Below are 144179 nucleotides of genomic sequence, written 5' to 3' on the forward strand. Positions count from 1 at the left end.
AGAATATTCGCCTATTATGCAAAAGGCCTGAGGTCTAGCTTCAGTAACACAAAATCTGGTGTAATGATACGAATCCATAATCCCAGCTCCTGGGAAGTGGAAGCAGGAGAATTAAAAGTTCAAGATCATTCTTTGCTATATGATGAGTTTGAAGTTAGTCTAAGCTACAGGAGACTCTCTCTCTCTCTCTCTCTCTCTCTCTCTCTCTCTCTCTCTCTCGTGTGTGTGTGTGTGTGTGTGTGTGTGTGTGTGTGTAAGAGAGAGAGAGAGGGAGAGAGAGAGAGAGAGAGAGCCTATTGGGAATTTCAGCGAATGTTTCTGCCTGCTTAGCTGGCCATCCGCTCTTAGGTTGGGTTACTCAGCCTCCATTACAGACAGATATCTACCCCCTTATTGTCTATATACCTGCAGCAGCTAAGCCTCTGCACGCACATTCTGGGAACACAGGCACCCTCATGTTGGCTGGAAGCACAATCTATGAAGGTAATATGAGTCTGCAGACCATTCAGGTGAGAAGCCTTATTCAGTTTGCCAGCCTTAAGAATGCCCCCAAACAGCTGGGCCTGAGGCCGATGAGCTTTCAAAGTCACTCCCTGGCCATGATTGTATTCAAAGAAAAGCTGAATCCGGGAAGAGAAAAACGCAGCAGAAGATATTGAATGAAATAAAGAAAGAAAAAGGAAAGGCACAGGACTGCTCCTAGGGACGGTGGAGGAGACAGTTTATTGTAGATAAAAGGGATACAGAGCCAGTGGCAGGGACATCTGGGAGAGTCCAGGGTGGACATGACCAGACTGAGCTGGGTCATGTGAGGAGAGTGGGAGGGGAAGGGAGACGGGAGACTGGAAGACAGGGGACCAGGAGGCCCATGGGAGAGTGGACAAAAGACTCAGTAACCAAAATGGTAGGATTATATACTGAAGGGCAGCCAAGCCCCTGGGCTGGAGAGTTTAGGGCAGGGAGCAGGGTATACCAGCCAGGAGGGCCCAGTAACTGGTAGGGACTGAGGGAGGCCTCAAGAACCTGGTGGTTCTGCAGTGTTGAATAAGTGCCTCAGTCATTTGTCTCTTTGAAGCCTAGCAGACACCAACATCCCAGGAAGAGCTCCACCCTTGATTGTGGTTCTGGTAACCTAGAATTGTGCTGGTTCAAGATGCCACAATTTCACCGACCTAAGATGTCTTAGCATCCTATAATCCTGTGGTGCTAAAACTAAACACCACCATAGCGTTCCCTTTTTTTTGGTAAAAGCCATACTTCAGGAAAGGACCTTGTAACCCACAGCACCTAAAGTCCGCAGGCCTATTCTACTTCTAAATGCATAGTCTCTGTCGCTTTCTTTCTTACTCTCCCTCCCCCCTTCCCTCCTTCCCTCCCTCCCTCCCTCCTCTCTCTCCTCCTTCCTTTCCATTCCTCTGCCTGCTCTCTCTCTCCTTTCTCCCTCTCCCTGTCTCTTTCTCTCTCTCCTCCCCTTTCCTCTCACCCATTCCCCACCCCTCCCCTCTGCTCATCTGCACACCCCCTCTACTGCCCCTCCCCCAAGCCTTAGCAGCTACACATTTGCCATCTGCATATAACCCAGTGATTAGCACCTCTAGCTGGAGGGGAGGAGGGGTGTGGACCACGTCTGGATTTAGCCAGTCAGGTAACTCTTAAGTGAAGAAATGCTACAGGAGAAGCCCAGCTTCCCCCAGGAGAGCCTAGTAGGGGAAGAAGGTAGAAGCACACATAACAAGATACATCAAAGAATGTCCCAGACATGCAGATTCACAGACAAGGAAAGGCATGCATGCTGCATGCCGATGTCACAGGCAGCACATGATGCATATGTGTACAGTTCTCACACACATGAGAACAACCATATACAGACACATAACCCATAGTGACATGCAAAATCACAAAGACAGGTCTGGCACATTTGGTATGTGTAAATAGACACTTGTGTCCACACTCATTTGTGAACACATATAAATAAGCTTAGAGACATAGCTACACACTCAGAATCACACACACACACACACACACACACACACACTCCCAGGACAATTGCACTGCATTGACTACAAGCCCTCTAAGTGACAGATGGCAAAAGAGCCACTCTTTTCACCTGCAAGTGGCATTCCTATTTGTTCATTATTCCACAGCCACCATGTACAGTGGCTGACACTGGGCCCTTGGGAGACTCCAGGGTGGTGACACAGTGGCAGGGAGGTGGGGAACAGTTTAGTCAGACCCTGGGAACTCAGAGGCAGCAGTAACACAGGCAGGCCTCGGATTTCTCAGGATTTCTCTGAGCTACGATTGCTGATTGCAGGTAGTGAGTTCCTCCTCAGCAGCTCAGCTTCCCCTCAACCCTGTCTTGCTCTGGACAGGCCCTGCTTCTGTTGTGACGAACACAGCAGCAGATGGGGTCCAAAGCGGGATCTCAGGTGTGACGGACAGTTGGGGCAGAAGGTTAGGAGTGGAGAGCCTAGCGGAAACTAGAGGTGGAGATGGGAATCGTACCAAAAACTCATAGTCTGGTCTGGCTGCCAACCCAGTGGTCTGTCCAGGCAGCCTGTCTCCGCAGACAGCCTGCTAGCTCTGTTGTGCATTGGGTGAGTAGGCTCAGATGAGTTCAGCCTTGACCCAGTATGACAAAGGCTCTTGCTGGTATACGTATTCTCGGAGCAGAGACTTTCCACTCCAAGGGCAGTGGCACTGTACAGGCCCCGTGTGGCTATTGTTCCTCAAAGGCCACTGTCGATGTTCAGCAGAAACTGACAGAGAGGAAGTGGTGTGTGTTGCTCAGGTTTTCCCTTAGACTCAGGGAAGTCCTGTAGCAGGAACTGATACTCCAGTCCTAAAACAGAATGACACCAGAGGGAGGCTTGGACTCCCTGTCTGGGAAGGTAGTGGGAGTTGGACAAGCCAGGCCCAACCTCCCTCAGGATGGAGGGGTCTCAGCCCCTCTGAGAAGCGGTCAGTGCTCTTACAGGCAGAGCCTTCTGCTTTCTGCTCAACTCCATCATCTACTGTCATCGGCTACTTCCTGAGGCTCTACTGTGTGTATGCTCAGCTCAGGTACAAGGGAATAAAGGTGGAATCTACGTGTAGCCTTAATATGAGTGGAGAGTCACCTCAACCTGTAATATGGAACATTAATTACCAGGAAATATGATTACACCCCATCCCACCCACCCCCACCCCAAAAAAGAGGAGCAGGTGAGCAAAGCAAGAGCACAAGTTTAGATAGTGTGGCTGAGGTGGGCATTCCTGAGGAGACTGCATTTGAGTAGAGCAGGAAGAGTTAGAACAAGCAAGGCAGATAACTGGGGAGAGAGGATTGTTGTCAAAGCTGACAGCAAGTGCAGAGGTCCTGAGGCAGGAATGTTCTGGGTGAATCATGTAGAAGCATGGTGTACCATGTGAGACCCTTTTGAACAAGATAAGACTTTCTGATTTCATTTCAAAATATGACGAGGAAGGCTTCTGGGTGGTTTATGAAGAGCATGGTGAACAATTTAAGGAGAAAGGAGCCAGAGAGGATGTGAGGAAGGCAGGTGTCAGAGCAGGGTATGATGCGGGTAGTGTGAATTATAAAGATAGAACCAAGAAGATTGGCTTACATGTGAGGAGGAAGAAAAAGATATGTGTAAAGGGACCCCAAGGCACCATGCCTGAGCTATGCCTTGACCAGAACTAAAATGAAGAAGGGGTTGAAGTGTCTCATGTCACACTCTACTGATTTTTGTGATCTTGTTCTCTCTCTCTCTCTCTCTCTCTCTCTCTCTCCCCTCCTCCCCACTCCAATAATTCTGGATTTCAACGTGGCTTACAGTCCCTCAAGGTCACACAGCTAGAGAGGGCAGACCCAGAAACAAATGAAGGTCTCTCCACCCCTAGGCTATGCGGGCCATCAATGGAAGCTGAGCTGTGTGACATCTGTTGTTTCTTTCCTCAGACCCTGCATGCCCTGACCTATCACAGGCTTGGTCAGCACTGGGACCACAGAAGGATGTGTATATCATTAAGCTGTCATCTTAATGGGCAGGGAGACCCAGAGAGGGTGCTGTGGACGGTCCCAAGCTCTGGACAGAGCCCAGTATTGCAGAGGAGGGGAGATCACACTGCTCACTTTAAAGCCTGCTTCCTGGAGCTTTCAAGTGGTGTGTGTTCCTTGGACAAGCATCTTACATTCTGCCTCAGTTTTCCCACCTGTGGAGTGGGGATAAGATTGTTTCTAGGGGTCCAGGTGAAAGAGTCTCAGGGAGGAGTCAGTATACTGGACTCATTGTGGATTGGGGCTCTCTGTGCGCTTCTATGCGTAGATTAGAAGTGTTTAACAAGGCACTCAGCCTTGGAACCCATGTCTTTTGTTATTCATAGATGTAATGAACGTTCTGCCTGGGCTTGCTGTGGGGAAGGCTCATCTCGGCACAGCTGGGCTGGCTCTGGGTAGAACCAGATCCCCAGAGCCTGAGAACACTGTTCAGGGCCTGACAATGCTTCCCACCCCTGATGAGCTTAGAGGGAGAGTGAGCAAGCTGGGCTAGGGAGCTTGCTTAGCTGCCTGTCTGCTTGCCTGGCGAGTGGTTCAGTCTCTGATTTTCCTGGGAAAGCACTAATTACCTCATGGCTCCCTGGGGGTGTGGTAAATGATCTGTCATAGCCCCGCCCCCGCCCCACCCCCAGCCTGGAAACACAGTTGCCTTCTCATAGGCTGACGGTGTCCTTACCTCTGCCTTTCCCTAAGAAGACAGGACCAGAACAAACTGACCATCTACAGGAAAGCTGGGGCCAGGCTCCTAAACCATTTGTGTCTTGGTTCAAAGTGTGGTCCCCAGACTTGGCGCATCAGCTCCCTGGGACCCCTGTTAAGAATGCAGATTCTCAGACTACCTGGCACCTCCTGAAGTTGGGGTGGGGTTTTGGAACCTATGTCTAACAATCTTTCTAGGGGATCTGAAGTTCACCCATACTGGAAAATCACAGGTGTGGGGGCTGTGGCCAAAGAAGAGATGATTATCAAGCACCCACCGTGGCCGCAGCACAGGCTGGTAGGGAGATACCTGCCTTGCAGTGTGAGTCCTTGTGACTCCTCACCTGTGAGCTGGGACAGAGTACTTTATAAACCTAACACATGCTAATTTTCTATCTACTGCTTATTGTTGAAAGTCCTGAGGCTGCAGTTTTAAGAAAAACAACAGCCAATAAGAACTCATTTAACCCTTACAAGAAACATTTTGGGTAGGGCCCTATCACTGCCCTAATCTACACAGTCCAGTTGGAGGTAACTTACTCCTTGGCTAATCTCAGTATGCTAAACTTTGAGCCATTGGATCTGTCCCCAGAGACAACTGCCGAGCCTCTGGGCTGAGCCAACCCATAGAGAGACGATGAAATGGGATAAAGGTCACAATGCAGACATACCACCGTACACACTAAGAAGGTAAATTTAAATTGGGATGAGGACATTGGGGGAGAAGCTGGGTAACAGGGAACTCTGGCAAGACCACTCTGACAGGCCTAGTAGAAGGGGTGGTTTCAACCTTTGTCTTTCCCTGCTGTAAAATGATGTAGTAATTAGCACTCCTCTCAGGTATGGCAGGACCATGTCACAAGAACAAGACTGCAGGGATTGGAGGGATGGTTCATCAATCAAGGATACTGGCTGTTCTCCCAGAAGATCTGGGTTCAATTCTCAGTACCCTCATGGTAGTTCATAACTGCCTCTAACTCCAGTTTGAGAGGATATGACCTTTCACACAGACATAGACACAGGCGAATATGCACAGGAAATAAAAATAAAGAAATTGTTTATTAAAAAAGAACAAAACTGCAAAGCATAGCAGATGCTGAACAAATAGAAGTATTTTATTGTTTTTTTAAGAATTGAATTCAAAGTTCAAATCTTGACTTCTTGGGGACCGAACAGCTACGTGTCCTACACAAGTCATGACCCCTCTGAGCCTCTGTTTTTATAGCTACAAAATGGGACTAACAGCAGCCACTCCCAGAAAGGGACTGCTGTGAGACCCAAAGTGGCCTACATCAGAGCTAGGCAGTCATATCGCTCACTCTCTGCTTCCAGCCTGCTCAGTGGCTTTCCCTCCAGGACAGGCGGCCTGCGGTCCAAGCTGCCCCCGGGGTCTGTGGTACTTTTATTTTTAATCGTTCTGGCTTCAGAGCTGAGGTCTCTAACTGTAAATGGTTCCTCTTGCCCTGTAAAAATAGGTCCTTGGCAGCTTGAGCCTCCTGAAGATACCACACAAAGGCAGCCAGGCAGGCTGGCCTGCTGATGCCAGCCCAGGGCTATGGGAATCAGGAGCAAGGATGGGCAAGGCTACATCAGTAGTACTGTGACTCTGCAGGCCCCAGCATGCCTGGCAGAGTGGCCCTGGTCAAGTCAATGTCTGTCTGGCCTTGTTCCCAGCATCTAGAAACATGGTGGGGTGTTTGGGGCCTCAAGGAGAAAGCATAGATCTTATGGCCTGGCACATACCAAAAATGCATTTGTTGCCCTTACAGAGGTCAAAACCTCCTGAGATTGCAATCATGTCCTGGCCATTAGTAGGGGAGAAGGAGGAGGAGAAAAAGAAGGAGGAGGAGGAAGAAGGAGGAGGAGGAGGAGGAAGAGGAGGAAGAAGAAGAAGAAGAAGAAGAAGAAGAAGAAGAAGAAGAAGAAGAAGAAGAAGAAGAAGAAAGAAGGAAGAAGAAGAAGAAGAAGAAAAAGCCCCTTATTGTTTAAGCCAAATAGCCTCATATAAAAGGATTCCCTGGCTGCTGAGTGAGGAATGGACAGGAGGGAGGGAAGAAATGGGTACTAGGTGAGAGTGTACACATATCTCCCATCTTGTAACTACACGGCCCCTCTTGATGGGTCAGGCCCTTGGCCTGACTCTATTCATCCCTCCCTGGAGCTCTGATACCCACCTGACATGTGAAGCATTACGGGTTAATCTGTCAGCTCCTTGAGCACAGCGTCATGGACCTGGTTTGTTCTTCCCAGCTGCCACATCTCGACTGCTCAGTGCACTGCCAAGCACACAGTAGACACTCAATGCATGCTGGTAAGTGCAGGGACCGTGAACGAATAACATCTGGATTAAAGCACCCAGACTGGCTGTTGTGATGGCTGATTCGTATCAATTATCTGTCATAATCTGTGTGCGACCCCAGGCAGGCTGTACCTTGCCCCTTTAGTTTTACACATTTGTCCACAAATCTCAGGGGACTCACAGCAACGGATGGGTGAACACAAGTGACTTTTATGTGGACAAATGTCAACTCCCCCACACTCAGATGTGAGAGTAAAGAGGGTAGTTTGGAAGCTCTGCTGAGCGCCTTTGCCAAAGATGCTATATATAAACAGCAGGTAGTACAATTATTATTCCTCCTAATCTCCCAGTTCCTAATCCCAGGCAGGTCGGTGTTTGTGTGTGCTTGCCCCAGAACAGATGAGCAGCATAGGGCAGGAGGCTGCATCATCTCTGACTCCAGCAGTTGGCTTTTTTTTTTTTTTTTTTTTTGAGACAGGGTTTCTCTGTATAGCCCTGGCTGTCCTGGAACTCACTTTGTAGACCAGGCTGGCCTCGAACTCAGAAATCTGCCTGCCTCTGCCTCCCAAGTACTGGGCTTAGGCGTGTGCCACCACACCCAGCTAATTTTGGAGGAGGGTTTTCACAAGGCTTTAGTGGACACCATGGTCCTATCAGACACAATTTAAAGAGCTGGAGACACTGCAGCTCAGCTCAGATGCTAGAACCAAGTTTTCTTTCTTGCCCAGGCCCCCGAACTCCGTATTCTCTTCCCTTCAGCCACCTCTTATTCCAACTATAGTGACCCTTTGAGTGTAACAATCAAGCATGGTAGGCCCTACTTGAATCTTGCCTACAGGGGTTCCTATTTGCAGAACCAATTCTCTTGGGCTTCTGGACCACCCTCCCGACGTGCTAGCCACATACTGTTGCCCTTACCTAACCAAGCTGACACACATGTGCACTTGTAACCTACACTCCCTACAAGACCTCCTCTGTTCATTCTTGTCTTCCCCTGCACCTTCTCCCAGTCTGCAAGTGAGTTCTTGTAATCCCCTAGGTCCAAAGAAATACAACTAATCTTCCTGCTAGGGCTGCCCCATGGTCCCTTAAGGATTGCTGCTGCCAAACACTTCTCAAACACTGTCCTTGCCCTTGGTACATGGTAGGCTCTTCTTAAAATGCAGTGCAAATATCAGCTCATGTAACTCTCCCAGTGGCAGTTCTGGGTCGCTGCTTATGTTGGCCTGGTCTGCTTTAAAAAGAGCAGAGACACAGAAACAAGGTCTTTCTCCAAGACTGCAGCTTCTTAGACCAGGAGGAACGATCTAAGGCTTGGAAGCTGGGTCCTGGGTTCAACAGATGCACCCTTCCTGCCTCTCAAAAACAAACAAACAAACAAACAATAAAAGAAGAAAAGAAAGAAAAAAAACTAAAAAATCTCCCAGGCTTTTGGTCATGGGTGCAGAGGACTCTGTGGTGTGTGTGTGCGTGCGCGCGCACCATTGCATAAGGGGCTTTCTACATCATTAGGCAATCATCCTCCACTCCTCTGCCCCTAAACATCCTCTTTATTGAGAGGATGGGCCAGTAGGGCCTGTCTTGCTTCATTATGTCCCTCAACCACCATTGTGAGAAGCAAAATTTGCTATCTCTGAACTTCCAACTCAGAAACTCTCCAGTTAATAAGAGAGGGTCTTGATTCCTCTTCCCTGCCTTGGTGCCCAGCCTTCTGCCGATTAACCAAGCACCTGACCTAGCTCATGGAAATCCAGAGCTAGGGTACATTTTGCATCCAGAGGCTCTGTCCTTTGGGATAGGCTCTCCTGTCCCTCCTCTTCCTCATTAGGGTAACTATTTTGCAGCCCAGGTCTCTCCTAGTACAGTGCTGCCTGGGCCCTCTCCACCTCCAATCTATTCTCCCTGATAGAAGGCCTCTGGTCTGTCTCCTCCCTAGGGCCCAGCCCTGCCCCTCTCCTTTCCCTGCCACAGCATTTTTGCTGCTCCTCTCCCCCAGCGCGTCTTTACCAAGAGGCACTGAAGTCCTTCCTACACACACGCTATTTTTGTACCATCACTCTCTCCTTCCTCTCCCCCTTCCCCCTGCATTTACTTCCTGCTTTTGCTATACCTCGGGGCCAGCTAGGAAAGATTTGGGCCCCTAGGACTCACGCCCACCCGGAGGCCGACCTTCGGCTTTGGGACACACAAGCAGGGCCTCTCGGGGAGGGGCAGAAAGCAAACCTCCCCGCCCCCTCCACTCTCCACCCTTGCAAGCTCCCCTGCCGCGGGCAGCCTCTTGCCCACTGGAGTCTAAGGACTGGCCGGGTGAGAGGCCGAGACCAGGGGGCGATCGGCCGCCACTTCCCCAGTCCACCTTAAGAGGACCAAGTAGCCAGCCCGCCGCGCCGACCTCAGAAAAACAAGTTTGCGCAAAGTGGTGCGCGGCCAGCCTCTGGGCAGAGGGAGCGGTGCTTCCACCGCCTGGCAGCCCTGCGCGCGGCGGCGCAGGTCCGAGCGGCTGGCGGGGACCCGCACGGGCAGAGCGGGCTCGCGCAGAGCCGAGGCGGGCGGCGCAGCTCGCGGGGCGCACTGGGGCGCGGGCGGGAAGGTGCGGGCGCGAGGAGGGGGCGCTCGGCCGGGCCGCCCTCGCGCTGGCCTCGCGACGGCTCCGCACAGCCCGCACTCGCTCTGCGAGCTGTCCCCGCTCGCGCTTGCTCTCCGATCTCCGTCCCCGCTCCCTCTCCCTCTTCCTCTCCCCCTCTTTCCTTCTCCCTCGCTATCCGCTCCCCCGCCCCCGTGCCTCTGGCTCTGCGCCTGGCTCCCTCGGGTCCGCTCCCCTTTCCCGCCGGCCTGGCCCGGCGTCACGCTCCCGGAGTCTCCCCGCTCGGCGGCGTCTCATTGTGGGAGGGGGTCAGATCACCCCGCCGGGCGGTGGCGCTGGGGGGCAGCGGAGGGGGAGGGGCCTTAGTCGTTCGCCCGCGCCGCCCGCCCGCCTGCCGAGCGCGCTCACCGCCGCTCTCCCTCCTTGCTCTGCAGCCGCGGCCCATGGAGCCCGCCGGCCCGGCCCCTGGCCGCCTAGGGCCGCTGCTGCTCTGCCTGCTGCTCTCCGCGTCCTGTTTCTGTACAGGTAAGCACCCTCAGCTCCTACTGCCACCCTCCCCAAGCTGCGGGCTCAGGCCCCGCACACTGTCGCTAAGCTAATGTCGACAAATCCCTGTAACGGGGGTTACAGATGCAGAGTTGAGGCCCAGAGAGGGTCAGCCACTTGCCCAAGGTCACATAGCCTAGGCTAGAAGCCGGGATAGAACTCTTCTTATCCGGATCTGCCTTGTGGACTGTGACTGGGTAGCCCAGCGTTGGGCTGCGGGGTATAGGAATGAGTTGGTTTACCGTACCCTTTGCCAAACCTGAATGGGGAAGCAGACTGGCAATTGCTTTGGGCAATCGGGCTCCTGGTTTCCCCATATGCTCCCTTGCTAGACTTGATTGGAGAGAGGGTCGGGGCAGAGGTTGGGCGCGCTGTTGAGCTGTTGGGATGGGGGAAGAGTGAGCTTTCGCCCTAGTACCAGAGCAAGCAGGGTTAGTGTATGGAGGTAGAGACAGGAAGAGAGGCCGGAGTAATCCACGGACCCTTGGGAGACACAGTGGATTTACCTGTGGTGGGCACAGCCCTCTCTGGATGGTCTCCTCCCCGCCACCCCCCTGCCTTCCTTAGGCAGGCTTCCAGTAGCTCCCTGCAGTTCCAGCATGTACCTGTGGCTCTGAGCTTGTCTTCTTTGTTGGCCTACATCAAACACCTGGCTGTCTCCAGCAGGAGGGCTCTGAAGGCCGGTTGGCCAAGGAGTGAGGTCACCATTCAGGAGAGCTGCATCTTAAAGGGGTTTTGCAAAAAATCTTGGGTCTCTTCTGGAAGTATATGAAGGCTAAAGACATAGCTGGGGAGGGACAGAAAGGAGCCTTATTTCGTGTCTTCTTGGATTGGTGCTATGGACATAGGGGTCTCTGTACAACCTTCCTTTTGCAGGGAGGTAAATCCAGCCACGGCACGCCGTTCTTACCAACATTTGCCTAGAGCTTGGCACCTGATGGCAGTGTAGAAGGAGGAAGAGAGAGAGTCAGCCTCAGGATAGAAAGGATAACAGGGTGGGAAAAGGGGTGTCTAGGAGTTCTCTCTGAGCTGCAGTGTTCAGGAACCCACTGGGTGCTCCCCACCAAGTGCTCCCCGCCAAGTGCTCCCACCCCATTCACAGTTTTCAGCTACCCTTGGGTCCTCTCAGAGCTGAATGATGAATTTCATCTCTCTCCTGTGAGTGGCTCTGAGGTCTGGTCTGCTTCCTCCTGCCTTACCAGTCCCAGCCCTACCCTGCCATGCTCCAGGGCTTGGGAATCTACAGGCATCTCTCCGAAGTACAGAACACTGGGCCCAGATTAATATCTAAATGTTGGCTCTAGACCTTTTTCTGACTAGGGTCCTGTGGCGCAGTCCCTGGCAAACAAATAGTTAACAAGTGTTAACAGCAGTCTTCCCTTCCTGGGTGGGGGTAGGGGTGGGGGTGGCGTGGAGGGGGTGGAGGTGGGGGGAGTGGGGAATGACAGCACCTTTCTTAAGAGCATATCTATCCCCCCTTCTCCACCCTCACCTATAAAAACAATCTATAAAATGATAAAGATGGGATCTTCCGTTCCAATCCACTCAGCATCAGTGACTTGAAAAAGTGGGAGCGGTGGAGGGGCATAGATTAACTTCATAGTAAGTAAGCCTTGGGAGGTGAGAATGAGATTCTGCGGGAGGAAGGGATGGTGTATGGCCTTTGAGTGCCAGCCTCCCAGCAACCTGCGCATAGTCCCCTTGGGGCTCAGGATCAAACCCACATTTTTGCCCCAGGAGGTACTTCAGCCCCTACTGGACTCAGCCTCCCTTGCCCAGGGCATGGGATTTACAGCACACAGAAGAAGTGGGACTGAAGGACAGACAGGTAGGAGGCAACTGTAGGTGGGACAGAAGGACAGACAAGTAGAAGGCAGCTGTCCAGTTTTCTAGGAAAATGGATTTGTTTAAGCAAGAACCCCAAATATCAGCTTAGAAAAGACATCTTGGATTGAATGACTGCTGTCTCAGGCAGAACTGTCGTCCTGGGAGGTGTCATGTGATCGCTGGGCTTCACAAGATCACTGCTTGGGTGAAGGGAGCTGGTCATGTGAATTATTGCCTCCGGGAGGCAGGAGAGGAAGTTTCTAAAGATTGCACTCAACAAATGATGCCAAAGGAAAATTCTAAAAAGATTCTGGTGAAGTCACCACCGTGGGTTCTTGCAGACTGTGTAGGGGCTGACCCTGCTATTCTGAAGGAACGAGATGGTGGCAGGCTTCACAGTCAACTACAGGATGCTTTCCTGGCCCTGGCTGGGCCTGAGCCCTGGGATGGACTGCTCTGCTCTAGTAGGCTGTATCCGAGGGAAGTTGAGGTTCCAGCTTAGAAGAGCAGTGAGCCCCTCCAGGGAGCCCTGTGACCCTTGGGTAGAGAGTAGCATGCTGACAGTGCCTCTGTGCTTTCCTAAGCACTAGAGCTGACCTCACTTCCTCTTTCGTAGGAAAAAGGGGGTGAGATGGGTGTTATCTGGTATGTCTAAGGTCCAGAGGCTTTTAGAAGGCCCATTGAAGGCTCAGTGTTCTCTGGGTGCTTTGTGGCCATTAATCATCCCTGTCCCCATCCCATGGGGGACACGAGCTGTATTTAAGAGGTCCCGACTGAGCCGGGCAGTGGTGGCGCACACCTTTAATCCCAGCACTTGGGAGGCAGAGGCAAGTGAATTTCTGAGTTCAAGGCCAGCCTGGTCTACAGAGTGAGTTCCAGGATAGCCAGGGCTACACAGAGAAACCCTGTCTCGAAAAAAACAAAAAACAAAAAACAAAAAAAACAAAAAAACCCCAAAAAAACAAAAAGAAGAAGAAGAAGTCCTGACTGTGTGTTGAGAAAGGGAGAAGAACCCGTGTTTATTGAGTAGGCCCAGTGCTTTGCCTGCAGTCTCATTTACTAGCAGTATGCTGTTTGGCGCTTACTAGCGATGTTCAGATGAGGAAAACTGAGTCCAAAACTTGTTCCAGGAGTAAGGAGCCGGAATTCTGGATCCAGCTTCTGGTGAGAGGAGTGAGTGACTTAGGCGTATGCAGCCCACATTGTTGGGGTGAGAAGAGCCACCTGAGGCTTGGCTGAAGAGCTACAGGAAGGTTCCTGTAAGCAAAAGCTTTTGGTCAGGTTTTCCCGAAGCCCACTGAGCGAGGAACTGGTAGCCTCTTGGCTTCATGGGGAGCGATGTGGTTTGAACAAGAGGCCCCATCTGGGCTGGTGAGCTCTGGATTCCCTAGCACTGGAACGTTCCTCCCTGCATCTTGCCCTTTGCAACAGATGGAGAACAGTGGGCGAAAGGAAGGGAGTCTAAAAGTGCCGAGTGGATCCCACACGCACCACCTCGCTACTTGCAGAGCCTGCGTGTGACAGCGTGTGACAGGTTATTTCTTATTTGTCATCATGAGCTGATGGAAGAGGACCCTCCTTAACTGTGTTCAGACTCCTGGCTGTGGACACAGCTCTGACTATATCATCATGTCACACCCCAGCTCAAAACTAGTGATGCCTTGGACCAAGTTTCCTAAAAAAAAAAAAAAAAGGACAGCAGGGCCTGGGTGTCCCCCGTCAGACCTCAGTTACATGTTTTCCAACAAACATACATGTTCATATGCTAACAGGGCTTCTTCACTGCAGACTGAAGCCTGGTTGGCCACTCATACATCCAGAAGTCCAGGGAGATTCTATGTGGGAGACCCCCAAGCTGTTCCAGTGTGTTATGAACAAGAGGCATTTGATTTATGCAATGTCTGTTAATATGCAAGCTAACCCAGTTTGGCTCTTGGACAAATCCATGCCCCCAGCTAGCCTCTTATCTCTCCACTTTTGCTCCTGCTGTTCCGCCAAGATGACCTTTCCTGTACTTCCTAGCTTCCCTTAGTCTGAATCCTCATCCCTCCAGGTCTCCTTCCCATGCCTCCTGCTCAGGGGGGCTAATTCCTCTGACCCTCTCCCATGGTTTTATCTGTTCCTCTCTGAGGCTACTTGTTACTTCTCCTTTGTTTTGTGACTGTGTGCATTGCATGTTTACCTCTCAGATCTGCTTCTGCAGCCTTACTGACGATTAGCCTCACCATGTACACACAACAGTGCCAGGACCCCCTGGGAGGGAGGCCTGGTTCTGCCACCTACTTGAACAATTTGCTGAACTTCCCTGGGTCTCCTTTTTTTTTCCTCATCTATAAACCAGAGATGTCATTAACAGCTCTTTCTCAAGGAGTAAGTCAATTAATGCAAATTGAGATGATGTTTGGAGCATGCCTGGTATCTGTAAGCTATCACCCAATCACTGCCTTATGCTTTGTGACTTGCTCATCCTGGTACCTGTTAGCTATCATGCTGTCATTGTTTTATATTGTTGGACTTGCTCATATCTTGAACTGGAATGGACTTTTGCAAAGCAGCCAACCTAGCACAGCTCCTATACATAGTGGGCACTCAGAAAACGAGGACCATGGGTAACTACATGCCAGTGTGGCTCAGAGAGCTCCCTTCTCCTGAAGCTTTCTCCTGGGGGGATGGACAGGTTGTGAGGAAACCAGCTCTGCGATCTAATTGCCTTGTTAGTGCCAATGAGCTGTGGACCCAGCCTGACTCTAGGTGTCTCCCTCTGGACTCACACATCTGAAATTGTGGCTTCGCAGGCCTGGAAAGCTGGAGGGGCTTGGGAGATAGCTGCTCACCGTGCAGCGGGGTAGAGGGCTTAGCACAGGTCTCCAGATCCAAAGTCAGGTCGGGTCAGGCCACGGAGGGAGGTGCCAGACCTCCTACAATACGTGCGGACACTTTTAAAATGGGGCTGGACATTTCTACCGTGAAAGCCAGAGTTCTGACAGGATCCTGAGCTCTGTGAGAAAGTGCTAAAAATAATCATCACAATCCTGGCCTCCGAGCAACTGTGTGTGATCCTAGTGGGTCTCAGAGCTACCCTGGAGTATGCACCATTGATGATTGATCATCTAACCCCCTTGACCAGTGAGGGGATGATGGCTCAGCAAGGTGTCTGCATCGGATGGCCACCCAGATCAATCAACCTGAGCTTCAAAGCCTCGGCTTTAGATGTCTCCTTGCTTTGCTTGACAAGTAGGGAGGCTGAAGACCAGGGCTTTTGGCACCCTGCTCTCTTGGGACATCTCTTATCTAGTGTTTATCCATCGGTGTATCCTCCAGGAGGTGAGGATATGGTGGCAGTGACCTTGCTGGTGCTGCCAAGACGGTGTGGCACGGGAAGAACTGAGCATTTCATGGGCCAAATGTGGTTAGGAGGACCCCATTCCTGTCTGACTTCCAACTAGGCATTCTGTTAGTAGATCTGTCAAGGAGTAGTGAGGATGGACAGAAAGGGTGAGGGAGGCCCTGCAACCACCCTGCGGCCTGGCCCATGTTTTTGTTCTCCCTGTCCCTATGGTACTCCGGAGTTGGGTGATGATGGCTCTGTCCTGCTGGGTCCATGCAGAGGCTCCATATTTGAGGCCTGCCCTGCTTTGTTCAGCTTTGGTGGTCTTCAGGTGCCTTTGTGGCCCTGTTATATGATAGCCTCGTCAGGTGCTTTGGGGCTCCAAAGGGCAGGTAGGGCCCCCCACCCCCCCCACCTCCACTGAGCCTCAGTTTTCCCTCTGAAGGCAAACTGAAGGCTTCAACAGGTCTCTCCAGCGGTGGCTCCCTGGCCAGCTTCCTTGGCACAGGAGGCCATGCACCAAACACCCTCTGTGCATTCACCCCTGCCTGACAGAGGGCCACATGTCCCCTTTCCTGCTCTGTGCACTGGCTTCCCCAGCTGCAATCTGGAAACTATTCTCACTCTTCTCTCCTGCAGAGGCTGCAAAGGGTTAAGGGAACTACTAGCCGAGCTGGAAAAGCTCTATGAAAGGAACCAGTGAATCACATCAGCTTAGCTGGGGAGAAATCCCATCCGAGAGCGGAGAGCATCTTGTGCTGGCTCAGTGCATGGTAACCACGGTAGATGATGTTTAATAGGTGTGTGTTGCTTTTAGAGAGGACTTTAGTCTGGCCAGGGAAATGCATGCATATCTTTGGCGGCCCAAGAATGTAGAAGCCTGAGTTGAAGGCTGCATCTTGAGAGAAGGACCAATGGTTGTGCCAGCTCCCAGGCTTGAGGGCCCCATGTCCTCACATGGAGGAAAGACTGGTAGCAGCAGCTGTCATCTTGTGGGGCCTTCTAGTCTGTCCATTGCCCTAGGAAGGCATGCCAGGCAGCACGGTGCTTGTTTCAGAGCAAGTCAGGACTGGAAGCTGGGAAGAGGCCAATGGGTTCCTGACCTCATCCCTCACTCCTGTGTAGGAAGAAGGCTCTTAGGTTGCTGAGACATTACTCCAGTGAATGTGGCAGTAGTCACTTCAGTCTCTCTCAGCTACTTCTGCTCCCCAGAGGTCCATGACAGTTCAAAGGGCCCTCACAATACACAGGTGTTTGCAGTTTCTGTGTCCTCACCCTGCCCCTGGGCAAACCACTGGGCAAGCCATATGCATTGCTTTGTCACCTTCAAGTTTTGTGTGACCCTGTTGCTGCTCATCCACAGACCCTGCGTGTGCATTCTGCATAGTGTTTGTTTGTTTGTTTGTTTGTTTTTAATGTATGTTAAGGCAGAGAGACCCTGTAGCCCTCCATCCCACCCCTAGCTGAAGGACACAGCCATCACTTCGCTCCTTCACCTTTAAACACCTGGATACATGGGAGTCACTGCCTTCACTGAGCACTTGTTGTCCTGGTGCTAAGTTCCTTAAGTGTGCTGGCCCCTTCCATCTGTGGCCTAAACCTAGAATCAACACCATCCTCATTTTACAGAGGAGAAGCCAGAGGTCCACAGTGGTTAGGATGCTAACTGGATTCTCATGGGTAGGAGGATGAGAATCCAAACCAAAACATAACTTTTAGCAAATGCCAGATACTGCTCTAAGCCTGAGAAGTGAAACAGTCTCTCAAAGTGCTTACAAGTCTGAGGTAGAGGATCGGACACTAAGAAAGTTAAATAAATGTGCAGTGTGTTAAGTGATAGATGATACTTAGAAAAATCAGCAGGGCAAAGTGTGGAGTGTACTGTTTTATGCAGGAGGCAGGAAAAGTGCCAGATAGGCCTGATCGAGGGTACAAGCCATGTTTGTAGACATCTAAGGAATGAGAAATGGACAGAGGCTCTGCGGTGATCAGAGAGTCTGGTCTGATTGCAAAAGAGCGAGGACCTGGGATCCTGGAGGCCACTGTAAGGGTCCTGGGTCTCGGTGGAGTGGCGCCCTCAGCAGAGAGCAAAGGGGAGATGCCCCGATTCAGGTCTAGAGGCTGCCTTGAGCATGACTTGTTGAGAGATGAAGTGGAGACAGGGAAGTCACTGAGTGGTCATGGCCAGATGGTGCAGAAGGAGCTACCACCCACCCAAAAGCATCAGAGTCAGAGACAGGAGGCCTGGTCAACTGGAAAGGCTTCCAATTTATCTCCACCACAGTGGGGCAGGGTGAGAGGAAGGCAGAGCCCATCCATAACTTGAGACTTGAGCCAGCAGGATTAGCTAATGGGTGGAGTGTGCAGCCTGGGAGGGAGGGTTGAGCAACCATGTGGTTCTCTACTCTGCTCTCCACCACCCAGCATGTGTTTTTGAGTAGGAACAGGACAGGATCCCTGCTTACAGATGAGGAAAGCTGCTTGGCCAAGTCACTGTTCTGGGGACAAGATACCCAGGCCTCTAGCCCCAAGCCAGAGCTTGCCACTGTCTGGATATCTTAGGAGTCTGCTGTTTCTCACAGAGGCCACCAGGGATGTGGCACAGTGCCCAGTCCTCAGAGATGCCCACAGTGGAGATAAATTGGAAGCCTTTCCAGTTGACCAGGCCTCCTGGTCAACTCCTAGCTCCTAGGAGTCATGGCTCCTAGCTCCTTCTGGCCATGTCCACCCAGTAGTCTGTCCAGTGGTGTCAGCAGAGCGTCCAGTGGTGGTCTGTACCCCAGTTGTGTACAGGAAGCCATCCTCCAGGATTCTGGGTTGACCCAGCTCCAGGTCAACCCTGTCCCAGTTTGCTGGGGTCCCAAAGACTCTGCTCTGGTCCCAGATGGAAAGGCCCTTGCCTCTCCTCCGCATCTTTACCCATGTGGCTTCTCCTGGATAGCCTCCTGTTACCTCACCTCCGTCAACCTGGGTCAGAGGCTGCCACCTCTAGGAGGTCTTCCTGGATTCAGCCCTTTCTAAGACCCCCCCCCCCAAGCATCATTTCATGACATCTCTTACTGATGTATAGTCATTGCTTGTGTCCAGGAGACCTCCAGAGTAAGCTATTGAAGGATAGGCCCATCTTCCTCATTTCCCTGTGGCATCTAGGACAGGCCCTGCCAGTAGAGGAAGCTTTGTAAGCGGGAATAGATGAATCACTGGGAGGAAAACCACTGATCAGCCACAGACAGCTGCCAGAGCCCTAAGCTCCCAACTTTGGAGTCCACACAACTGTATGCTGGGGCAACCCCCTCTAGAATCCAACACCAACGACCTCCTGTCCCTGAGGGCCACAGAGCACAAATACTCTCAGATGATTAGTACCTCCTGCCCAGGGCAGACACTTAGGCTGAGCACTGTGCAGATGTTACCCACTGGGAGTTGCTATTGCTCACGACAGAACCCCTCCTGTTTCCCTCCCCCATTCCCCTCTGTGAAGAATCTCATTTCACAGCTTCATCCGAGCTAGGCATGATCCCAACTTGCTACACTGGTAAACATGAGTACATGGGTACATAGTATGTTCATAAACAGCGACCCCTAGGTGCCTCCCTGCACATGTGCAGTACACACACACACACACCCCTACCTGCGCACATGCCCATCTGCACACACACATGCACATGCGCACACAGCCTGTGCACACACGATACACATAGGCTTTTTGTAGACGCCCTCCCACTGTTCACACTTTCACCCTCAGACATCCCTCCGCAGACTACCCACAGTTCAGACAATCTCTTCCTGTGGTTCACATCACCATGTTTTGTTTGCTCTCTACCTGTTCCCATTTGAACACACTGTGGTGTCCACTAATATGTCTCTACACACATACATCAAATTTTACACATGGCAGCCTGCTGCGTTCCTACCCAGAACCCTATGTACACACCCAGTATATGAGTGGATGTTTGTGCTCTGCACACTTACGTATGTATACGTGTATCTGCCCTCAATGTATATATGTACTCTTCTATGTATACTTATCATGCTTGCTGTGATATGATGTGAAATCTTGTTTCTCTGTGTGTGTGTGTGTTGCGTGTGCACACACATGTGTGGTGCTAAGCACTAATTTGGGGCCGTAAGCATGCTGTGAAGCGCTCTAGCACACCCCCAACCCTTCGTATGCCATTGCTGGCACCAGGGGCTTTTCTACCCTGCTACCAAGTCGCAGCAGAAGGTATGGGCAATAGTATTAGTGAAAAATATGTTGATTAAGTTTGCATTGTAGAATATCTGAGAGCAACATAGAAGGAGGAAAAATTGTTTCAGCTAGTGGTGTCAGAGACTGGGTCCATGGTCACTCGGCCCCGTGCACTTGGGCAGAGCACCATGGCAGTGGGTATGTATGACCAAGGAAGTGCCGTTGATAGACGGAAAACAAAGGAACGCTGCTCTTGACTGGTTCTGTCCACCACCCCTTTTCCTTTAGAGTTCCTAGCCCGGAGGGTAGTGCTACCCGCATCCATGGGCTTGCTCCTTGGTGATTCATGTCTGGAAATGTCCTCATACGCACACCTGAAGGTCTGTCTCCCAGCTCTTCCAGTTGGTTCTAAATCTAGTCAAGTTGACAGTGACAGTGAACTGCTGCAAAGTGCTAGAGGGCAGGCGAGGAAGCACAGGTGACATAGTGACCCAATGGAGGGGTGGCCTGCTGCTGTGGTAGGGGTTAGGAAGGGGGTAGCCTAGTGCTGTGGTAGTGGCTAGGGAGGGGGTGGCCTGCTGCTGCTGCTGTGGTGGTGGCTAGGGAGGGGTGGCCTGATGCTGTGGTGGTGGCTAGGGAGGGGGTAGCCTGATGCTGTGGTGGTGGCTAGGGAGGGGTGGCCTGCTGCTGTGCTGAGGGTGAGGGTTATTGGGGTTCTTGGGATGAGGAGCTCTGACTGTTGCTATGGTTTCTTCCAGGGATGAGGCTTTGGGAGATCTCACATCCTGGGTCACTAGGCCCCGCCTTCCTCCTCAGCTTCATTTCTGAATTGAGTTGGTTTTCTCATTAGAAAGAGCACAGTCTCTTTTTCTTTCCCTTCTTATAAGATTGTTTTCTTTTTTCTTCATCTTCAAGGCCTCATCCGAATATTGCTGTTTTAAAAAATGAAATATGTTTTCTAAGCAGGTCTCAGCCCACCTTACTGTATAGGTTGGTAGCATTTAGCACACTGGTTAAGCCTTTGACACTTTGGCCAGTAGAAGAAAATAAAAGATTCCAGTTGACAGGTCAGGGGTCACTGGAAGTGGGTGGGGCAGAACTTGTAATCAGAGTAGCCAGCTAGAGAGCTGTTTTATCCTTCGTTCCTGCTGAATGCCGTCACGTGACTCCTTCACAGTCTGACTTCATAACTAGTGTGCCAGAGACACAGCCACGTAGCCCTCGGTCCATGGGGATCCCATGATTCATCACTGCCTTCCACAGCAACAAACACATAGGGTAGTTACCCCTCCCTAGAAACACACTCATGTTCTCCTCATTTGCATCTTTCCCTAAAGCATCACACGTTAGTTACAAAAAGAAAGGCTACTGTGTTCAACGTAGTACTTACTAGAAAGTGATAAGCGAGTGGCTTTCCAGCTCACCCAGCCTCACTCTGGCTGCACTTGGAGCCCTGGCTCACAGAGATGCCGATCTTACCAATCCAGGCAGGTTCCTCTAGACATGCAACTGGGTCCACCAGCGGATGTGTGTTGAGCATCTGCTCTGTCAGAAGTGAAGTTATCAGGAGCTCTAGTCACAGTGATAATGAGCCGAACCGTCTAGGAGAAGTTCATTCAAAAAGTAGACATGTATGGAACATGCATGTTACGTGTATAGTTTTCTTTAAACAGAAGGAGATACTGTGTGTATTCTTTTGGACTTGTGGCACCAGAACTTGGTCTCACATCTGCTGGGCAGTACTCTTTCAGAGTTAGGCCCTCCCACATCACCCAACCTAGAAAACCTGAAATTTATCCAAGGTAGAAATTAAAAAAGAAAAGGCAGCTTTACCAGTTGTTAGATCCGTAGTCTAAGACAGTGGTACACTTAACAGTTACCCTTCACAGAGCCACAGTCACACAGAAAATACTGGCTTCTTAGACTCTCATTTCACACAGGAGCAACAAATAGGCAGTACAAACCGGAAGGGAACCCCACAGAAATCATCACTCACAAGGAACCTTAAGTTTTTAATAACCTACTCCCCTTGAACCTCAAGGTTCGAGATCCAACCAAGTGTCACTTGTTATCCCTGATGGGCAGCATAGTTCTGTTGTGATTCTGCAGTCTTTCAGGACTGTGCTTTTAGCTCTCAGATGGCCTTACAGTGGGATCAGATGGTCCCTTTCCTCGGATGTGACCCCCCCTGAGGTTTCCACTGCTCCAATAATGCCTGAGTGAATGCGAAGTGTTTGCACGTTCCTTAGTTATCAGAAGGTGTGATTTTATGCTGTTTTTATTCTCTTATTTTAACTATAGCACATCAAAGTGTTGCCTGCAGTTATCTTTGATAGTATCATGTGAGGCTTTTTTAAAAAAAGGTTTGATTTTAAATTATGTGTATATGAGGTAAGGGTATGTGTATGGGAGTGCAGGTTCCACAAGGAGGCATCAGGTTCCCCTAGAGTTGAAAGTGATTGTGAGCCTCCACGTGGGTGCTAGGAACCAAAGCAGGTCCTCTGAAAGACCGGTGCCTACCCAACCTCTGAGCCATCTCTAGCCCCAATATTATTATTTAGTTTTCAGACTTTTTGTTTCTTTCAAATGCTTTACAATAGGTTGTTTGTTTTTACATAGCTACCGTGCTATTTTAAATAGAGCCATGAACTTGATCAACATCAAGTTCACATCATCACAGTGATTATCTATATAATTCACCTGTGGGGTAAGGGGTCATCCACTTCCTCATCCCAGGCATTTGCCCTTTGGGTTGTTGCCCACATTTTCAAGGTCCATGGAGGAGACCTACCTGTATCTGTGATTGGGCCCCTGAGGAAGTGACTAGCACGTGATGCTGGTCCACCCTGCGAATCTTCCCCCACCACCTTGATCAGCAGTGACACCTACGGGGATGCTGTCTGGTTTAGGCCCCCAGAAAGGCTGTGCTCTCTGCCAGGAGGCCAAAAGGAGCAGGGAATGGTTTCATTGGCAGTGCCAGTGTGCTGCCCTGAGCTTGGCCCACAGGAGTAATTTTAACAACTTTGGCTCACAGAACTGAGCCTGCAGAGCAAAAGAAAAGCAAGCAAACAGGCAAAAATAAGAGAAAAAAGAAAAAAAAAGAAAAAGAAAAGAAAAACCAAAAAAAAAAACCTGTTGAAAAATACACATGGAGATTAAAATAATGTTTGACACTTACATCACACTTTTAAAATTCTTCAAACGCTTTAGAAACACTAGCTAATTAATTAAGCTGCCTAAATCTGCTTGCAGTTGGTTGAGATCTCCAGAGGAGCTAAAAAAAAGAAGGGGGGTTAAGGGGAGGAGCCAGCCCTCCCCAGCCCCAGATTTTATTGTCACCTGCCTGGCGTGTGATTACAGGCCTCTGGCTGCACCACAAGAATAGCCCTGCTCCAATTTGTCAGCGCCCAATTCCCAAGCTCCCGTGAGCGAGCTCAGCTCCCTCATCAACTGCTGACTCACAGTTGTGCACCGTTGAGGATGCAGATAATAATAACTGAGCACCAGCTCCTGGGTAGCCACGGATGTGAGCGCCACTGAACGGATGAAGGAAGAGGCTTGGGGTGTTGCCAGGGTCACAGTGCAAATAAAACCTGCTCTTTCTCACTTCATCAATGTGTTCCTTCAGCATAGATGTGGTTTGGGGAAAGGGTCCTCCTAGCTAGGCTGGAAATCACAGAGATCTGCATACTTCTATTGGGGACACAGTATATACCGGGCAGAAGGCAAGAAGCAGTTGCTAGTGGATCTACCACCCTAACGGTGGGGAAAATAGCAGTTGACAGCAAATCGGATATATAAAGGATACAGCAATGTGATGCTAAGTTTTAGAACTAGAGTTACCAGCAAGTATACAGCAGGTGCTTATGCATAGCTTTGGAGCAATCTTCATGACAAAGCAGAGGGTACACACCAGTTCCCTACTTATGTCTGATTGAATGGGAATCCACTTATGAATGCTGAGCTGGCAAAGGGGCCCCTTTCTCTCCCAGGCCTGCGCACATGGTGGTTCCTGTCCAACCAGTCTCGCATGGTTAACTGTACACCCACTGGAATATTCATGGCTCCCTGCTATTGGTAGTAGCTGGTGATGTCACTGATGCTCTTGGGAGACTTCCTGTCTCATCAAGCCTGTTCCCTCCTTGTGTCTGTCACTTGCCAGGCCACCAGCCCTATCCTTTCTAGGTTGACTGATGCTGGCTGAGCCCCTGTTTCCACAGATCTCATTTCTTTCCCTGTAGAGTGAGAGTCAGGTTGTAACCAGGCTGGTACTTGCAGGCTCAGCTCACATCTGCCATGAAAATTGGATCTCAAGGCAAGCCCTGGCTGGGGAAGAAGGAGAGGCAGGACAGTGAGCAACTGATGACAGGCCCATCCCAGGGCTCTGAGTGCTTGCAGTGACAGCAGAGCTGATCCATGGACCTCCCCGCCTTAGGCTCTCTCCCTTTGACAGTGCAGCAACACCAGGCCATTGGCAGATAGGCAAACACAGTCTCTTTTACTCTGCCAACACAAGAGGGGCTACCCAAGGATCCTGCTACAGCCCTGTCTAATAGACAGAGTCACATTAGAAGCTGGTGGGGATCCCAGTTGGGGACCAAGATCACCTGACTCACTGTTGCAGTCTGCCACTCTTGCTATCTTCGTCCTCCCTTTCCTGTCCTCCCGTCTGGGCCACTGTGTCTCTAATGTCTATGTGTCTGAATGCTCATGTTCTACATCCATAAGTTCAGCAAACCATGGTTCAGGAAGGTAGTTAGGCCACTGTGCTTGGGTGGCAAGGATTTTAATCCATTGAATCATCCCCTAGATGCTGCTTTTTAAAAATGACTTATTTTATTTTAATTATGTATATCTATTGGTATGCATGTGTGTGGGCACTTGTGAAGGCTAGAAGCCCCTGGATCCCCTGCACTTGGACGTACAGACCACATGATATAAGTGCTGGGTATCGATCCTGGGTCCTCTGGAAGATCAGCCAGTGCTCTTAACCGCTGGCCATTTCTCCAGCCCAGATGCTGCTTTTTAACTCACCAACTTCAGTTTGTTTGTTTGTTTGTTTGTTTGTATTAGAAGTACATCAAGATGGGCTCATGCTACACATTTCACAGAAATGAAGGCCATCAAAAACCCTGTCCATGCTAAAGCCACAACTCCACAGCATTTGGCAGAGGGTGAGCACCTGGGCCTACTGATGACTCCAAGTGATGCAGCCTTATGCTACCGAGCCACACCTAAGACCCAGGTTCTCAGCTCTCCTACCACTAGACTGCTGAGACCCGCTGCTCTGCTCAGGACTCGATTTCCAGTACACAATCTCCCTCTTTGAAAAGTACCACACATCCTGGGGTCTCCTCCATCTGTATCTCTGCTGGGTTTGTTCCCTCTGTGGGGAATTCACGCTCCCATTATAACTGACAAATTCAGGCCGGGCGTGGTGGCACACGCCTTTAATCCCAGCACTCGGGAGACAGAGGCAGGCGGATTTCTGAGTTCGAGGCCAGCCTGGTCTACAGAGTGAGTTCCAGGACAGCCAGGGCTATACAGAGAAACCCTGTCTCGAAAAAAACCAAAATAAATAAGTAAGTAACTGACAAGTTCAGCTCAGACATGACACTTCTCCAAAGGGCTTGGGCACTCTACTATGCTAAGCTATGTGGCTTAGCACTCTGTGCTTTAGTTTTCTTATTAGTCTTGAGTTACAGGCTCATGTGGGGAATAACACATGCTGAACTTTGTGCTGAACTCAATAACATTGTGTGTGCTCAATCAGTGAAAATCATTGATAAACCTGAGCCTGCAGGATCCCTTAAGGTTAGTCATGGCTGCCATCTTTCTTCCCAGGAGCCACGGGGAAGGAACTGAAGGTGACTCAGCCTGAGAAATCAGTGTCTGTTGCTGCTGGGGATTCGACCGTTCTGAACTGCACTTTGACCTCCTTGTTGCCGGTGGGACCCATTAGGTGGTACAGAGGAGTAGGGCCAAGCCGGCTGTTGATCTACAGTTTCGCAGGAGAATACGTTCCTCGAATTAGAAATGTTTCAGATACTACTAAGAGAAACAATATGGACTTTTCCATCCGTATCAGTAATGTCACCCCAGCAGATGCTGGCATCTACTACTGTGTGAAGTTCCAGAAAGGATCATCAGAGCCTGACACAGAAATACAATCTGGAGGGGGAACAGAGGTCTATGTACTCGGTAAGTAAGCCTGTGCCTTCTTCATACCCTGATGTGTAGCATCAGGTCAGAGAATAACATCTTGGATCTCGTAAGTGTGGCTCGCAGCAGGTATAATGGGAGGTCAGGTTCATGATCTAAGCTCAACCTTCAACAGATCAGAGAAGCTGAGGCCAGGTGTTAGCTCAAGGTTCCAGTGCTAGCAAGAAAGAAGGCATCTGCATCCCTCATATGCCCACCCCACAGCCCTCTCTTCCTTGCCCATGGTTCAAGTACCAGTGAATACCAGAATGCAGATCCCGGCAGGCTCCTTGCTGCCCAGGCATTAAGCATCCCCACAGGTGAGCCCAGGACACAGGAGATGCTGAGAAAGTTCTGAACCTCTAGGAAACCCAGACTCTCCACCGTCACTTACACAAAGACTCAGGATACCCTCTCCATTCAGAAGTCAGGGCCTGTCAGTGACTGGGAAAGCTCTCCCAAATGCCAGGCAGGACACAAAGCACCCCTCCATTATGTGAATGCCTCCATTTTACTCTAGCATCTAGAAATTCCACAATTTATTGTAGTCTTCTGTTTGTAGAGAATTCAGTTCTTCCAAACTGTGGACTTTTACAATAGTGCTGCACTGGATGCTCATCCCACTTGTCTAGGACAGAGACGCCCACTGTGCAAGGCCTACATCACATAGCTGTGTTCGTTTTAATTTGTATAGATGATAGCAGTTTTCCCTCCAGGCAGCAACCAAGTCTCCTTGTCACCTCTGCACAAAAGCAGGGCAGGTAGCTTATCCTGATATGACAGACACTGAAGCTCCCAGGTAGTGTGTCACTTGCCCAGGCAACTACAACTAGCAAGGGGCTTCCTGCCACATCTTCATCACGTGTGGCTTCATGCTATATCTTCTTCATAGCATTTTCTCCTTAAGCCAGAGCATACTCATACTCTACCTGTCCAGGGTGTATTAGGACACTGAATAGCCCTTTAGGAAGCCATGAGGAATTGCCCAAGACCTTGCTATTTGGAGCAAGATTGGCTTCTGTCAAGTCTTCAGTTTCTCTTTGTGTAAATAACAGTAATGGCTCCATTTTGAGTTCTATGAGCATCAAGATATTAACAAAGCCCTAGATGGGGCGTCAAGGTCATTACTGAGGATGAGAAGTACAGTGGCCAGGAGGACAGGGGGCTGGGTTTTTACAGTTTGGAACCACAACGTAGATAAGCCACTCCTTTGCCTGTGTCCTAGGACAACCCCTCCTCGTAGCAGCCTTGGTGGGCTCCTATGTCCATTCCACTCTCGTAGAGTATGTGGTCAGGACTGAAGCAGTGACGTCTTATCAAACACTTAGCCAGCACCTGACTTGTAGGAAGCATCCCACCAGTGGGAGCTGTCCTGAACTGTATCCATGTGACCTTGGGTGGTGGGTCATTTTCCCTTGCCAGCCTCAAGTATTGGTGGGTTGGGGGTGGGGTAAGTTGGTTTCTTTCCATCTGTCTGCTCATGTAACTCATCTAAGAGACCAAAAAGCACCACACACCTCGTGTCTGCCATTGAAATTCTGCTGTAATTGTCCTGACATGGATCTGAGGTTTCTGAGTGAGCTGCGTGCATGCGTGTGACATCAGCAAGTGTTCTTACCTGCCCATCTGTCTCTACAGCTTGTGTCTGATGTTTCTAACCACAACCAGGCTGAGATACATGTCTTGAAACCACAGAAGAAAAGCTGTGACTTTTATTTCCCCCTAGCAAAGGTAGTGCCCATGAAGCTGGTACTCAAAAACCTTTTACGCGTTGGAAGAGCATTGTGCGCTCTGGGTCCCAAGGGCGAGCAGCAACATCCCCAGGAGCTGACCTTAGGATACTGGAGATGCATTCCACACAGCTCTGACAGCTCTGCTAGGAGCAGGGCCCGGGTGTTCCTGACCTCTACACATCTGTGTCTGAACAGAGACAAATGCTCTATCTCTAGTATAGTCCTTCCCTGCCTTGATGACCCCAGATATCATAGATCCTTCGTCGGTGCTCCAGGCTTCCTAAATAGCTTATCTGGATGAAGCACCTGTGACCCCATTGGAGTTTTGAAGTGGCTAGCCTAACCTCAGGTCCTGAGGGGGATTTCTACCAAAGAGGAGAAAGCCATAATGTGGTGGCCTTATTGTGCCTTCTGGCAGCCAAAGAGGAAATGTGTAGTCTCAGAGCTAACTACAGTAGCCACTGCTGTTATTTATTAGGCACCTACTGTATTCCAGAAGTCATCTTTATGTCATCTTCCCAAGGTGATTTTTTTTTATCAACTTTGTATACAGGAAACACAGATTCTTGAAAGATTTTTTTAAATTTTATGTATGTAAGTACAGTGTAGCTGTCTTTAGACACACCAGAAGAGGGCATGGGATCCCATTACCATGGTTGTGAGTCAACATGTGGTTGCTGGGAATTGAACACAGGACCTCTGGAAGAGTGGTGTATTGGCTAGTTTTGTGTCAACTTGACACAGCTGGAGTTATCACAGAGAAAGGAGCTTCAGTTGAGGAAATGCCTCCATGAGATCCAACTGTAAGGCATTTTCTCAATTAGTGATCAAGAGGAAAGGCCCCTTGTGGGTGGGACCATCTCTGGGCTGGTTGTCTTGGGTTCTATAAGAGAGCAGGCTGAGCAAGCCAGTAAAGAACATCCCTCCATGGCCTCTGCATCAGCTCCTGCTTTCTGACCTGCTTGAGTTCCAGTCCTGCATCCTTTGGTGATCAACAGCAGTATGGAAATGTAAGCCGAATAAACCCTTTCTTCCCCAACTTGTTTCTTGGTCCTGAGGTTTGTGCAGGAATAGAAACCCTGACTAAGACAAATTGGTACCAGGAGTGGGGTATTCCTGTGACAACCTGACCATGTTTTGGGGAGGACTGTGGAAGGACTTTGGAACTTAGGCTTGAAGATCCATCCATTGTTAAGAGCTCTGTTGGAGGTTGTGCAGGAGCTTGGAAGATAATGTTGAGAACACTGTAGAAGATGGAGGTCTGGTTTGTGAAATTTCAGAGGGAAAATTAAAGACTCTTTTCAGGGCCATTGCTGTTTTGATTGTGAAGATTCTGTAGTTCTGGTTAGCTGGGGCTGAAGAATCAGCTGTGATTAACAAGATACCAGAACTACTAAAGCAAAAACTTTGCATTACTGGGACTATTGATGCTGGTTAGCTGGAGCTAAGAAATTAGCGGTGATTAAGAAGAGACCAGCATCATTGAGGTGACATCTTCTGGGAAGTGTTTTCTGAAAGCACAAAGAGGCTGTGTTCCAGAGATAGCCAAGGTTGCACTCCTGCTGCAGCGGGACTTGGTAATATGTAAGGGTCACCCAGGTGGTACTGGTTTTGAAGGCATGAAGGAGTTGAGCAGAGCAGCTGAGGCTTGGCACTGTGAGAGGCCATGGAAGGCCATTGGTGAAAGTGCAGCCTCAGTTGCAATTGATGGCCCAGGACTGAAGGGGTCATGCAGTGTTTTGGAGATGCCAGTACCATGAGATGACCACCAAGAGCAGCAGCAGCAGTGGAGTAGAGGCATCTGGAGCCTAGAGGATGACGCGTGTGCTACAAAGGGCATGGCTGGAGAAGTGACCCAAGCCCTTGGAGGAGCCCAGAAGATCGTGAGTTGGATCCCAGACATTGAACGGTTGGAGATTGATTTTTGCTTTTGATTGTGACTGTGCCCTGATATTTTCCCTCTTGAAGGAAGAAACTGTTTTAGTGATGCCCACAGTTAAGAGACTTTTAATTTAAAAAGACTTTGGATTTTTAAAAGAGATGGATATTTTAAAGAGATTGAAATTTTAAGAATATGTAAAGACTGTGGGACATTTAAAGTTATTTAGACCTTGGGGATGAATAAGAATGTAAGGGTTGAGGCTTACTAGTGATGTGTTTGTGTGTCAAGTTGACAAGGGGTCAGTTGTATTGGCTAGTTTTGTGTCAACTTGACACAGCTGGAGTTATCACAGAGAAAGGAGCTTCAGTTGAGGAAATGCCTCCATGAGATCCAACTGTAAGGCATTTTCTCAATTAGTGATCAAGAGGAAAGGCCCCTTGTGGGTGGGACCATCTCTGGGCTGGTTGTCTTGGGTTCTATAAGAGAGCAGGCTGAGCAAGCCAGTAAAGAACATCCCTCCATGGCCTCTGCATCAGCTCCTGCTTTCTGACCTGCTTGAGTTCCAGTCCTGCATCCTTTGGTGATCAACAGCAGTATGGAAATGTAAGCCGAATAAACCCTTTCTTCCCCAACTTGTTTCTTGGTCCTGAGGTTTGTGCAGGAATAGAAACCCTGACTAAGACAAATGGTCAGTGTTCTTAACCACTGGGCCATCTCTCCAGGCCCCAGAAGATAAATATTTTTTAAGTACTAAATTAGTTATCTCAGTGGAAGAGTTGAAACCCACCCACTATGCTTTTGGCTAGTCCCACTCTCCTCTGAGCCTTGTCCTACAGAAGGAGTTCACCCTAACTACCCCATCATGGGCACAGAGAGAGCAGCCAGTGCCAGGCTCTAAGAACTCAATAGATGGTGACTTCAGCTTTTTCCTGGTATCTGTAGGATACCCAAATCCAAAGATGCTTAAGGCCCTCATCCAGGATGGGGGAGATTTGCGTGTAACCTACACACATCCTGCCATCTATTTTAAATCATCTCTGGGTTTCTTATAATACTTAATACGATGCAAATGCTATGTAAATAGTTGTTCTATGTGTTGTTTAGGGAATAGTGACAAGAAAAAGTCTGTTACTATTCAGTACAGATGCAGCTTTTTCAACAATATTTTACATTTGCAGTTGGGTTAGATTTAAGCACAGGGAGTCCCCAGGGCCTGACGGATGGCTCTTCACTGCTGCTGGTGTCCTGATGACTTGACTTCTTCAAGTGACACCTCCTTTCTGTGCCCTCGACATATTAGGCGGATATTAGGGAGCAAGTATGTGTTGGCAGATGGAAACGTGTTGTGTTTGCTGTCTGGAAGTGATGCTGGTTGCTTATGAGCAGTTTGGATTAATCCCCAAGGGACACTGCCTCCCTCCTAGTCACCCATGAGTCCATTCAGGACCAGAAGAAGCGTGTCTGCTTGCTTGGTGGGGCTGCTCGCTGCTGTCTCTTTACTAATTAGAAATCAAGAGCCACCTTTGGCTTTCTTAACATAGAAGTGATCTTTGTTTCCAACTCTATAAACAAAAGCTCTCCAGATTGAAAGCAAAAATTCCCTTTAGCCTCTCTCTTTCAAATATGGGACTTGGCCTGGGAAAAGCCTACTAGGTTGTAGAGAGAGAAGAGGAAAACCCACGTAGTGAATTCCCAAGTTCTTACAGGGAGGATGTAAGAATAAAGTGTAGGGCTGGAGAGAGGCTCACTGATTGAGGAGCTTGTACTGCGCTTACCAAGGATCTTAGTTCAATTCCCAGCACCCACGCGGCTGGGTGACTCACAACCGCCTGCGACCACAGCTCCAGGGGATCCAGTGTCCTCTCTGCTCTCTTAAGGAACTCACTCATATACACAGACACATTAAAAATTTTTTTAAATAAATATCCAGGTCAAGGTCAGATCTGTGTGTCTTGTTGAGGAGCATCTCTGTGTGTCTGTCAGTCATCTGAAGCAGGAAGCCTCCAGGGCCTCATCTCTTCCTCACCGCGTCCAGAGAGCAGAAACCTTGCCTCCCATTTCATATGCGTGGCTCTGGGCAGTGTAAACATCTCAGAGCAGCCACTGGGATCCTACAGTGTTATTTGTTTCCTGTGTTTACTTCTGCAAACACTTTTCTCTAAGTTGGCAGAGTTTCCAGGAATGCAGTTAAAAGTAGTTAAAGAATGAGATAGGTCAGCAATCTTGGAAATCCCTGAAGCAGAGAAGATTTAGACCTCGGGCCTGGAGTTCCTGGCCTTGCCTTACTGCCTGACTGACCCCTCCATTTCATGAAACCTCTGCATCCTCCCCAGATAGAAGGCTAAGGACATGGTCATTCCAGCTTCATCAGGAGGGAGATTAATGAATAGTGTCACCAGTCTAGAGACGCCATACGGTTTAGTAGTAGAATATGCACTGAGTGTGCATAAAGCCCTGGGGCCAATCCCCCATGTTCCAGTGTGATGACAGTATCTAGGCAGACGACTTACACCACCAGTTCATTTGCTTGGCCATCACAATCATATTTCTTGTCTATAAATGCTCCTTTAGCCAAACCTTCTCCACCGGAGGTATCCGGCCCAGCAGACAGGGGCATACCTGACCAGAAAGTGAACTTCACCTGCAAGTCTCATGGCTTCTCTCCCCGGAATATCACCCTGAAGTGGTTCAAAGATGGGCAAGAACTCCACCCCTTGGAGACCACCGTGAACCCTAGTGGAAAGAATGTCTCCTACAACATCTCCAGCACAGTCAGGGTGGTACTAAACTCCATGGATGTTAATTCTAAGGTCATCTGCGAGGTAGCCCACATCACCTTGGATAGAAGCCCTCTTCGTGGGATTGCTAACCTGTCTAACTTCATCCGAGGTAGATGTCCTTGACTTCTAGCCCAAGTTCACAGCAGCCATTACCCTATGACTAGCACCATGCTGGTAGTTGCATTTCAATGGCAACTATAATTCCTGGGTACCCAGTGTGAGCCACGCCCCCTTTGCCTGGTAGTTTTCATTTATTTTGTTTTAGGTACTGCATGCATTGACATCATTCATTATCACCATACCAGTAGCTACCAGTTCCCAGACAAGGCACCGTTTGTATTCTGGGTACTGTGCTTAATGCTACCAGTTCCCAGACAAGGCACCGTTTGTGTTCTGGGTGCTGTGCTTAGTGATTCCATTTGTATGAGACCCACACTGCCTGAGTACGCAATGCATGCCTAGTAGTCTTGTTTGTTTGCTGTGATGGTGGGAGAGGCTCAGCTCTGCAGCCCCTCCCTGGGATCACAGTGCAGCTTAAGGTTAGAGCTTTTGCCTGTACTGTTTCAGTTTCACCCACCGTGAAGGTCACCCAACAGTCCCCGACGTCAATGAACCAGGTGAACCTCACCTGCCGGGCTGAGAGGTTCTACCCCGAGGATCTCCAGCTGATCTGGCTGGAGAATGGAAACGTATCACGGAATGACACGCCCAAGAATCTCACAAAGAACACGGATGGGACCTATAATTACACAAGCTTGTTCCTGGTGAACTCATCTGCTCATAGAGAGGACGTGGTGTTCACGTGCCAGGTGAAGCACGACCAACAGCCAGCGATCACCCGAAACCATACCGTGCTGGGATTTGCCCACTCGAGTGATCAAGGGAGCATGCAAACCTTCCCTGGTGAGGCCTCCACTCCCGCTGATTGGTCTTTTTTTCTTTTTCCTTTTTTTTTTTTTTTTTGAATCTTTATCATGATTTTATCTGTTTTTCAATGTTAAAGTTATTATATCATGCTTATTATAGAGAAGTCTAGAAGTTTATAAGCATAAACACAGTTTTAAAATGGGAACTGCTTCTCCAGCATTTGTGCTCCTAGATTCAGCACTGGTAAGAGTTTGGCTCCTGTCTGGATAGGTCTGATGACACAGTGTATCAGAGAGGAGGAAAGGGAGACGGAGTCTGTCTTTGCTTGCCTCCTGCCTCCTGCTTTTTCCTCCTAACAGTTGTTCTATCCCCATGGCCCCTCCCCTACTCTCACTCTTTCTGGCCTCTGCTCCTTGCTGTGCCATCGCTTGTCCCTCCTTTAATGTCTCATAGAGGCTGGCGATCTGGCTCAGGGACAGCCAGTACTGCAAAGAGTATCCTTGTTCATACCTTCTCCTAGTGGCCATCTCCCTGGGACAGTCATCCTGTGACTATTCCTAGGCCAAGGTGTGTGTGTCTAGGACAGCTGCCATGCTCCACATCCTGTGACAGTTGACATGTCAGCAGTGCCACCTCAGCCCCTCCAGTGTGCCGTCAATCCAGAGCTCTTCTTTTGAAAGTGGCCACGTGGCAACAGCTCTTTAGCACTGTCTCAATGTTTGTCGGCTCTACAGCTGATGCTGTGTACATAGCAGAGCCTCTGAAGGGGAGAGAACAGGGGCCGCCTTTCCACTCCTCCTTCAAAGGTGCTTCAGGAGTTCCATGAGCCTGTGTTGTGTTCCTTTACCCATGACTGATTCCTTAAGGATGCATAGACCGTGCAGATAGGAAGTGTCCATGATGGCTCTATCACTGACTTGCTGTGTGATCCTGGACAAGCCAGTGCCTCTCTCTGAGCCTCTGCTTGTTTGTGGGCATGTTAAAAGGGATAGATTTGTCACTCCTTGGTTGGTAAGGACCATGACTGTCTTACCCAACACCACCTTTAGAGCACACAAAACACAGTAGGGAATCAGTAAAGAAATAGTTTGCTGGTGGATGAAAGGCCGGGCAGGTGGCTCCTCAGGTCATCCCCATGCTGTTGAATGATGTAATAGAGGAAACCAGCAGGAGACCATGGCTCCTCTGCTGTGGATGAGGACGAGTTGGAGCCCTTACTTGAGTTCACATTTCATTGTCACAGAGCCTTGCTCTTGACTTTACTGTGCTTTGGTCTAGAACAGTGGTTCTCAACCTTCCTAATGCTATGACCCTTTAATATGTTGTGGTGACCCCCAACCATAAAATTGCTATTTCATAACTATAATTTTGCTAGTTATGAATTGCAATGTAAATATCGGTGTTTTCCCATGTTCTTAAGTGACCCCTGTGAAAGGGTCATTTGATCCCTAAAGAAGTCACAACCCACAGGTTGAGAACCGCTAGTTTAGGACTTTGCTTGTCCTCTGCCACAAACATACACACGGTGGGTTAGGTCCTGGGCACACGTGTGAAGCCCTGGGTGCTGTGCAGAGCTCATGCCAACAGCAGGTTCTCCACTGTCACCATCTTCCCAAGTCCCTCCCCTGACAGTTGGTTTCCAGTCTGTCTGTCCTGCTGACATGATCGATAAGAAGGGATGGGGTTCCATTCCTCAGGATCGGTAGTATGGTTTCTGCCTATGTCCTGTGCCTACTTTGTCTGTGGCTGCCAGCAGTGTGCGTTTTGCACTGCTCTTGGGTGACCTGAATGGGTAGTTAGGCAAGCTTAGCTATGTAAGAAGACCCAGCCAGGTGTCCACAGCTACAGAAGACTCGGGAGAAAGGGGCAGCAGGCTTTCATTGTTTCAGTCTCAGAGTGGCGTACATGAAGCCCTTCTTCCTTGTGGTCCTCAGATAATAATGCTACCCACAACTGGAATGTCTTCATCGGTGTGGGCGTGGCGTGTGCTTTGCTCGTAGTCCTGCTGATGGCTGCTCTCTACCTCCTCCGGATCAAACAGAAGAAAGGTGAGCAGGATCTCTGCTTTCTCTCAGGGCTGTCCTCACAGGATGGCCCCTGGGTTCTTAAGTATACATGGCTTCCAGTGACAAGCCCAGAAGGTCGTCTGGGGGGATTGATGGAACAGCTTCGTCACGATGGGTCTAAGAGGTTCATTCCTTAGCCATCCTCCCTCCTGGCTGTAAAATGACCATCACCACCCCAGGTCTTATGTCCTCATGGAACTGCTACTGAGAGGAGGAAACCAGGAGCTGTTAGGGTGGCAGTGGGGAGGCTCTTACTGCCAGCCTCCAAGAGGAGATGCCTGAGCTGCTTGCAGCCTTCTGTGTCCCTTATCTGTGTCCAGGCTCCATGTTAACAAGTTCTCCAGTCAGAACTCCCAACTACGGCCAAGGGAGTCCAAGTGGGAGAGCCGGCAGAGTTTCCATGTAGATTAGGGAAGTGCTCCACACACAAATGTTTAACAAGGGCAGCTCCTCCAGCCAGAGTCATACATAAGCCAGGAAAGCCCCTCACAGCAGCAAGGTACATGGCTCCATCGGGGAAGGAAGGTGTGAGTTCTAGGCCAGGCCATGTTTCCCTTGTGTGCACATGCATATGTTTGTGGTACTGGCTCTGCAAAGCTTCTGACCTTGGAGTCAGGCAAATAAGGCTCCAGACCGTTTTGTCCTCACCACCACAGCCTCTACCAGCTTCCCTCTCCCCATCTGAGATTGGTTAGTATTGTATTTGGCCACAGCAACATTAGAGGAAACTGGCAGGGGGCAGCAGTTCATCTGACTTGCTGGAGGTCACACAGCTAATCAGGGGCAGTGGTTTGAAGAGTAGTTATGAGGCCCAAGTGAACTGCTGTGAAATGGTAAGTCGGCCACATCCTGGGACCTCCCAGTACACATCTCCACTATGCTGGAGGAGACTACTTTATGCTGGTTTTCCATGTTTGTTGTTGTTGTTTTATCAAAAGCAACAGATGTAACATTTTATATCTCAACTCAGTACACCACATATATATTTGAAACTCTGATGTTTTCTTTTGATTATATTCTGTTCTCTTTGGTGTTAAAAATGCCAGTGCGAGTCTCACAAACCACAGCGTGAAGACAAGCACCATCCCAAGCTGCCATCCTGTAACTGAGTGCCTGGCTTAGGAGGGACCGTGGGGGCCACCGGTCTCCCATCCCTTTAGCATCCCTCTGTCTCTGTACCGCACTGTCTGTCTCATCTGGACCAACTGGAAAGACTCACCTTTGAAACATCAGCCAAGCCAAGTCCTGCCTGAGGACTGAGTCCTAAGTTTGTTTTTGTTTGTTTGTTTTGCCTGACTGTTCCCAGAGTCCCTTCAGAGGGGAACACAGGAGGGGCTCCTGTCCCCGTCAGGAAAGCATGTCCCTGGGCCAGCACAGTGCAGAGCACTTCAGCAGACACTGGTGACACCCCAGCTGTCTTTTCAGAGGCCCAGCAGTGGGAGCTTATTGGTGTGTGGCACCGCATCAGTACCTAAGGGATCAGAGGAGGGATAGTGGCCTAGAGGTCTGCGATCACAGGAGACCACCCAGCCCCTGAGTGGTGAGTGTGTGCAGAGCCTGGCTCCCAAACACAGATTCAAGCAACAGGGACAGCCAAATTGTCCTCAGCCCAGGCCCACAGTACTCCTGGTACTTTTCATGTGATAATGCAATCAGTTCTCCCCAGCAGCCTTGGGAGTCTCACTGGCCCATTTGACAGATGAGGTGACTGAGACATGGCGGCATTACCTAAACGTGTTCAGAACCTCATGGCTGGGAGGCCAGAGTTCAAAGCCAGAGAGCATGTTAGGATCTCCTCCACACAGCACATCACGTCTCCCTCCTCTACCCTGAAAAGTCACCCCTTCTCCTGTCAGCTAATTCGAGTCTGGGATGACATCCATTGTCCGGTTTAAAGTGAGGACCATTCTGTTGTGCCACACTGGCTGCGGCCTCCCTCTAGCCTGGTTCACCTGCGGATCCAGTTCCCCGGAAGCCCCAGCCTGCCCCTCCTCCCACCCAGCCACCTGAGCTCATCATCCTTGGGTGGCCTGCTCAAAGTGCAGTGCTGAGGCTCTTTCAGTGCATCTGTTTTAATTAGAGCTTTATAACAAACTGGGAATCAAACTGCTACAGATAAATATAATCTCCCGGAGATAATCTCTGGGATGATGTCCTTCCTGCATCCCAGACCTAAAAGCACCGAAGCCGACAGTCGCTTTCTTGGAAAATGAGAATGGGTAAATACTGGATGCCGTGTGAGTTAAGGAGCTCAGAGATGGTAAGTGACCCACCCAGGGTCAGACAGCAGATTAGTCAGGGAACAGACCTGGGATTTTTCAACTCGAATTCCTGTTCGAATCTACTCTCCAACCATGTAGAACCTAACTGGGGACTGCCAAGATGATGTGCTTAAATGGAGAGGAGGCCTAGCGGAGAATGGAGGGCCCCTGGGCCCTTGGAGGCTGAAGGCTGCGTGGGACAAAGGGGGAGCACATTAGCCCAGTTTAGCCCTCTGGCTTGGCCTTTCCTGGACTGATTCTCCCCACACCCCTGAAGGCAAACCTTGGCTGCAGGAAAATTACACTGCAACTTGTTTCTGGCTAAGTAACATCCTTTTCTTTTTCTCTTTCAGCCAAGGGGTCAACATCTTCCACACGGTAAGTACATCCCTGAACCATGTCATACTTACCAATTTTATTATTTCTGATCTGTGTGTGTGTGTGTGTGTGTGTGTGTGCACGTTTGTGTGTGAGTGCGGACATGTGCTTGCCACAGCGTGCATCTGAAGGCCAGGGAATACCTTGGTCGTGCACCTGCAGACCAGTGAATAGCTTGATCCTTGCCTGCACTTTGTTTGAGATCGAGTCTCTTGCTCCACTGTGTTTGCCAGGTTAGCTGGCCGATGAGCAGGGGACTCTACTGTCTCCATCTCCCCTTAGGATCTCTGGGATTACAGACAGACATAAACAGCCACGCCTGGCTTTATATGGACTATAGAGATCTCAACGTGGTCTTCATGTATAACAGGCACTTTACCCACTGAGCCATTCTCCCAGATGCCTCTTTTTACTCAAACAACCCCAAAATACTATAAATCACTAACCCTCACTTATATCTCTCTACATTCCTCTTTCTCTTCTATCATGGCTATTTTTAATTATTGCCTTAAATGAAGAGGTTTCAGGGTACATTGGCATTAGTAGCCCAGGCCTTTGCCTAATTCCCAGTGAGAGCGAGGGCGGCCTCCCTCCTCTCACCATCTGTGCTCATGAAGTCCTGCACACTCTACTGGGCTCACCTCTCCAGGCCTAAGCCAGGTTCCTCTCCTTCCTTCTGCCAAGCACATCAGTAGGGTGTAGGCTGAGTGATCTGCAAGGGTGGTGATAAAGACCATTGGAGGTCACAGCCTGATCAGGGGCTCAGGTGGTGACCTCACAGGACACCTTAGTGTGGTTGTTTATGTTCAAGGGGGTCTGTGGCAGAACTCCGCTCTAGGAGCTAGGGTGCAACCCCGGTGGGCTGGGCCTTGGGGAGGGATGCAGGAAGTGAGAGTGGAAGCACAGCCATCCAGAGTAAGGTGGCTGTGACACAGCAGGGGTGAGTGGCCACGTATGAGGAGCTTAGGCAGAGGAAACCATAGCCTCTGAAGAGACATGTGAGCAGGGACCTGAAGCTCGGGGCTCTCACACAGGCCTAGCATGCTTGGACAAGAGAACAGGTAGAACCACACCTGAGGTTGGGAGGCCCAACTGACTGGGCACAGGAAGGCAAGAAACGAAGAAGCTCATGCAGTCATGTGAGCTTCACCTGTTTTGGAGAAAGGCTTTTCTGGCTTGTAAGATGGGTCCTGGTGCTCCCCGGAAGAGTAGGACAGCATCCCAGAGTCTGTTGTGTGAAGGTGCCAGCGTGAAATATAAAACTGTAGATGGCTTCATATCAGTTCAGGTGAAGCTGTGTCCTCATGAGCTGGGCAGATCTTTCTGTCCTTCCTCCATCATCCTCCCTCTCTCTGTCCCTTCCCCCTCCCTCCCTCCCTCCCTCCTCCTTCTGGAGTTAAGAATTGAACTGCGGATCTGGAGCAGCAGAAGCCAGTGGTATAGAGCTTGCGACTGTAGAACTCGCGTGGTTCCATGGAAAGATGTGATCTAGCTTTTATTTTATAAGTATCGCCTTCTCCATGTGTAGAAGCTGGGCAACAGATGAGGTGGAGCCAGAAGGGCCAGTGAGGGATGACTGGACTGCTCTAAGCAGATGGTGAAGGCTTGAGCCAAGGGGAATGTGAGCTAAGAAGTGGTCAGACTCTAGCTATACTTTAAAGATGACTTGCTGATGAACTGGTTGTAGTGTCAAGGACAACTCATGTTTGGGGACAGGGAGGAGTCTGTGTCCTGGTTGGAGGACCATCAGTAGTAGAAACTGTGGTTGCACATAGCAGGAGTATCTCACCTACCTTCAGGGGCTCTGGGAAGCTTCACCTGCCCATGTCTGCCCAACAAGAGAGTGCACAATCCCCTTGGGATGAACCTGGCTCCTGTTTTGGTCTCCCTGGCAGCCTCCTGAACGACCCTGTCCAACCTCACAGCCTCCACCCCTGAACACGCACATCACTGTACTGTCCCCGGCTCTTGCCCCCGCCCCACCCCGCTCCCACTCCCCCAGGAATCCTGTTCTCTCACCCTCACTCTGCTTGCTACATTCCTTCACCTGGCCCAGTCTTTTCTAGGAGCAAAACTTGTCTCTCTCATCTGCTCAGAGACCTTCTGTTGCTTTCTGTGGGCCTTCAAGGTCAAGTCCAAAGGCCTTGGGCCTATCCCCTGTGAACACACTGTTAGTTCTGGCCAGCCCCGAGACCTCAAACAGGCCTTTCCTCCATCCTGCCACATATGGGCTCCAGCTTTCCTCCTAGCCCACTCACATTGCCTCTTCCACACACGTGCCATCCCAGGGTTGTATAGGCTCTGGGGACACAGTGGGTTCTGCAAACGACTCCTCTGGAGTTGGCATCTTTCTTTCACCTAATCTTCCTCAGGGATGCCAGTACTCTCAGGCCTCCCGTGAGCCTCTGATGCTCTGTCCGGACATCCTGGTATGCCTGAAGCAGCTCTGGGCCTGTCTGTGTTTTCTCAACCACATCTCTTGAGCACAGGGACTGTGTCCCTCCTGCTCACAGCCAGCAGCTAGTGCTTTGAGTGGCATCCCTGGGATGGGGTAAATTTTCTATAAAGGCGAATGAAAGAATGACTGAGTGGTTACATCCCTCAGCTCTGCAGCGCCTGCGAGCTCTGAGTCCCTGGAACTCCTTCCCTGTGGGAGGGGTCGCTGTCTGGTTTTTCTGTTGTTCTCACTTGCCTTACTTTGTTAGATAGTCAGTTCTGGCAGACAGTGACACCATGAGATGACAGCAGCAGTCACAGCTTCTGTTTAGTGAGCACTTACTGTGTCCCACGCCCATCTGCCCCTTTACTCATGTCATCCCACTGGTGAGCGTGAGTTTCTCTTGCTATCCTACCATCTTCATATCCTGGAAGGACAAGGGCTTCCCAGACTTGTGAGTAGCTGAAGCCTCGGGGCTGTTCACACACAAACCCAACCTGAGCCTGCGATCCAGACTCCATGGCATCCTTTGGGAGCCCCTGCCCCAGGAGATTATCACAGCTCCCCTTCCTGTGGTCGGGGCAGCCAGGATCTGAGGTATCAGTATGGTGCTAAGATGGCCCAGGTCTGTGCAGGATTTCTGGTACCGACACCGGCATTTCTCCATTGATGCTCCGCTGCCTCCCGCCACCTGGTCCTTCCTCCAGAGAAGCAGGACATTTTCTGCCCTTTCATATCATTCCAGTGTTAGTCTACCCAGGGAGCTAAATCACTAGCTTCTTTCATGTCTCTAGACCAAAGTGATGGTGGGGAGCAAGCTTTAATGGTGGTTTCCTGGGCAGCGGTGGCTCTAGCCCAGCATGAGATCAAATACTTTCTGAAAGACATTGGTGCTGGTGTAGGACACGGGCCTAGCACCTCAGAGAGGGTGATGGGGATCCTGTGCCTTTGAACTCAAAGGACCCTGCAGGCTGCTGGCTGGCCATGGGCCCAGCCTTCTGACAGAACAGTTATCCCCGCCCACACGAGAGCGTTGTCTGCTCTTTTATTGGGCACTGGGGTTCATGTGGACGGCTATTGTTTAACTGTGACAAGTTCACTGCATTTATTCTCAGAATACCAGGACTACCCCAGCTGTTTATTTGTTTTGGATTGAGCTCAGCTCGGAGCCAGACTTGAGTGGCACTAGGGAAACCCAGTGAGAAAACACTCAACCATTCATTCGTCAAGTATTTACGGAGGGAGTTGTAAGCCATAGGCTAGCCCAGGACAAGGTGCTAGGGTTTTGTTGTCCCTTGGGAGGCAGCTTGCCATGCAAGCTAGAAGCTTAATAATCGATGTGGAGCAAGAGCTAGGAAAAAAGACAAAATGACCAGAGCCCAGGGGCGATTAGGGAGTGCTCCCTACGCAGGCAGCAGTGGATGAGAGCTTCCGTGTGGGGTTACTGGGCAGAGTACACTAGACAAGGAATAGCTAATGCCAAGGGCTTGAGGGAGGAGCATTGGTAAGGCTGCATTCGCTGGAGCACAGGGAAGAAAGCCTAGAGGGGGCAGGGAAGGGCTGTGCAGAACCTCACCAGACAGGATGTGGAAGTGTGGAAGTGGACTGCACTGTATACGGTGAGGTTTCTGTACAGAGCAATAACTGCTTCTGCTGGTGCCTCTCCTCCTCCCCCTTTTCTTTTTCTTCTCTTCCTCCTTCTCCTGTTGTTTTGTTTTGAAGTGGGAGTCTCAAAGCCCAGGCAGGCCTTAAACTTGAAACCCTGAGTCAGCCTCCTGAGTATTGGGATTATGGGGATGAGCCAACACCCCTGGTTTTCACTTATCCATTATAAATGTAAGAAATGGAGGCAGAGAAACCAAGACCTTTCACAGCCTGAGGACCTGGGACCAGCACGATAAGATAACCAAATAGCAGAGTCTGATGTAGCTTTTGGAGATGGCCGGTTAGCCTTGTGGTGCTTGTATAAGGAAGAGAAGAATCCAGGATGTATCCCACGCTCGTCTGGATCCCTCGTGAGTAATGGTGGTGCCAATTTTAAAGCAGAACAGACAAATGCTTACGGTGTGGAATACTGCTCTGAAAGACAGGAATGACCTCCTGAGAACAGAGTTTGGGAGTTCTGTGAAGGTTCAGATAAGGCTGTTTAAAATAGGGTTTCAGCCGAGCACCGTGGTATATGCTTTTAATCCCAGCACTTGGGAGGCAGAGGCGAGTGGATCTCTGTGAGTTCAAGGCCAACCCAGGCTACAAAGTGAGACCCTGTCTCCAAAGAAAAGTGTTAAAATAGGACTTCAAAGATCTGAAGGGAGAGTTCTCTGTGCAGAGGCCTTGGGGCTGTTTGACAGGCGCTAGCTTCAAGGTTGGGTGCCTGTGCCTATGTGCTAAGGCATTGTGGCAAGGAGGAACAGAAAGCAGAGAGGAAGATATGCAAGAAGATGTGAGGTTGCCATAGAGAAGCAGCCACACCAACCCAACACTGCTGGTGAAGCCTTCCAGGGAGGAAACACATCGTTAAGTCTTAAAGGATACATATACGTTGACAGAGAGAAAAAGTAGTAAGGACTTTGTCCTGAATAGTTTCGTGCCAGCTTGACACAAGCTAAAGTCATCTGAGAGGAGGGAACCTCAATTGAGAAAATACCTCATTAAGATTGGGCTGTAAGCAAGCTTGTGGGGCGTTTTCTTAATTAGTGATTGATGGGGGAGGGCCCAGCTCATTGTGGGTGGTACCATCCCTGGGTAGGTGTTTTGGGGTTCTACAAGAAAGCAGGCTAAGCAAGCCATGAGGAGCAAGCCGGTAAGCAGCACTTCTCCATGGTTTCTACACCAGCTCCTGCCTCCTTTGAGTTACTGTCTTGACTTCCTTCAGTGATAACAGTGATGAGGGAGCATAATTTCAGTAAAATCTTTCCTCTCCGGGTTGCTTTAGTCATGGTGTTTCATCCCAGCAATAGTAACCATAGGAAGGAGAGAGTGAGCCAAGGCTCTCGCCGAAGCAGAAAAATGCAAAGCAGCTGCAGCCCTCATGCATGGGACATGGGACAGTGTAAGAGTGGCTAAGTGAGCAGGCTCAGCAGTGTGTGTGTGTGTGTGTGTGTGTGTGTGTGTGTGTGTGTGTGTGTCTAGTGACTGGATATGAACCAAACAAGCAACAGGGACTGCAGAAGGTGGGAACTGGAGACTGGGGAGAGAGCGGCATGATCCCCTGTCTTTGCATCCTGGATCCTGGAGGACTGTTTGGCCACATGGGGCACCTTATGATCCAGGCAGTCATGACAGCTCTATCAAACACCCTGCTGCCAAGCCCCATTGCTCATTCTGCCATTGTTCATGCTTGAGTGACCCAGGTTTCTGGCTTGAAAATTGATATAACTCCTACAGAACCCGTCTTGGCTCGTCACTTTCACCGTGACCCTCCAGGGAGCCACGCCTGGTCTCTTGATGGCGAGACCAGGGGTATGTCAGTGGTTGTTGTTGCTTATTAAGCACAGCATTTTGTTCCTTTTCTTTTCACAACAATACGTAGGTCTATCTATAACATAGAACACTTGGGAAATGTGGGAAGGGAAGACAAGAAGCAGGGCTCTGCAGATCACCGTTGCTCGCATTTTCTTTCCAGTTCCCGCACATTTTCATTGAGAGTGCCTTACTCAGTGACTCAGACATGCCACTCTATTAGCATGAACAAGGCACTGAACCCTGTCCCCAGCACCACAAAAATAAAATGGAAACTTCTCATCTACTTTTTGAACACAGAAGAGTTTAGTTTATGCTAATTTCAAAAAAAATCAAAAACAAAACAAAACAACAAAAAAAAAAACCCACTGCCCATCGGACAGTTTATGCCCCAGGACATAAACTTATTTCTGTATCTTGTCCAGGGCGCAGGCCTCTGTATATTCAATCCCCCCAAAAGGTGCAGTTATGATTCAAAAGATGGAGCATTATCCTTGTTCGTGATTTGTCCACCACCTCCAGGAAGGGTTGGCCTGGTTTGTCCCCACGGCAGCGGGTGGAAGTCCTCTTCATCCCACCCTCCCTACCGTGGGCCTTTCCAGCACTATCATTTCTAGAGATCCTTCCAACAGAAGCTTTTCAAAAAGCCCGTGTGCTTTGTTTAGAATTCCCTCAGTGAGCCTGGCTCCTGTGTCCAGACGTTTGATAAGCGCTTACGGTCCCTCCTCCGCTCACGTAGGAAGCAGGTCCCGAATGTGGTTCTGGTTGATTTGCATAAGCTCTTCAGATAGATATTTTTATCTGAGTCTCTTTCCATTTCAGGTTGCACGAGCCCGAGAAGAACGCCAGGGAAATAACCCAGGTACAGTCTTTGGTGAGCTGCCCTTCCTGGGAAACTCGGGGTGTGATTTCCTTGCTTCAACCGGAGTTGCGGATCCAGTTCTAAATTAAGTCTCTGGGCTAGGGAGGAGGAGCTGTGCATTACTGAGTCACCCATGAGTCCTCTGCATCCTTCTCCAGCTCCAGCTGGAGAGTCTGGGGCTCCTGGGTTCGTTGTGAATCATTGCATAACATGGGGTACCAGTGTCCCACGTAAACGATACCCAGAGTCAGATTCCAGCTTCCTTTGTTGCTGCACATTCCTGCTTCTGGGCCCCTGCTCTAGCCAGTTCTACCACTGGGAGCCATCGTCAGCTCACCTTACTCTTCCCTGCCTGTCATGGCCTCTCTCACCTTTGTGGAGGAGGAGGAGGAGGAAAAACCCTGTGTCACCAGTGACCTGGATGGATGACAAGATGTCCTGGACCTGGTAGCTTCTCCCTGTTCATCGTTGAGGAGATTTCATAGGCAGTATTAATTCGTTTATTTCCCAGATCCCTGAGCCCTGTTGTCTCTGTCCAACAGTGTCACCTCTGGGGACACAGGGTTCCTCAGAGCCTTGTAAAACAAGACAAACCCAGTCCTGAACCTGGAACGAAAGCCTCAGCTTTCCTGCTATTTCCAAAGCAGTTGACACCACTTTAGACATAACCTGCTGACGGGGCCAGGCTTGGAGAGGTGTGGGATTTGTAAGCCAGACATCTTGTTGTGCCAGCCCGTACCAGCCTTAGGCATGAGCTAAGCAGTAATTAGCAAATATGAGACCATTTCTAGTCATGGCAACCAGAGTTCTTGCCCCCTGTTATTTTGTTTCTGTGCTTCCTTCTGGAATCTTCTGGGTAAAAGACTTGGTTAGTGAAGCCTGTAGAAATTCACATTCCAAGACTTACTGAGTGTGCAAATACATGTCAGGCCCTGGCCCCCAATATCAGCCTTAGTATCTTGCCAGGGAGGGAGACCAGTTCAGTCTCCATGATTTCCCCGACAGCAGGCCTCAGGGTAGAGGTACCACAGTGTGGGAAGTTCACCATGTTAGGCTCCAACAGGCTTCATTTCTTTTCCTCAGCTGAGTGAACTTAGACCAAATCACTGAATTTATATCTGCTCCCTAGGTCACCATTTTTACCTGTAAAATAGGGTCAGTCACTCTTCCTGAGTAGCGTTGTCATCAAGCCTTTGTGTAATGACTTCTGACTATGTGATTGCATCCATCTCTCCGTCTAGCCATCTACCCAACCATCCTCCCATCTGTCTGTCTTTCCATCCATCCATCCATCCTGTCACCATGGACTGGGCCTCTGTGCTAGCCTTGTTGTCTGCAGTATAACAAATGCCCAGTTAACGAAAAAAGAAATGTTGTGAAATAAACATGTAAACGAAGAGGTGTTCCCTATCTTGTGGGAGATCACATTTGCTAAGGTTGCAAAACAAACATAGTCTTTGGTGGTAGATGCTATGCTAGGGAGATGTGAACTGAATTGCTCAGAGGAGCTCTGGGTCCAGCCAGAGGTATTGAGGACCAAGAAGTATCTTAGGGTAGAGCAGTGCTAGAGCAGAATTGTACATGGTTCACTGGGGTCTCTTATGTGGGAGAGGTGAGAGTGGGTGATCCAGGACAAGGAAAAGATATGGGAAGGGGGAGGGGATAGCTTCAGGTGGTTCCACCCAGAAAGAAGGAGGTGACATGAACCTGGAGGAAGCAAGCTGGGACTGGAAAGGGACATGTGATAACCACCCGAGTGTTTCAGAAGACCCTTTGGGCTCTGTGAGGAGGAAGGTGGATTGGAAGAAGAAAGGCTGGAAATGGGATACCATTGGCAGAGTGAAGGCTGAGCCCACTGGGAAAGAAGTGGGCCGATTTTGTTGCCAGTTGGTGGGTCAATAGGCTGGGGCTCCAGAATGACTTTCTCTCTGTGTCTTTTAGATCCAGGACACAAATGACATCAACGACATCACATACGCAGACCTGAATCTGCCCAAAGAGAAGAAGCCCGCACCCCGGGCCCCTGAGCCTAACAACCACACAGAATATGCAAGCATTGAGACAGGCAAAGTGCCTAGGCCAGAGGATACCCTCACCTATGCTGACCTGGACATGGTCCACCTCAGCCGGGCACAGCCAGCCCCCAAGCCTGAGCCATCTTTCTCAGAGTATGCTAGTGTCCAGGTCCAGAGGAAGTGAATGGGGCTGTGGTCTGTACTAGGCCCCATCCCCACAAGTTTTCTTGTCCTACATGGAGTGGCCATGACGAGGACATCCAGCCAGCCAATCCTGTCCCCAGAAGGCCAGGTGGCACGGGTCCTAGGACCAGGGGTAAGGGTGGCCTTTGTCTTCCCTCCGTGGCTCTTCAACACCTCTTGGGCACCCACGTCCCCTTCTTCCGGAGGCTGGGTGTTGCAGAACCAGAGGGCGAACTGGAGAAAGCTGCCTGGAATCCAAGAAGTGTTGTGCCTCGGCCCATCACTCGTGGGTCTGGATCCTGGTCTTGGCAACCCCAGGTTGCGTCCTTGATGTTCCAGAGCTTGGTCTTCTGTGTGGAGAAGAGCTCACCATCTCTACCCAACTTGAGCTTTGGGACCAGACTCCCTTTAGATCAAACCGCCCCATCTGTGGAAGAACTACACCAGAAGTCAGCAAGTTTTCAGCCAACAGTGCTGGCCTCCCCACCTCCCAGGCTGACTAGCCCTGGGGAGAAGGAACCCTCTCCTCCTAGACCAGCAGAGACTCCCTGGGCATGTTCAGTGTGGCCCCACCTCCCTTCCAGTCCCAGCTTGCTTCCTCCAGCTAGCACTAACTCAGCAGCATCGCTCTGTGGACGCCTGTAAATTATTGAGAAATGTGAACTGTGCAGTCTTAAAGCTAAGGTGTTAGAAAATTTGATTTATGCTGTTTAGTTGTTGTTGGGTTTCTTTTCTTTTTAATTTCTTTTTCTTTTTTGATTTTTTTTCTTTCCCTTAAAACAACAGCAGCAGCATCTTGGCTCTTTGTCATGTGTTGAATGGTTGGGTCTTGTGAAGTCTGAGGTCTAACAGTTTATTGTCCTGGAAGGATTTTCTTACAGCAGAAACAGATTTTTTTCAAATTCCCAGAATCCTGAGGACCAAGAAGGATCCCTCAGCTGCTACTTCCAGCACCCAGCGTCACTGGGACGAACCAGGCCCTGTTCTTACAAGGCCACATGGCTGGCCCTTTGCCTCCATGGCTACTGTGGTAAGTGCAGCCTTGTCTGACCCAATGCTGACCTAATGTTGGCCATTCCACATTGAGGGGACAAGGTCAGTGATGCCCCCCTTCACTCACAAGCACTTCAGAGGCATGCAGAGAGAAGGGACACTCGGCCAGCTCTCTGAGGTAATCAGTGCAAGGAGGAGTCCGTTTTTTGCCAGCAAACCTCAGCAGGATCACACTGGAACAGAACCTGGTCATACCTGTGACAACACAGCTGTGAGCCAGGGCAAACCACCCACTGTCACTGGCTCGAGAGTCTGGGCAGAGGCTCTGACCCTCCACCCTTTAAACTGGATGCCGGGGCCTGGCTGGGCCCAATGCCAAGTGGTTATGGCAACCCTGACTATCTGGTCTTAACATGTAGCTCAGGAAGTGGAGGCGCTAATGTCCCCAATCCCTGGGGATTCCTGATTCCAGCTATTCATGTAAGCAGAGCCAACCTGCCTATTTCTGTAGGTGCGACTGGGATGTTAGGAGCACAGCAAGGACCCAGCTCTGTAGGGCTGGTGACCTGATACTTCTCATAATGGCATCTAGAAGTTAGGCTGAGTTGGCCTCACTGGCCCAGCAAACCAGAACTTGTCTTTGTCCGGGCCATGTTCTTGGGCTGTCTTCTAATTCCAAAGGGTTGGTTGGTAAAGCTCCACCCCCTTCTCCTCTGCCTAAAGACATCACATGTGTATACACACACGGGTGTATAGATGAGTTAAAAGAATGTCCTCGCTGGCATCCTAATTTTGTCTTAAGTTTTTTTGGAGGGAGAAAGGAACAAGGCAAGGGAAGATGTGTAGCTTTGGCTTTAACCAGGCAGCCTGGGGGCTCCCAAGCCTATGGAACCCTGGTACAAAGAAGAGAACAGAAGCGCCCTGTGAGGAGTGGGATTTGTTTTTCTGTAGACCAGATGAGAAGGAAACAGGCCCTGTTTTGTACATAGTTGCAACTTAAAATTTTTGGCTTGCAAAATATTTTTGTAATAAAGATTTCTGGGTAACAATAATGCCTTGGGGGTGTTCCATTTTGTCTTTGAAGCTCTGTCCTTGGAGTCTGCCAGTTGCCTGTCCTCTGGGGCTGGGGGTGAGGATGAACTGTGCCAAGGCTTCAAAACATTCTGTGTAACTTGGTCTACGCTAGGTTTTACAGAAGTTCTGTTCCCTTGGCTCAGACAGAGTCATGGTTGCATCGGTTGTGCTGAAAATTCAGACAGACTTTCTCTACTACTTCAGTGTTGTGGGGGATTTGGACAGTTCACCCACCCGCTCGCTACCTCCGGGACCTTGGCTGTACAATAGGGTTTAATTGTGCCCCTCCCAAGGTTCCCTGGGGATTAAAGAAAGGATCACCCCGTGCTGCATGCAGGTCTGCATTGAGTGTTGAGCTGTGCCTCTCTACCTGCCCAATGGGGCTGATGACCATGGCATAGGCTTTCCATGGCTACAGTAAAGCACTGTGACCAAAAGTGAGTCGGGGAGGAAAGGGTTTATTTTGTTGACATTTACACAACATCACTACACAACATCACAGTTCATCATAGAAGGACAAGAACTAATGCTGAGGCCATAGAGGAGTTATCCTGTAGCTTGGTGTTCCTTTAACCAGACCCGGACACTCCCCACCCCAGAAATTCGTACTCCCCCTTTAGTGTTCAGTCCCTAGACTGAGGGAGGCTTTAGCACACCTTGTGTGCTGGCTCTTTGTCACCATGACCAAACACCTGAAAGAATAATAACTTAAGGCTCTAGGTTTTAGAGATTTCTATCTGTGGTTAGCTGGCTCCATTCCTATGGGCCTGTGGCAAGACAGAACATGGCAGTCGGGGAGGAACATGTCATCAAAGGTCCCTTACCAGGAAGAAGGGTGGTAGGTCAGGGAACACTCTTCAAATACATGCCTCCAGTTACATGCTTTCTCCACCCAGGCCCCACCTCGCTGCTCCCACCACCTCCCACTAATGCCATCAAGTTATGAAACTCAGTGGAAGAGCCTGTTGATTAGGCCATAGTCCTCGTGGTCCGTCACTCTCCAGTGATTCCATCAGCCAACTGGAGGCCAGGCTTTCAACATATAAGTCGTCTGGAGAGACAAGTCATCTAAGGGATACAATGTGCCTGAGAGTCTTGTGATCTCTTGCATTCTTCAGTTCATGGAAACTTGGCAGAGATGGGTGCTGTGATGTCCATTTCACAGACAAGGAAATGAGGCTCAGAGAGGCAAAGACAAACTCCAGATCGTTGAGTTAATAACTATTTCTCAAGTTCCTGCTTGGAAGCAGGCCTTCTACAAAATTCTGAGAATGCAGTGGTGACGAAGGATGGGCCACACCCATATGAGCTCATGGAGTGGGAGGAAGTGAGAGCGGCTGCCAGTCCGAACAGCAGTGCTGAGCCTGCCCATGGCTGCTTACAGAATGAGAACATCAGTCAGGGAACAAGGGTCCCCTGCAGGAGGGCAGGCCCTGCTGCCAAGAGGAAATGGGTGCCCTCGGGCTTTTAAGAAAGGAATGTGAGAGGAAAAAAGTCAAAGTTTGAGATAGGGAATGTTAACATTTCCTAAGGTGATAAACCAGACCTAGAGAGGCAAAACTTACAAATTGGAAACATATCATAGTTTTATAAAATCTGGACCTTAATCAAGCAGCATAAACAAGCTCGGGTGTATTTCATGTCAGGACTGAGTTATCCTTTAGTAATGCTTTAAACAGTGCTCCACTGTTGGAATGAGAAGAAACACTCCCTCCTTTTGCCTTACTTCTGAGTTTAGGATACCTTTTTCTTATCAGATGGAAATACGAGGGCTTTGCTAAGCCTGCATGAGGTGAAGCAGCTTCCCAGATAGGAAACCCCCAAGCTGAGGTCTAAATATTGAGTAAGGATGAGTCAGGTTGTGCAGGGGAGCCAGACTGAGGCAGAGACCAGCCTTCCCTGCAGGTCCTGGCCCTTATCAGAGCTGCACTCCCTTCCAAATTACTCTCCATCAGCCTCCCGACAGATTCAAAAATGGGTCCCCGGCTCTTTGTGCTTCTAAGCTCTGTCCAGAACACTCACTTTCTACTTGCCCTCCAATCTGGAGACTGGGCCTAGTTCATTTGTTATACATGCTACAGCTGTCTCACAATTCTCTGGAACCTCTATCACAGTTTGTAATTACACATAGACCTTGTGTTGGTTGATTCACATCCCTCTTCTGTAGTACCCTGGGTGCTGCCTGATAGTAGGTAGAGTAGTGGAGTATGTTCCTTGACGTAATTCCCATGACCAGCCCCTAGAAAGCATCCAGCAAATGTTTGTTTGAGAGGCGGGAGAATGGGTAGAAGAGTGGGAGGGTGGAGGATGAGCAGATGGGTGAGTTAATGATGGGTAGATAGATTGTTAGATAAAAGAATGGTTGGGGAAGTGGATGCATGTATACATGTAGTATGTATTCATGTATGTATGTATGTATGTATGTATGTATGTATGTATGTATGTATGTATGAGAAGAAAACCCAAGAAGGAAGAAAAAGAACTTACTTTGAAGCCTGCTTGATATCTTAGGAACACTAAGCTCCCTAACTGCCAGGTTAGAAGTTAGATTTAATCACTAGTCCCCTGACTTTTTCCATTGAGTTTATCTGTCATTTGTCATGGTCCTGGGTACATTATCCCAACTGGCAAGGAGCCAGTGATACTTGTCTAAGCCCTGGGTTCCTCTTCTTGGGAAGCTAGGGCTATTCATAGAAAACAGGATGAAAGAACACAACCATAGTCAAATAAACTCAGGAAACATTTTAGAGAGCATGAAGGTAAATATTTGAGTTGATATTTTAAACATGATACTAAATACAAGACATATTGTTGGGATGGAATAGATAACCTAACAGTTAAGGGCACTTGGTCTTCCATAGGACACAGGTTCAATTCCCAGCCATCAGTAACTCCAGTCCTAGGGGATTTAATGCCTTCTTCCTACCTCCATGGGAACTAAGCATGAATTTAGTGTGCATACACACATACAGAAAAGATAGTCACACACAACAAATAAATAGATAATAGGTTTTAAAGAAAGAAATTAATAAAATAAGATTTTTCACTTTGCTAACACCATAGACAAAAGTCCAAATGGTCAAAAAAAAATTAGATGTAAGAGCTGACACTATAGAGCTCATGAAAGAAAACATAGGAGGGAGGCTCAATGACTCTGAATGTAACAATGACATTTTTTGATATAATACAAAGCTCCAGACAACAAAAGAGTAAAGCCATAATTTGGACTTCATCAAAATCAATAACTTGCTAGGCATCATGGCACAAGCCTTTAATCCCAACACTGGAAGACAGAGGCAAGCAGATCTCTGAGTCTGAGGCCATCATGGTCTACCTGGTGAGTTCTAGGACAGCCAGGATTGGATGGGAAGAGCCTATGTCAAAAAAATTATTGAACACATGTTTATCCAAGGGCTCTATTAACAGAATAAAAAGTCAAACTATTTATTATAGGAAAATAGTTATAAGTTGTGTATCTGCTAAGAGATTAGTATACAGAATATATAAAGAACTCCTAAAACTCTACCTCCATGGCCTAGCCCAAGAAATCTCACCGACTTCCTTCTCCATGTCTTCTCTAAAACCGGCCAGATTTTGGCCTCACACCTAGTAGCCCAGCCTAATCTAACCATGCCTGCCTGCACTGCAGCCAACGTAGATTTCCACCAGGACCTCCCTGCCTGTAATAACCCACATATCTCTTGCAACCATCCTACCTGCTCAGACACACCACCTCCTTCTCCAGGATCTAGCTGCAGAGTCTCCCTGGTCCTACCCTGACATTCATGCTTTTACCACAACCACTCAAATCTAGTCTGAGGACCACCCTGCCTGCACTACAAATGATCTTTATGCTTCGATCAAGACCTGCCCCACCTATTCCCTAACCCACAGGACCTTCCCATACAATATCTAATCTTTCCACCTAGCCAAATATGCCCCCACAGTCTAGGCTTATACTGTACACCAGCCCAGTCCCCTCCATGCACCTGACATCATTCCACCCAAGTAATTTCCAACTTCTAGACGCAATGTCTCCACCCACCTTACATCCTCGCTTCACCCCTAACCTGTTCTGTATATCAGACAAAGAATTAAGGATAAAAAAATCCACATGCCCAGACCTTATTGTGAAAATACCAATAATACAACAGAGCACGTCAACATCTTCTCTTCAAAACCTACTCGTGCTGTAGACATGTCTGCCAATGAGCATTTTCTACATGAACCCCAGAAGACAGAATTTAAAAGAACAGTCGTAAACTTCACCAAAAAGTTTAAAGAACACACACACACACACACACACACACACCAAAACAAAACAACGCTGCCCAATGAAATTAAGTAGAAAAGAATGATTATGGCCAAATCTCTCACTGTGCAGATTGGTTAGCTGTAGGCCTCTGTGTTAGTTTCTGTCTACCAGAAGAGGAAGCTTCTCTGATGTTGACTGAATTTGGCTCTGATCTATGCCTTAGAAGCAAGGTTTTCTTGCTAGGTTTTAGAATAACAATAGTATTTGTTTCCTGTAGGCTGTGGCCTATTCATTCTCAAGTTCTTCGGTACCCAAGTAGTGTAAGCCACAGGTTCCATAATATATAGTGGGACTTCAGTCTACCCAGAGAGTGATTGGTTACTCCTACAATATTTGTGCCCACTATTGCACTGGCATTGATTTAGAGAAAGGGAAAACCATGGTTAGAATATATTGTATGAAAAAAGTTTTCAATAAATAAAAAAGAAATTGAGGAGGAAGAACTTAGTGAATATAAATAACTGAGTGATGGAAAAAAATTAAAACCCCACAAACGTAAAGCAGATGGAAATGTTAGTGACAACGAAGGATTTGATAGTGACCTTGAAGAGGACCTGAGCTGAAAGGAAGGTGGAACTAAGAAACCCAATGATTTAATTGGAAAACTTGAAGTCTTAGAAATAATCAAATACAATAGAGATTATCAGGACTCAAAGGTAAGTAGAGGATCTAGGAAGTAAGTGAGGAATATAATATAATTGAAAGCCAAAAGAGGAAAAACACAAGTCACATAGAATGAAAGCCCATCAGAACAACTAATTAATTTCTCAACGGAAACTTTGAAAGCCAGAAGAGCCTAGAAAAATGAATTCCAAGTTCTAAAAACCTATGATGGCAAACAGAGACTAATAAATATACCCAGAAAAACTGTCTGCAATAATTGGAGGAGAGAGACAAGCTTTCTACAATGTAAACAAAAATTAGTCAACAAACCAGACCTGTGGAAAACACAGGAAACATTCATTCAGTCTGAAGAAAGGAGTGAGCATAGCCGAGAGACCATGGGAAGAAATATGAAGCCATGATTATCAAAGCACAAAATATCACTGAGGATACAAACAACCTCAAAAGTCAATGACACAATGGCCATAATTAAAACACGTACCTTTCAATAATAACTTTAAATATCAATGGTCTCAATTCTCCAATCAGAAGACACAGGCTGACTGAATGAATCAAGAAACAAAATCCACCTGTTACCTAAGATGTCTTCATTTTAAAGTTAGGCACTGCCTTAGAGTCAAAGGATGGACAGCGTTCCAATGAAAGGGGGCCAGGAGTCAAGCAGGTGTTGCTTCCTAACACATGACAAAATAGACTTCAAATAGAGCCAATAAGAAGAGATAAAGAGAGACACTGTATTCTAGTCTGGGGAACAGTTAAAGATGAATGCACAAAATTCTGGGGCACACAGTTTCATTAGAAAACCTGGTACTGGATTTAAATACACAGATTAACACCAGTCCATTAGCAGAGTTGATATCAATACCCCATTTTCTCTAATACATGAGTCATCTGAACAAAAAATAATTAGAGAAAAATGGGAATTATACAACATCAAATGGACTTAGCAGATATTTATAGAATAGTCCACCCAAACACCAACGAATACACATTCTACTCCCCAATACAAGGAAGCTTTTCTAAAATAGGCTACATCCTGGAACTCGTAGCAAATATTTACAAACTCAAAAAGATACTTACCACTCCTTGTATATGATCTGACCACAATGCAAAAAACAAAACAAAAGAAAAAAAAAAACCCTAGTAATACACCAACTCACAGAGATTAAATAACTCATGACTGAATGATGAACGAGTCAAAGAAATCAAGAAAGAAGAAATTTCCTGGAACTAAATGAAAGTAAAAACACAACACAACAAAATGTCTGAAATAATAATAAAAGCAGCTCTATGAGGGAAATTTATACTGTTAAGTGTCTACATTAAAACAACAACTACAAAACAAACAAACAAACAAACAAACACTGATAGAAAGCCAGGTGGGGTGGTGCACATCTTTAATCCTAGCACTGCACAGGCAGAGACAGATGGATCTCTGTGAGTTCAAGGTCAGCCTAGTCTACAGAGCAAGTTCCAGGACAGCCAGGGCTGTACAGAGAAACCCTGTCTCAGGAACCAAAACCAAAACAAAACAAACAGACAAATAAAGAAAACAAACAACAACAGAAAGAGCACAATGGTTAAATGACACTACTAAAAAAAGTTAGAAAAAACAAACACAAGTCCAGTCAATGGTAAGAAATAATAAAAATCAAAGCAGAAATCAGTGAAATAGAAACAAGAAAACAACACAAAGAATCAACAAATCTCAGACCATTTTTTTGTTTTTGTTTTTGAGAAAATGACCAAGATTGATAGACCATTGGCCCAAATGAAAGAAAGAAAGGAACCATATTAACAGAATTAGAAATGATCAGGCATCATTACAACAGACAACAAAGAAATTCAAAATGTTATAAGGGAATATTTTAAAAACCAGTACTCTGGGGCTAGAGAGATGACCCAGAGGTTACTGCTCTTCCAGAGGTCCTGAGTTCAATTCCCAGCAATCACATGGTGACTCATAACCATCTGTAATGGGATCTGATGCCCTCTTTGCTGTGTCTGAAGACAGCTACAGTATACTCATATACAATAAACAAACAAACAAACAAACAAATAATTCTTTAAAAAAAAAAAAACAACCCAGTACTCCATTAAACTGGAAAATCTAGAAAAAATGGATAATTTTTAGATTCAGCTAAATCACCAAAATTAAAGCAAGAAGTCAATACCCTGAACAGACCCATAACAAGTGAGAAGATTAAAACTAATATTAAATAGCCCAGGGCCAGATGAAGTCTGTCTGGTCCTTGCATAATTCTACCAGAAAGCCAAGGAGGTCTCCATCCAATTGTTCTGAACTATTTTTTGAAAAGCAGAAAGAGAAGGAACATCCCACACTACTTCTACGATTCTAATGCCCAACCCAGATAAAGACAACCAAAGGAAAAAAAATACAATATTCCTGATGAACACAGACTCAAAATTCCTCAATAAAATACTTGCAAATAGAACACAAACATGCATCAAAAAGATTATCCACCATAACCAAGTTGGCTTTATTCATAAAATTCAGGACAAACATGTGTGTGTGTGTGTGTGTGTGTGTGTGAGTGTGTGTGTGTGAATAAATATTATAAACCATATAAGTGAACTTAAAGACAAGAAACACATGATCATTTCAATAGATACAAAGAAGCCTGTGGGGAAAAAAAAACTATCCTAAAATTCAGGTGGAGCTACAGTACAGCACGGAGAGCCAACACATGCCTGAGGTTACAGAACAGTGCTGAAGGGATTAGCACTCCAGGCCTTAAGGTACAGTAAAGAGTCATAGGGAGAAAAGCAATATGGCACTGCTACAAACACAGACATGTTGACCAATGAATGGGACAAAACCAAAAAGACCCAAATGGAAGTACATGTATCTTCAGTCACTTAATATTTGATAAACTTGCCAAAAACATGAGCTGGTGGAAATGAATGTGATTGATAAACGGCGCTGGGAAAGTCGGATGTGCATAAGCAGAAGAGAGGAGTCTCATCCCATCTGTCATCTTGCATAAAAACTAATGCCAAACGGATTGAAGTTCTCAGCATGAGACCTGAAGCATGGACACGCCTAAGAAAACACAGAGAGCACCATGTATGATACAGATGAAGAAGAAAACACAGCACCATATATGATATAGGTGAAGAAAACACAGACAACTCCATATATGATATAGATATTTGGGAACAGACTTTCTGAATAGGGCTTCATTTGTCTAAGAATTGAGGCCAACAATTGTCGAGTGGAGCTTCCTAAAACTAAAAAGCTTCTTAACAGCTACTACCAAAACAAAACAAAACAAAAACCCCCAAAAAACAAAAAACAAACAAACAAAAAGATCAAATCAACTGGGTGAAGGGGAAGCCCACAGAATGGGACAGAATCATTGCCAGCTGTACATCTGGTAGAGGATTAATATCTAGAATATATAAAGAGTTCAAACAGCAACAACAAAGATTCAGAAAATAAATGAACTATTCCAAAACTGGGCCTGGCATCCGAATAAGAGTTCTCAAAGGAAGAAAACATGGCTAAGGAATATCTTTTTTATAAAAAAAAAAAATGCTCAACATTCCTAGCAGTTAGGGCAATGCAAATCAAAAAGACTTTGAGATTTCACCTTACCCCAGTCAGAATGGAGAAGATCAGCAAAACAACTAGCAATAATTGCTGGAGACATTTGGGGGAAAGGGACCTTCATTCACTGCCCGTGAGACTGTGAACTGGTACAGTCACTGTGGAAATCAGTAGGGAGAATTCTCACAGAGCTATAAACAAATCCACCATATGCCACAGCCTATGCTCCTTGCATGCACACAGTACTTCACATCCTATTGCACTCTCCCTCTCCCTCTCCCTCTCCCTCTCCCTCTCCCTCTCCCTCTCCCTCTCCCTCTCCCTCTCCCTCTGTCTCTCCCTCTGTCTCTCCCTCTGTCTCTCCCTCTGTCTCTCCCTCTGTCTCTCCCTCTGTCTCTCCCTCTCCCTCTGTCTCTCCCTCTCCCTCTGTCTCTCCCTCTGTCTCTCCCTCTCCCTCTGTCTCTCCCTCTGTCTCTCTCTCAGCCATGTCCACTGTTGCTCTTTTCACAATAGCAAAGAAATGAGAACAAAATAAGTGTCTTCCATCCTATGTATTGATAATGAAATGTGATACACACACACCATGGAATATTAGGCAGATGTGGAAAAAAATCCCTAAAATCAGGAAATTTGCAGATATATAGATGGACTAGAAAAGGTCATATTGTTTGAGGTAACCCAGACCCAAATCCTTAGATATGAGTACATATCTTAGAGTAACTGCAGAAAGCAAGAAAGTAAGAGTGGGAGGGTCATTCCTGGAGAAGGGAATTGGTAAGCGATACAGAGTGGACTAGCGGGGTTCAAGTGATCTGCTCAGGTTAATGGTAAAGGGGTTTCTTTAGTGAGAGTGGAAGGGGCAAATGCCGCAGAAAGCAGGGGGAGTGAAAAGAGGAACAGCAGAAGTAGATCTCATGGTGGAAATGGAGAAGGAGTGGGTTCTTTAGGGAGGGAAGAGGGTGAAAAAAAACAACAACAGTGTCTTAAAAGGACTTTTTAAATTTTAATATTTATTTATTTACACTCCAGATTTGATTGTCCTCCCTCTCCACCCTCTTACTGTTCCACGTCCCATACCTTCTCCCTGTACCCCCCAGCCTGTCTCCATGAGGATGTCCCGACCTCCAACCCCCACCCCACAAGACCTCTAAACTCCCTGGAGCCTCCACTCTCTTGAGGGTTAGGTGCATCTTCTCTGACTTAACCCAGCGCCGGCAGTCCTCTGCTGTAAATGTGTTGGCCTCCTATCAGCTGGTGTATGCTGCCTGATAGGTGGTCCAGTGTTTGAGAGATTTTGGGGGTTCAGGTTAATTGGTCCTCCTACAGGGTTGCCCCCCTCCTCAGGTTCGTTCAGCCTTCCCTAATTCAACCACAGGGGTCTGCAGCTTCTATCCATAAGTTGGGTGCAAATATCTGCATCTGACTCTTTCAGCTGCTTGTTGGGTCTTCCATAGTGCAGTCATGCTAGGTCCCTTTTTGTGATCACTCCATAGCCTCAGTAATAGTCAGGCTTTGGGACCTCCCCTTGAGCTGGATCCCACTTTGGACCTGTCACTGGACCTTCTTTTCCCCAGACTCCTCTCCATTTTCATCCCTGCAGTTCTTTCAGACAGGAACAATTATGGGTCAGAGGTATGACTGTGAGATGGCAACCCCCTTCCTCACTTGATGCCCTGTCTTCCTGCTGGAGGTGGGCTCTACAAGTTCCCTCTCCCTACTGTCCAGCATTTCATCTAAGGTCCTTCCCTTTGAGTCCCAAGAGTTTCTCACCTCCCAGGTCTCTGGTGCATTCTGGAGGGTCTCCCCAACCTCCTACCTCCCGAGGTTGCCAGTTTCCATTCTTTCTGCTGACCCTCGGGGCTTCAGTCCTTTTCCCTCACCCAATACCAGATCAGGTTCCACACCCCGATCCCTGCCACCCTCATCCTCTTTCCCTCCCAGGTCCCTCCCTGCCTCCCTGTTTGTTGATTGCTTTCTTCTCCCTCCCAAGTGGGACTGAGACATCTTCACTTGGGCACTTCAGCTTGTTGACCTTTCTGAGTTTTGTGGACTATATCTTGGGTATTCTGTACTTTTTTTTCTTTTTTTGGATAATATCCACTTATTAGTGAGTACCTACCATGCACTGGGTCTGAGTTACCTCACTCAGGATGATATTTTCTAGTTCCATCCATTTGCCTGCAAAACTCAGGATGTCCTCACTCTTAATAGCTGAGTAGTATTTCATTGCATAAATGAACCACATTTTCTTTATCCATTCTTTTTTCATGGGACACCTGGGTTGTTTCCAGCATCTGGCTATCACAAACAAGGCTGCTATGAACATAGTGGATCAGGTGTCCCTGTGGCATGGTGGGGCGTCTTTTGGGTATATTCCCAAGAGTGGTGTAACTGGGTCTTCAGGTAGATCTATTTCCAACTTTCTGAGGAACCTCCAGATTGATTTTCAGAGTGGTTGTACCAGTTTGCAATCCCACCAGCAATGGAGGAGTGTTCCTCTTTCTCCATATCCTCTCCAACATGTGTTGTCACCTGAGGTTTTGATCTTAGCCATTCTGATTGGTGTTAGGTGGAATTTCAGGGTCGTTTTGGTTTGCATTTATCTGATCACTAAGGACTTTGAACATTTCTTCAGGTGCTTCTCAGTCATTCGAGATTCCTTTGTTGTGAATTCTTGGTTTAGTTCTATACCCATTTTTTTAAGTGGGTTGTTTGGTTTTTTGGTGGTTAGCTTCTTGAGTTCTTTATATTTTGGATATTAGCCTATCAGATGTGGGGTTAGTGAAGTTTTTTTTTCCCAATCTGTAGGTTGCCAATTTGTCTTGACTATGTCCTTTGCCTTACAGAAGCTTTCCAGTTTCATGAGGTCCCTTTTATCAATTGTCGATCTCAGAGTGTGAGCCATTGGTGTTCTGTTTAGGAAATATCCCCCTGTGCCAATGAGTTCGAGGCTCTTTCCCGCTTTCTCTTCTATTAGATTCAGTGCATCTGGCTTTAGGTTGAGATTCAGTGTACCCACATAGACTTGAGCTTTGTGCAAGGTGACAAATATGGGTCTATTTTCATTTTTTCACATACAAACAGCCAGTTAGACCAGCACCATTTATTGAAGATGCTTTCTTTTTTCCATCGTATATGTTTGGCTCCTTTGTCAAAGATCAAGTAACCATAAGTGTGTGGTTTTATTTCTGTATCTTCAATTCTATTCCATTGATCAACCTGCCTGTCTCTGTACCAATACCATGCAGTTTTTTCTCACTGTTGCTCTGTAGTAAAGCTTGAGGTCAGGGATGGTGATTCCCCCAGCTGTTCCTTTATTGTTAAGAATTATTTTCACTATTCTGGGGTTTTTGACTTTCCAGATGAATTTGAGAATTGCTCTTTCCATATCTTTGAAGAATTGTGTTGGGATTTTGATGGAGATTGCATTAAATCTGTAGATTGCCTTTGGTAGGATGGCCATTTTTACTATGTTAATTCTGCCAGTCCATGAGCATGGGAGATCTCTCCATTTCCTGCGATCATCTTTGATTTCTTTCTTGAGAGACTTGAAGTTATTGTCATACTGGTCTTTCACTCCTTTGGTTAGAGTTATCCCAAGATATTTTATATTTTTTGTGGCCATTGTGAAGGGAGTTGTTTCCCTAATTTTTTCTCAGCCTGTTTATTATTTGTATAAAGGAAGGCCACTGATTTATTTGAGTTAATTTTATATCCAGCTACTTTGCAGAAGTTGTTTATCAGCTGAAGAAGTTCTCTGGTAGAATTTTTGGGGTTGCTTATGTATACTATCATATCATCTTCAAATAGTGACACCTTTATTTCTTCCTTACCAATTTGTACCCCCTGATCTCTGTTTGTTGTCTTATTGTTCTAGCTAACACTTTGAGCACTATATTGAATAGATATGGAGAAAGTGCGCATCCTTGTCTTGTCCCTGATTTCAGTGGGATTGCTTCAAGTATCTCTCCATTTAATTTGGTATTGGCTGTTGGTTTTCAGTAAATTGTTTTTATTATGTTTAGGTATGGGCCATGAATTCATGTTCTCTCCAATACTTTTAACATGAAGAGGTGTTGTATTTTGTCAAATGCTTTTTCTGCATCTATAGAGATGATCATGTAATTAAGAGCATGTAAACTATCTAAACAGGCCCATATCCCATAAGGAAATAGAAACCTCCCAACCAAACCAAACCAAACCAAACCAAACCAAACAAAACAAAAAGCCCAGGGCCAGATGGATTTAGTGAAGAATTCTACCAGACCTTCAAAGAATTCCTCAAACAATAGAAACAGAAGGTACACTACCTAATTTATTCTATGAAGCCACAAACAATTACTCTGATACACGAGGACACAACAAAAAAAGGAGACCTTCAGACCAATCTCGCTTATGAATATCAATGCTAAAATACTCAATAAAATACTTGCAAACTGAATCCAAGGACACATCAAAACCATACTTCACCACGATCAAGTAGGCTTCATCCCAGGTATGCAAGGTTGGTTCAATATACCAAAACCCATTAACAAAATCCACTATATAAACAAACTTAAAGAAAAAAATTACACTATCATCTCCTTAGATGCAGAAAAAGCCTTAAAAGGTCTTAGGGAATCATTATTAACTTTTTATTGTAGGCATAATGTGATATACACGGTGTGAAATTTACTCTTGAATTATTCAAATGCAGATTCCTCTGCCCCCATATCTTGTTTCAATCTGGATACAGCACTATAGTGCTTAGAACAAGAATCTCCTGTCTCAAGTTTGTGTAAACAGTTCTTAGCATTTATTCTTTGCCTTGTCAATAAGTGCTGATCACCCAATGGCTGGGCAGAATAGAGACTAGGCTGGGACATCTGCCAGCAGAGGAAAGAGGGAGAGAGAAAGGTAGATCAGTGAGGAGGATGGAGAAATTGGAGCCATGAAGAAGGAGTCTGAAGAGTCGGATCAATAATAATATGCAAGTACCATGGGGTGGGGCTGGGAAGGAGCCAGATCAGCTTAGGAGGTAAAGGTACAAATTTAACTGTCCAGTTATTGAGGTGCAGTTTTGAATTAATCTTATTTCTTCTGTGTGGTTATTGGGAAATAGCATAAGGTAAAGAAATACAGTCTCCCTTGTTAATCCATCCACTATATTTATATTAAAGATAATTCATTTAATGAAAAAGGAGGCCATGAATTTAAAGGAGAGCAGGAAGAGATATTTGGGAGAGTTTGGAGGGAAGAGAGGGAAGAGAAAAATGATATAATTTTATTATAATCTTCAAAATAAAAGAAAAATAACAGCAAAATTTCAAAGCAGGCAAGGTCTTGAGTAGGTAATTCTCTGAAGACAATCCATAAATACCCAATAATGGCATCATAAATAATGATATGAGATGATGCTCAGCTTCCCTGGTGTCTGAGGGTGTTCAATGCTGTGAAGAGACACCATGACCATGGCAACTCTTAGAAGGAAACATTTAATTGGGGCTGGCTTACAGTTCAGAGGTTTAGTTCATCATCCTCATGGCAGGAAGCATGGCAGCACACAGGCAGACATGGCGCTGGAGAGCTCGCTGGGAGTTTTATATCCAGATTGTCAGGCAGCAGTGAGACACTGGGCCTGGCTTGAGAATCTGAGACTTCAAAGCCCACCCCCATTGACACTCTTTCTCCATCAAGGTCACACCTCCTCATAGCGTCACTTCCTGTGGGCCTATGGGGGCCGTTTTCATTCAAACTCCACTCTGGGAAAGTGAAAAAGTACCATGGGATGCTGTCTCATACAAGGGCCATTTGGGGTTGTCAAGTAAATAAGAAAGAACTGGTACTGGCAAAGATGTAAAGAAACGGGGAGACACAGTCACTGCTGATGTAGAATGGTGCAGTGGCTGTAGAAGAATAGAGGGATGGTTTCCACAAGTAAAGACTAAGCCCCTGTCCTCTCCAGCTTCACTTCTGTGTACATACCTGGGAGATCTGGAAGCAGGGCCCATCCACCATGGAAGAGCTGCCCACCCATGTCCACAGCAGCACTGGACACAGCAGATAAAAGGTGGAGGCAACCCAAGGATCCAGCCACAAATGAATGTGGTAAATACGTTAATAAAATATTACTCATCTTGAAGAAGGAAATTTTTTTTGGATTTCTTTTAAATAAAAACTTATGTAGCTAACGAAAATCGTACACATTACGAACAAGATGTTTTGAAGTGCATATATTTTAGAATGACTAAATCCAGCTAATTAGTGGGTGTATTACTCATCTCTTTTAGAGGTGAGAACTCTTAAAAAATCTATTCCCTAAGCAACTGTCAAGAATACAGTATACCGTTATTACCTATAGTCACTACACTATACATAGATGTCTAGAATTTATCCAGCTTGAGTTTACTAAAACTATGCTCCTGACCAGCGTCTCTCCAGGCTTCCCATTCTACCCTTGGGAACCATCATTCAGACATCCACTTCCATGAGCTTGGCCTTTTCAGATCACATGCACAAGTGAGATCTTGCTGTAATTTTCTTTCTGCATCTGGTTTATGTATTTCACTTAGGAGGTCCTCCTTGGTCATCCTTGTTGTTGCCTATATGAGACTAGGCCCTCTCACGTTTTTTAAAGTGGAGACTTTAGAGATTATATAAAGCAGACATATTATGTCCACTCACTGTCTAGTCAACATGTAAGTCTCTGGGTTGGCTAACATGGATAATACTGTAGTGAAGTTGGGATTGCTCTCTCTTACATATTGATTCTCTCTCCTTTTAGCTACATCCCTAGCAGTAGGTTTGCTGCATCATAGAATGGTTCTGTTTTTAATTTTAACATGGCTAGTGGTCAAACATAGGGCCCTGTGTGGGCTAGACCAGTACCCTACCACTAAGCAACCTCCCAGTCTTACTTTTAATTTTTTTGAGGAAGGTTCATGCTGTTTTTGTACTTTCCATTCTGAATGCCCATGTTCAAGGCTTGTCCTATTTTTCCATACACTCTCACATACACTTTGCTTTTTTGATAATAGCCATCCTAACAGGTATGAAATACTGCCTCATTGCTTTAATTTATATTTGTCTAATGGCTAGTGCGTTTATAGACTTGACCTTCTATATGTCTTCTTTGGAGAAAAGTCTATTCCGATTAGGAGGGAAATGATCTCACACATGTTTCAACAAGAATGAAACTTGAAGACACACTAAGAGTAAGAAGCCAGACACAAAAGTATTCTTTGGTTCCCTTGTATGAGACATTGAGAATATTCATATGTGCAGACAGAAAATAGGCCAGTGGCCACCAACAGCTTGGGGAAGCGGGGAGATGAAGGACTTAGTGTTCACAGTATTGATGGGAGATGATGCTGGAAATCATCTTGCTGGGGAGGATGGGTCAGAAACATGGGAAATTCTTGTCTCTGGTGGTACCAGGGAGTGCCTAAACCAATCCTGAGATTAGCCTCCAGCCATAGATCCTGTTATCTAAGCTTTGTTTACTCTTGATTAATAAACTTCACAGGCTTCAGGTACAGCTCAGTTACTGGGGTGCCTGCCCGGCATGCACAAAGCTCTGGGTTTGAGTCCCAGCACTACCTAAACCAGGTGCAGGGGCACATGGGAAAGTGGGAGCAGGAAGGTCAGAAATTCAAGGTTATCTTCACATATGTAGTGATTTGAGGCCAGCCTGGGATATGTGAGAGACTGTCTAAAAGCAAAGCAATGCATGGACTTCACCTAGTTTTCCTTGGCTTTAAACAGGGATTGGCAATGACATTGCAGGCATGATTTTGCAAAGGTCCCAAGAAGCCATCAATTTAAGAACAGGCTTTTGTTTATATTTATCTTACCTTTTTCTTTTTTAAGTATGTTGGGAAAATGAGTGCAAGAAACCTTCCCTATCTTGAAACTCGGTTGGTAATGACCCAATTCTGAGAGTTCCAGTATCTGCCACTGGCCCCACTTCAAGGACAACAAGCCAAGACATTATGGTAAAAGGAGCCATCCCCTCTAGCCAAGGCCTTCTGACCCCAACTGTCCACTCAGGCAGGGTCAGCTGGGGTGACAGACAATGTCATGAATCCAAGTTAGGGAAACATCCTTCAAAATGAAGCTGGGTGAGTGTTTAATAGTAACCCTGTAGCCTGACTGGTGCTGTCTCCAGATTGGGTCTCACATGCGTGCAGCCTAATGCATTATCACTGATGTTGTGTGAGAAATGCAAAGAAGCCTGGGTTGCCATTGTAGCATGACCTTTTGCTAGAAGTTTTTGCTCAGGGCAATTAAATGTTCAGCTATCTCCTCCTGGGGAGTGCCAGCTTGCATTTTAATTAGGCTTAGAAGAGGGAGGTGGTAGAAAGGAAACCCAGACAAAGAATTAAAAAATAACAGTCTGCTTGACAAACAAAGCCATCCGTTTGCAGCTGTGAGTCTACTCTGCAGCTCTCTTCCCCTCTCAACTCCAGGATGCCTTTGACCCTCTGGGCTTAAAGCTCCTTGTCACGCAGTGTAGGGAGAGGTACAGGAGACAGCACATTCTTAGTGAGGAGTCCAAATCTCAGTGGTCTTACCACCTTCGAAAGAGTAGAAGGCATGAACCTCATTTTACAAATAAAGAAACTCAGGCTGAGAAAATAATTGGCTGTAACCTGACTTAGAACAATAAAAAAGGCGTAAACTACTGAGAGAGGGAATCACAGTAAATGATGTTGACTCAAAGGAGCCAGCCCTCAGATTTGGATCCTTTTTACATGAAATGCTAGAACCAAGAACCAGTGCAGCTCATCCCATCTGTCAGGAGCTGGGGAGAAGGGGAAAGGGGTCAGAAGTACAGAGGGGGCTTTGGAGAAAGGGGACGTGTTTTGTTGTATGCAGCTCCAGTGAGAGTGTCTGGATAGCAGACCTGGACAAACTAAACTCAAAATTGGTACACTATTTATAAGCTTTAATAAAACTAAGCTTAAGAAAAATAATATGGTGGGTGGCTGTTGGGAGTCAGTCTTGGGCACTATATGATGATATATAGATGCTGGCTTCTATGCCCAGACATTTGTTTGCAGTCTGGACACTGGTATGGTCAAGCATTTTCGGTTTCAAAGTTATGTAAAAATTGTTTTTCATCATCTCTAATTGGTCATTAAAGAGCTGATTCAGCCTATAACTGAGCAGAGAAGAGAATAGGGCGAGACTTCCAATCCCAGTGAAGGACTCTCAATGAGTCAGAGAGAGAAGTAGGAGAAGAAGGTGTAGAGGAGACCAGGTTGAGAGACCAGGAGGATGAGCCATGAGGTCATGCGGAGGGTCATCCTGGGAGTCCCCATGCGGACACACATGGAGAAGAGCAAGTCGGGCAAGACTCAGATTAAAGGTAAAGGACCACGAGGCTAGGAAATATGTGGGGCTGTGCAAGACAGCCTATTTTGGTTGAATGAGGCTTGCTCCGGAGACCCACTAGGAAACTCTACAAAGGGACAGAACAGTGAGCCACGTTCCCAAAGACAGGTACCTGACATGCAGACAATAACCCAATCTCCTGGCATTATGGCTAGACTCCACTCCCACAGTTAACTGACTATACCAGGTAGTTCCTCCCCACAGTTACCTGGCAACAGCAAGGTAGCCCAGCCCACTATAAAAGGGCTGCTTGGCCCCTCCTCTCTCTCTTTAAGCTCTCACCTTTCTTACTCTCATCTCTAGCCCTCCTTCTCGCTCTCTCTTTCCCCATCTCTCCATGTGGCCATGACCGGCCCCTCTCCCTCTTTCTACCTTCTCTCTTTCTTTCTGACTTTCTACAATAAAGCTCTAAAACCATAGACTGTCTCTGCTCATCAAGGTCCATTGTGCTTAAATGATGGAATAGGCTTTCCCCTAAAGAGCCGTATCTAACCTCCCTCTGGAAGGCCTTCCTGCACTCCAGCCACCGACCAGACCAAGGACTCTCACCTGAATGGGAACCACCCAGCGCCCCCTCGCTCTCTGCCCTCTCTTCCTTTCGGCCCCAGGGATGACCGAGCCGCCCCCTGGTCCCCTGGGGCCTCCACTGTGTTCTCAGCTCTTCCGTGGTGTCCAGCGGTGTTTGGGATGCCCAAGACTGAGAACCTGTTATCTCTGGCCTCCATGAGGCCCAGAGACCTTGGACTGCCCCTTGTCCAATCCCCCATGGGCTGAGTCCATAGCTTCCCACAGCCAGACACCCACCCAGGGCCATGTGGAAAGCATGCAGCAGTCCTCCCTCATCTGCCTGCCCAGAGCTCTGGAACTCTGGTGGGACGCAAGTTTTCTCCCACTCCCTTTATTCCCCCATGCCCACTGCCCTGCAGAAATAGGCAGCCTTATAAGGTTCGAATAGCTTAGAACCTGCTCAGCATAGTGCCAGCAGCTTGTAAATAAAAATACAAGGTCCCTGTGTCATTGACTTGGGAGCTAAAATAGGCTAAAGCAGGCATAGCAATGCCTTGCAGTTATTTGGGAGCAAACTGCCCAAAATATTATTGCAGGTGGTGGTAGTACATGCCTTTAACCCCAGCACCCTGAAGGCAGAGTGAGGTGGATCTCTGTGAGTTCAAGGCCAGCACTGTGTGTATGCCAATCCATTTAAATCCCTCACACAAACCTATAAAGGTGCTGTAGTCATTTGAATGAGGAAGCCCCTCATAGGCTCTTATGTTTGAATGCTTGGGTCCCAGTTGGTGAACCTGTTTGGGAAGGATGGGGAGGTGTGGCCTTGCAGTAGGTGTGACACTGGAAGGTGGGCTTTGAGGTTTCAGAAGTCCATGTGATCACCAGTTAGCTCTACATGTGAGTTCCCAGCAACTGCTCCAGCATCGTGCCTGCCTGTCTGCTGCCTGCCATGATGGCTACGAACTCACTCTCTGAAACTGTAAGCCCCAAATATCTAAAAGAAATTCCTTCTTTCAGAAGTTGCCTCGGTCATGTTGTTTCAATTACAGCAATAGAAAAGTATCCAAGACAAGTGTCATGAGGACCCAATTCCAAGTTGAAGAGACTGAGGCACAGCAAAGATTTTAAAAGTCTCGCAAGGTGACATCTGGGAAGAGACAGAGCCTGGATTAAAATCCAGCAGGCTGATCCCTGTACCCAAAGTTCAGAGCAGGCATGGTGGCCCAGGCCTGTAATCCCAGCACCTGGGAAGCTGAGGCAGGAAGATCTTGAGTTAAAGTGAAAAGAAATCCAAGTTTATCTCTTTGAAATTGCTTGGGGCAGCATTCCTTCTAGGAACTTTTTTTTGTTTTGTTTTGTTTTGTTTTGTTTTGTTTTTTGAGACAGGGTTTCTCTGTGCAGTCCTGGCTGTCCTGGAACTCACTCTGTAGACCAGGCTGGCCTCGAACTCAGAAATTCGCCTGCCTCTGCCTCACAAGTGGTAGGATTACAGGCATGAGCCACCACTGCCCGGCTGGAACTTTCTAACAGCAGAAAAGGAAAACCCATTCATTAGAGAAGCATTTGTTCTGTGCCTTCTTCAAGTTAGAATACAGACAGAAACATCACTCTGACGAGGAGGAGGAAAGGAATCCCCAGCTGATGGATATCACATCATGGTGCGTGTCCGTAGTCCCAGAACTTGAAAGAATGAGGTAGGAGGAGGTGGCTTCAGCCTAGGAATTTGAGGTCAGCCTGGGTAAGTTAACAACAGTCTGTATCAGGAAGGAAGGAAAATAGGAAGGAAGGGAGGGAGGGAGGGAAGGAGGGAGGGAGGGAGGGAGGGAGGGAGGAAGGGAGAGAAGGAAGGAAGAAAAAGAAAAAGAACCATGGACCACAGTTAGCATCGACGCAGAAGGAAGGAAAAGGAACTTCAATGGCAAGCAGTGTCACCCTGGCCTGCACGGGAGATTTCTCCGAGAAACAAGCTGTTTCCCAGCATGTATGACATTTCCCAGGCACTTGACATCCCTTTCACAAGACAAGCTCAGCTCTGGCCAAGTAGAGAGGGTTCATTTTTCCCAGGCCGCTGCAAAGGCTCTTTGAGGTCACACCTCCTTAACACCTGGAGGCTGCTGGGATCCCAGCACATTTCACAAATGGCCCATGTACATTCCCCTGGGGACATGCCAAGTGTCATGTTCTGCCACACAGGAACAACAGCACCGGTGACAGCTGGGGCTCCACGGGGACTCATGCCTTAAGCCAAGTGGCTTGTAGAGTCCTGTGTGGCCTGGTATGGGGATGTGGCTTCTGCCGCTGCACCATTAGCTTCCACAATGATGAGGTCCCAGCTGGGCACTTTGAGCACATCCTCCAGTGTATTCTTAGCAGCTCTGGTTCCCCGGTGAGGATAGAGAAGGGGAGAGGGGGAGAGTTTGTCCTAGTCACTGGGTGCTATGAGGCGGGGGGGTATAACTGGCATCGACACCTTCCCCTGACTTCACAGCTTCCTATCTCCTACCTTCCCACTCACTGAGATGACCACTGTAAAATCATTTAGTAAAGTCTTTCGGGAGGCTAGACCCTCTGACTTCCTACGCCTACTTCCCAGCTGTGTGCCTTGTTCTTGTTCAACTCTCTCTCTCTCTCTCTCTCTCTCTCTCTCTCTCTCTGCCTCTCTTTCCTTCTCTCTCTCTCTCTCTCTCTCAACCCCCTTATCCCTATTTATCCCTAGCCGGACTGAAACTGAAACTTAATACATAGACCAACCTAGCCTTAAACTCACAGCCTGAATTTGCCTCCAGAATAAAAAAGAGAAACACGTTGTCTCCATAATAATTAAATAATTAAAAGTATTCAAGTTTCTTAACCTCTTTGACCATTTTCTCCTTTGTGAATGGTCCCAAACACCATGCCAACCTGAGAAAGTTATTGTGAAGCCCAAATTAGATGTCAATAAATATGACAGTGGTTAGACCTAAACCCAAGTGATTGTGAGTTCTCAAAAGCAGGCAGCTGTGCTAAGCATGTGGTCTTTGTGCTTTCTGTAAGCCAGCTCTTATTTACTGTGTGTATTTGGGACATCTCCTAAGAAAAACTGCATCTTTTTCAACAACTTACATTCATTTATTCTCTCATTTGCCAAACCTACAGAGTGAGCAGCTTCTGAGTGGGGACACCAGATAGGGACACACCGTCCCCTGAATCCTCACTCTCAGGCCCAGTGGGAGAGATAAGAACAGAATCAATTGAGACTGCATCACTTTATGCTGAGTGTAACGGGAAAAAAAAGTAAGATAGGCAAAGCTATAGAAAGATACTGGGCTGGAGAGGGAAGCAGAGGGGTGACATTTATACTTCTCCCTGGGGTGGGAACAGTGACTGTGTATAGAAATGGACTAGAGGTACACCATGGAGAAGTGTAGAAATCATTAGACTCCTGGAGGCAGACACATGAGGCAAATGGCGGCGGTGGGAGAGATCCTGAGGCCGCCTCCAGCTGAGAGCATACATACCTCCGGGTTATAACCTGCAGGTCCAGATGAGGAGAAGGAAAGAGGTGAAGGAAATGAGAAACAGGTTGTCTCCATAGTAATTAAACTGGAAATTCTGTCAATGCAGTCTTGTTCTATTTCTATTTTACAAATTCTTATAATAAATTTTGCCATAAATATCATTGCGCAAGAATCTTAAGAAGTGAAATGGTAAGGTCAGAGCCATGAACATTACTATCATAATGCCACACTGCCTGAATCAACCTGGCCAGCTCTCAGATGCTATGTCTCTGAGAACACTCTGCCCACACCCTCTGTCCCTGGCCCAGACCCAGCAGTTGTGAATGCAGTTGGATCGCTTGATGCAGCATAGAACCAACAATAGTTCAGAAGAGACTGCCTAGGGCAGTGGTTCTCAACCTTCCTAATGCTGTGACCCTTTAACACAGTTCCTCATGTTGTGGTGACCCTCAACCACAAAATTATTTCATTGCTACTTCATACCTATAATTTTGCTATTGTTATGAATAGTAATGTAAATATGGGATATACAGTATATCTAATATGCAACCCCTTGGAGTCACCACCCACAGGCTGAGAACTGCTGGCATAACTGAGCTGCTATCATCTCCCAGGAAGTGGGCCAATTTACTGTCATTCTTCCAATCACACAGACTTTTCTGTCTGTTAAGCCCTGAAAGCAAGGCCCTGCCCTAAGATGGCAGTGAACCGAAGCCCTGCAATTTCAGATACTAAAAGCTCTATAGCAAACCCCCTCTAGTACCAGAACCCAAGAGATCCACCGACCTCTGGAGCCCTCTCATTAGTGCCCATCTGGAGCCCCACCTGGCTTTCTTCTCTCCCATCTCCTTGGGGTTCCCGGTTGTGGCCACCACCTGCCGGTCAGGGATCTTCTGGTTTCTTTTCCAAATCACTTCTGCTGCTAAGGTTTCCTTCTCATACACAGCTTTTGAAAGAACTTTCTTTTCATCAGTAGCCACTGCGTCTGAGATGGGAGCACTGTTTTATCATTCCCTTCACTCTGAGCCCTAGTCTCTAGTTCATTTTGGGGAAGGAGTGGGTAGCTACCATTTCAAAGGTTGGTAGGCAGTGTGCGTGTGTGCCAAGTTGTTTTTAGTGCTGGCAGTGGGGCTGTTTGGAAGATCCTTTATGTTATCTTCTAAAACTGATCTGGTGGATTAGGCAGGGTTCTCTACAGTGACGGAACCAATATACACGCACTATAACAGGATTTACAGCATCATCTTACATGGCAGGGGCTGGGTAGTCTAACAATGGCCTCTTGCAAGATGTAGGATCGAGAATGTGGTAGCTGCTCAATTTGTGAAGCCGGAAGCCTCAGGAGACCCCTTCCAGGAGGTGCTTACAAAGCTAAGCAGGTTTCATGAGCTACAGACAGAGCAATGGCATATGTGCTCAGTGAACACGGAGAAGCCTAGCTGGAGCTGTTACTCCCAAGGCTCAGTTTCACTGTTTAGGCTACACTGTAGAGCTGAGAAGTTCTCAAGGGACATAAGCCTTCAGGATAGAGTCAGATGCCTACGTGAGACTCTCACAGGCGTAGTTCACCTTCTCCCCAACTTTCATTGTCACCTGGGAGGGATGAATAATCCCCAAGGGCTATTTCTTCTCACCCATAGCATGGCGCCATGTATACTGTGCAAACAAAAGTCTCTTCGACCCTGCCTGCAATTAGTGCCACCCCTCCCAGAAAGCTGACCACTGACAGCAGACAAGCTCTTACTTTCATTCCTCTTCCCTCTGGGCTGTTTGGACCCTTCCTTTTATTACAATGGAATCACATTGTGCATATACTTATAATTCTATTAAAAGAAAAGATATATACCCAGCTTTTTCCATGTCCTCCTCCAGGGTCTAGCCTGAGCCAACAAAGGAAGTCCACATGCCCAGATTTCATCTCAAGAATAGCAACAATATGAAATATCAAGTCAGTGTCTTCTCTCCAAAACCTCTCAGTCCTGCGGCAATGTTTGTCAATGAGAATTGCCTAGTTGAACTTCAGGACAAAGAATCATAAACTTCATCAAGAAATTCAAGGAAGTTAAAGAAGACCCAAAGAAACACCTCAGTGAGATTAAGTAGGAAGAGTTTAGAGCTGATAAATGCTTGAATGATGCCCCCAAACACAGACATAAGGCTGATGGAATGAGGAGGATCTAAGACTTGAGAATGGAACTCAACTAGGAGATAGCAACGCTGTTTAGGAAGATTTTGAAGAGGACTCAATCTGAAAGAGAGATGGAATTGGAAAACCCATTACCTGAAAACTCTAGGAAAGCCTTAGGAATAAATAAAGCTAATGAATAAAGCAGAAGAAAGACTATCAGGACTTGAGGATAGAGGATCTAGACAAAATAAGCAAGGAATATGGGATTTTTTTTAATCACAGGAAAGGAACACACAGAAAATGAGAGACATGAAAAATATCAAACCTTCGAATTATGAGCATAGATGAGAAAGAAGGATCCCACCTCAGTGCCATAGGCCAGGTCTCTTTGATAATTTTACAGAAGAAAAATTCCCCAAGCTAATGCGTGTAACCCCATGCAGATACAAACAACACATATAACACCAAACAGACAAAATCAGAAAAGAAGATCACAGTAAGATCATACTTAATACACTAAGTATCCATAACAAAGAAACTATATTGAAATCTATAAGAGGAAAAATACAAGTCACATATAAGAAAAGCCCACCAGAACAACAACTAATTTCTCAATGGAAACTTTGAAAGCCAGAAGAGTCTAGAGAAATGATTTCCAAGTTCTAAAAACCTATGATGGCCAACAGAGACTAGTATACCCAGAAAAACTGTCTGCAATAATTGAATGAGAAAGAAAAATTTTCTTCAACATAAACAGCCTACAAAATTTATGGACAACAAGCCTAACCTACAGAAAATTCAAGAAATATTCATTCAGTTGGAAAAGATGGATGACCATAGCAGAGAGACTGTGGAAGGAAACATGATGCCATAATTACTAAGGCACAAAGTATTACTGAGAATACAACCAGCCTCAAAAGTCAACAATGCAATGACCATAATTAACACACACATTTCATTAATAACTTTAAATTTCAATGGCCTCAATTCTCCAACCAGAGACACAGGCTGACTGAATGAATCAAGAAACAAAATCCATCTGTTATCTTAGACAAAAAATGTCTCATTTTAAAGTTAGGAACTGCCTTAGAGTCAAAGGATGGACTGCGCTCCAATGAAAGGGGGCCAGGAATCAAGCAGTCATTGCTTTCTAACAGATGACAAAATAGACTTCAAATAGAGCTAATAAGAAGAGATAAAGAGAGACACTCTATTCTAATCAAGGGAAGTTAACCAAGAAGGTATTATTTACTTAAGCATATATGCACCAGATTCCAGAGCACAAAGTTTCATAAAAAAATTTGCTACTGGATTTAAAGATACAGATTTACCCCAACCCATTAATAGTAGGCAATATCAATGCTGCACTTTCTCTAATATATGGGTTGTTTGGACAATAAACAAACAAACAAACAAACAAACAAACAAACAGAGAAGCATCAGAAGTAGAAGGGAGAGTTTATTGGGCTTGCAGTTCTAGAGGGATTCAAATATTTCAGCAGTTGTGAAGTATCACCGAGCAGCAGGCATGGCGGCAGGCTAGAGCAGGATGCTGAGTACTCCTAGCCTTTGCCATAAGCCCAGAGCCAAGACACTGAACTGAAAGTAAGACGAGGTCTTCCGCTCTCAAATCCTGCTTCCTCCACCACCAAGTTCACATAACCTAAACGTCCTCCCAACAGAGCCACTAAGTAGGAACCAAGCATTCAAATACCCAAGACTATGGGGAACATTCCTCATTCAAAACACTAGAACTCATAAGCATCCCAAATCCTGCTCCTGAAAAGCAGACTCGGACTTGGGTCCACCCCCACATGTGGGTGTGTCATTTATAAACCTTTATCTTTTACAGCAATCCTCAGTTTCAGTGACTGACACACTGTGTGGTAGGCAAAACAAGCCAGGGTGGGCAATGTAACAGTGTGGGCAGTGTAACAGTATGGACAATGTAACAGTGTGAGCAGTGTAACAGTGTGGGCAATGTAACAGTGTGGGCAGTGTAACAGTATGGACAATGTAACAGTGTGGGCAGTGTAACAGTATGGACAATGTAACAGTGTGAGCAGTGTAACAGTGTGGGCAATGTAACAGTGTGAGCAATGTAACAATGTGGACAATGTAACAGTGTGGATCGTTTTCAGTTAACATGTAGTTTCCTTTAGCCAAGGGTCCTTGAGTGCTGGATTCTCAGTTAATCCAGAACCCCAAGGCCAAATTCGTGCCCACAGGCCAGGGGGGCGTCCATATAATGGAGAAAAGGAATGAACCAGTCACCCCTCTTTCTTTTACCCTTGACTTGTCTGACAAGGACTCCATCAGAGGACTCGGTCAATGGCTCCTGCTTGTTCTGCTGTTTCTTTCAGGAATCTCAACTTAGGTTGGTAGCTGTCTAATTTATTATTACACGGTGCAGTGCTGGATAATTATACACTGTGGTATAATTTGTTATAACTTGGGCTGAGGCCTATAACTGTATAATTTATCATTATACAGTACGGGGCTGAATAATATGAGGAGTGTATAATTTACTTCAGACTTACAAGCCTAACCTGCAATCCAGAGGCAGCAAGCAGCCTATGCAAATGATTAATATTTCTACAGTAACCTCAACCTAGATATTTCTGACATCTTTCCTTGAGCTTCCCAGAACCAGCCTGGCTGGGGTTGCCAAATTCTTGACTCTTTTGTCTCAAGCCAAACTCAAATTTTGGCAATCCTAGCCTAGGCCCAATGTGTGTTGCGTATTGAATTATGGAAAAGGAATACCAAAGATTCCGGGAACAGACGTTATCCTTGAGTGGCCACAGTTGGCTGAAGGTGATGTGTGCAGCCTTGGGGAGATTGAGGTAGCCGACCTTGCTGGGGAAAGTGTGTCATGGATGCAGGCTTTGAGAGAGTAAGGCTGTGATCAGAACCCAGCTTCCAGATCCACAGAAGGACCCTCAGTTTATAACTTCTTCCTTTTGTTCATGTGATGAGGGCTCCTCTGGTTCTCAGTGCTGAGAACATCAAAGAAGCATACCCTTCCCCGCATGAAGCTTGCATTCAGCTAGAAGATTAAGTTCCTCTGGTCCCTCGTTTCTCAAAGTGTGGTCCCCTAGACCAGCAGCAGGGACTGGGGACTGGGTAGAAATACAAAATGTCAGCCACCTGGACCTGCTGAGTAACCCGGTACCACTACAGCAAGTGGACCGTACTACTACGATCCCCATGATGTCACAAGCACAGCCCAAGCTCCAGAAAAGCAATTTCTGCTGCTGGTTGCTTCCTACAAGTGTGCGTCCCTCACCAAGCTCTATCTTCTTCCTCTGCATTCTCCTTTTTGTGCAGGAACATTTTACCTTGCTACCTTTTGGAAATTACAACGATGTCACAGAGAGGTAGGAAGGGGAGACAGAGAGGAGAAAAACAAAATCACTCAAATCTCCATTATCCAGAAGCGGCATTGTTAATATTTTAATGACTCATTTACAAGCAAGATAAGTTTAGAACATTACATATACACACATATATGTCATATATATGTGCTTAGAACATTATGTACACACATATATATGTCATTATATATACATACATATATATATGTTTAAAACATTACACACATGCACATATGTATATGCATATAACAATGAGTAGGCTATATGGAAGTCAGAGGACAACTTCGTGGAATGAATTCTTTCTTTCCAACTTTTTGTGAGTTTTGGGAATCAAACTCAGGCCTTCAGATTTGCACAGCAAACACCTTTGCCCAGTGAACCATCTCACCAGCCCTGCCACTTCTGTAAGATTTTTTTCAACATCGTTTCAAGGAACGTTGGACTTTGAGCTACATAGCAGTTCTCATCCCAGAAGGTTTGCTCAAACAAGGGTTGCCAGGTCTCATCCCAAAGCTTCCAGGAAGGAGAGCCAGTCATGGGACTAGCATTTTCTAGCAAGTTCTAGGTGGTGTCCATCTGCTGCTCCAGGGGATTGCTGGCCTCAGGGGTTTGGAACATCGGGGTTTGGAATCCAGCTCTGCCACCTGCTGCCTATACACAGGAAGATCAGTCTGAGGGACTCTCCACGTTCGTATCCTGCACCCACCGCACAGTATCCACCTCCTAAGATTAGCACATGGGCCATGGGTCCAGAGAAAAATCAAATACTATTGTTCTGCTAAAGCAACACAGAAATAAAATGGCGTTCTTGCAGTAGATGGAAAAGACCATAGAGACCCCAAAGATGAACAACACACAGTGAACAACCTCTGCCCTCAGGGCTCAGGTAGCTACGCAGAAGAGGAGACAGAACCATCTTAAGAACCAGAGGTGATGGATGGACTAAGGAAATGATGTCTCCCAGACACAACAAGAGTGGTGCAAGCATGAACTAACAGAGACCCTGGCAGCAAGCACAGAGCCTGCACAGGTTCAAACCAGACAGGGTCCCAGCACTGAGCGGGGAAGTGGACACAGACTCCCACCTCTACACAAGAAGCTATCTTTAACTGATACCTGCTTGCAAAGGAAAAAATAATTTCCCCCATTGGAGTCTCTCACTGGTTATATGAAGCATAATTAAAGGCAGTCCCCATGCCCAGCAACACAAAACAAACTCAGTAGTAATTTTTGTAGACTTTTTGTCTTATACTTCTTGGTTTGAACACTCTCACAAGCACATGCACGCATGTGTGCGTGCATGCGTGTGTGGGCTTTCGTGTTGTTTACCTATTAGAGAAAAACAGAGCAAAAAGGCCATGGAGTTGGGTGGATGGGGAGATGTAAAGAATTCAGGAGAGGCTGGGGGAGGGGAAACTGTAATCAGAATATAATGTATGAAAGTTTTTTCTTTTTTTTGTCTTTGTTTTTCTTTTCTTTCTTTTTTATTAGATATTTTCTTTACATACATTTCAAATGCTATCCTGAAAATTCCCTATACTCTCCCCCGCTCTGCTCCCCTACCCACTCCACTTCTTGGCCCTGGCATTCCCCTGTACTGGGGCATATAAAGTCTGCAAGACCAAAGGGCCTCTCTTCCCAGTGATGGCCTACTAGGCCATCTTCTGCTACATATGCAGCTAGAGATATGAGCTCTGGGGGTACTGGTTAGTTCATATTGTTGTTCCACCTATAGGGTTGCCCACCCCTTCAGCTCCTTGGGTGCTTTCTCTAACTTCTCCATTGAGGGCCCTGTGTTCCATCTTATAGATGACTGTGAGCATCCACTCCTGTATTTGCCAGGCTCTGGCATAGCCTCATACGAGACAGCTATACCAGGGTCCCTTCAGCAAAATCTTGCTGTCATATGCAATAGTGTCTGGGTTTGGTGACTGATTGTGGGATGAATCCCCGGGTGGGGTAGTCTCTGGATAGTCCATCCTTTCATCTTAGCTCCAAACTTTGTCTCTGTAACTCCTTTCATGGGTATTTTTTCCCTATTCTAAGGAGGAATGAAGTATTTTTTTTCAATTAAAACATACCATCACAAGGACTGCATGACCACATTGAATTAGTAAAACACCAAGGAAGTATTAGTTATATTGTTTATACCTGTAATTTCATAGTTGGGATTTATTAATAATCATCTATAAATGTTGTCTTGATGCTATCCTGTGTGTTTCTTTGCAAAGGCCACATGGCTGTTCTTTAGGTGAGTTCTGTTGATGACCATTTCCTCAGACACAGTTCTATGTGCCTGTCTATGGGTTCCTAAAGAAGGGAAGGTGCTAAATTCAAATTGCTGAGGAAAATCATATTTTTCTGGGCTGGTGGGCCTTGGTTGGATAAGAAAGCAGGCTGAGCAAGCCATGGGAAGCAAACCAGTCAGCAGTGCCTCTCTGCAGCCTCTGCATATTTAGAGCTTTTGATGATTTTTTTTTAAAAAATGGTCTTCCAGTGACATGCAGCTGATGAGCCACGCCCCCAGTCTCAGACAAAACTGTCTTCTTCTTGAGTTTCATTTGTGTGCCACACTATTGGTTCTTTGATTAAAAGCATTGTTCCAGAATCGAGGGCTCAGTGGTTAAGAGCACTGGCTGTTCTTGCAGAGGGCCCAGGTTCAGTTCCCAGTACCCATGTGCTAACTCACAACTCTACAATGCCATCCTTCAGATACCATGAAGATGTGTTTGAAAGAAATGGCTTCATGAATTAAACTTACTATTTCAAGAAAACTTGAAATGAGGTTTAAAGAGAAAGAGCATTTAAAAAAAACCAAGAGAATATTTTTGAGATTATGCAAAATTAACAAAATTTTAAATTCTAGTGACAACTAAAGTGGATGTCCCCTTCCAATATCTGAAGTCTTTAAAGTAAAAATTTAACATTCCTCAATTAATATTGTGTTCAGTTGGCTAACCAGCCTCTCTTTCTGATGAGCTGACTCTGCCTTGGCCAGGCTCCACACTTCTTATCCTGTGGAAGCAGAGGCGAGACCCACAGGTCCCAGCTGCTGATTAAGTCTCACATTTGCTGCTGGGTGAATGCCTCCCACTTAATAGACGGGTGCGGATTAAAAGAGGCAGGGAACCCTGAAAACAGAGAAGTCGATGGAAATTGCTCAGTGAAAAATTCTCCCAGTATCTCATATCTCAGGACTAGGGCCTCTGTAAACACAGAGGACACCATGACAGGACAGTCTTGAGGTCCAAAGTGTGAGGCATCCACTTTCACCCCAAACTGCAGGAAATGGCCAAACTGCAGGAGATGGGCTTGTGCAGGTGACAGTAGTGGCCTGGAATTTTATGAAAGACATGATGCTAAATTTGAAGATATAGACACCCTGGGTTCTAATATTCTCTCTTGCAACTGCTATCTTTGTGCAACAAAGTAAATTATTCTTAGACTATTTTTTAAGTTTAAAGTAGTTAAATAATAAGTTTAAAAATCTGGAAGCAGGTGAAGTATAAATTATAAAATACCAGCCCAAGGGCCACTGGCATATACAGGGTTCATCCGGGGTTTTAAAAAGTATTTAATAAGAGAAAATAGGATGACTTAGATTAATAATTATCCATATATTCTGCTGAGCAAGGTAAGTCAGGCTCAGATAGACCAATGCTATATATTCTCTCTCATTCATACATCCAAGCTTCAAATTGCAGGCTTATATATTGAGCTTGGTTTGCTTATAGAGGCTGGAAAGCTAGAAAGGGATCATGAGAAGGGAGTGGGCAGAGACTTTAGGAATGCAGTGGATAGCAGAACACATGGAATATGAAAGTAAATGGGGAGGGGAATACTAAGAATAGAAAGGTTTAGGGATGGGAGAGGGGGTGTGGAGGGGACAGGGGACTTAGCCCAAACAAAGGAGATATGACAAAGTCACATAGATACCTACTACTTTGTAGGCTGTTAAAAAGGTGACTTAGGGCTAGAGGGACGGCTCAGTGGCTTGCTGTACAAACATGAGGGCCTTGTGTTGGCTAGTCTTACGCTAACTTGACACAAGCTCGAGCCATCTGAGAGGAGAAAACCACAACTGAGAAAATGCCTCCAGCTGTAGGGCATTTTCTTAATTCGAGGTTGATGGAGAAGGGCCCAGCTCATTGTGAGTGGTGCTATCCCTGGGCTGGTGGTCCCATGTTCTATAAGAGCAGGCAGAGCAAGCCATGATGAGCAAACCAATAAGCAGCACCCCTCTATGGCCTGCTCCTGCTTCCAGGTTCCTGGCCTGTCTTCCTTCAATGATGGACTCCAATGCAGAAGTTTAAGCCAAATAAACACTTTCCTCCCATGCTTCTGGTAGTGGTGTTTCATCACAGCAGTAGTAACCCTGACTTAAATAGGACTGAGGTTTAATTCTTAGCACCCACATAAAAACCAGGCATGTTGGCTACTTTTCTGTTTCCATGACAAAATGCCGTAACCAAGAACAACTTACAGAAGAAAGAGTTCATTTTGACTTATAGTTCTACATGATTAGAGTCTGTAGGGGCAGGTGGGCAGATGGGGTCAGGAGCTAGCTGATCATGACTCAACCTTACACAGGAAGTGGAGGTGGTGATCAGGAAGCAGAATGCCCAGTCCCAGTCACGTACTTCCTCCAGGAAGGCTAGCTCTCCAAAGGGTTCTAGAGTTCTATAATTCCCCAAATGTTTCCACCAACTGCAGACTAAATGTTAAATACTAATAGGGACACTTATCATTCAAGTCACAACATGAGGTGTGGCTGGAAGCACCTGCAATCCCAGTGTTGTGGGCGGGGGTGGGGGTGGGGGTGGGGTGGAGAGGGAGAATTCCTGAGGCTTCCTTCCTCAAGCTTAGCTCTATTTTCAGTCAGAAACCTTGTGTCAAGAGAATACCCCAAGCCCTCCTCTGGCCTCCATGCATGTATGCACGGAAATGTGCATACACCATCACACATGTAAAACATGTATGCACGCATAAACGTTTAAAAGGATGAATGGAGATACCCAGCATGGGTAAATAATATTACTCCCAGAAGTCATGTTATCAAATAAAAATCCCACTACCAAGTGTGGAATACTTCTGGATGAATTTTGGATCAGAAGGGCCCCAAATTTGGGTAAGAAGGCTTCAAAGCAATGTAAGCTATTGTCTGGTGGTGCAAGAAGTACAAGGTAGGAGCCCATTGATAAAGACACCAAATGCTTGGGTTAGAGGTTGTCGAGAAAAATCAAACTGAAACTGACTTGAAAACCTTGTCCCTACACCCTTCACAATAGTGACAAATAATATAAAATACCTTGGTGTGACTCTAACTAAGGAAGTGAAAGATCTGTACGATAAGATCTTCAAGTCTCTGAAGAAAGAAATTGAAGAAGATCTCAGAAGATGGGAAGATCTCCCATGCTCATGGATTGGCAGGATTAATATAGTCAAAATGGCTATCCTGCCGAAAGCAATCTACAGATTCAATGCAATCCCCATCAAAATTCCAACTCAATTCAGACTGAGTTAGAAAGGGCAATTTGCATATTCATCTGGAATAATAAAAAAAAAACTTAGGATAGCAAAACTATTCTCAACAATAAAAGAACCTCTGGTGGAATGCCTGACCTCAAGCAGTACTACAGAGCAATTGTAATAAAAACTGCATGGTACTGGTACAGCAACAGACAGGTAGATCAATGGAATAGAACTGAAGACCCAGAAATGAATCCACACACCTATGGTCACTTGATCTTTGACAAGGGAGCTAAAACCATCCAATGGAAAAAAAGACAACATTTTCAACAAATGGTGCTGGCACAACTGGTGGTTATCATGTAGAAGAATGCGAATTGATCCATTCCTATCTCCTTGTCTAAGTGCATCAAAGACCTCCACATAAAACCAGAGACACTGAAATTTATAGAGGAGAGAGTGGGGAAAAGCCTCAAAGATATGGGCACAGGGGACAAATTTCTAAACAGAACAGCAATGGCTTGTGCTGTAAGATCAAGAATTGACAAATGGGACCTCATAAAATTGCAAAGCTTCTATAAGGCAAAAGACACTGTCAATAAGACAAAAGGGCCACCAAAAGATTGGGAAAGAATCTTTATCAATCCTAAATCTGATAGGGGACTAATATCCAATATATACAAAGAGCTCAAGAAGCTGGGCTCCAGAAATTCAAATAACCCCATTAAAAAATGGGGTACAGAGCTAAACAAAGAATTCTCAACTGAGGAATACTGAAGGGCTGAGAAGCACCTGAAAAAATGTTCAACATCCTTAATCATCAGGGAAATGCAAATCAAAACAACCTTGAGATTCTACCTCACATCAGTCAGAATGGCTAAGATCAAAAATTCAGGTGACAACAGATGCTGGCGAGGATGTGGAGAAAGAGGAACACTCCTCCATTGCTGGTGGGATTGCAAGCTTGTACACCCACTCTGGAAGTCAGTCTGGCGGTTCCTCAGAAAAGTGAACATCCAGCAATACCTCTCCTGGGCATATATCCAGAAGAAGTTCCAACTGGTAATAAGGACACAAGCTCCACTATGTTCATAGCAGTCTTATTTATAATACCCAGAAGCTGGAAAGAACCCAGATGTCCCTCAACAGAGGAATGGATACAGAAAATGTGGTACATTTACACAACGGAGTACTACTCAGCTATTAATAACAATGAATTTATGGAATTCTTGGGCAAATGGATGGATCTGGAGGATATCATCCTTAGTGAGGTAACCCAATCACAAAAGAACTCACTAGATATGCACTCACTGATAAGTGGATATTAGCCCAGAAACTTAGAATACCCAAGATACAACTTGCAGAACACAAGAAAATCAAGAAGAAGGAGAACCAATGTGTGGATACTTCATTCCTCCTTAGAATAGGGAACAAAATACCCATGGAAGGAGTTACAGAGACAAAGTTTGGAGCTAAGTTGAAAGGATGGACCATCCAGAGACTACCCCACCTGGGGATCCATCCCATAATCAGCCACCAAACCCAGACACTATTGCATATGCCAGCAAGATTTTGCTGAAGGGCCTTGAATTCCTGATCTTTCCAAGACTTTTATCATGGATGGGTGTTGGATCTTGTGAAATGCTTTCTCCGCATCTAACGAGATGATCATGTAGTTTTTGTCTTTGAGTTTGTTTATATAATGGATTACGTTGATGGATTTCCATATATTAAACCATCCCTGCATCCCTGGAATAAAACCTACTTGGTCAGGATGGATGATTGCTTTAATGTGTTCTTGGATTCGGGTAACGAGAATTTTATTGAGTATTTTTGCATCGATAGTCATAAGGGAAATTGGTCTGAAGTTCTCTATGTTTGTTGGATCTTTCTGTGGTTTAGGTATCAGAGTAATTGTGGCTTCATAGAATGAGTTGGGTAGAGTACCTTCTACTTCTATTTTGTGGAACAGTTTGTGCAGAACTGGAATTAGATCTTTGAAGGTCTGATAGAACTCTGCACTAAACCCATCTGGTCCTGGGCTTTTTTTTTGGCTGGGAGAATATTAATGACTGCTTCTATTTCTTTAGGGGATATGGGACTGTTTAGATTGTTAACTTGATCCTGATTTAGCTTTGGTACCTGGCATCTGTCTAGAAATTTGTCCATTTCGTCCAGGTTTTCCAGTTTTGTTGAGCAAGGCCCATACCTAAACATGATAAAAGGAATCTACAGCAAACTAGTAGCCAACATCAAAGTAAATGGTGAGAAGCTGGAAGCAATCCCACTATAATCAGGGACTAGATAAGGCTGCCCACTTTTTCCCTACCTCTTCAACATAGTACTTGAAGTCCTAGCCAGAGCAATTCGACAACAAAAGGAGATCAAGGGGATACAAATTGGAAAGGAAGAAGTCAAAATATCACTTTTTGCAGATGATATGATAGTATATATAAGTGACCCTAAAAATTCCACCAGAGAACTCCTAAACCTGATAAACAGCTTCGGTGAAGTAGCTGGATATAAAATTAACTCAAACAAGTCAATGGCCTTTCTCTACACAAAGAATAAACAGGCTGAGAAAGAAATTAGGGAAACAACACCCTTCTCAATAGTCACAAATAATATAAAATATCTTGGCATGACTCTAACTAAGGAAGTGAAAGATGTGTATGATAAGAACTTCGAGTCTCTGAAGAAACTGAAGAAGATCTCAGAAGATGGGAAGATCTTCCATGCTCATGGATTGGCAGGATCAACATTGTAAAAATGGCTATCTTGCCAAAAGCAATCTACAGATTCAATGCAATCCCCATCAAAATTCCAGCTCAATTCTTCAACGAATTAGAAAGAGCAATCTGCAAATTCATCTGGAATAAAAAAAAAAAAACCTAGGATAGCAAAAACTCTTCTCAAGGATAAAAGAACCTCTGGTGGAATCACCATGCCTGACCTAAAGCTTTACTACAGAGCAATTGTGATAAAAACTGCATGGTACTGGTATAGTGACAGACAAGTAGACCAATGGAATAGAATTGAAGACCCAGAAATGAACCCACACACCTATGGTCACTTGATCTTTGACAAGGGAGCTAAAACCATCCAGGGGAAAAAAAGACAGCATTTTCAACAAATGGTGCTGGCACAACTGGTGGTTATCATGTAGAAGAATTCGAATTGATCCATTCCTATCTCCTTGTACTAAGGTCAAATCTAAGTGGATCAAGGAACTCCACATAAAACCAGAGACAGTGAAACTTATAGAGGAGAAAGTGGGGAAAAGCCTCAAAGATATGGGCACAGGAGAAAAATTCCTGAATAGACAGCAATGGCTTGTGCTGTAAGATCGAGAATTGACAAATGGGACCTCATGAAACTGCAACGCTTCTGCAAGGCAAAAGACACCGTCAATAAGACAAAAAGGCCACCAAGAAATTGGGAAAGGATCTTTACCTATCCTAAATCAGATAGGGGACTAATATCCAATATATATTAAAGAACTCAAGAAGGTGGACTCCAGAAAATCAAATAACCTCATTTAAAAATGGGGTACAGAGCTAAACAAAGAATTCTCACCTGAGGAATACCGAATGGCTGAGAAGCACCTGAAAAAATGTTCAGCATCCTTAATCATCAGGGAAATGCAAATCAAAACAACCCTGAGATTCCATCTCACACCAGTCAGAATGGCTAAGATCAAAAATTCAGGTGACAGCAGATGCTGGCGAGGATGTGGAGAAAGAGGAACACTCCTCCACTGTTGGTGGGATTGCAAGCTTGTACAACGACTCTGGAAATCAGTCTGGCGGTTCCTCAGAAAATTGGACATAGTACTACCAGAGGATCCCGCAATACCTCTCCTGGGCATATATCCAGAAGATGTCCCAACCGGTAAGAAGGACACATGCTCCACTATGTTCATAGCAGCCTTATTTATAATAGCCAGAAGCTGGAAAGAACCCAGATGCCCCTCAACAGAGGAATGGATACAAAAAATGTGGTACATTTACACAATAGAGTACTACTCAGCTATTAAAAAAATGAATTTATGAAATTCCTAGGCAAATGGTTGGACCTGGAGGGCATCATCCTGAGTGAGGTAACACAATCACAAAAGAACTCAAATGATATGTACTCACTGACAAGTGGATATTAGCCCAGAAACCTAGTATGCCCGAGACATAAGAGACAATTTGTAAAACACATGAAACTGAAGAAGAACGAAGACCCAAGTGTGGACACTTTGCCCCTTCTTAGAATTGGAAACAATCATCCATGGAAGGAGTTACAGAGACAAAGTTTGGAGCTGAGACAAAAGGATGAACCATCTAGAGACTGCCATATACAGGGATCCATCCCATAATTAGCCTCCAAACGATGACTCCATTGCATACACTAGCAAGCATTTGCCGAAAGGACCCTGATATAGCTGTCTCTTGTGAGACTAGGCCGGTGCCTAGCAAACACATAAATGGATGCTCACAGTCACCTATTGGATAGATCACAGGGCCCCCAATGAAGGAGCTAGAGAAAGTACCCAAGGAGCTAAAGAGATCTGCAACCCTGTAGGTGCAACAACATTATGAACTAAGTACCCTGGAGCTCTTGACTCTAGCTGCATATGTATCAAAAGATGGCCTAGTCGGCCATCACTGGAAAGAGAGGCCCATTGGACAGGCAAACTTTATATGCCTCAGTACAGGGGAATGCCAGAGCCAAAAAGTGGGAATGGGTGGGTAGAGGAGTGGGGGGGGGTATGGGGGGACTTTTGGGATAGCATTGGAAATGTAATTGAGAAAAATACGTAATAAAAAAAAATAAGAAGAAAAGATTTTGCTGAAGGGACCCTGGTATAGCTGTCTCATATGAGGCTATGACTGTGCCTGGAAAATACAGAAGTGGATGTTCACAGTCATCTATAGGATGGAACACAGGGCTCCCAATGGAGGAGCTAGGGAAAGTACTCAAGGAGCTGAAGGGGTCTGCAACCCTATAGGTGGATCAACAATATGAACTAACCAGTACCCCCAGAGCTCTTGTCTCTAGCTGCATATGTAGCAGAAGATGGCCTAGTCAGCCATCATTTGGAAGAGAGGCCCCTTGGTCTTGCAAACTTTATATGACCCAGTACAGGAGAACGCCAGGGCCATGAAGTGGGAGTGGGTAGGTAGGGGAGCAGGGCTGGGGGAGTGTATAGGGAACTTTTGGGATAGCATTTGAAATGTAAATAAAGAAAATATCTAATAAAAAACAAAATAAAATAAAATAAAATAAAATAAAATAAAATAAAATAAAATAAAATAAAATAAAATAACTTCGTCCCTGTTAGCAAGCTTCCACAGAACTGGAGAGTGCCTTGCAGGTTGTCACCAGTCTAATGCAGATACAAACCCGATCAGGTGAGATGTGGGGCAATAGTGGTATGGTGGGTATGGGGGTAACCAACAGCTTCATGATCAGATTTGTACCCCACTCCACAGAAGGAAATGTGTGCATCATAATAAGCCCATGGCTGGGGAGGCCACAGGCCTTAGAGGGTCAGCTACTACTCTCATTTTGCTAAATGGACTTGTTTTTAAAGTGCCTTATAAATATTTATGTTTATATCCATACACTAGTGCTGCTGTCTGTGCTGGCCAAACCTCTTCATGCAATAGTTAATACAAAGACTCAGAATTATAAAGGTGTTGAGAGTAAATGGATGACTACTGAGTGCTAACCAGGACATTCTATCACCTCCTCCAAGGGTCAGGAAACATTAGAAAGAAGGATCAAAAAAATATATAAAAGCCAGAGGAAGGGGAGGCATGCTCTGAAATGCTATTTTTCTACACATGCTGTGGCCATGTTAATCTAATCCAAATCAGGCATCCATAGAGATAGTGTGTTGATCTACTTGCCTGTGTTCACGGAATACCTACTGTTTGCCAGATGCTGTGTGGAGTAAAAACTCTAAGAGGGCTCAGTATCTTTGTTCGGGTTTTATTGCTGTGAAGAGATACCATGACCATGATAACTTTTACAAAGGAAAACATTTAATTGGGGCTGGCTTACAGTTTCAGGGGGTCAGTCCATTATCATCACAGCAGGAAGCATGGCAGACATGATGCTGGAGAAGGAGCAGAGAGTTCTATATCTTTATCCACAGGCAGCAGAAGTGAGTGCCACACTAGGCCTATCTTGAGCATATGAGACCTCAGAGCCTGCCCCAACAGTGACACACTTTCTTCAACAAGGCCACACCTACTCCAACAAGGCCACTCCTCCTAATAGTACCATTCCCTATGGGCCAAGCATTGAAACACATAAGTCTATAGAGGCTGTTCCTACTCAAATCACCTACCACACTCAGTCTCCCATATCCTTTGTAATAGCTGCCCTTCCAGTTACTATGATAAAATTCCTCAGGTGGCTTTAAGAAAGGAAGTCTTATCATTACTGTGGCAGAGGAGGCATGGTAGCTAGCTCAGCTCGAGCTGAGGCAGCAGGAGAGTGAGGTAGCTTGCCTCAAACCCCATCTGCAGCCGCAGTCAGCAAACAGACAAAGATGGATGCAGGTGCCCAAGGGCAAACCTCCTTTCCTTCTGATTTGGTTCAGGACCGGCCCCTTGGAATGGTATTGTCTATATTCAGGGTGTGTCTCTCCTCCTCAGTTAAAACCCTGGAAACCCTCTTACAGCCACACTCAGAAGTGCATCCCCCACATGGCAGCCAGGTTGACAATGAAGATCAGCCATCACAGGCTCTCAGCCTGTTGCATGGAGATGGACAGACTCACTAGACCACGGTGAGTGTTGTCCCAGCACCAGCCATAGTTTGAAAGATGAGCACCAGTCTTCTGGAGAGGTAGGAAGGAGCAGGTGCCCTGGGGGAGCTTTGGGAGGCATAGAAGGAAACGTCTAAGATAGAACCTGGGAGAAATAGAAAGTACAGATGAGAAAGAGCTGCGAGTGTCTGCCCAAGGGGCTTGAGTTTAATCCCTGGCCTGGAAAGGAGTTTCACTGAAAGGTATTTTTTCAAGTAGATTATCAGCATCCTAGAGCTTTAGAGAGGCAGCGCAGGAGGCAGAGGAATGTCCGTGTGAGGTTGGGGAGATCCCTGAGAGACAGGGGGATGGCATGGATCACTCAGCTTTGGATTAGGTACACATCAGGCTGACTGACCTGGAGAGAGTGAATGAAGAGTGAAATTGAAAGGCCTGGAAACCTATCAGCATGAGGGGGAAGTAGAAGAGGGGCTGTTGGAGCCTCTTTAGGAGCTATTTCTATAAGGCATCCCTGAAGCCTGGCGTGTAAGCACAGACCAAGGGGTCACCCAGACACTGATTGTGGTGATGACTGGAAAAGAGTGGGCTATCACCAAGAACACTAGAGACAGCCTGGCTGTCTTGCAATACTATATGACTGTTCTCCAGGGGATGCCAGAGTAGGGGTAGGGGAGAGAGAGAGCACAAATCTTGGCCACACAATGTGCAGAGCCCAAAAATTCTTAGAAGGAAATACCTAGGAGAGAAACAGGGCAGAGTCAGGCAGATGGACTTCCACTGTCTCCTGCCAGTCCTTGTGTCTCCAAACTCCTGCCACAGGTCCCCAGTTCCACGGAAGAACTTCTCCAACCACTCCCAAGACTCAAGATCCCTCTAAGCTCCCCCAGTTCCTGCAATCTGACCGCAGTGATGTAGCACCCAATCTTTTCACTCACTATTACTAGACATGAGTAGCCTAGATGCTGGACTGGAATTTAAGCCATGTGTAAACTTCTAGAGTAAATGAGAGGACTCAAAGATGAGATGGAAAGTGGAGGGGGGGACCTGGTGGAAGAATGTGGGAAGGAAAATCAAGGGGAAAGAAGAGGCAGGAAAGCAGGAAGAGATGGAGGGAGGGAAGGAGTGAAAATCCGAGGGGAGGCAGATGGGAGGGAAGAGGAAGGGAAGGAGGGAGGGAGGGAAGGAGCAAGGAGGCAGGACTATGGATAGATACATTTATGGAGGATTGATGGAGGGAGAGAGGGTCAGACAGATAGATACAGTCACAGATAGGTAAGTATATGGACTAGGGGAGGAATAAATGAGAAAGAGGCTGAGTCAATGGGGAGTAGGTGAATATAGGTACAAATGAATGATCAATTAAGCAATTACATAAACGAACAAAAAGATAGGTAATTAAGAGAAGGGATGGATGGAGCTAAGTCCTCTGCTCAGTAGATTTCTCTGTCCTCCCAGACTCCAGGTCAAGCAAGCATACTGTCATTTTGTAGGAGCCCCCATCCCTGGTGACTGATGTCATCTGGTATTATGCTGGCCTGTGGTAGGATAGTGGTAACCCTATCAACTCAGTGGACCAAGAAATCTCTTGTCCCTAATGTTTCTCTTGGTAATTTTGTGCTGGCTGAGCTCCATTCCACTCCTTGATTATGGACCTCTGCTCACACAACTGTAGCCACAACAAAGCCAAGAGGTACAGGCAGGCCCAGGGGGCAGGAAATGAAATAATGTGTATAATGTACGTATGTATTTATACAATGTCCTCAATCATCTCCTCAGAGCTGGCCTTGAGTGTAGTCCATTTTCCAGCTATAGTGACTACCACACCCCTCTATTGAATTGGTCCATATACCCTCAGCCATGAGTGTCCTCGAATAAAAACTGCCTTGTCATCTTTTAATATCACTCAGGGCCACGTTAGTCAAACACCTCAGCATTTATGGTTTATCACCCTTGCTTTCATCGCGGTTATTACTCTAAACTTTCCCTAGAGCTCTGGGCAGAGTACATAACCAAATATCATAGGCTGTTTTAATTTCTAGTCTTATTTTATATGTATGCCTAGTTTGCCTGGATGTATTTGAGTGCACCACACCCATGCCTGACCCAGGGAGGTCAGAGAAGGGCATTGGATCCCCTTGAACTGGAGTTAAAATGGTTGTGAATTACTACTTGAGTACAAGGAACTGAACCGGGTCCTTCACAAAAGCAACAGTTGCTCTCTAACCCTGGAGCCATCTCTGCAGCCCTATTTATCTTCATACTTTTTTTTTAAGTGGAGAAAACTGGAGTGGATGGAGAGGAGCATTGTTTTGTACTTGAGTGAAACTGAAATCCAAAGGTAGTCATCCATGTTCAAGGTCCACAGGTGCGCTCAAGAATTCCAAGCCTGGTTTCCTTTTCTTTGAAACTGGGAAGTTGCTTAATCATTTCTAGCCAAAAAGAAGACAGCATTGAAGAACAAGGTATTTCAACAACAATTACAAAAGCCCAAGGACTTTTCGTCTTAATGCCAATAACTGCCCATTTATAATCAGTGCACTGCTGAGTTCCCTCCTTAAACCCAGAGTTTTTAGTGTTGGAATTTAGATTCTTTTTTTTTCTTTTTTAATATTTTATTAGGTATTTTCCTCATTTACATTTCCAATGCTATCCCAAAAGTCCCCCATACCCTCCCCCCCCCACTCCCCTACCCACCCACTCCCACTTTTTGGCCCTGGCGTTCCCCTGTACTGAGTCATATAAAGTTTGCATGACCAATGGGTCTCTCTTTCCAGTGATGGCTGACTAGGCCATCTTTTGATACATATGCAGCTAGAGACAAGAGCTCTGGGGGTACTGGTTAGTTCATAATGTTGTTGCACCTACAGGGTTGCAGATCTCTTTAGCTCCTTGGGTACTTTCTCTAGCTCCTCCATTGGGGGCCCTGTGATCCATCCAATAGCTGACTGTGAGCATCCACTTATGTGTTTGCTAGGCCGGGCATAGTCTCACAAGAGACAGCTATATCAGGGTCCTTTCAGCAAAATTTTGCTAGTGTATTCAATGGTGTCAGCGTTTGGAGGCTGATTATGGGATGGATCCCTGGATATGGCAGTCTCTAGATGGTCCATCCTTTTGTCTCAGCTCCAAACTTTGGAATTTAGATTCTTAAGCCTACCCAGATGGTGACAAAACTCCCCCGAGTGTGTTGATCCCGGTGACCACAAGGGGGCGCGCCCAGATCAGATACCGCTGGCTTCAGCCACCTGGCTTGTTACTGCCCCCTGCGGTGGATGCATCTTTGCTCTAGAGCTTAGATAGTGTACCCCAAGGTGATTATGCCCAAGTCCCCAAGCACCTGTGGAGACTGTAGCAAAGGAGCAGGATTGTTTTTGAGACTTATCAAGAGCTTCATAAAGCACACTGGATTTCTGGAGAGGACGCTAAAAGTAAATCCAGGACCTACTGTATGCCTGGACTTCATGTATCTCAACTCTACATAGACACAGGGCTTGTGGGGAAGGGCGCAGTCTAGGGAGGGAAAGAGCCTAAGCGTTGAGTAGGAGGGTGACTACCAGTCCAGTTTTCTTGGCAGCCAGCCCTGCTTTCACGGAGTGAAAACAAGAAAGTGGTCTCAGCTGTCGCCTAGCTCCGAGCCAGATTCTACACAGGGCTGTGGCCTGGGAGTGAGGTTGTGGTTTCTGGAGAAGACAGCAGCTGGATGAGCACCGGGTGTCAATATAGGAAGCAGCAGTGTCCCTACCAGGAACTGGCACTACAACGGTGACGATTGCTTCTGATTTTTATTAGGGCAGAAATGTCCCCTCCCAGGCAGAGAGCCTAGGGGTAATCTGGAAACTGTCCTCTGTTCAAAGACCCCCTCAGGACTTCCGTGGCTGTCCCAACTCTCATTCTTATACAGGTGTACCTTCAGATCCTTTCCTCCAAAACAAAGTCTCCAGTGAAGAGCAATGTGTTCGTTTGGGAGGTAGAGACGGCAAGGTGGGTCTGGGCTGCCTCCTGTGCCTGCCCATCCGCTTACCCCCATGTCTGCCTGCACCTGTGCCTGCCCATCCGCGTACCCCCATGTCTGCCTGCACCTGTGCCTGCCCATCCGCTTACCCCCATGTCTGCCTGCACCTGCGCACTGCACCTGCCTGCACCTACCCCCTGTGCCTGTCTGTACCTGCTAGTGCCTGCCAGCTGTACCTACCTGTGCCTACCCTCTGTGCCTGTCTATACATGTCTGTCTCTGTCTGGGTGTCCCTGTACCTGTCTGTCTGTACCTATATCTGCCCCGTACCTGCTTCCTGTGCCTGTTCCCTGCATTCTCTTCCCATTCTGTTGTTGCTAGCCAATTCCAGGTCCTTAAAGTTCCCCACCCAGGCTGGCAGAGTGTGAGCCTAAGGGACAAGCAGGAACTTTGTTACCTCCAAGCCCAGCTTACTTCTGCATGGGATCAGAGATGTCATGAGGCAAAGAGTCTTGTTATTTAATTTGAAACAAAGTACTTGTTATTTAATTAAGAGTCAGAGCCTTGCAATTGCTTCTTGAGAAAAACCTCCCAGTTGTCCTTGAGCCTTTAAGTTCAATTTTCAAAACTTGGTCTGTTTCTTTGCAGTCACTTTCAAGGGACTTTTGATTAATAGTCAACACCATTAAAACTATCTATCCCCTTTGCAAGTGTGGGTAATTAAATTATCCTCAACATTTAACACAGGACTTACTAATTTAATGTACTCGGTTTCATTTTTAAACACTTTCCTTATTTGCCCTAACAAGCAAAACTTTCCAGAGTTTAAAGCACGTTGGAACATCCAATTTAAGACCTTAAAGTGTAGTGAATCTCAGGACCTCTGGTACATCACACCAGTGGTCACAGGTCCTCAACAGAAAACCGACAAGTCTATAATCAATTACAAATTTCAAATTAGAGTCGTAGGCTAATTTGTTCATTCTCTATGCTGAAGCGCCCCATTGTCGTGAATACTTTACATCTCAAATGCCTACGTGTGCGAGGTTAAAAGGCATTTGCCCAAGAAAGAGAAAAGCTCTCCATCTTGTGGGAGTTACCACCCTTTATAGTTCCATGTGCAACAAAGCCAATACCCATGGTTCCCTGCCTGACCATTTGGTTACATGAAACCAAGATGGTACTTCCCAGCATCCCTTGTAACAAAGTGAATATGTGGCCAAGATCTGGCCAGTGAGGTTTAAGCAGAAATATTGTATGACTGCTTCCAGAACACCTTCTGAACACATAACTACTATATGTGTCCTCCCCACTCTATTTTAGCCGTTCCTCCATCTTGCCCCTTGACCATAGACATCATGGTTGAACTTCTGTCACTATTAGTCCTAGGAGACTAAGTGCAATGTGAGGATGCAGGATCCTGGAATTCTGGTAGCTTTGTAGAGCAGTCTGAGATTACCTTGTAAGACCATTCCCTCCTGGGAATGTGGTCTTGCCTTCTTGCCTCCTCCCGCTCTGTGGACTTGCCCGTGACTTGCTTTCATCAATTACATGTGGCAAAACCAGCACTGGGTGTTGTCTGAGGCAGCATTCACATTTGCCTGCTTGTAGTGCTGACTGGAAATGTCATGCTCGATTGGAAACTGGTCTAACCTGCTGGAAGATGAGGGACCCTGGCCCAAGCATATACCATCAGGAGATGTAGTGACTGCCTGTGGAGTCCCCCAGCTCTGCAGCCCTCCATTTCCGTCCAGGTAAAAACCCTCAGAGAGTTACTCCTCAGCGCACATAATTGTTTTCAGCCATTGAGTTTTATGACGGCTTATGCAGCAAAAGCTAAACAGAGCAGGGTCATAAGCTGCCCCAGCCTCACTTTTCTGAGAGCTTTAAGCCATTTTTGTTTAGGGTCTTGGATACATTGTATCCTGATACACCCGTGGGCTGCGCTGAGCTGCTTTGATGGGCAGGGTGTTCTCTCTTGCTGCAGAGCCTTTTTCAAATGGTTGCCATGTCAACAAAGGACTCCATTTTCTCTAAAGAAGTGGCTCTTGTGGATGGCTGGGTTCTGGCCATCTCATTAACTCTGTGTAATCTGAGACTACAGTACCCATCCCCAACCCCTGCCTTGCCCTCCCTCTACCCACTAGGAAGTCACCTGGCTTCCTTCACTAATTTCCTTACTGCCTAATTGAGTTATGAAGCTCTTTTAGCCCTTGCTGTCTGCCCAGGCTAGGACTCTGATAGATACGGCAGACATCTTGAACTCCACATCTTTCCCCTCTCTGTGTTCTATTATTCCCAAAGTCAGGTCAGACCAGGAATGCAAGCTTCCTCCTGCTCCCAGCCTCTGTTTCTTTAGCTTTCAGATACAACCTAGATTCTGACATAGTGTGGTTGTTGGGACATGACTCAGGTTTTCTACATAAACACTGTGATGTTAGAGACCCAGGGAGCTTTCTGGAGCCTGGGCCATGATGCCCCAGTAGCTTGATAGCTGTTGAGTCAATGGGATTCTCCAAGTCTTCATCCCCGTGCTCGCCTGGTGGTCTGAATACTCCGACTCAGATCGCCAAGCATCCATGCCGCCCTAGGCATTGCCCCCTCACATCTCCATGCCACCCACGTAGTACCAGGCACTCCTCACTCCTTATGATTCTCCCTTGGCTCTATCATGGCTGGCCCCTTTGCTCTCCTTCAGGTCTTACGCTAAATGCTGTTCCCTTGAGAGTGCTCCCCTGACCACATGTAGAATTTGCTCATTCCGCCTCACTTCAAAAGGATTATCAGGGATTAGAGAGGTGGCTCGGGGGTTAAACACTTACTGCTCTTATAGAGGACCTGGGTTGGGTTCACAACACCCATGTGGCAGCTCATTCCTGCCTGTAACTCCACACCTCCTCTGAACTCCAGGATACATGAGGTGGCACCCATAAACTCACACAAGCTCATGCACAAATGTAAATTTAAAAAAATTAAAGTAATGACATAATATAGTGACAACTTTAATAATAATTAAAGATCTTAGTTGTAAATTTATGTTCCCACAAAAAAAAAACAAGATGCCCTTCAGTGTATACATGGAGTAACTAGAGAATATTCACATGAGGGTTAATAACTTCACAGGGTAGAGAGACCTACTGGGCACACCTATAAGGAATTTTCTTGATGCAGTTCTGTTAAGTGAGGAGACCCAGCCCAAATGTGGAAGCTTGCTCCTTCCTGCTGCCTTTCACCGTGCTTGCAAGTACACGTACACCATTTGACTCTTGCGGCAGGTTCATCTACCCTGCTGCTGCTGCTGCTGCTATTTGCCGACATCAGAACTGTTTCTTCCACCTTCCAATGTGGACAGAAGCCCAGAAATTTCCAGGCCAACAGTGATAGCCTGGAGGTCCTGGGGTGACTGGTTTTGTGGGCTGAACAGCTGCCAGGTTCTTGGCCTCCCCAGGGTGAAGGCAAACACTGTTGGACGGCTCAGACTATACTGTATAAGCTAATCAAACAAACAAACCAACAACAACAAACCTCTTAGTATGTATTTTTTTCCTCAGCTCTGGTCCTTAAGAACATATCACCCACTGACCACGTGAGCTAGGATGCTGAGGAAAGACATAAAGGAACCTAAGTGTCCATCACTCAGTCAGAGAAGCCCCTGCAGAGGCTGTGCTGCACCGTTTCAACCATGTGCTATTCTGGAACAGACACTGCTATGAAGACCGTAAAAGGATCAGTCGGTGTTAAGAGTGGGGAAGGAGAGTGTCTGCCACTGTAAGGTGGGTGTGTGGCATCCTGCCTTTGTCTCATTCTCTTTTGCTTGCTTGCTTTTGTTTTTGAGATAGGGACTGACTATGTAGCCCTGGCTAGCCAGAACTCATTTATACAGACCAGACTGGCCTCAAGCTCAGAGATCCACCTGCTAATGCTTCCCAGGTGTGTGCCAGCAAGCCCAGACTCACCTTCCTTTTCTTTGTGTGTGTGTGCTTGTGGGTGAGGTATACGCATGTGTGTACCAGTATGCACAAGGGGACATCCTGTTCTCCGTTATTCCTTTGAAACAAAGTCTTTCACTGAACTTGGAGCTGCTGTAGCATCCAGCAAGCCTCACAGCACTCCTGTCTCTGCCTCCCAAGATTGGGGTTACAAGTGTGTGCACAGCCACGAACTGCTTTTTGCACAGGTGCTAGGATCAGAGCTCAGGTCTTCATGTCTGTGCGGCAAGCACTCTTAACCACCGAGTCATCTTTAGCCCTGTCTCGCCTTAAATGTGAGACCTGGGGTAGCAGTGAATGAATGATGTGGGGCATCAGTTGACAGCAATGGTGTAGCGTCCAGCAGCATTCATGGCATGGCCAGAAGAATGGCCCTAGCAGTGTGAGGTTTTAAACCCTTGGTATAACATTGCTCTGGTGCACAGTGTTGCTCCAATCAGCACCCTGGCCATGCCGCTTCTTTGATTAGATCTTTTACTTGCTTTCTTCATTTCTGAGATGAGGCCCACTGGCCACCTACAGGGCTTACATGATCAAGCTCTTCCTGTCTCTGAAATGTCCCTGTAGCACTTCAGCTATCTGCCCCGCCTCAAGCCTTCATTTGGACCCAGGCCTCTGCTCTCTGTGCCCAAAGCTCCTCTCTCTCCTCTGCATGGTCAGAATAACTCTCCATGTTTTTTTCTACTGGCATTTGCTCCAAGCCAGTGGTTCTCAACCTTCCTAATGCTGTGACTCCTTAACATAGTTCCTCATGCTGTGGTGACCACCAACCATAAAATTACATTTGTTGCTACTTCATAACTGTAATTTCGCCTCTGTTATGAATTATTGTGTAGATATTTCTGGAGCTAGAGGCTTGTCACCCACAGGTTGAGAACCACTGCTCTAAGGACTCTCCCCAGCTGGACTACACAGTCCTGAGTTCAGGGGTCATACACTAACCCCAGGGAAGGGGTTAGTGAAAACTCCTTGTCTCAATCCCGACTGTTGATTAATTTCACATGAACATTCTTGATGGTTTTCAGATGCTTATAAACGGGCAAGAAGTAGTATAACCTGCAAAATCAAAAAAAAAAAAAAAAAAAAGAAAGAAACTGAAAGCAATAGTCTCCAATGCACTGAAATCCAATTTGATTCACAAAAAAATATGATATGTATATACTTGACAATGATGAATCTTTTTTATATAAAGCAACTCAGAGACCAATTTTCTTCATAAAAGCTCAAAGCATGAGGCTACATTTCTCAGGCTAAGAAGGATGGGGAGGTAGGAGCTCTATGTGTCTTCTGCAGGATAATTTCTCAAGTGCTACTGATTTTTTGCAAACTGGCTTCCCAGCTCCCACCTGCAGCATTTCCAGAGCTACCCCCTGCCTGTGAGGAATTTGAACCACCCCGTGAACCCCAAGTCCCAATTCCCTTGGCTGCCTGTTTTGGAGAAATTATTATGACTGGGCCTTTGATACCAGGAAAGAAAAGTTACTTCTGGGTTACTTCCAGAACCTTCCATCATCATTATTTGGCGATGCCAATTGACCTGACCTAGATTACGTCCTTCTAGAAGCTCTTATCCCCCATGGGTCAAGGGTCTTTTCCAGGGTCCATCAGTTGAGCGACAGTGTCATAAACTATCCTGAGCAGGACCCTTGGAGGCTGTCATGGGTAACAGTATGAGGTAGAAGAGGGCAGAAGCCCAATGCCATCTGCTCCCATTGACTTCTGCTCCATTTTTAACCCCTGCCCTCCCTCGGCCCCTCCTGCTTGCTTCTCTACCACAAATAATCACACACTCTCCTGTTAGCGTTTGAATTTGCCATTCTCTGTGCGTGGAAAACACACACAAACACACATCTAGACAACTACAACTTAATGCCAACCTTATACATCTCTGGTCTCATGCCACCCTTTCAGAGGTACCATTGTGACCTCTCTAAGTGGCTACCCTTCCCCCATCCCTCACTCCCTCCTCCCTTCCTTTTCCTCCCTAGAACTCACAACCATCTCACCCCATCCTTGTCAGATCCATCTATTCTTTTGTAGATACTTTATCCCTCCTTGAGACTTGAACCCTGTGAACTAGTACTTTGCTTAAGCTCCAATGGATCCCTTGCCTCTTGCCTGTTGCTGAGTATACAGTAGATGCTCAATAGTGGTCATCAGAAATGAGGTGAATTCAGGTAGGGAAGACACTGCTCTGGTTATGCAACAACTTTTAGCTGGATGGTGTCCTGCGTGTCTGAGAACTTTCTCAAATCATAGGGTGGAAGCCATCTCCTTCATGCATATAGCATAGGATGCAACGAAAAAAAAAAACTCAGTGGCTTTGGGCAGAATTTCCTGACAGATACCAATCATCATGTGCAGGCTCCTGAAAGCTGGAAATGTTATCAGCAGCATTTAATGGAAACTGAAGAGGTCCAGTCCCCTGTCTCAGCTGCTGTGCAGAGCTAGAACAATACTCAGGCCCATGGGCCTGGACTCTGTCCAGTCTCCCTTTCTCAAATCTCAATATTTCACTCCTCTTGTCAATTATCAGAAATATCCCCTCAGGGCAGCTCCTGCAGGGGCCTGGCAGGGGTATGGAAGCATTGGAGAGCTAGAGAGGTCCTCCCTTTCAGAAAACACACTTCCTGTCAGCAGTAATAAAGGCTCCCGAGAACAAATAATGGATTCAACTGAAATTAGACATAACACATAACAAATTGTGCGTGAGAGCAATATGGGTGAGAGCAATATGGGCGCACATTTACACATTGGAGAAGTAATTACAAATCTTTGTTATAAATCTGCACACTCCTGTGTAGCGTTATGGATGTCAAACTGACATCTATTAGGGAAGAGTTGTTCCCAAGGCTGAGGTGGGGATTTTTGTTGTCTCACTTTGGAGCCTTTAATTAATAGATATGCCCCATCGCTAGGTTGGTTCCTATGAGGGACTTCGAGGGGTGACCCAAAGCAGAGAATGGTAATGACTGTCATGATCATTATGAACAAATTTCCTATCTAGAGACTGTATTCGATGTTGTCTAGAAACTGCTTGCTTATTAGTAATGGGCTTTTTAAAGGTTACCAGGGTGTTGGTATGTTGGTCGCCTGTGCCTGTCTGCTCTGTGACCAATGCACAGTGGCTTTGGGCAGGGACAGAAGTTCAGGAATCTGGAAGGGCTGTGATAGTCTCTGTCCCCACAAATAGCTCATTAAAACAGATCTTGTTGAGTCCTCTGGGGTGTGGAAATGTTCTAAGTATCCACACTTGAGGGGCTCTCATAGCACATAGGTTACAACCCCAGGAAAATTACTTAATGCCACTGCTTTCATACCAACAGTAGAATGTTGTTCTTTCAACAGGCAAGTGCCTTACTCGGGTGGTATCAGACATACCGTGATCAGAGTCACCACCAGAAACCGGGTTCTGAGGAGCTCCAGTACCCTGCTGTGGCTGATCCACAGAGCTAGACCAGTACATGGGCCACGGGCCTAGACTCTCGGAACATAACAGCATGTAGCACACATGGCTTAAGGCAAGTCAGGTATACTGTAGACTTACTTGATGCTCCCAGATTTTGTCTCTGAACAGTAAAGTCAGTATTCTCCTCTCCACTCAAGAGAATGAAAATCTGAGCCCAAAATACCCTGTGCCCCTAGAGCCGTGTTGTCCACCCTTCATAGGCATGCCTCTTGGTAACCATTGAAGGTAACCTAGAAAATGGAAGCTGGAACAGTAGTATTGTGGAATCCATAACGTATAGGATGAATTCTTTTCATTAACTTATTTATTTATTCACTTTACATCCAATCACATCCCCCCCTCCTTCCTGTTCCTCCTCACACATCCCCTCTTCCTACCTCCTCTTCTCCTCTGAGAAGGGGGAGGCCCTCCCTGGGTACCAACCCTCTCTGGTTCATCAAGTCACTACAGGACTAGGCATATCCTCTCCCACTGAGACTAGACTACTAAGACCAGATGAGGCAGCCCAGTTAGGGGAACAGGATTCACAGTCAGGCAACAGAATCAGGGTAAGCCTGCTCCAATTGTTGGGGATCTCACATGAAAAGCAAGCTGCACATTTGCTACATATGTGTGGGAGACCTAGGTCTAACCTGTGCTTGCTCTTTGGTTGGTGGCTCAGTCTCTGGGAGCCCCCAAGGGTCCAGTTTAGTTGACTCTGTTGGTCATCCTGTGGAGTCCCATAGAGGGGAAATTTTAAGGGCTAGCTCTCATTTTTCAGAAATTGAAAAATGAAATCATAAAGTGGTACGAGAGGGATGTCTGGTGTCAAGCACACAGCTGTGCATATTGTAATACTCTTTTATAATTACTTAGCTCCAACTGAGAGCCATCATGCAGAGCCAGATGTCTGAAGTCTCTTGCACATTCCCCATAGCATCTGCTTGCCAGCTCTCCCTGTCCCCACCAGTCCTTCGACTCGCTGGAGAGAGATTCGCTGCTGTGTGGTCTGGCACATTCCCTAACTGCTGGGAAACATGCTCCAGTCCTCCACCCCCACCCACCTTGAGCCAGCCCTTTCTCCATCCTATCTCTATGATGTTCATGCTCTGACCCACCAGAGCACCACACAAACCTACCTGTGATGACTGGAAGTGGCTCGTTATTGATCATAAGATCCAAACGCTGCTGAAGAGGTATAATAAAGCGTTGACTAGGGCAACTGTGAAAATAATGCATAAAACAGAAACCTGCTTTGGAAAGGCCTGGAGCTTTTGGAAGCCACCTAAATAATATAAGGAGCCTTCACCACTGAAGAGGAGCTTCTTGATGGGCAGTTCCTCAAGTCCTCAGAGCGCACCTTGTTCCAGTTCTACCTGAACCAAACGCTACCGGTGTTTGCATTTCCTATGCCAACAAATTGCCTGTTGTAATCACAAGACGTTTGTCGTAGTCATAAGACATTTGTTTGGAAGTGACAGAAAGGTCTTCCCTAAAGAACATTCCAGGCTGACGGATAGCAGGGTAGGGACCCAGTGGGTAAAAGTGATAGAGATGACACTCTGACCCACCAAAGTGGAGAGCAATGCTGAGAAGTGTCTGCCTACAAATGTGTTCAGGCAGATGTAAGTGTTTGCTTTGGACCTGGGTGTGGCTGGATGAAATGAGTTCAAAGCTCAGGCTCCTTCAGACTTCATTTCCTGTGACCACAAAGAAAGAAAGAGAAGGATTTCCTGGACATCTTTACTGTCCTCCAATTCTGCAGCCCAATTATTTTCTCTATAGCAAGTGCCACTATTTGTCCTTACTTGTTGATACTCTAACTTGTTGAAAAATGAGTATATATCATATATCATATTTTTACACTATATTGTATATTATATATTTCATATTGAATATTATATATTATATATCCATCCTAAATATTCAGTAATTAATAAGCACCTAAGACAGTCTTACTGCTGCCATTCACTGCTAATATCTTAAGCATTTCAGTCCCAGAGCTATAAGGCTAAGCAGAGACAGAATGAGTCACAATTTACTGAGTTCTGAAATTTGTGCTCTGGACAGCTTTAGTTGAATCTCTTTCCTTTTGCCTTGGGAAAAGCAAATGCCTGTAAATCTACCTTAAGAAAGAGTTGACACAGCTGTCTGGTTAGACATCAAAACCCTGTTTCCTAAAGCGATGATGTCCTAGTGATTCCCAGCAATGCTCATGTCTGCCCACATGCTTGAACTATAGTAGACACTTCCTATCGGTAGTCACGGGACCCAGAGAGTACCCTGAGGTGGTCGGAGAATTCAACACTGTTACTCAAACTATAAAAACTGTAAGAAACTACAGATTTAAACAAAGCAGTTTGGTACATTGCCTGCTAGCAAAGTAATGAATAAGGCTGAGCCTTTGGAGTGTAGTTTCCAAAGTGGGATTTCTATGACACTGTAAGAACAGAGAGCATGTCCACGCCGTCTCCTGCACTTCCAGCACCTAGCAACAGGTCTTCCAGACACAGTAGGCTTTCAATTAGTACCTCATTAAATGAATAAAGAATGAGTGTCACACGCTTGGCCCTGTGCTTTCTGGGAAGTTACTCTAAGCAAGGGTCCCACTGGAGCCCACATTTACAGCCATTCAGACACATCCCACATAAGGACACCTTATATGCACCACTCAGTGATGAATGGCTGTTTAGCAGAGGACAGTATATGTTTGCCACTAACACAGTTACTCTTGTTAGGAACATCTGTGACTTGTCCCGGTTTCCCTACACAGGAAGTGGCCCCTGAGGCTGCAGTACCTCTCTCTGTCCTCCCTATTTTGTTGCCACATGCCCAACTTTGCCATTGTTCCTTAAGACCATATGGGGAAGGAAACTCATTTACTGAACCTACTAAGTGCTGGGAACTTTACATGTTTGATTTCATCTGATCCTCTCAGCCATACTACTAACACTGCCCTATTCATCTTTATTTTATAGAAATAAGAAGTAAGGTCCAGAGAGATCAGAGACTTGCCCAAAGTTACACAGACTCAATTTACAGATGTGAATCTGTAAAACACTTGCTTTCTTGCTTTCTGTTATTCCACACTGTATTTTCTAATATGACTACAGGGGCTGGAGCTATGGCTTGGTGGTAGAGTGTTTGCCTATCATGCATGAGGAACTAGGTTCAATCCTCCAATACAGCTATACATGTGTGTGTGCTTGTGTAAGTATCTACATATCATATATGCATATATATAGCCATATACTTTTTCTGGAGACGACACGAATATATTCATGCAAACACAGCAAGCCATCCGCATAACTTTATTTATTATACCAGAGAAGCAGGAAACTACACAGACCTATTAAGGATCACATGTCCCAAGTAGGTTGGATAAATGTGATTTTTAAGCAGCACACAAGTCACCGTAAAACAATCTACACATTTCAGAACACATGAAGGGCTCTACAGGCTGTGACCTGTGTGTGGAGAGGGACACTCAAGATATCTTATGCAAATATACAAATCCAGTCTGCTTCCTCTCCTGTCCAGCCCCATCCCGTTAACTCATCATCTAAATATCTGCCTGGAGATGGGGAGGTGAAACCAAAGAGGACCTTGTCTCTGACTCTGGGTTACTTGAATCCAGCGAATCCACTTGATCCTGAACACTCAGTTGTCTTCTTCTTCCTCTGCTTTTATTTGGAGACAGAGAGAATGAGACTTGCTGTAGTTTTGAGGCGGGACAGTCTCTCCTTCAGCTACCGCTTCTGGATCCCCTTCCCAGTGCCAGTGCATACGCTGGGCCAAATGGCTCAGCCAAATGGCTCCGGCTCCCGCAGCCAACTCGACTACTGAAGAGCACAGCTGTGCCCAGCCGCATCAGCTCCACTCCGATGCAGTTCCTCATGGGCTAGAAGTGTGATACTGATCGGTTTTAATGAGGGCTGTGGGAACTGGCCCAAATTCTGAATTTGTTGTACAGAACAAATTAGTTTGCTTTGCTCCCCCCTTATCACTTCAGCCTTCAGAAGGATGGCGTCTCATCATAAGCAAGGGGATTTCACCCTTGGGAAAGGTACTGCCCTAACCGGGGTCTAGGAGCTGGGTTTTTCCAGGAAACGTTTGAAACTATGAGGACTCTGGGTGTACAGACAATTAGCATGCTAGAGGCCCAGCCTCTCTAGGGTTATAATCCCTGTCCTTGAAAAGGCTTTTCATTTATCCTGTGGCCTCCAGGGTAGGGTGCATAAGAAGAGCCTCTGTGGCTGAGAATATAGTTAGGATCCTCATTTGCATGTATCTGGTTTTATGTTTCTACACTGCATATCTCACAGTTCCCATGCAATACTACCAGGAAGTGCTCATTTTTCTTCCGAGAGGAGCACACGTTCAGTGAAGTTTGGAAACCACAGACGTATAGGAATAAAGAACAAGTTTCTCTGGATTCTGGGATGGGCAGGGATCACAGGGACAGAGCGGTTACGCTGAAGTCAAAAAGCCACTAGTAGTGGTAGTTTAGAGGTCTTGGGGTTTGAGCCGGACCCTGGGCCTATTGGCAGGGGATCTCCACTCTTCCCTGCCCCTGCCTGAAAACAAGCAGAACAGGGGTGGGATGCTCTTAGACGTTCTCATGGGAGTGCTGAATGGAGCAAGCAGCGGAACAAGCACAAGAGGATGAAGCAGGGGGTTCTAGTACAAGGAAGGGGGCAGACCCAACTCCATGGAGGGGAAGTGTTATGCATCAAACATCTAAATCTTCAGAATAGGTATTGGGGTTCTCCTGGGACCGCGTCACCACCTTGAACTGACGCCGCAGGAAACCACCATAGCGCTTCTGGTTGTCCCACTTCAGCTTGGGGCGAATGCGCCGCAGGAAGCCCCCATAGCGTTTGTACAGGTCCTCATGCCCTACCTGATCCCCATCCTGGCCCCCGTCCTCATCCCGGGCCATCTCGGAACTCCTCTTGGGGTATTTGCGCAAAAAGCCGCCATAGCGTTTGGCCTGTTTTCTCAAGTCCTCCTCATTAAAATGGAGCGTGCCCGCCTGTGCGGCTTCATCATTCATCCGGTCAGCACCCGCCAGCTCAGATTCTTTTCCGTTGCCAAAGCTGCTGGAGAGACCCCTGAACTTTTCCTCTGGGACGCTGGTAAGGAGTCGGCTTTTCTCCAGCTCCTTCAGGACGGGTTCCAAGAGCTTGGCTAGTGCACTGTAGCCTTCTTCCAAAGCAACCTCATCTTCCAAGTCATCCTTGCCACGGAGCCCAGAGACCGTCAGGGTGAGAAAAGATGAGAAGCCCCGGCATGTCTCCCACTCCTCTGAGGGCGGCACCAGGTCCTGGCACTCCAGGGAGCAAATCTGAAAGGATGCAAGAGTTTTGTCATGTGAGAAATGAGAAATTAGACTTACAGAGCCTAGGCAGCTATCCCAAAGGCGCAGAGACACGGGTGGCAAGGCCAAAAGTAGAAGCAAGATCTTCCGATTGCCCTGCGCTTACACTTTTGCCCTTTCAAAGGGCCTAGTTGCTCTACCGACCTCTATCAGGCATGGAGGGGACTACTAACACTTTAGAGACTGAAAGCTTTTCAGAAGAGAAGAAAGAATGTGCATGGGGGGTGGAAGGGCTCAGCACACTTGAGGGGGTGTACGTTGGGGGTATAAGATCTACGTCATAGTTCTGTAGAGAGTATTCAATCACCTCCATGACTCTAATGATGTTGACAGTAATGAGCAACACCAGTGATGAGCTTGAATTCTGAAGGTCTGCGGCTGGAGTCCCCAAGCTTAGGCACATTGCTTTCCTAAGAGTGAGCACGGACACACTATGTGATGGGCACACTGTGTGCAGCTCAGTGAACACAGACCAGTCAAGATATTAAACACTAATCATCATGATCTCAGGGAATCAACCCTCATTAGATGAGGAAAATGAGACTCAGGAGAGAGTTCCAGAGTAAGGGAGCAAGAAAGGGCCAGAACCCGAGCCTGAGTGTTGTCCACCACAGTCAGCTAATAAACACTACTGCTGGGTGAGGTGTGGGAGAAAGCACGAGTCAAAATAATGTCAGCAAGCCAGGAGCAAAGGCCCAGGCCCAGGAGAGCCCCAGCCCCACAAGGCAGATTCTGAGAGTGTCATGGTGATAGCTTCTGCCAGGAGCCTGAATTTGGAGGTGCCTGTCAGCCAGGAAAGGAAGCTTTGGAATGTGCACCCAGTGCTTCAGATGGCAGAGCGAGCACACCATGGTCTACACCCCGTTGCCAGGCACTTGGCTGCCTGGAGACATGGCCTCTATGCAGACCTTGGGGAGCCATGGTAATGAAGTCTAGAATGCAGTGGGAACTAGACAACCTCAGACCTCGGTACCCGGCTGTCCACTCCATGCACTGCGGCAGAGGCACAGCTGCCCAGATATGCAACTGCCCCTCTCTGGGCTCTGCACACAAATAGAATAACATGGAGAAACCTTGCTGAGACCTACCAGGGGGTTGATGGGACGGGGCCCATCCTGAATCCTCACTGCACACAGGGAGCACAGGGACAGGCAGTCCGCCATAACATTAGAGGGCATCACGAGGAGGCAAGCTGCCAGCATCAGCCTGGACCACGCCATTCTGACTCACTTGTTTGCTGGAGAGAGAGAAGGACAAGGTGGTGAAGTGTGTCTGAAGCAGACAAGGCCACCTCTTACTCGTGTGTGGTGTAAGAGCAGCACGAAGCAGGCATTCTCCTGCCCACCCTGTCGTCAAGGACACAGAAGCTGGGGAGAGAACCTAGGAGTCAAGGCCAAGGACTCAGGAAAGGTTGAGAGCTGAGTAATCACTGCTCCCTGGGATCCTCTCTCTGTAGACAATCCACGTACTCTGCTCTGCGAGGCAGGCTATGCTATAGTCTTCACCTGACAGGTGGAGAAACTGAGGCATAGGAAAATGGTTCTGCGTAGCTAGGAAGCCAAGTCAGGGATTGATCTGGTCTGTCCACCTTCAAGTCACACTGTGACGACCACCAACCTCCAGGACTGTCCCTATGTGCTGAGTCCCCAGGCTAGACGCTGGACATAGAAGCAAGGGCTGTCCCGTTGACATACACCTCTGCTGTTTCTGTCCTTCCCAAGGTCTTTGGAACTCTCCTCTTTGACTTCAGCACTGCCCTTCACTCTGACAACTGCTTCACTTTCACCCCTCTCCATGCTGGCCTCCCTCCTTGGCTTCCCTCATTATCTCATGAACTATCCTCCTCGGCACATTAATTCTGAGATGGCGCCCATTAGGTAGAGTAAGGCCTCCCCCTCTGCCTCACTGTCACACATCCCACCAGTCTGGCTCCCTCTCTAACCCCAATCTCAGACCCGAGATCTACTTTCAGAGGCTGTGCCAGGCTCTGCCTCACCTCCTGGTCTTGCGCATGCTGTTTCCTCTTCTTGGAGAACCTTTCCCGTCTTCTTGTTACTTGTCTTTCCTTGATTAGGTTTCACGTGTCAGCAACAGGTACCTCTTCCATCACAATGGTGCACGCCCTAACTAGTTGTGTGAACGCTTTGCCCCTCAATACACACGCGTGCGCGCACACACACACACACACACACACTCATGCATGCACGCACACGAACTCTCTGAACACAGACTATCTCTTGCCCTCTCCAAAGTACTTGTTTGTGGGCCTCAAACAGGCTTAGCCTGTTCCTGCCTCAGGACCCTTGTACATTCTCTTCCTCTGTCTGGCGTACTGGACCTCAGGTTTTCACAAGACTTCCTTTCTTGCATTAAATAAAATAAATGTCACAGGCTCCCACCAGCTGAGTTATCTGTCTTTATCATTTCCCCAACTAGAACATTAGCTCTCAAAGGCACAGAACTTAGCTGACTTAAATTCTTATCCTAGCATTTAAAACTCCAGCTAGCACATAGTAGGCCCTTTGCAAATGCTTAGTAGATGAGCTGATGGTTCATTTTTTTAAAAAGTCTATTAAAAGTTGCCCCTTACTAAGCCACCAACCAAGGAGTACACATGGCTCCAGCTGCATATGTAGCAAAGGATGGCCTTTCATGCATCAATGGGAGGAGAGGTCCTTGGTCCTATGTAGGCTTGATAGATGCCCCAGTGTTGGGGAATAGAGGGTGGGGAGGTGGGAGTGGATGGGTGGGGGAAGAACACCCTCATAGAAGCAGGGGGAGGGAGGATGGGATAGAGGGTTTCCAGAAGGGGGGAAAGCTGGGAAAAGGGATAACATTTGAAATGTAAATTAAAAAATATCCAATAAAAACGAAAAACAAAAAGTTGTCCCTTTTGAGGGGGTGAATATGGGAGGGGCTGGAGGGAGATGACATGAAAAGGACTTGAAGGGGGAGGAAAACGAAAAATGATGCAACTATATTGCAATTAAAGCAAAAAGTTAACTTTGTCCCTTTCATAGTCAATTTTTAAAAGGTTTTATTTTATTTTTAATTATATGTCTATGTGTGGTGGGGGGGTGTAGGATACATGCTATAAAGTCAGGTGTCCTTGGAGGCCAGCAGAAGGTGCCCCGCAGCCCCCAGAGTTAGAGTGACAGGCAGTTGTGAGGTGACTGACATGGGTCCTGGGAACCAAGCATGGGTTCACTCTTAACAACTGAAGCATCACTCCGCCTCATCAGACAACTCAAAGTCAAATCACTGTGTGTTCTTACAAGTGGAGCTGTGATGCCCCGGGGACTCCTGGGCAGCCACCTTGGGGGGTTACTCTCTTCCCACCTAGACATCCTGATCTACTGCCTCCAAGATAAGAAACAGTGTCCATCTTCCCTCCAGGTTCCTGAGAACTGCTCTGTTTCTTCTGATGCTCAGGGACTCCAAAGATCCCAGCCATGAGCCAAAACCCTGGAATACCCCAGGACAAGTATCCTCTCTTAAGGTACACGGTCAGCTTCCTAACCATTCCCTCAGTTGCCGCTATTGAGATTCCTCCATTCTAAGCCCCTACAGGGGCGCTGGTACTGCAGAGAGCTGCCCGCATCCTGCCCTGAGCAGTGAATGAAGCTGGGGTGCGGGCCCACTCTCCACCTTATAATTGCAGTTTGTAGAACAGGTTTGAGTCAGCAGCAGCTAAATCTTCTATGAGTCCCAGCAACAATCCACAGAGCACCGACCCTACCCCAGGCTTAGTCTACCCACCAGCTCAGGCCAGAGGCAGGCTCATGTGCTTCTTCCAGACTGGGCTCAACGGCTGCTGGCACAGGGAAGCTCGGAGTGGAAAAACACAGAACTGTGGGTGTCTCTGTGACCCTTGGGTGTCTCCTGCGTTCTATCAGTAGAGCAAAACCAAAGGTCCGGGCAGGTGAATGCATCATTCCCATGCAGACAAAATATATGGCTCTTTTTTTTTTTCCTCTGATGCTGATCAAAGTAGTAATCTGTTATAAGATTTGAGCAACCTGTTGGGGGAGAGCTCCATACCAGTGAGCTCCATGATAGACCCAATTTCAATATCTCTGTACAAAACTGGTGCCAGCATCTTAGCTTCTGTGTGATGATATAGGCGATGAAGTAGCTAAGTACCTGCCATTCTGAGCAGCCTCTTGAACTAACCACATACATAGCAGCTTAAGGCATGAGCGCCATTACCGAGCCTGCATTACAGACTCCCCCGGGGCCAAGGGAGATTGGCACTTAGACAGTCTACTGCAGACCGTGCCGTGCCTTCTTGTCCACTGATGACTTCCCAGGCCGTTCCATCTCCTTGCCCCACCTTGCAGCCTTCAGCCTCTGCCTGGTTCTGGAGCAGATCCAAGCATATCCCCCTAGACACAGTCTACACAGTAGCCAGAGCACTCTGCTGACTCCCGTCTGACTGTGCTGCTACCCAGCTCTGTGCCAGCCCCTTCAGGCTCTGAAATGCCTTCCAAAGGTCTGACTCTTCTGGCCATACTCAGCATCTCTCCCAACACAAAGAGCCTGTGTTTGTGAAGTGCACATTACGCATGTCTGTGCTCCATCCTTTACACAGTCCTCAAGACAACCCCATAAGGCTGAAACCAAGAGTATTCCTGTAGTGGAGAGAACGTGGAGGTGCAAAGAGATTTGTTCACAGCATCCTAGCAAATACACAAAACACTGCATCCTGATATGAGCTCGGCCTGACCTGGGCACATCCAAGCCATTTTAATTCCATAGCCAAGGTCACATGCTATACAACCAACCCTTGCATACAGAGTTCCCTCTGCCTCGAACTGCTGTCACCCACTCCCATTACCTTTTGACCTGACTAACTCTCACACACTCTTTAGAATTCAGCCTCAGGTCTCACAACCAAGAAGTCTGTCTGGACGTGCATGGGTGGCTGCAGGAAATCCAGGGAGGGACCACATCCAGACAGACCCCCACTGTTCCTGCTGAGCACCTAGCAGACATTTGTATCTGCCACCCTTGGATGGCCAACTCAAACAATTTGGAGAAGCAGCTTGGGGCAGGGAAGGGGGCTCAGTGATTCTGAGAAAGACGAGGTCCAATCCTGCCGGGGCCTGGCTGCAGGGCCCTGAGCTTGTTTAGTGAGGAGAGCACAGATTCCAGCTGGCCTCTTAACCACCTCTTGGGGAAAACCGACCTTGCTATGTATCGGCTTTCTCCAGTATACAGAGGGGATGCTATCAAAGAGTGTGAGGGTTGCTTTAGGCACTCTAAGCCTATGCCTGGCACACACTAGGCGCTCTAAGCCGATGCCTGACAAACACTAGACACTCTAAGCCATGCCTGGAACACAGTAAGCACTTTAAATAAGAAAATATGAAGGCCGCAGTCTGGTCTTATGTGGGCTACAAAGGAAGGGAAAAGAGTCAAAAGGACACAGAACCAACATGTGATGGATACATTCTCTGCCCCGCGTGGGGCTTACTACCTGGGAAGGGAGCTGGTACCCCTCATAAGCACACCAATCCTGTAACAATCGCTGCTTCTCAGGAGTTAAAATGTACCAAGCTTATGCAGATTCTCTCAGAATCCCTAGAGGTAAAAGCTTTTTGGAGAAAGGAAGTTGCTCCTCTGAGTTCTCTTGACTTGTGAATAGACAACCCAGCTTATCAGCTCCGTCCCTGAGGTTGAATGTGTCTTTACACGCTGGCCTTGAGACAATCCCCCATCTGATTTCCTCCTTACTGTGAACACACACTCCTGAAAAGAAGCTGTATTTACAGACTGATTAACCGATGAGAAGTTCTGTACTGTGGAGAGACTGGATTGTTAACGGTACGAAAGCTAGTTTTCTTATCTTCAGCTCCCAGAACAACCATCCATTGCCCACCTCTGTGTCAGAGCTAATATCCTGTGACTAATAGATTAAAAAAAAAAAAACCCTCAGAATCTATTGTCTTACCAGACACACTGGTTTCCAACCCAAAAGCTAAGAATGTCATCAGATAGCATCTTGGGCCTCCGGAAAGCTTCCCCTATCTTCCTGCACCTGCCTCTCTGATGTACCCACCAGTGTATCTCAAACTTGCCTAGATTTCTGACTTTCTTTGTTCCATAAAATGATAAAACTTCATGAAACTGCTTTCATATCAGAATGTGGATTTTCCATCTGTGTTCCCAGACCACGGTCACTTAAAATGGCTCCAGAATAAACTTTCTCTTATACCCTTTAAGATGAAAGCTGTGGTTTCCTTGTTTTGTTTTGTTTTGTTTTGTTTTGACACCTTTAAAGGCTTTACAAATTGCTGAGCAAAGTTGGTGGCTCCAGAGTCAGGGTGGGGCAGAGATTTCCACCTTTTCATTGGGAGCTGTCCCTGAGGGACAGAACTGGGAAGTTGGACCTGCTGTGAGCTGTCTCCATCTGTGGCAAACTGAGGAGAAAGCAGCTTTTAGCCTTGAATGGATTCAGAAATGGGAAGGCAACATGAGGTTTGCTCAGCCAGGGGGAGGTAAGTTGGAGCCTTCCTAGATGAATCCACTTCACCTGGCACTTCACAAAATGTGTCCTTGGCCATACTCAAGACACACATAAGAGCACAGTGGGGAAAGACAGTGGAGGAAAGAGGTTTGATCATCCTAACAATCAGAAATAGGTAATCAGGACATACCCTACTCCATAATCACATGGCCCAAATGTTTTCTTCCCATTCACAGATTCTGTGGGTTTCTATGGATTCCATTTATCTGGAGAGCCCTGGCCCCACTGACAGCTGTCCACAAGTGTGTACATGCCACAGAGCATCCTTGACTTCTGAAACAAGGTCTCCGCCGTCCACAAAGCCAAAATTGTTACTGTCTGACCCTTCACCAAGAAAGTATGCTGAGCCTGTTTCATTCGACTGACACAAGTCTGATAGCTTTCAGCTTATTTTTTTTATGTCTTCAGGCATGCAAACATATTATCTAATAACATCTAATAACAATCTCCTGACAGGAGGCCAGGTGGGCTGATTGCAGTAGAGGCAGGTTGCATCCTGCACCCCAGCAAGTTCAAAGCCATTGCTGGTGGCAGAACCCATTAAGGAAAAGGGTCATCACCTGAAACTTGAATATTCTCTGTGTGGTCAAACCTTGGGCTCCTCAGACAGCCCCAGCTCCCTCTCTCCCTGCGCCTCTGGACGGTGTCTGTTAAAGGACCAGCACACAGTAGGAACTGTTTTCCCTCTTGATCCAGAGTTCCTTGAAAGAGTTGGGTTTGTTTTGATTTGATTTTGCCCCCTCTCCTGCTCGGAGGCATCTCTACTGAAGTCAGCCAGGGCTCCAGAGGCAGCAAGCATTTTTATTTGAAAAGCCAGGGCTGAATAATAATAGCGTGATTTAACATCACAATTATCCCTGGGAGCCACGTCTGCATATGATTATTCCTATTTGGAGGAAAAGGAAATGGGAAAAGGTAAGAATGAAGTCACTTGCTTAAGGTCACCCAATGAGTCAGGAGGATGCAGCTCTCACACCCTCCTTGACACACACCACTGTGTCTGTGACCCTCCAGTGACAACCACCCTAGAATCTATCAAAGACTGCGCCACTGTTCTGTGCCAGGCAGGGTGTCTCCAGATGGCTCCTCAAGAGGCTATCAGTAAAGGCTTAGGCTCAAGGGGAAATTTGTGGGCTGAGAGAAACAGCGCCCCTAGTGACGAGGCTGGAATTCACAGTATCTCCCACCTGACAGCCAAATGCTTTACATCTTTTATGTGAATTACCTCCACCACCCAGCTAGGCACTCTCGGCCCCACTTAGATGGGAATACAGTGGCTCAGAAAGATAGGAACTAGGCACAGAGTTGATCTGCCGACTACACAGACTGACCGGAGGTGTAAGGGCACTTGGCATGTCCCGCAGGCTATCCCCAAGACTTCCACACACCCCTGAAAATGAAACAATTTCAGGACTTTTCACCTTACTGGAAAACAGCAAGTTCGTTTTGGTGGGTTCCCAAGGGGCTGGCCAAGGAAGGCTCTGAAACTTGGAAGCGCTCCTTGTTGAGATACGATCACGAATAGAGCGCAGGCCATAAGTTTGCAGTGTGGCTTGGGTCCTGAGCAGAAAATGAGCCAATCTATTGTTCAGCAAGCATCAAAGTATGGACATAAGAGCGGGTCTTACCGAAAGGTCATTACATTTGCTGTGCAGAGAGACAGACAGAAGCACAGTCCTGTTGTCTCAGCCGCCATGGTCAGGGTCTCTGTGATAACATTAGCTGCAGTTTTAAAGGAATGTTTCTCCTGTAGGATTTGTAAGGAATCCCTTCCCTTATTGTCATTTGAACAGTTATAGGATAAGGAGAATGGCAAAAGGAAAATGAGAGGGCAGGGAGAGAGATGAACAGTCAGAAGAAAGGGACAAGGGGCAAGGTGGGGGCAGAGTCAGTGTGGATGCTGGGCAAGTGGGTGAATGGAAAAGAGAAGGGAGGGGCAAAGAAGACAATGCCAATGTGGTGTCCTGCTCCCTCCCCGCACTGCCCCTTGAGCTACATAATAACTGCTCGGTAAACCTTTATCAAGTTAAATAGAATAAGACTGGGGGCAAAGGCAGTTGAAGCCGCTGCAGACACCTTACTCTCCGGCAAGTGTGTCTGCAGCTAGTGGCTAAGCATCCTGGTCAGTGGGCATCTGGGGGTAGGGTGAGGGGGAAACTCCTGAGCAGGTCACCGGCCTCATAGATATGACCACTGAGCCCCTGTGGGAGTATGGAGTGGGATCCGGGCTGAGCTGCAAAGGACTCAGTTGATGTTACAATCTCCCCTAGTGTGGTCTGCTGTGTGTTGTCTTAGCACCTTGTCAGACCTCATAAGATCTGCCAATCACTTATCAGCCAAGAGGAGCAAACTGCTGAAGAGAGATTGTCTGCTGACCACACCTTCTCAGAGATGCTCTGAAACCAAACCAGCAACTGCAGACCCCTCGGAGAATGAGGGAGAGATCTGATAAATGGAAACGTTGTGCCAGGATAACTGGAGGTGGGGTGGGATGTCAGGGAGGGACGTCATTGCTCAGGGGTGGGTGGGGGTGGGGAGCGGCAGATGAAGCAATGGCGTCATCTGTAGGAGTGGGGAGAGGAACACTGGTCCCAGAAATATTTGACTTTTGTCAGGTTTCCCCGGAAGAGCGCGCAGCAGGATGGAATGGGATGACTGACGATGCCTTATAAGAGAGGGGAGGGCTTCATTTTGAAGCCAACCATTTTGAGTCATCAGAGAGGTAGCCATAATAGCATTTACTGAGTGCCTACCAAATGCCAGGCGCATACAGCCTCCCATAGGAGTCTTGTAGTGACATAGGGAAAGGACATTATTATTATCTTCATTATATTGGTGAGGAGATTACGGCTGAAAAAGGAAAAGCAGTCGTTACAAAGTTACACGCAGCAAATAATGGAAGACCATTGGGTTTGAACTCAGCACAGGCTCAGGAGGGGTCACACACACTTAGGCAATACATGGAAAATTCTTGAGGTAAAGCTCCGGAAGTCCTGAGAGTTATCACACCCTTCCACGTGTCTTCTCAAACAGCCCTGACCCAACCGCTTGAGTAGCCTACGGTGTCAAAACAGTGGATCCTACCACACAGCATCCGTGGACCCATTGTGACACCGCACTCCCATCTGCCAGCTACTCCTGGAGACAAGAGGAGTCACCTGCCACCCATCACACTTAGCACAATGAGGACAAAGCAGTGGGCTCAGGATTATGCCAATACACACGCACACACATGCACACACAACACACATAACTCACCCTGCTGGGGCTGCTTCAAGAGCTCCCCCACGCAGATCTCAAAGCCTGGGGATGAATGACCTGTAAAAACAGAACAAAAGATAAAGTGGGGTGGTATGGGAGCACTGGTGAGGTGAGCAGAGGAGGAGGGTGAGCAGAGCGTAGGCATGAAACCCCCATGACTAGGAACAGAAAAGGACTGACATTCTGAGAGGTTTTGCAACAGATCTTGACAGCAACGCCTGTCAGGTTAGAAAGATATCAGTGTGTATTTCACCAACCCTTGGCAGAAGGGTGATAATGAAGGTTTGCTCTCTGTGGGAGGGTACTCGAAACCAGATCCAATAACCTAAAGAGCTCGGAGGCTTTATTAAGGGATACTTGTAAATCTTGAGAGGTTCTCAGAAAACACACACACACACAGGGAAAAGTGACAAGACACAGAATTTACTGTTCAATCATGGAGGTGACTACAGTCGCCGTCTCTGAAGCTCGCCAGCTTTTTGCTGATGTCAAACTTTGGGGTTCTACAGCACTTTCTTTAAACATGAGCATTGCTATCAGAGAGCGGGTGACTTTCCTCAAAAGAGCCTCCACCAGCCTAACTTAGCTGCCTCCAGCGGTAGCGTGACTGTGATTTACAGGAAAGCAACAAGTCCTTTCACAGTGAAATTGACATGGGAAGTCCCCCTCAGACTGGGTATCCAGCCGAGCTCTTGCTTTCCTTTCTAGTTCCCTTTCAACCAAACAACCCCAGACTTCATTCTGAGTGAAATCAAAGGAAGCCACTCAAATCAGCACCTTGTCAGAGATTAAACGTGATTCAAAAAGAGTGAAAAAGGACGGCACTTATTTATGCATTGATGGTGCAGATCGGTACTTGGCAAATGCCGAGTCCTGAACCTCATTAACGTTCCCAACCTGTGTAAGCTAAGTCCAGTGAGAACGTTGACCTTTAAGATCATGCTAATTAGTGAAACCTCTCAGTTTTCCACTCAGGCTACCACCTTCTCCTCAGATCCTGAAAACTAGTGTGGGGACTGCTGTGTGGCAGAGGCGAAGCCCCGCTAGCACCTGTGGGCGCCAGGACTGTTCAGGGCATGGTTTCCAGAGGACAGGCAGCTCTTTGGACTCTCTGAGCTTCTGTAAGCTCACCTTGAAACTATGATTTCCCTGTGCTGAGTAACCAGACCCAAACCTAACTTCCCCCGTCCAAGCTCCCACCGGCGCCCCTGCATAGCACCAGGAGCACATGCATAAAGCCAGAGAGCCTGAGCGCCCTGCGGATCTTACCTGCTTACTGCTTTGTCCCTGGCAGGCTTCTGGCTGATCAGGTGGTAGGGTGGCCGATCCAAGATTCAGAAGGTACCCTGACTCTAGCTCAGAGAAGTGCCACAGAGGAAGCGACGAGGGCTACCAAATCCCCCTATGGCAGTTCTGGAGCCTTATTCCCCTTTTATAGATGAGAGTCTCCCCCTGTCGCTCAGCCCTCTCAGCGCTCGCTCACAGAGCACAGGCTGCCAGGAGCCAATGGGGGAGTGGCAGAGCAGTCAACGCTCAGACCCCCGGGTCCTTCCACTCAACTCCCTGGGCCCGAGTGAGACACAATAGCTGCTCCTGGTGATGTGGGTGTGGAGGAGGATGCTTTCGCGAAGCCCGGGGGTGGATTCTGGTGTAGCGCTGTTTGTCACTTTCAATGCGGCCACTTTTCAGCATCTCCAGGAGAGTGTCACAGGAAAACAGAGACAAAGGTGGGGGAAAGGCAGAGATAGGAGGAGACAGAGAGAGGCGCAGAGAGTCCAATAGAAAGGCAAAAAAAAGTTGAGAATCAGAGAATGGAAACAGAGAGAGGCATGTCTGAAGCACAAGGAAGCCTAGGCAAAGTAAGAGGAAAAGAGAAAGAGCCACAGCCACAGAGGCTATCAAAGATCAGGAGAAAAAGAGGAACAGGGGGTCGGAGGAGGAGGAATGCAAGAAACAAAGGCTGTCTCAAAATATAGGGAACCAAAGGATATGCTGAAGTGTTCAAAGCAGAGGTCTTGGTTATAGAAGAGGAACATTCAGCTCCATGTTGGCAGGGACACACACACACACACACACACACACACACACACACACACACACTAGCATGCATATGAGTGTACATTTGCCTGAGAGTGCCAGGTGACTTGGGCACCTGTCTGAGTTGATGCCAGACACTGCCTTTCCTCAACCAGAGGCTGCCGTTCAATATTCAGTTTTCTCTGGCAGCCCCTGGTTCTCACAAACAAGGATGGCTGCAAACACCTCCCAGAATACCCATGTCTCTGAGTTTGGAAGGAAACATGCTTGTCTCTGTAGTCAGCTGCAGAGATGTTCACCTTGTGGGGGGGGGGGGATAGCAGAGGCTGGCTGGGCAGTCCGTGTCATGAACACCTGGGTTGCACCAGGCAGTGAGCAAAGACATCAACTTTAATCCTCACATTCTGGCCAGGCGCAGAGGCAGAGGCTGGAGAGCTTAGAAACTGGACACAGAACACAGCAAGTCATCACCCAGACCTAGATGGATCTGGTCCTTCCCATCATCTACTGGACAAACGCCCACTCTGAGGACTTGGTTCTACAGTGTCTGTGACTTGATCTGTTTACCTGAACAAGGTCGATGACAGCTACAGCTAGTAGTAACATTGGATGTGTCAGCTTGGTCTCTGCCTCTGCCACCCATCTGTGCAGAGCCCTAAGTCAAGTGAGTGGGTTCAGCCTCAATCTGCTTATCTGTAGAATGGGGGAAAGAACCCCACTGGGATCTTGGCATAGTGAAAGGAGGAAATGCCAAAAGCAATTGCCATAGCTGGCATGTGGCCAGGACTTCCCTACAGCTGTCCTCCAGGTAATGGTGATTACGTCATCAGGCTCTGATGTACCAGCCACACTTTGTACTTCTCTGGGGCATCATCCTCTTCCTGCCGCTGGATCATTGCGTGCTCTCATACAACTAGGGTGACAGACAGGGCTATTTGGTGAGTACCTGGTTCATCACAGACGTTGTCACTTGTTTCACCATATCCTCCCCTTAGACAAGCAATGCTGTGGAGAGTTTGTCAGCCTGCAGCTTTGCATGATTAAGCTGTGGAGTGTGGTGTAGTACCAGCCAAGCAGGGAGAGTGGAACTTTCCATGTCCCTCTGGCCTTGACTCCAGGCCCCCGGCCCTCTCTCATCTCTACCCTAAGCTTTCCTTCTGCAGGATTCCCAGCCCAAGGTGAATGCTTGCTGGTGTTGTACGGCATTTGGTGGCTGTGTCTCAGGCTGTCTGCCTACTTGCTGAGTCGGAGCTCCTGAGCATCTCCCTAGTCACTGTTACCCAGGGCTCTCACAACCTGAGAGTGAACTGTGTCTTCATCCTCAAGGTCCCAGGCTCATGCCATTCACTCCCATTTTCCTTAATTCCCTTGTCTTTTAAGTTCTACCTCCATAAGCTCTTGCCAATAACCTTGGAATAGATGGATTCTGTAAGAGACAAGGTGGAGTCACTCCTGTAGCTGCTGGAAGTCAGCAGGCAATAGGGAGAGAAGTAAAAATACGACATCATGAGAAGAGTGCAGTGAGGCAGAGATGCTTGGTGTTGAGTAGCCTTCACCTGAGTCTAATGGAGCCTCAAAAGCAAATACTTCAGGCATTTATTTTTCCTCTCTATTTGCAATGTCCTCTAAACACACATGTGTGCTTGTGCAGCACACACACACACATGCACTCACAGAAATGTTGTATACACAAAAATAATTGCTGCCCACACATGCAGGAAAAGGCTAGAAAAAGACTCTTCATATCCCTGGAAAACCCTAACACAAAGTTTCTCCCTCCCTTAGGCTAAGACACCTCTCCTACTTGGGGTCCTAATGCAGGTCTCTGAGCACCATCAAATGACAATAGGAAGCGGGGCTCACTGGACTGCCCTGTGTGCTTAGCATATCCATCGCAACTGACGGGTACCTCATTTAGATGCACAGATGTCCAAGTTATCCTCAGAAGGCAGGAAGATAGTACCAGCTTTGTCTAGCTGTCAGGACTAATTCCCGACTTCTCTCAAGCTCCTTGCCTCCCTGTCCTCAGGGAATGATGACCTCTGGTTCAGATCTTAATGTGTACAAGAAACAAAGAATAAAGAAAAGGAAGTACTTGAAACAATCAGCTCCCACGTCTCATTGTTAGGAAGGTTTCAGGAGGATCATGTTAGGAAATAGGAAGTCAAGAAAATTAAAGCCAGCTCTTATGCTCTCCACTGTGATAGACTCCCCTCATCTATCAACAGCCCTGTGATCAGCTGTGTCCCTTACCTTCTGCAGGAAGACTAAAAAACAGCGTGGGAGAAGGCACACAAACCACCTTAAACAAAGCAATCTAAAAATATGAAAAAATAATGAAAAATTTAAAACACTGAAGGAAAAAAAATAGTAAAATACACTTTAAGACAAAAAGATCTCCCATGACTGTAGCTTAGACGAATCATATGTGGAAATAGCACCAAAAACAGTGCTCATTAGAAGCCAGCACTTCACAGACACACAAAATATGTTAAAATCCCTATTAAAGCACAAAAGACCCTGCTAGTCAAAGCAATCCTACATGAAAAGAGTATTGCCTGACAGAATCACCATTCCTGACTTCTGTATGGTCATGGCATTGGCATAAAGCCAACAAGTAAACCAGTGAGATACAGCCGAAAACCCAGATACAAATCCATGCAGCTACAGCCACCTGATCTTTGACAAAGATGCAAAATTTATACATTGGAGAAAAGATAACACTTTGAAGAAACGGTGATGAGAAAACTGGATAACTACACACAGAAGAACAAACGTACCTTTTACCCTGTGCAAAAATCAACTTTGAATGGATCAAAGACCAAAACATAAGACCTGCAACTCTGAAACTTAGAGAAGAAAAGGTAAGGAAATATATTAGTTCCTTTTTGTTACTGTGATAAAATACTGTCTTGGTTAGGGTTTTACTGCTGTGAGCAGACACTATGACCAATGCAACTCTTATAAGGACGGTATTTAATTGGGGCGAGCTTATAGGTTTAGAGGTGCATTCCATTTTCATCAAGGCTGGAACACAACAGCACCAAGGCAGGTGTGTCGCAGGTAGAGCTGAAAGCCCAACATGTTTCGAAGGCAAACAGGAAAAGATTCACTTTTAGGCAGTTAGGATAAGGGTCTTAAAGGCCACGCCCACAGTGACACACTTCCTCCAACAAGGCCATACCTCCCTGGGCCAAGCATATTCAAACTACTGCAAATACCAAGACTAAGGAAGCTTAAAGAAGAAAGAGTTTATTTGGGCCTTTGGTGTCAGAGTCTATCACAGGATGGAGACATGGACAGGATCAGAGCCAGAATCTGAGAGATCACATCTGTGAATGTACTAGACATCAGATGTGCAGGAAGCAAGGTGGAGGTAGTAGCAAATTGGAAATAGGTAAGACTATATAATTTCAAGTCCCATACCCAATGATTTACTTCCTCCAGCAAGACCACACCTCCTATCCCCCCAAACAACACCATCAGCTGAAGATCACATTTTTAAATATCCAAGGCTATGAAGGAGACTTCTCATTCAAACCATCATATTCTACTATTTGCCCCCATAGGCTCATAGCAATTAAAATGCATTTAGTGTACCTTCAAATGTCCCCAGTCTTTTTTTTTTACAGTCTCCAACACTGTTTACAAATAACAAAGCCCAAAGTCTTTTCTGAGACTCAAAACAATCTCTTAAATTGTAACAGTAAAAAACCGAAAACTATGTATTTCCAACGTATAATGGCATAGACTACACATTACCATTCCAGAACAGAGAAATGGGATCATGGAGAGGAAATACTGCAGAACAGAAAAACCAAAACCCAGAAGGGCAAACACCAAATCCTGTGACTCCACATCTGATGCCTAGACATTAGTTTTAAAGAGTTTAGATGTCTCTGGCCCTCCAGGTTCACTGCCTGCAGTGTGCATCTCTCTTGTACCTCTCTCTCTCTCTCTCTCTCTCTCTCTCTCTCTCTCTCTCTCTCTCTCGGGGTGATTCCACTTCCTGTACACTGATCTCCTTGGCAGGGCATCCATGGCTCTTGCATCTCCAATATCTTGGGATTCCCACTGCCTGAACACAGCATCTCTCCGTAGCCATGGAGGAAGAACCCAAGACCCCTTCATTTGTATTTCCTTTGTACCTATAGAACCAGCATCACAGGGTGACACTGCCAAGTTAACTACCAACTTGGAGTGGACACTTTGGCCTGTAGTAGTGCAGCTCTTGTTTGTTGCTAAGCTTCCCGCTTGGGAAAGAGAGCTGCTAATATGGTTTAAAGGCTGTCTTCAGAGACATGAAGGACACAGGAGCGAAGGGGTCATGGATTTTCCCTCTGCAGCTCTGGCATCGCCACCATCTTAGGGTCTCCACTGATATTCTGGTTTCACTTTCACAGCTTTACATACTGGCCATCCACGGTCTCTTCCCCTCTCAGGGTCCTCAAGCAGGGAGCCCCTCACTCAGGCTTTCTGGCTTCAGCAGCTCTCTGTCCCAAGCTGGAAGCTTAGCTGAGTAGGGGCTTGCCCGAGGGCATCTTTCCCTTACTCCTGTGCAGAGCAGACATCTTCTTTTTGTCTTTTGGGTTTTCAAGATAGGATTTCCTTGGGCAGCCCTGGCTGTCCTGGATCTCACTCTGTAGATCAGGCTGGCCTGAAACTCAGATATCTCCCTACTTAATGGTGCTAATCTTAATTACATCTGCTCTTCAGCGCAAGCCTTGGCTGTGACCTTAATCTTCTTAGTGTCCTTTGTGTTTCCAAACTGTGCATTTTCTATTTCTTCTTGGTCAACTTGTCTTTTTTTTTTTTCATTGTAGACTTGCATACAGGTTATCAATAAGAATCATACCACAGATTTAGCATCATACACTCTCGAAATTTCCCCTACCAGCTAGTAGTTTAATCCTAGCACTCGGGAGGCAGAGGCGGGCAGATCTCTAAGTTTGAGATTAGCTTGGTCTACAGAGTGAGTTCCAGGACAGTCAGGACTACACATGGAAAACCCTGTTGACAGAGAGAGAGAGAGAGAGAGAGAGAGAGAGAGAGAGAGAGAGAGAGAAGCAAAGAAGGAAGCAAAGAAAAAGGAAGGAAGGAAGGAAGGAAGGAAGGAAGGAAGGAAGGAAGGAAGGAAGGAAGGAAGGAATTTCTTCTATCAAAAAATTAATTCATTGCTTTTAATTTAGCCTCAGGCAAGTTCTTAGGACATGGGCAAAAGGCAGACAATTTTTTGTCTCCGGCTCAGTTGCTGTTAAAATCATTGTTTCCTTGTGAACCTCCCTGAGCTTGGCCTCTACAGTCTACACAACTCTCACAACGATAACTCTTGTCAGCTCCTACTCTTTGTACAGGGTTCAACCAGCTTTCTAGAGGTTCCAAAGTCTTTCACATTCCCCCAAAAGACAATGTGATCAGATTCTTTAGAGCAACATATTCTTTGGTACCAATTTCTTTCTTAGTTTGTTTTCTATTGTTGTGATAAAACACTGACCAAAACTAACATGGGAAGAAAACGTTTTATTACGAATTAGAGTTCATCGTAAAGGGAAGCCAAGACGGGAACCTGGAAATCCAAACTGAAACAGAATCTCTTACTGGCTTGCTCTTTGAGCTCACTTTTAGCTTTCCTTCCTTCCTTCCTTCCTTCCTTCCTTCCTTCCTTCCTTCCTTCCTTCCTTCCTTCCTTCCTCTCTCCCTCTCTCTCTCTCTCTCTCTCTCTTTCTTTCTTTCCTTTTTTCTTCCTTCCTTCCTTCCTTCCTTTCATTCATCCATGCATCCTTCCTCCCGTCTCTCCTTTTAAAAACAGATATATATGCTTTAATTTTACATGCATGAATGTTTTGTCTGTACAACAATCACTTTAACAGCCAAGGCATCTCTCTAACCATCTTCCTGCTCCTTCCATACTTTTCTTATACCTCTCAGGGCCACATGCCCAGGGACCGCACCATCCCCAGTATGCTGTACTATTCTACATCAAGTTAATCAGGAAAATTCCCTACAATCTTGACTATAAGCCAATCTAATGGAGACATTTTCTCCATTGAGGTTCTTTCTTCCTAGATGAAAATACTTGTGTCAAGTTGACAAAAGATAACCAGAACAATGATATAGACATAGATGAATAGGACTCCAGCTGATAGATCAGGAAATAATGCTAATAATTGTCAATGAGATCTCACAAGATTAAAAAGCTTCTGTATAGCAAAGGAGAGGTTAATTGAGTGAAGAGATGGCCTACAGAATGGGATAAATAACCAGCATATATCTGACAGAAGATTAATATTTAAAATACACAAGGAACTAAAAAAACCTGAACAAGAAAACAACTCAGTTTATTAGGCTAATGAAATGAACAGACTCTGCAAACAATGACATATAAATAGTCACTAGGCATGAAAATTGTTCAACCTCACAAGTCGCTAGAGAAAGACAAGTCAAGGTTCTATTGAGAATCTATCACAACCTGGTTGTAACAATGCTGGTGAGGATGTAGACAAAAGGGAGCCTATACACTGCTCATCAGAATGCAAACTAGCCAAGCCACTACAGAAGTCTTCAAGAAGCTAAATAGTTCTTCCACATGACCCAGTGGTACCCTTCCCGTTTACCCAAAGGCCTCCCAAGTTAAAACAACAGAGACACTTGCACAGTGATATTTATCACAGCACTACTCACAAAGGCTGAATTGTGGAGTCAACCTCCATGTCCAATGACAAAGGAATGGGTAAAGAAAATGATGCACATGCACAATGGAATTTTTCAGTCATGAATAATAATAAAGTTACGTTTTCAGGAAAGGGCTGCAATCAGGGATGATTGTATTATGTGCATTAAGCCAATCTCAGAAAAACAAATATCATAGTTTTTCTCTCATGTGTGGCTTCTGGATTTTTATACAGATGTATAAATTCACGTATGACATGACAGTGGAAGCTGAATCCTTGAGAGGAGCAAAGGGACAAATGCAAGGTGTGACTGTGACAAGGGAAGGGAGGGTATGTAGAGGCAGGTCCTCAATGGTCAATATAGACTCATATAAAAAGGTTCTTGTGCAACACAGCATCATGTCTGATGAGTGTGCATAATGAAAACAAGAAATAAGATAAAGTGCATGGTGTTTCCCTACACACAAGCCACACTGAGAAGGTGACTGGAGGCAGAGAGATCACTTGGCATGGTTGAATGAAGTGTTTGTCTGTCCCTGGACAGTTCCAACTCTCCTGTATTCCAACAGGGCTACCTTTCCCTTCAGATTTCTTTTATTGCTCATAAAGAGTGTTACTCCCTCTAGTACAGTAGCCCTGCTGCCTCATGCATGTTACTATTGCTCATCCAACTGTCCATCCTCACATTTGTCCCTCGTTTGTATGATGACTCAGCTTCTGTAATGGTTGCCAGATTCCCCTCCTCTAATGTGAACTCTGAGAAGGGAAATGTATAGTCTTGCCAAATACCTTGTAGGTGCTTAGTAAACATCTGTTGAGTTAATGACCAAAAGAATCCCAAGTGTCTTAAGTGACAGGAACACAGAAGATGAAACATGGGGAGAGAAGAGGCCTTGTAGGATCCCAGGCCTCAGGAGAGAAACACAGTTTCCAAAATAGATTTCGGAAGCTGCCAAAGACTGAAAATGGTTCTTCCTATCAACAAAGAACCCAGAGATCCAGAAACAACTTACTCAGCCCTTGAACAAGAAGCACTTCTCAGTGTTTTGATACTGGTTATTCAAATTCAAATGCAACATGATTCCTGTCCTTATCAAGCTCATAATCCTGTGAGAGCAACGTGTACGCATAAGAATATGAAACAGCTGCAAAAGAAAAGTAGCTGGAGAGGCAGAGACTGCAGAGCTCATCTCTTCACAGGCATGCTCAGGAAGGATTCACTGCCCAGTGGGCTGTGAAGAATAAATAGGATCTTGCCAAAGAAGCCAAGATGGGTTTCCTAGAACACCTCAAAGAACCAAGGTTGAAAAGTAGAGAAATCATGCATGGCATAATTACTATGGTGAGAATCCCAGCAATTCCTCAAAGTAGAAACATACAATTCCCAAATGGCCCGGCAATTCTACTTCTAGGAATAAACCCCCTAAAAGATTGGAATTGGGAATTTTAAAAGATGTACATACCCTGGGTTTTTTTTTTTTTAATCTAATCAGTGACTACATAAGACAAACTATCTACATACAGAATACAGTACCGTTTGGCTCAGAGAAGGAGCAAAGTTCTGGTGTATGCTCTGGCAGTCGAGGCTTACCAACACAGTGAGATGAACCCAGAAGGCAGTGACACACAGCAGCAGCCCTGTGAGTCTGGAAAGGCACACTTGGAAGACAATAGTATGCTAGAATTAACGCATCATGTACCGAGGGAGAGGAACATATGGGTCATTGCCTAAGTCTCTGGAATGAAGAAAAAGTCACTAACATGAATGATGGCCATAGAGCATCATGATTAGTTAAAGAAGCAACTCACTACAATGGTAAATTATATATATATATATATATATATATATATATATATATATATATATACATATATATAAAATACACACACACACACACACAAAATATATATCCAAAGCAAGATGGCTACGTCATTATCACAAAATTAGGGGGAAAAAACAAGAATTCTAACATGAGTGATTTATTTGAAGGAGCCAGAGGTGCCTTATCCTTTATTGGAGAAGACTCTTGCCTCAGCCCCATGTCTTCCCACCTGCTATGCTTCTAGGTTAACATTCATTCATATAGTAACTTGGAGACTGATCAAGTGCCCTTGTGGTATAATGGAGCATCTTTTGGATATATGCCCAGGAGTGGCATAGCTTTTTCTTGGGGTATAACTATTCTTGATTTTCTGAGAAACTTCCAAATTGATTTTGAAAGTGGTTGTACAAGTTTGCACACCCACCAGCAGTGAAGGAGTGTTCCCTTTGCTCCACATCCTTGACAGCATGAGCTGTCGCTTGAGTTTTTTTATCTTAGCCATTCTAATGGGTGTACGGTGGAATTTAAGAGTCATTTTGATTTGCATTTGATGCCATGATGACTAATGTTAAACAATTCTTTGTTTCTCAGCCACTAGAGATTCCTCTGTTTAGAATTATCTGTTTAGTTCTGCACCCCAGTTTTTAATTGTGTTATTTGGTTTGTTGGTTTCTGATTTCTTGAGTTCTTTATACATTGTGGATATTAACCCTCTGTCAGGTGCAGGGTTGGTGAAACTCTTTCCCTAGTTTGTGAGCTTCAGTTTTGTCCTATTACCACACAGAAGATTTTCAGTTTTATGGGGTCCCATTTATTAATTGTTAATCTTAGAGTCTGAGTCACTGGTGTTCTGTTCAGGAAACTGTCTCCTGTATCAATGTGTTCAAGGCTATTTCTCTCTCCCTCTTCTGTTAGATTTAGTGTATCCAGTTTACACTGAGGTCTTTGATCACCTTTACTATGTTAATTCTATTGATCCATGAGCATGGGAGATCTTTCCATGTTCTGATATCTTCTTCAATTACTGAAACAAGGGTGAACTTGACAAGACCGTGGAATGTGCCTTTTCTAGATAGAGGGAGCTTTCCTCAAGCGAACCCTGAAGGTGTGTAGAAAATGCTGGTTCCTAGTTTTTGATGAAAGCCAGGAAAGACTAGTTCTGACATCAGCAAAGAAACAAACATTATCAGAAAGAAACAGGGCAAATCAACTCAGTGAGAAAAGAGAAGGCCAGGTGTACAAAAGGCAAGATGGATTCCCTTGTGCCATGTTCTTTTTATCTGGGCTGCTACCAGGAGATGCTGGCCCAAATCTTGGTGGGTCTTCCCACAAAAGTCAAGGCAATTAATTACTTCTTCTGGTAAGACTCTCTACTCTGGTGTTAGTAATTGTGACAAGTTGGCATTAAACCAACCATAGCAGTTATCTTGACTAAGACATAAGCTTGGGATGGCCAGGAGCAACAGCATCTACACGAGAGAGTGGCTTTGCACACAGAGCTTCAGGCTGGCAACAAAGAACTTGGTTATAAATCACCAGAGGGTAAAGCATGGTCCCTACCTTTCAACGCTTGCTAAAGCCCCTGGATGCTCAGGGCTGTCACTGAGGAAGCAGGAAGAGCCCAGGGACATACTCAGAGAGAATCATCCTCTCACCAGGCCAAGGGCTGGCAGAAAGCTGCCAACCCTGGCAGTGACTCACTCTAAACTTGGGGGGTCCAAATCACCCAGACACCAAGCTAGACATGGTACACATGTGCTCCGGGTGTGAATTCATAAACATTTCATTTCCTAGAAGACAGAGGCTTTCAGGCAGCAATGAAAACACAGAGCTGTTTGCTTCTTCTACCCAAGAATTCAGCCAATACAAGGAGCACAGAGGGGGAACTGGAACTGGAAAGAATCCCATTCCTGATGGGCAAAACTTTCTATCAGCTTTTGTCTCAGCTAGCAACACAGCAGCACTCAGCCCTTCTTTGTAGTTATTTTCCTTCTATTTGGAGCTAAGCAATCTCTATGTACTGTATCATTTCACCATCACAACAAAGTAGATGATATTTTCCCTTCATCTGTTTAAACAAGAAACTGAACTTGGAAAGGAGTCATTTGCCTGAGGTCACACAGCTGAGAAACTCGAGGTTTATCCAAATTCCAGCTACCCAGGCAAACAGCACCCAAAAGTGCCCATGCATGAATACCGTGACTTAGAGGGAGTCATTGTGCATCAGGCTCAGTGATAAGAACAGGAACAAATGTTCTTTATGAGAAGTTTCTTTTTGCCGATGGAGAAAATGAAGCTCCGGGTTGGGGAGAGATGATTCCCCAAGCTATGTATTTGGCTTGTGTAGAACCACACTCGTGGCAAAGTTGGCTTGATCTATAGTCCAAATCTCATCTACCCACAATTCCTCCTTCCTTCCCAGCTATCAGAGAAGATGCTGGTCCAGCACATGGCAGGCAAGGACAACCTGTTTACTGAGCACTTACCTGGGTCCTGGACTTAAAATCTTCATTCATAGTCATGCTCTCACATCTTAGAGTATGTTCCTGACTTCTTTGCTAGTCAGACAATAGGAAAGAGATGGTGATGGCGTCAGATCTAGATTTGGTGAACAACGGTGTTGAATGCTTTGGCCAGATTTGAAAAGATGGGCAAATCTCAAATGTATAACAGGTATATAATAGTATGTGTCTAGGATAGGCAGAAAAGTCTTGAATTTACTCTTTGGTATCCCAGTGTTTAGTGTTCCAAACTCATCACTGCCTTGGTGCTAGGAAGGCTCCCCACAAGGACCTCCTTCCCTTGTGGCCCACACAGCTAGAGCAGGAGGGCTCTACTGGGTGAAAAATCCAATGTCTCATTTTTGTCACAGCAGTACTGTGTCCCCTCTCTGATGGCTTAAGGCAGCATAACAGAAGACAGCTGAGTCCAGAACCTGATTTCCCCTCAGTTATTTATCCTGAGCGTCTCTTCTCCAGATGGGGGCTGTGCAGGTGAAGCACTGGGACTTGGAGGAGTGGAGAAACCCAGGCTCTGGAAATAGACCTGGATCTTCTGGGTCCCACTCTTCCTGCCTGTGTGACTTTGGACAGGTTGTCCTTCCCTGAATTCCAGTTAACATGGGCTTCATGGCAACACGGTAACACTGTGTGTGGCATGCACGTGAATATGATGTTTCTACAGTGCTTTTGTAACTTACAAGCTGCTGGTTAGTTAGCAGCAGATAATCTCCTCCAATGGGAAAACACTTAAGGGTTGTTTTCATCCTTTTATAAAGTTTGTGCAGGTGTACATGTGGTATATGTGTGCACTTGTGTGTGCATGTACACTTGCCTGTGTGTGCATATAGAAGGCATAAAGTCGACTTTGAGTGTCCTCCTCTATCTCTGCATTGTAACCTTTTTGAGACTGGAACTCACTGTTTCAGCTAGACAGGCTGGCCAGTAACCCCCATGGAGCTTCCTGTCTGTCCTATGACACTGAGGTCACAGGCATCATCATACCCAGGTTTTTAGGTGAGTGTTGGGAATCCAAGCTCCTGCCCTCATGCTTACACAACAATCACTCTTTCCACTGCTACACTCACCATCACCCACTTAAGGTATCCCCTTACTGAGATTCTAGAATACACCTCAGAGACCCACAGGTACCCAAATCCTATGCATAAGGCTCATAACAAATACATTCTCATTCATATATGCACCAACATGAGTTGATACACACAACATGATCACTGTATAGACCCTTACTAGGACTGTCACATACAAATTCATATAAGCACAACTGCACGAGAATGTGTGCACCCATGCTCACAGCAACCTCAATGTGCTCGTGCAGACACATCCCATGATTTGATGCCCCTCATCCTCTCACAGTCTGTGACACACTGAGGGATCTTATTGCAGGGAATGGGAGCTGCTGGATCCATGTTCTTCATTGGCCTTCAGCTGCTGCTCAGTTTCAGAACTCCTCCGAGTAAGGCTATTGTCAGACTGAAGCTGAGTCTTCAGCTGGATTCCATCTCTGATGGAACAATTAATTTCCCATTATAGCTTCTGCCTCTCTGAGTCATCTTTACAAGGTTCTTGTAATGGTGGCATTTTAAAAAAAGGAACTTTCTGAACATCTAAATCCCTTACAAAAGGTTCAACTTCCTTGGTGAAACATTTATGTGCTGGGAGAGGGTGCACAGAGAGCAGTGTGATTTCCTCATCTGAGAAAAGTAAGTGGGAGGGAACATCAGACAACTGCACGGAGCCAATCACCACTTAAATAAAATCCTCATGGGCATAGTTAAAATTGTTCTGTGCTTCTACGAAGATGTCAAATAATAGACTCTCTTCTTTTCTTTTTCTGCATTGCCAGAGAGAAAGACACATGGTGCAGTGTGGGTAAGTTGGGGTTTGATTTGAAGTTCAATCAAATCTATCCCTGGTGGGATTGTATATAATTTAGCACATAGTACAGCATTTGAGAGCGAGGAAGGGCTCCACAGGCACACAGACTGCCTATTTCTGCCCCTCAGCGGCTGTGTGATCCTTGGCAAGCTACTTTGGATTTCTCTACTTCGGTTATCATTTCTGTAAATCAGAATCAACCAAAACTGGCACTTACAGAGTTCTTATATACATGGAGTTAATCTATGAGTGGTGTTTCCAACCCTTTAACATCCACAAATGTCAGCTGTTCCTTTTTGCCTCACTGTCCCCTTCCAGCATTGAGGTGAAGTAAGTTAAACATGAGGATCAGAGAGGTGCTTGCAGTGTCAGAACTGGCTCTTCACAGGGAGAGGATTAGTCTTTTCTTTTCATGTGCACATGTGGGTCTGCATGTATGTATATGCCCCATATGTGTGCAGTATCTCTGGAGACCCAAAGAGGGTATCAGGTTTCCAGGAGCTGGAGTTACAGGTGGTTGTAAGGCACCTGATGTGGATTCTGGGAGTCAAACCCAGGATCTCTGCAAGAGCAGCAGATGCTCTTGACTGCTGATCAATCTCTCTGGCTCCAGTCTTTTCCCCTTCCTAAGTTAAAGTAATGAATTGAATGTCTGCTAGCCAAAAGAAAATTATGGCTTGTTTTAGCTAAGGTTAATGTTGGTGTGTATGGCGTAGTGGAATGCACACACATGCTACACACATATGGTATTGTGTAATGGAATGTGGGGCTTTGAAATTTTGGGGCAAGCATAAAAAGCCTCTGAAAACACAATGGCCAACAACTAAGTGAAAGTCTAAGGTGTTTCTAGCAACACTTTCCCACACTTCATTATGCAACCTCACCAGAGTCTTGGTTCTGTACACAGTTCGGGCACATGGTCTACAACATCAATATATGCTGTCTAAATCAGTGTGGCTCAGATTTGAGTGTGGCTTGTGAGTTGAAGTGTTTTCATGTACATATTAAGTTCTCTGTTCTTACAAAAAGATGGTGTTTTAATTATAAAAAAGAAAGTTTTAATTTTTTCCTAACATTCTTCCTTAGTGTTTTTCTAACATTGTATTACATTTATGTATCTTGAGACTGCACTGCAATAAAATGTCTGGTCTTTTGAAATTGCCATTTGAGTTGCTGACTTAATTTTCATAAAAACATTATTTAAAAATTTCAGCATGAGATTAGGACAGAATTTTAAACAATTTATTAAATTGCCCTAGGCATACTTCTGCATACATGTATTTGTGCAAAGTGGCATTCTCAGAATTATGATTAAAGTATCGATCAACTCTGATAAACACCAAAGATGCTCTACATTCTTCAGTACCAAATATTCAGATAAGATTTTTTTTTTAACTCGAGAATGAACAAACATATCCATTTAGGTATGCAGTCTGCTCCTGTCTTTAATAAATAGAAAAATTGTATCTATATATCAATTAATTATTTTACAAATATATTACTTCTACTAGCTGAGGAGCCAGCAGCAGTTGATGGCTGCTGGGGATGGAATAATCTAGTTTCCCCGGGGATGCGGCCTTTGGTGGGTTTCTCATGCTCCAATGAACAGCCCTACCCTGTGCACACATACACAAACTAATTGGAAATGGTCTCAGTGGTTACAGAAAAGAACAGAAAGATGGGAGGGGGCACACTTGCAGGTTTCTGGGAGGGGTGGGAGGAAGAAGAATGTGGGTAGATATAATTAAAATATAGTGTGTGTGTGTGTGTGTGTGTGTGTGTGTGTGTGTGTGCGTGTGCGTGTATAAAATTCCCAAGGGATAAATAGAAATTATATTTTGAAAAAAATTGAGGAGTTTAGTTTACTTCACAAAGAAACAATGCTGTGCTGACTTTTGAAATGGATAAGTTTCTAACTCTTTTTAACAAAGTATATTAATGTCATATTTCAAAAAGCATATTTCTCTATGGTTCACTATCAGAAAATGATTGAATTGTCTATCCTTTTAATACAGCTACATACCTGGGCTTGCATTAAAATGTCTTGCTCCAAAAGAGTTTGCAAGGAGAAAAAATTTAAGAAGACATGCACTAACACACTTGTTTCTTAAGGTTTAGCCTATTCTGTCTATTTGGGTCTTGGGATGTGGCAGTGACGGATTACGCTGTTGCCTGTGGCTGTGAGGATGGTGGTCTGGTTCATAAAGTGGATGACTTACACACACCACAGAAATTCAACAACCGTGGGAAAGGAAACCACTTTCCCTGAGTCTCCCTTTTTTATTTTACTTTATTTTATTTTTAAATATCAGGAAACATGGGGCCCTGCTGCAGCTTTATGAGTCTAAGAACGTTGAAGACTTGAAGAAATTTTTGACGGTCAGGACAACATGAATCTCCGTATTCCCTAGCATGGTTAGCCCCAGGATGAACTTGTTAAATATTTGTCTAGATGTGTGCATGTCCCTAGTCTGGCTCCCTCTGGCGTCTAGGCGGCTCGCCTGCGCTGTCCATGGTGCTGCAGAGTAAATTCCCGCTATTTGCCAGTCTCAGGTGCAGAGGCAGAAAATAGGGCCCAGGGGAAGTGAGTGGCGAGGGGAGTAACGAGCTGTCCCTCCACTGGGCATTAATGACAACTTCATTTTGCCACCACTTGAAATCTAAGCTTGATATTTCTTTTTTCTCCAGATGTCTCCATTTGGCATTTCTTCTCAGTTGGAAACACAAAGAGGCTCTGTGTCCTCAATAGCCACGTAGGATGGGGGTTTCTACAGTGGGCATATGCTTGTATCAATCATTATTTGAAAGTGTTCTGTAAAAGTGAGGGAGTCTTATGTCTGCCTGTGTTTTGGACAATAAAAATGCAAAATTCACTGATGCCTTGTCAAGAGATTCACTCATACCTGTTGCCTAAGAATGTAAATAGCCCTCAGTCAAAACTGAGCATGAGAACAAAGAAAGGCAGAGCCTTGGGGTATCGGTTGCAGCTATAAGAGTGTTGCAACTGGATACAGATTTATTTTGACCACAATATAATGTGAGACTATTTTTATCCACTCATTGATTCTATAAAACATTTACTGAGTGCCTACCATGTCTTGGCATATTATGGGGCTTATAAATATGAATAGGTACAATAACACCAAGATCTCTGGCTCCCTGAAGCTTATATTTCAGCAACCAAAACAAGTAAACTAGCTACACAAGTGAGCTCTCATATAACTGTGGGTGGGGGGCATATGACTTTAGAGAACACTTTTAGGGATAAAGTGACCCTCTTTGAAAGGTGCCATTTGAGAACAGTTGCAGGGGAGTCAAGAGAAGGAGATAAGCACATGCACATATGGTGGGCACATGGTGGCCGAAAACAATAGCCAGTCCCCAGAGTAGGAACAAGATGACATGTCTAAGGAACAGCAAGGACACCAGTATGAGAGCATGTGTACTAAAGAGAATGCTGATGTTCCTGAGGGAGACAAAGCAGAGTGGCTGGGGTAAACAAGAAAGTGACTAGAGCACCTGTAATGCGTTAGCCACAATGTCATGGTCCAACGGGGTACAAAGGTAGATAAAAACTCCCGCCTTCCTAGAGCTCACCATGTTCCCATATCTAACCAGTGGGGACTAATGGGAACTATACAAGTATTTATGCAGTTGAAAATGTTAGCATACGCTATGAACCCAAGGACTGTGTCTAGTGCAAATATTGGGTCTAGTTTTTGGGCAAAGGAGAGGATGAGTCACAAAATGGAACCAGAATAAATAATGGGAGTAAGATGAACCTGAGACACTGGAAAGGGGGCTTTGTGCATCCAAACAAATGTTTACCGAGTACTGTGTAGGGCCAGGCACGTTGGAGAACACAGACTTCTGTGATCTTGACTTTCAAAAACTTAATCTCTTCAAGTCATCGACATTCTTAGATTGGCAAAGCCGGATCAGGATCCCAAGCCTCCTGATACTTCAAAAATAGGGAGACATAGGGAAGGTGGGTTTGCTTTCCTATGGTGTGTGCACGCCATCCACTTTACTAACGAGACCACCACCCTAAAGCCAGCAGCAGCATAAGCCTTACTATCAGCTGAGTAACTGCCCACAGCCTGGCATACAGTTAATCATCAGTGGTATTTCTGATGGATGAATGGACAAATGAATCCTCCTAAGTCTTGTTTTACTCTGTCTCTATTCTTACTTCACGGAAGAGAAACTGAGGCTATGTGGACTGCCTTCTCCCACAGTTATAAGTGAGAGAACGCTGGTGCAAATCCAGTCCCTTGGTTTTATGTGGTTCTGCCAATCATGGCCACTATATGCTTACTGTGGCACTCCTGAAACCGGAAAGAAATGCTAGCCTGGGAGAAGTTGGTTCACATCTTAAACATTTCTCACTAGTCAACATTGGATGAATCATGTTTCTCCTTCTGGCCTCAGTTTACGCTATTTAGAAATGAGGAAATGAGGTTTTGTGACTGTGAGCCACACAGTGCCCCCGCCACACTACCTCTGGCTATATAAGTCACCTCCCAGGGCTGGATCATGCCTCTGTTGCTATTGAGGAAGAAGGATAGTAGGAGCACAATGAAGTGAATTTAAGCATCATCCCCTTGTCTCCCTAGGGTATCGAATGAGAAGTGTATTGATATCCTAGCCAACCTCGGGTTGCTTTTTCATCTTCCTGCTACAATCAGGATGTGAGCACAAGGAGTACGGGCTCTGCTCTTTTTAGAGCACCGCAAATGAACATCAGCCCATTTTGAGAAATGAGTAAAGAGAGCCCCAGGACACAGAGACAGTGCAGTGAGGCTCTGGTGACTTATCATCCAGGAACCTACTTGTCGAGTAACTTTGAACAAAGCCTGGAGCAATGATAACTGTTCAAATGGCTGCAAAGGCAGAGAAATCGGTCTGGCTGATTGATGTCCTGGGTTTCTAGTTAGTGGGTGGCTTCCTGCCATGGCTTTGCCTCAGCTCCCAGAATTACTCCAATAAGAGATTTGCTCATCTCTAGCACTTCCTGGGCATAAGAGGGGAGGCTGAATCAGCCCTCTTATAAGTGTGATTAGAATTTAATGGGAACCAGTGGGTATTGGTACACTGAGGGCAGCGTAGGGAGAAGAGTAGATCTGTCAGGTTTGGCAGAAGTGTCTGGTTCCTACAGGCAGTAGGTGTGGAGAGGAAATCAGAAAGGACCTAATTGTGGGACAAATGTCTTTCAGTTATCTAGAGAGAACGCAAGCCAAATGTGTCACTAAGACTGTTTATCTAACACAGTCCCAGTCATTGCAACCTACATAGACTAAAGACAGTTCCCAGACTGAAGAACAGTAACGCGTAGCTTGGGATATGTCAGAAACCTAACCCAATAAGACACACTTAGGATAACACAGAGAGAAGACCTTGTAATAACCCAGACCTTTGTTCAGCTATGGCTCTCTATTGACCATCTGTGGGCCCTGGGTCAAGCTGTTGAATCTTTCTGAAACCCAGCTCAGTTCCTTCATCTTACAATGAGACACTGATTAGAGTATCTACCCCTCAGCTTATCTATTACTGCGCAACAAAGGACATCAAAACAATTATTCCATTATGCCCCAGTGCTTAGACCAGGAATACAAACATCAGATAATTGGTGTGGCTTGTCTCTGCTGCACATATCTGAGGTCTCCACTGGGCAAACCCAAATGACTAAGGGTTGGAATAGCCTGAGGCTTCATTCACATAGTCCCAGGTAGGGGTGGCTCAAGGGTTGGGCTCAGTAGGAAATGACTGGAGCATTTACCTATGGCCTCACAAGCATAGGGGCTCAGGATTCTTAAAAGCTATTGTTCCGGAAAACAAGCTAAAGCTATGACTTCTTATGACTTAGCTGTCACACAGCATCACTTCACTTGTGCTCAATGAGTCAAATCCATCACAGGTCCACCCAGATTAAGAGCAAGGGACATATATCCTACCTCTGTGCAGAAAGGAAATATATAAGCCAGGTTTTATTGTTGTGCTGTGTTTTGTTTGCCAAGACCAACACCAGACCTGCTATGTAGCCAAAGATGACCTTGAACTTGTGAACCTCCTGCTCTACCTCCCAAGTACTGAGATTATTGGTGTGCACCATCAGTCTAGAACAGGCTAGGATTAAATCCCAGCTCTCGTGCTTACTACAAAAGACTTGGCTTTACTAAGTAGGTAGATGCATTCATGAGTAGATGGCTCTGCTCTGGTTAAGGAATTCCTTAAAATTAATTTTCTGACTCAGACTTCTTCATCTTTTTTCAAGCCTACCTTTCCCAAGGGTCGACTTAAGATGTTTATAGTTCCCTAGTCTGGTTCTGCTGTGTGGAATATACAAAATATAGTTAAGCAGAAGTCATAAACTGATGTTCTCATTGGCCAGGGAATGAGGGATTCTCTCTCAGTAGATGTGTCTAAGACATCTACTGAGAGTCTCCCTTCACACACTTAGCTAATGAGGTGGCTCCTGGAGCTTCCTGGGGACTGTTGTGGCCAAAATGGGACCTGTGTGTGTGTGTGTGTGTGTGTGTGTGTTTTCTGATTGGTAAGATTTACAGATGGTGCTCAAGTTCACTGTGAATCACTGAATAGATGATTTGAAAGAGCAAACAGACAACAACAAAGACTGTGCAGGTTTCAGACAGACTTAAAAAAAGAAGAAACAAACAGACTTAGGTATGAGGCAAGAAGCAGGACTTGGAGTCAGAGGTCTTCAGGTCTCCATGAGCTATAATCTTACATCTGCCACCTCCAAATCAAATCAAAGCAAAACCATGAACAAAGAATTAAATATCTCACTGTTTCTATTTCTTTCTCTACAGAAAGGGGTACAGAGCAATGGGTACCGAGGATTCTTCCAGCTTGGCAGACACAAGAACCTCCTTGTTGATAGATTCAAAGGGCCCTTCTCAGTTCTCAATGTGACTGACCACTCATAAGTATTACACTGTCCATTACTCTCTGGTTTGTTTTGGTTTTGCCTCACTCATTTTCTTGTTCTTCAAACACAGCTTCCTGTCTCTGAGCACACCTCTCATGCTTCATGGCTCCTTCTCCACTTGTCACCTGGAGGGTGTCCCTCTTCTTACCTGGACACATTCATATGCTGAGCTTTCATTCACACTGTGCCTGCCACACTCCCTTCATGCTCAGATGTCATTCAGAATCCTTTCGCTAGAATCCTAGTGGACTAATTACTTTCCTGTAACCAAAATACCCTGACAAAAAGAAACTTAGGAAACAATGGTTTTATTTTGGCTTATGGTTCCAGAGGGACAGAGTCCATCACCTTAGGAAAGGCCTGGCAGCAGGCAGCAGGAACAGGAAGCTGAATGATCCCATTTTCATCCACACCCAGGAAGTGGCAAGGGAGAACTAGAAGCCAGGTGGGGCTGTAAATCCCCAAACCCCATCCCCGGTGGCAAACTTCCTGCAGCAAGTGTGGAAGGTCTGTTGTCTGCATTTGCCTCCTAAGTGGAAGGAGGCAATTGCCCTCCAGGAGGGAGGAGAATGCTCAAGATACTCAGGGGATAGACTTGAAAAGATTTTGAGAGCATCTCCATGGCAATGTAGATAGGAGACAGCAACTACATATAGCAATGTTCCATAACCTTCCCAAATAGCACCATCAGCTGGGAACCAAGTGTCAAATGCCTGAGCTTATGGAGGACATGACTCATTCAAACCATCACCCACAGCCTACAAACCAAGTTTAGGATGCTCAAGGGATAAACCTAGTTTAGGATTCGTGGAAAGCATTGGCTCACACAATCGAAAAGCCCAGGAAATGAACATGTTTTGGTGTCATCAAGGGGTACAGGAATATGTTCACCTTCTATGTCAATTATATTAAAAGGCAAGAGTCTTATTAGCCATCATATGGAACCTTGGAAATTGGAGTCCCCTGTTTGAAGTTCTTAGTCTCACTGAAGAAACTTAAGAATGGGTGCAAACAAAAACTGTTAAACTGAAGGAGTTTGAAAACCTGTATCAAAGTTAGTGGGATACAATTAACAGGGGATTCAAAAGAAAAGTGCATGTAATTAAATGCTTATGTTTGAAAATCAAAACAGAAATAAAAAAATCAAAAAGAAAAAAGTAAAGGAAAACATTGTGATCAATCTAAGATGTATCTTAAGAAACTGGAAAAAAATGCAAGGCAATCAGCAGTAAGGAAATAATAAAGGCCAGAAATTAATGAAGTTAATAGAAAGATAATAGAAAAATGGCAAAGTCAAGACAAAGGTTGCTGTTGGGAAAAGGCTAATATGATAGATGAATCTCCAGCTAGAATTACAAAGATAGAGGGATCAGATTCCCCATACCCAGGGTGACAAGCAGAGTGCTGCAGTCTTCAGGGACAAACCAGAAAGAAAATGCCCTGGTTGCTGGAGAAACGCCTGAGCAGTTAAGAGTACTTGTTGCTCTTTCAGAAGTCCTGGCTTTGGTACATCGAACCCACAGAGTGGCTCACAACCATCTGTAACTCCAGTTCCAGGGTGGGAACCGATGGGCTCTTCAGACTTCTGTGAGCACCAGACACACATGTATACATGCATACATACAGGCAAAGCATTCCTACAATAAAATAAACAAATATTTCTAAAAAAATTTTTTAAATAGACAATACCATGAGTAGGTTTACTGTCACCACTTTATAGGTAGTGGGACCTGGGAGAATAGAGCTAGCAAGTGAGGCAGACTAAAGTCTCATGTAATAAACAACTTTATTCAGAGCCTCAGACAATTTATACTCTGGGGGTTAAGAAGGTCACATGAGTAAAATTCTCATGAGTTCAACCTGTATACAATCACAAGTACAGGTCTCATGTGGCAAAAACATGTTTTCCCATAGAGCCATATAAACATTTAATTGAATAAACCCAGCAAGCAACAACGAGTAATCTGAAGTGAACTCACCCCTATCCACGACCTATGGCAGGAACATGAAGACACACTCCAGGAATAACTCCATATTTTGAAGAAACAGAGGTTGCAAGACTCTTGTCTTGTTTTCTTGGATGTCCTCACGGGCACTCAGAATTCTCCTCACAAGACTTCATTTCTGGACTGTGCTCTGACAGTTTGTGGCTTAAATCTACAACTTACTGGAAAACAAACAATTTCTTGAAAGTTACAAATTACCAAAACTCAGACAATAATGACGTAAAATTTTCCAAATCATTTTTAAAAAAAACAAACCAGTATCAAGGAGAATATGTTTAACCAGCGTGAACATTTTTTAAATATAAAAATAAGTCAGTAGTTAAGAAGATTCCTAACAAATATAACCACAGGTCCATGCATATGATGTCAACAAAATCTTAGCAAATCATTTATTACATATGTAAATCTCCTTTTTTTCTCTCTCTTTCCTCTCTGTCCCCGCTCTCCCATCTTCCCTTTCTCTTTCCCCTCTCTTCCTCTCTTCCTCTCTTCCTTTCTCTCATACACACACACACACACACACACACACACACACACACACACACACAGAGAGAGTCTGGACCTAGTGAGATTTATCTTAAAAGCACAAAACTAGCTCAATATATAAAAAGCAATGCAATTCACCATATTAACACTGTAAAAGAAAAAAAACACAAAGGTCATATTAATTGGCTCAAAAAAAGTATTTAATTATACTAAATATCCTGTCATGATTTGTTTTTAAAATATTTAAACAAGCTTGGATCAGCAGAGAGTTTCCATAGCCTGCAAAGTGTGTCTGTAAGAATGCCATAGCTGGCATTCTGCATAAGACTGAGAACGAGGTCCACACTCATGCGTCATTTCCATGCTCTACAATCAGCCCTAACCACTACAATAAGGCACATCAAAGAAATACAGGGTCCACTCTAGAAAATATGAAACAAACTGTTCATATGCGCAGATGATAATATGTCTGTGGACCACATGTCACAGATAATATAAGAAATCTCAGGTTATCTACAAAAGAAAAAGTTCCTAGAACTATTGGTGAGCTTGGCAAAGGTATAGGACCCAAGACCATTGTATTAATATCTCTGTGTAATGCCAGTGAACAATTAGAAACTGGAGATTTTAAGGTAGAGCCATGGTACCTGGAGGGAAGGCTCAGCATTCAGGAGGACGCATTGCCTTTGCAGAAGACCCGAGTTTGCTTCCTGCAATCCATGTCTGGCCACTCACAACCACCTATGACTAAAACTCCAGCTCATCTGACAACTCTGCCCTCCACAGCACCTGCACATGCGCACACATTCATACAGCAGATGCACACACACACATGCATACTTTTAAAATAAAAATCACATTGTTATATTTTAGAACAGGCAAATCAAAAGCCTCACACAGCTAGTTTAATGTCACAACTCAAACAAGGACTTGCCCACACCTCTCAAGAGCGAGCATCAAATGCTTAGAATGACCATTGTGAAGCCACGGAGCTTCATTGTGGGTTCTGGGCCCTCACTATCAATCATATTGTTATGCACTTATCTCTCATACACAAAAAGAGAATAATTCATGACAGAGTTAAAATTATTAAAATATTTTCATTCTTTTTTTATAACTCATGTACCCCTTGCCTACATTCGGTCCTTCCTCATCACCTAATATTATCAATATTTTCTCCTTTTTACATGATAGACTATAGCCACATCTGTTTATATATACACTGTATGCATTATAGTATAATGTGCATATAGGAAGAGGGACACGTGCCTTTTTTTCTTTCTGATATGGGTGCCCTCACTTAGTATAATACATTCTAAGTCCATCCATTTTCCTGTAGATTTTGTGACTTCATTTTTCTTTAGAGCTGAATAGTATTCCTTTTATATTTTTCAATTTTTTATTAGATATTTTCTTCATTTACATTTCAAATGCTATCCTGAAAGTCTCCTATACCCCCCCCCGCCCTGCTCCCCTACCCACCCACTCCCACTTCTTGGCCCTGGCATTCCCCTGTACTGGGGCATATAAAGTTTGCAAGACCAAGGGGCCTCTCTTCCCATTGATGGCCGACTAGGCCATCTTCTGTTACATATGCAGCTAGAGACACAAGCTCCGGTGGTACTGGTTAGTTCATATTGTTGTTCCACCTATAGGGTTGCAGACCCCTTCAGCTCCTTGGGTACTTTCTCTAGCTCCTTCATTAGGGGCCCTGTGTTCCATCCAATAGATGACTGTGAGTATCCACTCCTATATTTGCCAGGCATTGGCATAGCAGTATTCCTTTTAATATATGGTCCAGATTCTTATTGTCCATTCAACTGTTGATGAAGAACAGTTTGATTCCATTCCCTTGCTATGGGGAATAGGACAGCAACAAACACGGGGGTGCAAATATTTCTCTGGTAGGGTGTAGGATTTTCTGGGTGTAAAATAGCTGGGTCCAATGATGATTCTATTTTCAGTTTTTTTGGCGGAATCTCCAAACTGATTTCTATAACTGTATTTTCACCCCCACCAGCAGTGAACAAGGGCTCCTCTTCCTCCACATCCTCTCCAGCATTTACTGTCAGATCTCTTAATAACAGCCACTCTGACTAGGGCATGATGGTATCTCAAACTAGTTTAATTTGAAGTTCTTGGATGGCTAGAGATATTGAACACTTTTAAAAATAATTATTGTCCACTTAGGTTTTTTAAAACTGTCTTTTCTTTTCTTTTTTTTTTATTACGTATGTTCCTCAATTACATTTCCAATGCTATCCCAAAAGTCCCCCATACCCTCACCCCCACTCCCCTACCCACCCATTCCCATTTTTTGGCCCTGGCGTTCCCCTGTACTGGGGCATATAAAGTAAAACTGTCTTTTCAATCACTAACCTATTTGTTGTTTGGCAATTTTATTTCCTTGGTATTTAATTCCTACAATTCTTTATAAATTCTGCCTGTTAGCCCCTTTGAAGTGTGCTGGCAGATTTTCTCCCACTCTGTGGGCTGCCTGTGCTCTGCCGACAGTTTCCTTTGCTGTGTAGAAACTTTTAAATTTCATCAAGCCCCATCTGTTGACACTTGAGACTGGTTCCTGTGCTATTAGAGTTCTGTTCAGAAAGTTTGTGCGTACCCCAAGGTCTTAAAGAATAATTTCCACATTTTCTTCCAGCAGTTTAGCATTTCAGGCTTTAAACTAAGGTCTTTGATGCATTTTGAATTGATTTTTATACAAGGAGAAAGATACAAATCTAATTTTCATTTGTTTGCCTGTGGAGATCCAGTTTTTCCAGGACCATTAGTTGAATAGCCCATCTTTATAAAAATTTAGGTGAGCATAATTTCTTGTGTTTTTGCATCCTTTGTCAGAAATTATATGGCCATATCTTTGTCAGTTAATTTCCAGAAACTATATTCTATTCCACTAGTATATGTGCCCATTTTTATCTAACACCAAGCTGTCTTTATCACGTACCTCTGTAAGTATAATTTGAGTTTTGGATTTATGATAACACCAGCTCTTTTCTTACTCCCCAAAATCAGGTATTCTTGGCCTTTAGGGTTCCATATGAATTCTTGGATTGTTTTTTTTTATAAGAATCTCTGGAATGAGCCATTGGTATTTTGGTACGTATTGTATTAAATCTATACATCCATTTTGGTAATGTAGCCACTTCTGCAATATTAATTCTACTAATCCAGGAGCATGGAAGATCTTCTTTCACCTAGTATCTTCTGTGATATTCCTTTTCAAAGTCTTAAAGTTGTTATTGTAGGGGGTCTTTCTCTTTTTTTGGCTAAATATAATCCAAGACACTTATTAGTTTAGAATTGCTTCGAGTGGGATATTTTTCCTAATTTCCTTCTCCGAGAATACATTAAAGAGATATGTGAAGCCTACTGGATTTCATATTGATCTTTGTGTCCTGAAACTTTACTGGGTAAAGTTAATTTAACTCTTATTAAATCTAAGAGTTTTCTGGTGGATCCTATGGGATATTTTAAGTAAAGATTCATGAATGCAGAGAGCACATGGGGATAGTCGGACTTCTGCTTTTCCTATTTTTATTCATTTTACAACTTTGTCTTGTCTAACTATTATAGCTAAGACTTCAGGCATGACATCAAATAAGTGGGAGAAAGTGGGCATTCTCATCTCATTTCTGATTTTAGAGAAAATGTTCTGCTTGTCTCCATTTAATATAAGGTTAACTATAGCTTTGTTGGATATAGTGTTAACTATAGATTTGCTAGATATAATGTTAACTATAGGTTTGCTGTATATGTGTCAACTATAGGTATTTTGTATAGTGTTCACTATAGGTTTGCTGTGTATAGTGTTAACTATAGGTTCACTAGATGTAGTGTTCACTATAGGTTTGCTGTGTATAGTGTTAACTATAGATTTGCTAGATATAATGTTAACTATAGGTTTGCTGTATATGTGTCAACTATAGGTATTTTGTATAGTGTTCACTATAGGTTTGCTGTGTATAGTGTTAACTATAGGTTCACTAGATATAATGTTAACTACAGGTTTTCTGTGTATAATGTTGCCTATAGGTTTGCTGGGTATAGTGTTAACTATAGTTTTGCTGTAAATAGTGTTAGCTATAAGTTTGTTGTGTATAACCTTTATTGTTTTGAGGTATGTTTCATCTAGTGTTAATACCTCCAGTACTTTGAAATCATGAAGACATGTTGGAGTTTGTCAAATGCCTTTTCTTTCTTTTTTTTTCTTTAATTTTTTTAAATTAGGTATTTTCCTCATTTACATTTTCAATGCTACCCCAAAAGTCCCCCATATACCCCCCACTCCCCTACCCACCCACTCCTACTTTTTGGCCCTGGCCTTCCCCTGTACTGGGGCATATAAAGTTTGCAAGTCCAATGGGCCTCTCTTTCCAGTGATGGCCAGCTAGGCCATCTTTTGATACATATGCAGCTATATGCAGTCAAGAGCTCCGGGGTACTGGTTAGTTCATATTGTTGTTCCACCTATAGGGTTGCAGATCCCTTTAGCTCCTTGGGTACTTTCTCTAGCTCCTCCATTAGGGGCCCTGTGATCCATCCAATAGTTGACTGTGAGCATCCACTTATGTGTTTGCTAGGCCCCGGCATAGTCTCACAATAGACAGCTATATCAGGGTCCTATCAGCAAAATCTTGCTAGTGTATGCAATGGTGCCAGCGTTTGGAGGCTGATTATGGGATGGATCCCTGGATATGGCAGTCTCTAGATGGTCCATCCTTTTGTCTCATCTCCAAACTTTGTCTCTGTAACTCCTTCCATGGGTGTTTTGTTCCCAACTCTAAGAAGGGGCAAAGTGTCCACACTTTGGTCTTTGTTCTTCTTGAGTTTCATGTGTTTTGCAAATTGTAACTTATATCTTGGGTATTCTAAGTTTCTGGGCTAATATCCACTTATCAG

The 144179-nt window shown here is 46.0% G+C and overlaps 2 protein-coding genes across 17 annotated transcripts; one reads left to right on the top strand and one right to left on the bottom strand.

Moving 5' to 3' along the window:
* The first annotated feature begins 7496 nt into the window (after positions 1-7496).
* On the top strand, positions 7497-48683 carry Sirpa (signal-regulatory protein alpha). 15 transcript variants are annotated; one of them, XM_017316564.2, is made up of 10 exons: positions 7497-9530; positions 10059-10149; positions 24588-24688; positions 25359-25715; positions 31902-32219; positions 32678-33013; positions 34912-35025; positions 37658-37682; positions 44401-44452; positions 46382-48683. In XM_017316564.2, exons 3-10 carry the CDS (start codon positions 24628-24630, stop codon positions 46637-46639), a joined length of 1521 nt encoding a protein of 506 aa, XP_017172053.1. In that variant the 5' UTR covers positions 7497-9530; positions 10059-10149; positions 24588-24627; the 3' UTR covers positions 46640-48683. The 15 variants fall into 15 exon arrangements, with proteins under 15 accessions (XP_017172053.1, XP_006499049.1, XP_030104600.1 ...); XM_006498986.4 differs by lacking the exon at positions 24588-24688 and having other exon boundaries at positions 7497-9347; XM_030248740.1 differs by lacking the exon at positions 24588-24688 and having other exon boundaries at positions 7497-9347; positions 44401-44440.
* Positions 48684-103003: 54320 nt separating this feature from the next.
* Pdyn (prodynorphin) lies at positions 103004-116393 on the bottom strand. Of its 2 annotated transcripts, none has more exons than NM_018863.4 (4): positions 116163-116393; positions 114891-114950; positions 106192-106340; positions 103004-105070 (listed from the first exon to the last, which is right to left on the bottom strand). In NM_018863.4, exons 3-4 carry the CDS (start codon positions 106321-106323, stop codon positions 104456-104458), a joined length of 747 nt encoding a protein of 248 aa, NP_061351.2. In that variant the 5' UTR covers positions 106324-106340; positions 114891-114950; positions 116163-116393; the 3' UTR covers positions 103004-104455. The 2 variants fall into 2 exon arrangements, with proteins under 2 accessions (NP_061351.2, NP_001273431.1); NM_001286502.1 differs by lacking the exon at positions 116163-116393 and adding an exon at positions 115074-115113.
* Between the last annotated feature and the right edge of the window lie 27786 nt (positions 116394-144179).

This window comes from Mus musculus, chromosome 2 (genome assembly GCF_000001635.26).
Source record: "Mus musculus strain C57BL/6J chromosome 2, GRCm38.p6 C57BL/6J".
Taxonomy (NCBI): Eukaryota; Metazoa; Chordata; class Mammalia; order Rodentia; family Muridae; genus Mus; species Mus musculus.

Bases quoted from the DNA above. Each gene is read 5' to 3' on its own strand.
- Sirpa (XM_006498986.4), top strand. From the start codon at position 10,068: ATGGAGCCCGCCGGCCCGGCCCCTGGCCGCCTAGGGCCGCTGCTGCTC. The intron at 25,716-31,901 runs GTAAGTAAGCCT...ATGCTCCTTTAG, and splicing joins AACAGAGGTCTATGTACTCG to CCAAACCTTCTCCACCGGAG. The intron at 44,453-46,381 runs GTGAGCTGCCCT...TGTGTCTTTTAG, and splicing joins TAACCCAGGTACAGTCTTTG to ATCCAGGACACAAATGACAT.
- Pdyn (NM_018863.4), bottom strand. From the start codon at position 106,323: ATGGCGTGGTCCAGGCTGATGCTGGCAGCTTGCCTCCTCGTGATGCCC. The intron at 105,071-106,191 runs GTAGGTCTCAGC...GCATCCTTTCAG, and splicing joins CCCGTCCCATCAACCCCCTG to ATTTGCTCCCTGGAGTGCCA.